Genomic DNA, 144179 nt, shown 5'->3' with positions numbered 1-144179 from the left:
GTTTCCCGCACGCTCGCCAGAATACAGGAAAAGTACTACTGGCCACGCCTTGCTGCCGACGTCGCCCACTACGTCAAGACTTGCCGAGATTGCCAGCGACGGAAGACACCGCCGACTAGGCCAGCGGGACTTCTGCAGCCAATCGAACCACCTCACCGGCCGTTCCAGCAAATCGGGATGGACCTACTGGGGCCGTTCCCGACGTCGACTTCCGGCAACAAGTGGATCGTCGTAGCAACTGACTACCTCACCCGCTACGCCGAGACAAAGGCATTGCCCAAAGGCAGTGCCGCGGAGGTAGCCAAGTTCTTCGTGGAGAACATCGTCTTGAGTCATGGCGCCCCAGAGGTCCTCATCACAGACAGAGGTACCGCCTTTACTGCGGACTTAACTCAGGCGATCTTCAAATACAGCGAGACGAGCCACCGCCGCACCACCGCCTACCACCCGCAGACCAACGTCCTCACCGAACGTCTAAATAAGACCATCGCCGACATGCTCGCCATGTACGTCGACGTTGAGCACAAGACGTGGGACGCCGTCCTTCCGTACGTGACCTTCGCTTACAACACGGCCGTCCAAGAAACGACGCAGATGACGCCGTACAAGTTGGTCTACGGAAGGAGCCCGGCGACGACGCTCGACGCCATGCTACCCAACGTCACCGACGAAGAAAATGTCGACGCCGCCGCTTACTTACAACGTGCCGAAGAAGCTCGACAGCTGGCCCGCCTGCGCATCAAGACCCAGCAGCACACCGACAGCCGTCGCTACAATCTTCGACGACGCTTCGTCGAGTACCAGCCCGGCGACCGTGTCTGGGTCTGGACGCCAATACGACGACGCGGACTAAGCGAGAAGTTTCTTCGACGATACTTCGGACCGTACAGGGTACTTCGACGTCTCGGCGCACTCGACTACGAGGTTGTCCCCGACGGCATCACGAACTCTCAGAGGAGCCGAGCTCGACCCGAGGTCGTGCATGTGGTGCGCCTTAAACCGTACTATACTCGTTAACGCACCTGAGGACTCTAATGTTTGCTTTCTTTATTAGTTTTCTTTAGTATTGCATGTATTCATGTTCTGTTTTTAAGCATCGGGACGATGCTTTTTCAGAGGGGGGCATTGCCGCAAGTCTTATATTTCATGAGTTGAAGCTTCACCCACAAAGACTGTGGGCAACGCGCTGCGCAGGCCTCGCCGTGATGTGTAGGAAGCTTCGCGATTGTTTTGGAACAATCCGTTAAGATTGCGCGCCGCACGAGAATGTCCCAGCTTTGTCGAGAGATAACGCCGCCAACAGCGATATCGCTGGAAAGTTCGATAGCACCTGTATAAAAGCCGACGCACTTCGCCGCTTGTCAGTTGATCGACGGACGACGCCCTGTTCGCCGCTATCATTGTACAGCGTGTATTGCTGTAGTTCTAGTTCTCATTTTCCCGGCCACAAGTTCGGCCAAATAAACAGTTTCATTCTGCAAACGCCGACTGCTTTCTTCGTCGACGTCACGACCACGTGACACTATAATAGAGGATGTGAAGAAAGGATTAGGAAGCCTCATCCATAAACTACTAACTCTGCTAGATTCCCCTTGCGATGTAGCAGACACGATCACGAGTGTTTCAAAAGGGGTACCATGCCTGTTCACTGCGGCCGTTTCGCTATTGTACCGCCGGCGCCCATGTTGCGCGATGATTCCGACCCTACGAGTCCGATGACTGAATAAACACCCGGCCGAGTTGACTCGACACCTCAGCTGAAACAGCCCCGCCACGGTGGTCTAGTGGTTATGGCGCTCCACTGCTTACCCGAAGGTCGCGGGATCGAATCCTGGCCGCGACGGCTGCATTTTCGATGGAGGCGAAAATGTTTGAGGCCCGTGTACCTAGATTTAGGTGCACGTTAAAGAACCCCAGGTGGTCAAAATTTCTGGAGCCCTCCTCTACGACGTCTCTCATAATCATGTCGTGGTTTTGGGACGTTAAACCCCAGATATTACTATATTACCTCAGCTGAAACAACGTGTTATTGACATGCTACACAAGACCACTACATTACCTCGCCTGCGTGTGCCGATCCCACATACGCCTCCCCTGTGTGGGATCCACATAACATCACACACATGCGAAACATTCAGACAGTACGCAATCTCTCAGCATGTTTCATTTGACCAAACTAATCGCAACACTAGTATCACAGAAATGAGAGCTGCTCCTAATCTTCCTTCTCTACCCAGCCTCAAGAGGCCATCACACATTCGTATTTATAAAAAACTGTAATACCACAACCTTGCTCTTCGATCCTTGTTGATACTTTAAGCACCATTTCCATGACAGCGGCTTGATAGCATGCATCCGGTTAACATTACATGTTTCTCCACTGCTGAAGGCTCCCTGTATTTCTTTCCAGAACCCAAAAGAAACGTAATCTGTTACCTGCTTCCGTAACGGACATAGCTATTCCCCGTGTTTTTAAAACCCTCTAAGCTGATGTGAGAATACTGTCCTATTATCACTTGTGTGTGAGCTACTTGGAATGTATTACTGCGTGTATTTTATCTGTATATATAACTTTTCCGCGTACAGTTTTATTTTATTCATTCTCATTTGCATTGTATGGCCCTCCCTTGTGTGATGTATGTCATGCCCTTAAGGTACTCTAAGTAAAGAAATAAACAAGTGTATGAATTTCTACGTTGTCACGAACAGTGCGTTTAAATTTTGTCTCCCTTCCAGATGTTTGTTTCATCGTGACATTTGTTTACATTCATTGTGAACTCAAGTATATAGGTCACTGCAAAATGATTCTGCAAAGATATGAGCCAGCGAATATTTTTGAGAAAAGGGATAGACGTTTAGTTCTTTCATTGTTCAGAAGTACGTGGATGAACCTTGGGGAAAATCTGATACTGGTGTCGCCTGACCACGTGGAATGTACGGAGTATCTATATTATGTAGAAGTGCCTTTTTGTAACAAAGTAAGTATTATACTTTTTGTGTAATGCTTTCACAATTGATGTACCTGAGATAAATCTCTCAGTTCGATTATGACAATTTTTATTAGCAGGCACACTGCTACCGTTGGCACTTCTGCTTCCATCTGTGTGTAACCGCGGGTCATTCAATAAACGAAAGATCGTTATACGGCATTCATAGCCTTCACAGCCTCGATATGGGTCGCGGACGTACTCTAATGTGCTCGTAAATTTGCGCCGGCAAGTGTTCTGAAATAAAGTTCGGAGTTTGTGCCAGTCCAGTGTACACCTTTTTTTGTCACAGTCTATGTGCGCTGCCGTACTGTTACAGAAGGCGCCAACTTGCACAAATGAGTGTTACTCGCTGTATCGAGCCTCTTGTAGAAAGCGTCTGCACACGGTGGTGGACACAAGAAGACTGGTTTATTGATAACAAAAAGAACACTTGAATACAGCGTTGCCGGGCGTTCCTCTATTGGTTGTGCACAGTGTTGCCTTGCTGACTGCCCTCTGCATCCTCCTTTCTGTGACGGCGAATCACATAAAAAAACACTGAAAACACAAATATTTAACGCCGGTCGGTAACAGTCCTCTCTCCTAGGTTGTTTCACTATCTTGGAATGCACGAGTGTAGGCAAGGCGAGATGGTGGTTTTGGGGGTCTGGTGGAGCGTCGGCAGGAGTCGTCAGGGTTCGGTGAGCCTCATGTACCGGATTGCAGTCGATCCTGCGTAGCCTGCGGAAGTTCTGGCTCCTGCGGTACGGCTCCACTTGTAGACGAATCGGAGGTGTCGCTGTCGTCGGCGTTGTAATGGGAGAATCGACAGAACTCTTCTGACGTTTTGCGGAGGTGTTGTCTATTTCGACGGAAAACCCGGCCATCTTCTGTCGGAATCGTGTACGACCTTGGCGCCACCAGATCTAGGACTTGTGCTTTTGTTTCCCATCCACCATCATTGAGAACGCGGAGGATGTCTCCTTTCTGTAATAGAGCAAGTGATCTTCTTGGGGTTTTGATTGAACATGTTTTCGCGTGGGCCTTGGGGGTGACACTGAGAAATCTGGAAGCAGCGATCTGAGACTTCGTCCCATCAGCAGCTCTGCTGGCGACCGGCAACCCTCATGAGGGCACACCCTGTAGTTAGGAAGGCCCAAATAGAAATCCTTTTTAATCCTCTCCGTCTTGTCCAGAATCCGCTTGACCACTTGAACGCCCTTCTCGGCGAGTCCATTGGATCTGGGAAAATGCGGACTTGAAATTGTATGCTTGAAGTCATATCGAGCAGCAAATTTTTACTCTTTTGGCGCGAACTGAGGGCCGCCATCACTACAAGCTTCTAATGGTAACCCGTGCCTTGCAAAGATCTGACGTAGTTTGTGAATGACAGCTGTTGCTGAGGTCTCCTTTATCTGTTAGACTTCAGGAAAATTAGAGTAGGCGTCACAGACAACCAAGAAATTCTTTCCAGCATGCTGAAAAAAGATCTGCACCACCGTCACTATATAAATGGTTTTATTAGAGAGAGAGAGAGAAAGAAATGAATATGGAACGACAGGGCTGTAAACCGGAAAATAAAAACCTGGTTGCCTACCCTGCACTAGGGAAGGGGTAAATAGAGACTGAAAAATAAGGAAGATAAGAATGAGGGAGGGAGGTAAGTGGGGACGCACACACACGATCGTGCACTCACATAATCGTTCAACGAGGCTGGTCGCTCGCAGACAATTCAACAGCGCCTTTGTCGCCTTCTGGCGTGGAGCTCGATCTTTCCAGCATTGACATTCCAGCAGTCCAAGATTGACTTCTCAGATAGCGGCCAGTCTTCGAAGCGCGGAGACACTGCTGTGAGGGACTGTCCCTAGTAGCTGTAGTGAGGGCAATTGTCGAAATTTCAATATCATTCCACTACAGCGTCCCCGACAATTAAATCGTGATTTTTGCGACGTACAACCCCAACAATTATTATTATTAGTTGTTCGGACTCCCAAATAGGCCTTGTATGTCGCCGTCATTTCGAGGCAGTTTACTGTCGTGCTCTAGCTGACGCCAGGTACCTGATAGGAAAACAATGAAGTTAGAAAATTTTCATGTTATTTTTGCAGGTTGAATAAAAAATTTTAAAAAAGACAGCGATAGCACGTTGTTACTTGCTTTTTTGAGTAGCTCTGAGGTAACGCCAGATCGCACAGATTACATGCGGATGTCGTCCTTCAATCACTAAACCACATAATAAAGGAAAGGCTTTCCCGCGGAAACGGCACGCTTCAATTGATGACGGTCCTGCAAAAGCGAGAATTTTTTGGACAAACGAGAACAAAAAAAATGCGATAGCAAGAAACGGGGCCCGTGATGGACGCGCTGCAACGCTGCATAAATATCTGCCCCGCAGCCGCAACTATACTCGCGGACAACTTTTCTTGCCATGAAGGGAAGGCTACAGAGCCACAATGCACGTATCTTACCGCTAATGAATGAAGTCCCACAACTGCGTCCGTGTTTTCTGCGTGAGATATATAAAATACTCCGTCATTTTCTACATGCAGCCTTTTGAGACGGAACGCAGCGCACACAAGCGAGATATTTCTATTTCTCTTACTTTGTACGTTGTCACTTAGCGTTTTTGCAAGCGTGAAAAAGTCGCGCCTTTTACCCCTACCTTAGACGCTAAGCAGCGTTTGCGTCGAAAAGCAATGCTAGCCATCACTTGCCACGGCGTTACAAGACGCGCGCCAAACCGGACTACTTCGCTTAGCATTACATGTGCAGACGCTCCGCCTCCGTAGCTTTCCCTTCAATGCCAAGAAAAGTTGTCCGCGAGTATACCGCGCGAACAGACAGCGGAAGCGCAAGGTTCTCTGTGAGCAAATATTAGAAAGAAGCGAGCGAGCTAGCCGACGACTTTTAAATGCGCCCGTTGCGCTCATCGCGCCATCTCGCTGGTAATGAATTAACGCTCATAAGCGCCTGCCGTCTCTGAGTCCTACCAGCGGTAAAGCGTGTGTATATCACACTCGCCGCTAGCTACCTGAAGGATATGCTCTTTGCGGCGTAATGGTTAGCGCCACGCGCTGCGGAGCGAGAGGTCGCTGGTTCGATTCCGCGCTTCGGAAGCGTTTTACTGAATTATTTTCCTTTGGGATTATATATATATATATATATATATATATATATATATATATATATATATATTTATATATGCTTATACGCGTACATGTACAGTACATGACAGCGGCGACGGCAAAAACCAGCCGGGACTGTCCATATAATTGCTATCACAATAAAAAAGAGAGGCATTTCACTCTACAAAGGTAGATGTGCAGAGAAGCTGTTTAGCATACCACATATAAGACGCCCTGCAACTTAATCTGAAACATCCATTTAGACTGTCTTGCTTAAAATTAGCGCACGCTCCTTTAAAATTTTCCATCTGAGCAGCATGCCTATTTTGGTCCCGACATGCTCCGTCTTGTTAACCTTGACGCATGCGCTTGGCGTTTCGTGCACAAACTTGAGCAACCATTCGAACAGCATGCGTCTTTTTACCGCATCCTCCGTTTGGCAAATGCCTCGTTTCCTTGGGCTTCCCACGCACATGCGTTTCGTGCACGACCGTAAGCAATGTTTTTCGCCAATGTGTTCGCTCCATTTTCAGTGTACCATTGGACAGTAATGGGGTTTGCCCAATATCTGTTGCACATAAGTCTTCAGTGAAAGTTATGCCTTGAAAGTGATGCGAAGTATCCGCCATCTTACCAGCGACAAGGTAAAGCTTCAGCGTGTGCCGGAGCCAAAAACGCGATTTCCTCAAACGCCCTACCAAGTAACTTTTTGGGGGACAGGCAGTGCCCAACGTGTGCTTTTGCGTTACAAGTTTCCTTAAGAAGCCTCAAATTGTCGGCAAGTTTCATTAGAGGTCAAGTCATCAATAATCACCTCGATGGATTACTTTCGTCGGGAACAACGATCTCGTATTTTATAATTATCCTAACGTTTTTATGGGTAGCACCACCCAGAAAGATTGTTTCCCAGATGAAGCAGGGTCAAACTGTGGCTTCACATTTGCCGACAATGTGTTGCTGCATCTTCTACTCCAAATTTCGTTTTTAAATAATCTTCGGTTTTTGCCCGCGGACGACGGATATGCCTTAGGCACATGCAGCTTCGCTGCAAAACTTTTTTAAATGTATCCTAATCGTCCTTTCGCAGCCAGACTGGAGACAGTGCTGAGGCATTGACCCAGCGGTAAGTAACCCGGCCGATGATAAACCCTGGATGTGCTCCTTCTACATGGAAGAATTCACCTGTGCTGCCGACCTCAAGAACCACAACGACATCAACGTAAGTGACCAAATTCATCGGTGGCCTGCATGCAGCAAGTTTTTCAAGCACCCTTGCCTTTCCAAAAGGCATTACATGTCTCACACAGGCGAGAAGCGTTATGCGTGTGGTGTTGCGGACGCATTCCGTCAGCACAATCTCAACAGTGACAAGTTAACGCATATGGACACAAGGCAGTTTTGATGCCAGCAATGGGGGGCTAAATACAAGTATAGACGAAACCCGCAGAAGCACGATAGGAAAAAACACTGAGGACGTGGCAATCGGATTGAGAATCTGAAAATATCTCGCCGTACTTCTGAGCTTGCCTGAATGCTTCGACCTAACTACTAACATCCTGAAAAATACATGTCGGCTAGTCTTACTGCTTAAGACTAAAGCCGAAGTACGGATGGAAAAATGTATTTCTCTCGGTTTTCCCAAGAAATAAACTGAGGCTGTGGGTTCGGTCTCCTTGCAATACAAACTACGCCTTCCATTTTTAGCATCGCTTATTGTGAGCATTATATGCATTTCGAAGGAACCATGTTCTACTGACGAGACGTTTTTTATCGTTAACAAAGAAGGTGGATTCTAGGACAGCCCTTTACATTTTGGTGATTGCTGCCCAGATATGCGAACAGGAATTGTAGATTAGTGGTTATGCTATGGCACTGCGGAGATCGAGGTCGCCAGTTCGATCCCAGGCGCGCTGTCTATTTCAATTGGCACATAGTACCATACGCAAGTATACATACATTTACGTCCGTAGTAAACTGACAGCATTAGTGTGAAATCCGCCTACATATCATGTCTAATAAAAATATCGTTCCTGCTCATCAAATTGCAATTTAACGAACTCTTGGAAGGTACTTGCCGTCGCTTGCGTTTTTGTCTCGTATTTTACGACTAAAGTCAGTAAATTTTAAGTTTAGCAGTATTGCGATGAAAATGCGTTGTCCTCGTATAGGCGCAACGATAGCATAACCTCAGTCGAATATCGAGCGAAAATTGATTAAACGGGCGCCAGCGCCCCGAGACCATGTCAGGTATATTATGCTGTGCATGAAATGCATGTCATGATTTTAGCACTTAGGACCTGTCATTAACGTTTATAATACCGTCATATTATGTCAAAGCAATTTAGGCATACACTCTATTGTCAAAACGTCCAGGAGAGCACAGACGTAGGCGGCTAGATAGATAGATAGATAGATAGATAGATAGATAGATAGATAGATAGATAGATAGATAGATAGATAGATAGATAGATAGATAGATAGATAGATAGATAGATAGATAGATAGATAGATAGATAGATAGATAGATAGATAGATAGATAGATAGATAGATAGATAGATAGATAGATAGATAGATAGATAGATAGATAGATAGATAGATAGATAGATAGATAGATAGATAGATAGATAGATAGATAGATAGATAGATAGATAGATAGATAGATAGATACGCTCAGAATCGCAGAAGTTCGATAGGAACCGCTTCGCATTTAAACAAACATGCTTTTGAGAAGCGTGTCTTACACATCGTGAAAAACGTCTTACTGAAATGGACGTGGTAAGCAACGTTGTAAGGTTTTCTTTGATTTCATAGTCAGAACTATTTGCAACGGCCCAGCGCAGAAGAATACTGGTGATTATTTTCAGTGTCCTCTTCGTACAACTAGTAATGTCGCATGTGGACGTAGCTGTGCAGAAAATGTTTCTTGTTAAATACAAACTGGCAGTAACACTGTTTTTGTGTAATCGGAGAATTGAAATATCAGCACTGGAAACGATGGGCACGCAAGTTACTGAATTCTGATGTGGATTTTTGATGGCCGGTTTTTCTTCTATAACGATCAACAGAGTGCATGTGTGGTTAATGTGCTCTTTTTTACTATTTTCTCGCATGCTTTTTTTTATCTTTCGAGAACAAGGCTAGTGGCGCTTGAGACTCAAATATGAGGCGTTTCATTGTATGATACACTCCGGGTCCCTAAACATTTTCATGGCGGGAAATAAGGTAAGTTTTAAGCGAGTTTTTAATCGGCATACCAGCCCCTTCATTTAACAGTGCTGAGTCGCTCTAGACTTAACTATTTTTTTACCGTTGGCTGACAATGCATTGTCGGTGCACTGACAAAACATTGGTCGATAATGAAGGAGAACCTCTCATTCAGATATGCGAGTGCGTTGACTCTCAATATCTATCTCGGAGTGGTAAAACTCAACATTATCTCAGTAACTTTAATAAAGGATGTGAAGAAAGGATTAGGAAGCCGTGTTCAATAAACTGCTAACTCTGCCAGATACCCCTTGCGATGTAGCAGGCACGATGACGTGTGTTTCAACAGGGGTACCATGCATGTTCACACATTTCATCCGAAATATGCGGTGAAAGTTCATGGGATGTACTGCGGCAGTTTCGCTACTGTACCGTCAACGCGCATGCTGCCCGATGATTCCGACCCTACAAATCCGATGACTGAAAAACACCCGGCCGTGTTGACTCGACACCTCAGATGAAACAACGTGTGTTATTGACATGTTGCACAAGGCCACTATATTACGTCGCCTGTGTGTGTGTCGATCCCAAGTACGCCTCGCCTGTGTGGGATCCACATAACGTCACACAAATGCGAAACATTCAGGCAGTACACAATCTCTCCGCATGTTTCATTTATCAAAACTAATCGACAACACTAGTATCACAGAAATGAGAGCTGCTCTTAATCTTCCTTCTCTACCCAGCCTCAAGAGGCCATCACACATTCGTATTTATCAAAAACTGTAATACCACAACCTTGCTCTTCGATCCTTGTTGATACTTTAGCACCATTTCCATGTCATCGTCTTGACAGCATGCATCAGGTTAACATTACATGATTCGCCACTGCTGAAGGCTCCCTGTAGTTTCTTCCCCGAACCCTAAAGAAATGTAATCTGTTACCTGCCTCCGTAACGGACATAGCTATCCCCCGTGCTTTTAAAATGCTCTAAGCTGATGCAAGATTACGGCCCTATTATTACTTGTCTGTGATCTACTTGAAATGTATAACACCTGTGTGTATATTACCTATATGTATAACTTTTTCGCTTGTGTTTTATTTTATTCGTTCTCATCTTCAAATGTATGACCCTCCCTGCTGTGATGTATTTCATACCCTGAAGATATTCCAAGTAAACAAACAAATGTATAAATTTCTACGCTGTCACGAACAGTGCGTTTAGATTTTGTCTCCCTTCCAGAGGTTTATGTCATCGTGACATTTGTTCAGATTCATTGTGAACGCAACTATATAGGTCACTGCAAAACGATTCTGCATAGATATGAGCCAGCGAAGCTTTTTGAGAAAAGGGATAGCCGTTTAGTTCTTTCTTTATTCCGAAGTTGGTGGGTGAACCTTGGGGAAAATTTGATACTGGAGTCGCCTGACCACGTGCAATGTACATAGTATATACATTATCTGGAAATGCTTTTTGTAGCTAAGTAAGAATCATAGCTTTTGTGTAATGCTTTCACGACTGATGGTACCTGAGATAAATATCTCTCACATAGCATATGTTAATTTTTATTATCAGGCACATTGCTACCGTTTGCGCTTCTGCTGCCGTCTGTGTGTACCCGTTTGTCCTTTAATAAACGAAAGATCTCTGCAGCATTCATATTCTTCACAGCCTGGATATGGGTCGCGCACTTATTCTAATGTGCTCTTAAATGTGCGCCGGCAAGTGTACTGAAATAAAGTTCGAAGTTTGTGCCCGTCCAGTGTACACCTTTTTTTGTCACTGTCTATGTGCGCTGCCGTACTAAGTGTTCTAGAAGGCAGCGGCTAGCACAAATGAAAGTGTTACTCGCGTCAGTAACCTGTGTTGCGACCGTGGTGAATCCAGGCAGTACATAGCTGCCCTGCCTGATAGAATTTTGTCCACATTTGCGCGATTGATTCCTGCTGCAAAATACAAATACGCATCAGCTACTAAGCTGTGCGGATTGCTCTGTAGCTGGGGCTGATGATGGTGATGTTGCTCCAGGGATGATTACCACTAACCAACCTAGGTACTACGTGGGTGGGTTGAGGCAGCTGTGACTTGTAAAGTGCTCCTATGCTGGCGTGCTTGCTTGCTCGTTACTAGTGGGTCACCCGCTATGGCGAATTGGTCAAGAAGTCGGCGCCTAATTGAAATGTAAACAGTCAGACGTAAACGCAGGTGAAGAGAAAAAATCTCATTTTTAGAAGTAGGCTATTTTAAGTTTAGTCATCAGAGAAAAATGAATAACTCAATAAACAATTTTTGTTATCAGTATATGATCACCACATGGTAGGGGTTAGTTTTCAGAACTCGTGATGTGTGAGCCTTTGTTAAAAGATATCAACGCAAGGGTGCACTGCCCCTTCAGTGTGACGATTTCGCCACGTCATAAAGGCATAAAAGAGCCCATATTACCTCGAGATCGCGTCACTATATAAATGATTATAATATAGAGAGAGAAATGTAATGCGGAATGAAAGGGCTGTAAACCGGAAAAGAAATACCTGGTCTGCTACCCTGCACTCAGGAAGGCATAAGTGGAGACAGAAAAATAAGGAAGAATATTACAATGGAGGGAGGTAAGTGGAGACGCACACACGATCGTGCACTCACATAATCGTTCGACGAGGCTGGTCGCTCGCAGACATTGCAACAGCGCCTTTGTCGTGTTCTGGCGTGAAGCTCGATCTTTGCAGCATTGACTTTCCGGCATTCAAAGATTGACTGCTCAGATAGTGGCCAGTCGAAGAGGCGCGCAGGCACTGCTGAGGGGGATTGTCCGTAGTAGCTGTGCTTAGGGCAATGACACACGATATGTTCGATGGTTTCGTCACCGCAGCAATGGTCACTGCCTGCCATTCCGATGCGGCATGCAAATACGTTCGTAAAGGACACCCCAAGCCACATGCGGCAGAGAGCGGTCATCTCGGATCGGGGTACCCAGATGGAATATCGAGTCTCAGGCATGGGTCCAGGCGTTCAAGGCAGGTATGGCGTAAAATTGCGTGTACATGCGCGCGTGTAGAGCCCCATTGGTGAAGGTATTCGCGTATCTTTTGTGTTACCGGATAAGTGCGCCGCGGTGGAACAAATATAATGCTCGGCTGGTGGCCCGAAGGTCGCGGGTACGATCCCGGCTGCGGCGCTCGCACTTCGATTGAGACGAAATGCTAGAGACCGTGTACTGTGCGATGTCAGTGCACGTTAAAAAACAGCAGACGGTCGAAATCTCCGGAGCTCTCCGCTACGGCGTCTCTCATATTCATATCATGGTTTTGCGACAAGAAATCCCAAAGATTATTATTATTATTATTATTATTATTATTATTATTATTATTATTATTATTATTATTATTATTATCATTACTATTATTATTATTATTATTATTATTATTATTATTATTATTATTATTATTATTATTATTATTATTATTATTGTGTGTTACCGGATGTACACATAATTGCTGGGAGGCGTTTGAGAGTGGCAGGTTGTTGCCGCAGCGTAACTTTAAGCGATGTGCTCATTGCTCGAACATTTCAGACACACGTGCATATTATTAGCCTGTGAGAGAGAGAATGGCGTTTTATTTACGAAGTGATCTTTGGTGCAAGACGCCCTGAACTGAGACCTCTGCTTAATTTAAATCACCTGGCCATCTTTAACGTCTGCTTCATCAGAATAAACGAACATTCGTGCATTCCGACCGCTGCTGGTGATGGTGGTGAAATATTGATTATTAAATGGTTACAGAGAGGTGATGAGGTTAGGTTAGATGACGTTAGGTAAGTGCTCCATTGGCAAGCAACGCCGCCCACGTCCACTGAACCGGGACCTATTGGGCTTTGCGGTATTGGCCGCCGAGCAGGACCTCCTCTCACTCCGCTCTGGTGGGGTTGGGGGGCATAGATGTATTTCATTGGCATGCCTATACTTGAGCTCCGCCGAGCGCACGTATATACAGTTAAAATTCGATCAAACGGTACCCTATTTTGCGACTTTCACGATCTAACGAAAAAATTTGTATTGCCCCGCAGGTACCCTCAGGTTTCAATGTTGCCACGAACTCGAATTAATGAACCTTTTATGCCACTGAACCAGGGCTGGGCAGTATCGCGATACAAGAGTATCGCGATAGTATTTCAGATATACTTTTGAGTATTATCGCTGCGTATCTTTTGAGATGCATTGAGATACTTTGAGATACACTCGAGCTGATTCTAGAGCTTGCGCGACAACCAGCCATAACGCTGGAACATTCGACGTCACATGTATAAATACCGACGCGCTTCACCGCTTGTCAGTTTTTTCGACGGCCGACGCCCAGTTCGCCGCTATCAATGTACAGCGTGTATTGCTGCAGTTTGAGTTTTCACTTCCCGGCCACAAGTTCGGCCAAATAAAGAGTTTCATCTTGACCACGCCAGGTGTTGTGTTCGTCGACTTCACGACCCCGTGACATCTAGTGGAGGTTCTGTTGGTACATGTTCCGGACGCCCCCGTCAAGCATTAACCGAGCCCACAGCGTGGACAAGATATCGACGCCAACCACGACCAGCCAGCTAGCCGTAGGCAACAAGGTCTATCACCGGAGTACGGGCCTCTACCCGACAAGAGTCGGAAGACCAAGGACAGGACCACGACTGCGGCAACGATGACAGCCACTGCGCCACCGCCCGCGATCGTGATGCAGCAGCCAAGGGAGCCGCCGATCTTTCGGGGATCATCATGTGAGGACCCAGAGACGTGGCTCGAGTCGTATGAGAAAACTGCGGCCTTCAACAACTGGGACATCAGCGACAAGTTACGCTATGTGTACTTAGCTTTAGAAGACAGCGCCAGGACGTGGTTCGAAAACAGGGAGTCTACCAGATGTCCCTGGCAACGTGGGACATCTCCCGGACCAGCTTCCTCGCAGCGTTCACAAGCGTCGTGCAAAAGGAAAGGGCCACCGCATTACTGGAGACACGGGTCCAGCTCCCGAACGAAAAATTGACAATATTCGCGGAAGAAATGACCAGACACTTCCGCCACACCGACCATAGCATGCCCGAGGAGAAGAAGGTCCGTTTCCTCGTGCGAGGAGTAAGGCGAGAGCTCTTCCCTGGGCTCATGCGGAACCCACCCAAGACAGTCCAGGAACTTGTCTCCGAGGCCACAGCAATCCAGAGCACATTGGAAATGCGCATCCGGCAATACAACCGCCGCTTGATCCAAGACAGCGCAGCGGTTCAAGCTACTGACTCCGACGACCTACGCGAGACCAGAAGGGCCGTAGTGCGCGAAGAACTTCGTCGAATGTTCCCGTCGTGCCAGCCTCCAGATGTCTCGATCGCAGACATCGTCCCACCGGAAATCCAGCTGTCGCTCGGCGTCCCTGAGTCAGCGCAGCCGCAGCCGCAAGCAATGAGCTATGCTGCTGCCGCCCGACGCAACACCCCTCCCCTCCTCGCCCACATCAAGGCGCCGTACCGACCCAGCAGTTCCGCCGCGAGGCTACACCGCCGCCACCAGCGACGTCATATCGCCCGCCAGCCGGCCAGCGATACATGCCAAGGAAGACAGACCTTTGGCTCGCCCCTGACAACCACCCGCTCTGCTACCACTGCGGGGAGGCAGGCCACACGTACCGCCGCTGACAGTACCGACAGATGGGGCTACGCGGATTCGCCGTCAACGCGCCGCGCCCGCAGCCAGGCGAACGGATTCGCGACATCGACGACTATCTCACCGGAACACAGTGGCGAGAACGACGACCTTCCCGCTCGCCGTCGCCCGGCCGCTACATGTCACCGCAACGCCGGCAGTACACTGGCCCAAACCGGGACCGGCCGCCCAGCCAGTATCCGGGAAACTAAGGGCAGCAACCGATGGAGGCGCGTTTGCTGTACGACGAAATGCCGAAGATCCTCCGCCGCCGACGACGACAAGGCGACGAGACCTCCAGAACACGACGCGAAGCAGACGAAGCCCAGCCGACGAAATCTCGCGGACCGAAAAAGACCTCACGACGTAGCATGGAAGCACCGCAACAAATCGACGCAGTCGTGCTTCTACGCCGTGACCTAACCGCAACGCAAGGCCCTGGACTAGCGGCGTTGACGTTCTTATCGACGGCCACAACGTCACCACTACTATCGACATTGGGGCCGACTATTCCGTCGTCAGCGGGCCATTCGCCACCAAGCTGAAGAAAGTAAAGACCGCTTGAAGTGGATCTGAAATACGGACAGCTGGAAGCCTCCTGATAACGCCGATTGTCTGCACGCCGAGAGTCACCATCAATAGCCGGAGTTATCCTGCAAGCTTTGTAATCCTGCAAAACTGCTCCAGGGATGTGATACTTGGAATGGACTTCCTAAGTGACCACGGCACCGTCATCGACCTGAGGTCTGAGTCGAAAACACTAACCTCACACAAATCGCTCCCGCCCCACGCGACACCAGGGAACCATGCATTGAATGGGATAGAAGAGCAGGTGACCATTCCGCCGCGCTCCAGCGTCATTATTTCCGTCGGCACCGAAAGACCTGCGAACCTTGAAGGCGTCATCGAAGGCTATTAGCACCTACTCCTGAACCGTCAAATTTGCGTCGCAAGCGGTATAGCCGAGCTGCGTGGCGGTAAAGCAAATGTAGTGCTGACAAACTTCAGCCTCGAATATAGGCACCTCAACATTGGTACGACGCTCGCTTACATCGAAGAATGTGTGGCCGCCAACAATGCTTTCGCCCTCTTCGATGCTGCCGAACCTGTTTCGATGAATCAAGGTCCCCAATCAGATTTCAACGTCAACAGGAGCCTTCCGAAGGTCAAGCAAGACCAGCTCAAAACCCTGCTCCTGCAGTACAAATACTGCTTCTCGTCATCGTCAAGAATTTGAAGTTTGAAGTTTAAAGTTTGAAGTTTATTTTGCTTCCATTACAGAAACAAGGAGCAGGAGAAAAAGGCTACAAAGGCCTGACAAAGGGCTCCCGCTCCTGTTGGCACTCTGCATCAGCGGTACAAGTCACAATACAAAATACATCGCACATGTTCATATCAATTTAAATGTCACATAAGCAATATACAGATCACATGATGTATAACAGATGAAGAAAAGAAAAGAAGAACATGTAGCTTACATCAAATTAATCCGGATAAGTAGCCCGGCATACAAAAGAATTATGCGCATTAAACAATAGTTAAATACAGATCATTAAGAATCTGTAGAATGAATTTCCTGTGACCAGTAAAAAAATAACATAGGAAACGAGAGTGAATTGCTATATTCAATTGTAAAAAAAGAAAAAAGCATGACAGTATGACACGAAAAATGATACACATCATGCATATTCCATTTGATGCTGTATAATATACAGTTTCAGGGATTTTTTTGACAAAGTACAAATATCAAGGAGACTTAGGCGATTTAATAATTGCGGAACATGGTAGCCTATATGCTGGCTCCCATAAACTGTTCTGAATTTCGGTATTACCCTAGTTTCATTGCGTAGGGGATACCGACATTTTGATTCGGATGATTTAGCTGTGTAGAGTTTGTTCGTTTTTATATGTTGAAATAAAAAAGCCTATAGTAGTATATATGGTTAGCTTTCAGCAAAGTGTGTTTAATAAACAAATCATGCGTTTGCAAACCTTGAAGCCTACCTGTGTAGTTTTCAAAGCATGTATATTATCAATTGGTGATAGTTTTTTTAGTATGTCGTACCCCAAACAAGCAAGCAATATGTAAGTCGAGAGTAGAACATGGAGTAATATAATACTTTTTTAAGCCAAAGCGGAATCAATTCCCGGATTCTCTATTAAAGCATCCCGTGATTTTACTAAGTTCTGCAGATAATTTTTCTACATGTGTCGTCCAGGACATATCGCCTCTAAACCAGATGCCCGAGAACTTATGAGCTTCTACTTGTTCTATTTGCACATCTTGAAACAATATTGTTAACCTAAAATTCATTGGTTTGATAATAGGTGCAAAAATGATGTATTTAGTTTTGTTGATATTAAGTTGCGGTTTGTTGCTGTGCAACTACGACATAAGTAGTTTTAGGTAATTATTTATTGAAATCTGTAACGTTTGCAATGACTTTCCGGAAAAAACACATTAGTATCATCAGCATACATAATTACACTTTGGGAATATGGTATGTAAGAAAGATCGTTTATGTACAGGTTAAACAACAAGGGTCCAAGTATAGATCCTTGTGGGACGCCCTGTAGTATCTTTCATTTCGGAGATTTGGAATTGTTAATAGATACATACTGACACCTGTCTTGTAGGTAACTTCGAATCAAGTCATGTGATGAGTCATGGATACAGTATTAGCTGGCTTGAAGTGGCAAACATGCGTTGTTTACTTGGACGACGTCGACAGACCCCAGTCGCGAAACATCGCATCATAACAGAAGAAAGCGCCCGACCAATCCATCAGAGCCCGTGCCGAGTTTCGACGCGAGAACGTGAGGCCGTCAAGAAACAGGTCGACGAAATGCTACGGGACGACATCATCCAGCCGTGGAAGAGTCCATGGGCGTCTCCTGTCGTGTTAGTGAGGAAGAAGGATGGAACCTTAAGTTTCTGCGTCGATAATCGTCGCCTGAACAAAATCACGAAAAAGGACGTGTACTCTCTCCCACGTATAGACGACGCCCTTGATCGACTCCACAACGCGAGGTACTTTTCTACGATGGACCTCAAGACCGGCTACTGGCAAATCGAATTCGACGAGAGAGACCGCGAAAAGACTGCCGTCATAACACCGGACGGCCTGTTCGGGTTCAAGGTCATGCCCTTCGGTCTTTGCTCGGCACCTGCGACTTTCCAACGAGTCATGGATACAGTATTAGCTGGCTTGAAGTGGCAAACTTGCCTTGTTTACTTGGACAACGTCGTTGTGTTTTCCTCAAACTTGCACGAACACCTCCAGCGCCTTGAATCCGTACTTCAAGTAATCAAGAACTCCGGGCTCGCCTTAAGCCAGAAAAGTACCGCTTCGCGTACGAGGAGCTCTTGTTTTTGGGTCACGTGATCAGCAAGACTGGAGTGCGCCCAGACCCGCAGAAAACAGCTGCCATCGTCGCTTTCACGCCGCCCACCGTCAAGAAGGCCGTGCGCCGATTTCTCGGCTTGTGCGCCCATTACAGACGCTTTGTGAAAGACGTCTCACGGATCGCCGAGCCACTAACTCTACTCACGAACAGCTACGTGGAGTTCAAGTGGGGAACGGCGCAACTGAAACGAAGCCTGCAGAACTGAAACGAAGCCTGCAGACCCCTCCGATATTTGCGCATTTCGACGAATACACGGACACGGAAATCCACACCGACGCAAGCAGCGTAGGAGTTGGCGCCGTCCTTGTGCAGAAGACTGGCGTACTGGAAAGGGTTATTAGTTATGCTAGCCAGTCGCTATCCAAGGCAGAAGCTAACTATTCCGCCACGGTAAAGCAGTGTCTTGCCATCATCTGGGCTACGTCAACGTTTCGCCCTACCTCTAAGGCAGACCTTCCAAAGTTGTGAGTGACCACCACGCCTTGTGCTGGCTAGCTAACTTGAAGGACCCTTGAGGTCGCCTCGCACGGAGGAGTCTGAGGCTTCAGGAATTTGACATTACCGTCATTTACAAGCCCGGAAGAAAGCACTCTGACGCCGACTGCTTGTCTCGTGCCCCCATCGACGCACCGCCGCAGGTCGACCACGATGATGACAGCTTCTTGGGAACCATAAGTGCCGACGACTTCGCTGAACGACAGCAAGCCGACCCACAACTCAAGGGCCTTGTGGAATATCTCAAGGGCAGGACCGCCGTTGTTCCGAAAGTATTCAGGCGGGGATTAACGTCATTTTTACAGCGAAAGCTGTTATGAGATCATTTCACCGGCTGTTTTTGGCGCCGTAGTTGTCCGCCGCCGCCACCGCCGCCGGTGTCCGTAACCAGTATCGCTCGAAATAAGAAAAAAAAACGAAATAAGAAAAAAATTCCAGGATGGAACGAGCTTCCAACCTGGGCCCTATGCGTGGAAGCCCAGCATTCAACCTCTGAGCTATGCCGGTGCTTGAAACTGCTTTTCAAAGAGGTCCTATACAGGCTTCATGTCGGGAAGCAACCACATTAGCATATGCAATATAGCGTGGTAGAAGAGTAAAATAAGCACCAAGCGTCGCACAAAGCGAATTGCGCAACGAGTAGGTTGTTGAATGCTTCCAACCCATTACAAAGGACTCTGCCATATTTCTTCATCGTCATCAGGCACAGCATCAACAAAGTGCGCAAAATGCCTCACATGGGTTTAGCAGGTACCAACGCTCTGCGTAGAATGACGAAAAATGGCACAGTGCCTGCTGCCCTACTTCTCAAAAACTACAATGATTTATAGCGTAGTGGGTTCCTCGCAAGTGCACTTGTATTGGTTGCCAAGGAAGCCCATAAGCGCATGATCCATTTCCTCGGGGTCTCAGTAAACTTCTTCGCCCCCGCCCCCCGTCTCTCTCCCACGTCAAGGTATGTTGTACAGCATGACGGGAGAGGGAAATAGCGATCGGGCGTCACCTAATGCAATCAACATAACTGGTGGGCCGTTTAAAGATTCCAACCCATTACAAAGTGCTGAGCCTTAATTCTTCATCGTCATCAGCTGTCGCGTAAACAAAGTGCACATAATGCCTTACAGACGTGTAGCTGGTGCCTCGCCTCTCCGCAGAATGACGAATAATGGCTTAGTAGGTGCTTCCCAACTTCAGAAAAATTGTAATTTATGGCGTAGTGGGTACCTTTCTAGTGTACTTGTATTGTAGCCCCAAGAGAGCTTAACGGGCTCTAGAAACGCCCTTCTTCCAGCTTTCGCTGTGACTGTGCTGCGGTTTCAGCGCAGGCCTGGCGTTTTTCTTGAAAAGCGACGTCCTCGTAAAGAAAAACTTCTCTCCAGTCCCGGCTCAACCACCTTATCGTTGTACCTTCGGCACTGCGACCAGAAATTCTGCAGGCCCTGCACGACGATCCGACGGCTGGCCACCTCGGCTTTTCCCGCACACTCGCGAGGATACAGGAAAGATACTACTGGCCACGCCTCACTGCCGACGTCGCTTGCTACGTGAGGACATGCCGGGACTGTCAGCGACGCAAGACACCGCCGACAAGGCCAGCAGGATTCGTGCAGCCCATCAAACCACCTCGCCGACCGTTCCAGCAAATAGGTATGGACTTACTGGGCCCGTTCCCAACGTCGACTTGCGGAAATAAATGGATCGTCGTGGCAACCGACTACCTCACCCGCTACGCCGAAACAAAAGCCCTGTCCAAGGGCAGTGCCACTGAGGTAGCCAAGTTATTCGTTGAGAGCATCGTCCTTCGACACGGCGCCCCAGAGGTTCTCATCTCCGACAGAGGTACGGCGTTTACGGCTGACCTAACTCAGGTGGTCTTGGAATACAGCCACACAAGCCACCGCCGGACCACCGCGTACCACCCACAGAATAACGGCCTGACCGAGCGTCTAAATAAGACAGTCGCCAACACGCTGGCCATGTACGTCGACATCGAACACATGAGGTTGGACGCGATCCTTCCCTACGTGACCTTCGCGTACAACACAGCCGTACAACAAATGACGCAGATGGCGCCATACAAGTTCGTCTACGGACGGAGCCCGGCAACGACGCTCGACGCCATGTTACCAAACGTGACCGACGAAGAAAACATCGATGTGACCACCTACCTACAGCGCGCCGAAGAAGCACGACAGCTCGCCCGCCTACGGATCAAGAACCAGCAGACGACAGACAGCCGCCGCTACAACCTTCGACGTCGCCACATGGAATACCAATACGGTGACCGTGTATGGGTATGGACGCCAATACGCCGACGGGGACTAGGAGCTTCTTCGACGATACTTCGGACCGTACAGGGTACGTCGACGCCTCGGCGCACTCAACTACGAGGTTGTCCCTGACGGCATTACGAACTCTCAGCGGCGCCGTGCACGACCTGAAGTCGTCCATGTCCTGCGCTCCAAGCCATATTACGCGCGTTAGACAATCTGTGGACTGTACTTTTGCCTTATTATTGTACTTCATTGCTTGTGCTTTTTGTTTCTTGTACTATCTTGCTTTATTGTTATTTATTGTTGCATCAATTGCCCCCTCCCCCCGTGTTCTGTTTTAAGCATCGAGACGATGCTTTTTCAGAGGGGGGCATTGCCACGTGCGTTTCTTATTATCACTTTTGCTGTATTCTGTTTTCGCCCACAAAGACTGTCAGCAACGCTCAGCGCAAACCACGCCTCATTGTTCGAGAAGCTTCCCGATTATTGTAGATCATTTTGTTAAGATTGCGCGCAAAACGCAAACAGTCGAGCTTATTCTAGAGTTTGCGCGGCAACCAGTGATAATGCTGGAACATTTGACATCACATGTATAAATACCGACGCGCTTCACCGCTTGTCAGTTTTTTCGAAGGCCGACGCCCAGTCCGCCGCTATCACTGTACAGCGTGTATTGCTGTAGTTTGAGTTTTCATTTCGCGGGCACAAGTTCTGCCAAATGAAGAGTTTCATCTTGACTACGCCAGCTGTTGTCTTCCTCGACGTCACGACCCCGTGACAATATAAAGGGTATAACTTAAAAGAACAGACTGTTGGGCAAGTCATGTGGGAAACTGCGCGAAAAACGTAGACAAAGGAAGAAACGGACGACGCAATCGCAGTAGAACAAAGCGGAGTGCTAGTGTTTCCGCGAGCACTCCGGTTTGTTTTATTCGGCATAAAACAAAGTACACTACCTGCGCCAAACGTGCTGCGTGTGTGATCCCGCTAACATATGAAAAAGTATACATCGGCCAAACTGGCCGATATTTCAGTGAACGACTGCGCGAGCATCACAATTCTTTGAACACGTAAGACGGGGCTATTCTTCCCCGCCATTGCCTGATATGTGGTTGTGTGCCACCGTTTTCCAATGTTAAGTTTCTGGGATGAGGTGGGGGCAAGGAGGAGCGCGAAATCCTTGAAGCATATCATATGAACCTTCACCATGACGATTGTGTCAGCAGTACTTCCATTTCATTATTACAGAAGGAATGCGAGTTCCTGCCACGCTGGCGGTACACTCCTGGCCGTCATGTAGGCCGGTTTTTTCTTTTAGATGCGAAGCATCTTTTAGCGGAACTCAATCCGGTGGTGGTGTGCGGCGTGACCACCCTTACTACGCATGCGCAAACCCTCTCCACATACCTCCTCACCACACACCTCCCCCTCTCCCTCTCTTCTAACCCTCCCTCCCTTCCCTTTGTCCACTTCCCCTCTCCCTCTCCACTTCCCCTCTACCCCTCTACCCCTTCGTCACCCCTCTACCCCTCTCCACTCCCCCTCTGAAAGGCGGGCTCGACATGCCGAAATGCTGCTTCGCATCGCCCCTCTCCTCCGCACGCCGCGATGAGCGCCAGCGCATGCGCGTCCCCTCCCCCTCTGTCTCCTCTCCTACGCTCCCCCGCTCACACGCCTGTCGACCGCGTTTTCCGCTCGCCCTGTGAGAATTAACGGCAAGGCTAGAGGGAAGACACGACGCGCGTAGCGTTCCTCTTTGCGTTCCACGACGCGAGGTCGGTAGCATGCCCAACGAAAGCCAACGGAACGCGATCGTGCAAGTGCTCCGGCTTCGCGTCGCCTCACGGTCCCATTTAGCGGGAGATGGTGTAATTATTTAGCTTATTGTGTGTTTTTTTTTGGCTTCATGGTTTTTGTCGTGAACAGCGCATGCCTGGTGGTTCTTCTGGGAGTTGATTACAGCCAGCCGTTGCGTGTGTCACTTCTATCCCTCCTCTTCTTGACTCTTCGTAAGCAGCGAGGGGACGCGCATAGCTGTCGCCACTAACTGCGTTAATGGGCGGAGCATCTGTAGTGTGACTAAGTGTGGCCACTGAGGGAAAATCGACATCGATAATTTTGTCGGCCAACTGAAGCAGTGATTCCAGCATCGATGATGAAGACGTGGTCAGAATCATGCGCAGCTGCGTTCGAAAGCGCTGTAGACAAATTTCTCGAATAAGTGCGTTTTTTGTGTGAAGTAGTGAGATCGGGAGCCAATGTTTGCATGCGAAGCAATAGGTCGGGAGCACGGTGTTAGAATAGTTTAGGTGGAGCGATGGCGCGTTGGAATGAGGAGAAATCAGGGACCTCTTTCCCTTTCTTGCCGAAAGGCGGCGCGCGCGGGACCGTGGCCGCCTGGCTGTACCCAGCGCAAACCTGACGCTTCTAACATTCGGTGTTTTAGCGTGTTTGGCAATGTCGCAAGGCCCTGTGAGGATTGTGTGGTATTGTAATATAATACACGTAAGTTAGATATAAAGGCTTAGTAGTGTTTTATACATGACGGTTCGGCATGCGGCGTGAAGCTCATAAACACCACCTTCGGCCTCGGCAATGTTGCGGATATTTCCATGAAATCCGAGGTGCTCTTTTGCTATTCGCGTGCCCAAAAAAGCGATGTTGATATTCAGTGCCTCATCGAAGCTCACAACATTTCTTGGATATATATGATTAACAGGAGCGGCATGGTAGTTGTATCCGCAGCCATTCCCACAGCACAAGACATTGTATATTCGCGGCCAGGAATGCAGCATTAGACACGGGCATCTCTGAAAACACTACCGTTTTCTGGCCATCGATATTTATTTTATGATGTGCCCAAACTGCAGTTGGCAGAGTGACGGGTTCATAGTTTTTAAAGATATCGACAGTGCCTGGTTCTCCATCTGGCTGGGACACGGTGGTCTCGGTGGCGCAGTTGGCAGTGGTGGCACAGGAAACTGAGATCGCTTCGGCAATTCCGGAGAGGGTGGTATCGGAGCATCGACTATCCAGCGATGGCAGAAGTGGAGCTTGATGAATCGCCACCACTAACACGGCGTTTCTTGGCGGGAAGGCAAACACGGGTCGCAGGTGCTTTCTTTTTCTTCACAGTCTTGGTTAGGTGGCATCCAGGAAATATTGTTGCGATGGCGTCTCTTGCCAAAGCCGCCTTCCTCGGCGCACTCACAAGAACGTTTCCTTTATATAGCGCTTCCCATGATTTGGTGACAAATCGCGCATCAAAATGTTTTTCACAAACAAAATATGTTGCTTGCAACTCGCGATCCTTCCGTGGAATAGTATGTCGCCACACTTTTAAGCGGTCACTATCCTCCGGAGCAGCGAAATGGGAAACTTCTCCGTGTACGATTTGTAGCCCGAGTTGCATCGCGGCACAAAGCACTTCTTACCCATCTGGACAATATAAGTTGTGTAAATGAGGACACGACGAACAAGGATAAGCTATTTCAAATAGGCTAGCATTTGAATGGCAGGCGTTTCGACTGGCGAACGTACATGCACGAATGGGGCCTGGTCTGGTTTGTCTTGTTAGTTTTAACGGGTCATACAGTGACGTCACCGAATATGGTGTCACTCTCAATTCCTGTCATTCCCGAGAGAAGAAACTAGAAAGCAAATGGTTAGGGCGCTGAAAAGGAAACGAGCACGGCCATTTCACGTTTGTTTACCCAGAGCAGGGCACAAAGCTCTACTTTTACTACTGCAAGAAACAGCATGCTTGTGACGAATAACGAGAGGAACAATCAGAGTGGCACATGGTGAATCATGATGCATTTGTCGTTAAATGGACGTTTACCTTCATTACCACGCACCAGCCAGCGCGTGTAAACATTGCAAAGGCGGCTGCTTGAATCCATCCGATATGGTGCATGCACAACGACAACCCAGAGAGGAATTTCTAACCTACCACTGTCAAATGTGTTGCTTCCTTTTGAAAACCATCACTTAGTGAAACGTCCACCCCCTCCCCCCCCTGGCCCCCGCTTTCTTTTTCAGAGAATACCTTTTTTCTTTTTGACTAACCGAGTTCGGGTCCCCCACAGTGGATCAGTGGCTAAGGTGCTCGCTGATGACCCAGTGATTATTAACCCAGTTCGTCACGGCGGCCTCACCCAATTTGCTACGGTGGCCTTACTTGTGCACGAGCTAAAATATTTTTTAAATTCGTGTTCATCTGTAAACTCATTATCGCTGTTCGCAGAAGCCATATTTTCTATGCGTTTCCATCTGTTGGCTACCGCCACTGAATTTGCTTGACGTTGCGCATTTACTTTCAAATCAGAGTGGTATGTGCGGTTACCCTGATAAAAACGAACGGCCAGCAGTTGAAGAGTTGTCGCAAATGCAGCTTTGTGAGCGACGCGGCCCCCGTTGAAGCGGCTGACCTGAAGCCTCGATACACCCAGCGCAGCCTGTCGGAAAAAGTGCGAAGCGCGTCTCCGCGTTCGGCGGGGAGGCTGCGCGGCGGAGGCGGAGCGTCGGTACACCTAACCTATTCTAACACCGTGGTCGGGAGGTTTGCGTTCACCGAGTTCCTAAAGTGCAAGGAGTTTCTGCAGTCGATGTTTATCTGTATCTGTACAGTGCTGGATGAGCGTCTTCTTAACATGGTCATAGGGGCGGTGGGCTGGAGGAGAGCAGAAAACATCGGAAACGATCGTAGCAGCATGAGGCGGAAGTGCTCCAACAACACGGTCATACATGGTAACTGTGAAGTGAGTCGGTCACCATGGAACAGTGATTCTACGGCGATGAAACAGAGTTCCGAATCCGACGAACAGAATTCAGGACCTTGAGAGCTGATACCTCGGGCTCATGATGTTGTGGCGATGATGACGGTACTTGATGGGAGGTCATTACTTTCTGGTCTCGGGAAGAACTGCGAAGACTGTAGTACTCGAGTTTCGGGAAGCTGTGGGCCAAGCGAAGCGGCTGAGGCAGGGATAATTCAGGAAGCGAAAGCCATCAGGTGAGGTCCAGGCCATCGATTTGTGAAAGCTGACAGATAGACTTCGACGCTGGTAGTCCACAAATTATATATTTTGAGAAGCCACTTTTTTCATCCACGAACAGGAACAGGCGAATCCATTTTAAAGACGATAGTCTTTCTTAGGATACTTAAAGGAAGAAATTTTCGTCTGTCTGTCTTTCTGTTTGTCGGCACGTCACTCGATTCCGCCACCCGGCCAAAGTTGAACCACTTGCCCAAGGGCCAGCCATCTTGAACTGGTACGGCTGTTCATACTTGTGAACGTTGTCAATCAAAAAGTAAATATCACGCATATCTGAGGCACAACATTATTAGGTAAGTATTAGGTGGTGTGTTCCTTTAACAGAAAATGCATACATACGTAATTCCAAAGACCCTACTTTCTTAAGCTGCGCTGAAACTTACCTTCCTCCGTGCCCTCTGCACGTGCTCGTTGTTGTGTTTCGGTTTCGGTTCTGTATTGCACTGTACGAATGCCATGGGGCGCCGCTCTGGCACCTATTTTACGCAGGCGACGCGTAAATAAAAGAGTGTGTGGAGAGTACTCGTTGAGTGCGGACATTTCTTCTGCTTCAGGGCATTGCGCCAAACCGCGTGTTCGGGCTGGTGGGCGTCCCCACCGGTCGCGCTGGTCACCGCCGGTCTTCGCCTGCTGCTGCGCCGGGACTACCAGCCCGCAACACACCACTCATGTTTCCCGACGTATTGCCAGATGGCGTCCATATCTCACGCAGCGCCTCTTCTGTCGTCTTTAGACGACATTTGCAGCGAAGCACGCAAATACGCGGCCAATTTTTGTGTTTGGCGGTCGTCGTCGTCTTCTCCTATTCTGATTCTTGTGGCACGCACTAGCGCGCTACAGGGACCCGAAAAGAATGTGAGACAATGTGTGAGCCTTGCAACACAGTCATTACGCGATTACACCACCTGCAAAATGACGGAAGTGACCGTAGTGTCGAAAAAAATATTGTTACGGAGATGAAGTGAAGGAAGCCGAAGTGCTGGACAGCCCGACTGGCGCGCGAGTGTGGTGGTCAGCCAGCTTCACTCGTCTACCAATTCTTCTTTGTAAATATACATTGTATATACCAAAACAACCCCGTATCATATTGGTAGAGGTGCGGTTGGAGTCGGCCCGTATCAATATTTCGTCGAATATTCCCTATTCATTGCAGTCCGCAATAAGCGGTGCGAAACCAGTGTGAACTTTGATAACAGAGGCGCAGATATGATTATGCGTGATATAGGAGCATGTGGGCAGCCTAGAATATTACGCTTTGTGATAAAGAAAAGAGAACCTCATGGCGGCGATTTTCGAATTCATGGAGCGTGCAAGTACGCGCACGCGCCGTGTCATGTATCGACACCGTGATTTGTTTTTGGCACAGGGGACACCACTACACTGATGCTCAGTTGATGTCTGTCCGCGCCCTTCCCGCCGTGGTCAGTGTTTGCAAGGTGCCCACGTAGAACAAGAGACATGGCCGACGAAGAACGACTTCCAGAATATTCTACCATTGGTAGCGGCAGCTACTCGTAAACATACCAGGCAGGCGCGTCTCAAGACAATGCCAGGTGAGCTTCTTGTCGAAAACTTCAATGATTCATACACCCGGAAGTTTCTCCTGTGTGCTAACTTATAACAACGGACATGACCGATGAAGAACAACTTCGATTATATTTAAAGTTTGGTGGTGGCAGCTGCAAAGGAGTTCCGGAAACAAACAAGGCAAGCTCGACTCAAGACAATGCCAGGTGAGCTTCTTGTCGAACACTTCCATTTATTAATATAGCCTGAATGCATAGGCTTTTTTATTTTTCTGAAAATGTTACAGCTAACATTTTCGACCTACGAGGTCTACGCTGTGCAACGCCGGCTGCTTCAGGTGATCTGATGGATGTGATATCATCGCGTTTGCAAAAAAGGAATGACAGAGTCCTCCTCGGTGGTCCCGACGCTCGGGGTCTGACCCGAAGGTCGCGGGTTTGATTCCAGCCGTGGCGGTCGCAATTCGATGGGATGGAGGCGAAATGCTAGAGGCCAGTTGGCAGAGGCTAGATGGCGCAGTCTAGATAACCCATGCTAGAAGTCACAGGCTAGGTGGAACAAGGGCGTGCGATGATACTGCACGCGAACAGCAGGTCATCAATATTTCCGCAGCCCTCCACTAAGGAAGGCGTGGCTCATAGTCATATCACGGTTTCGGCACGTCAAACCCCCGATATTCTGATTATTAAGGAATGGCCGTAAGCTGATGCTGGACCTTACATGTAGTCATCTTACGAAAGCCTCGCCCACAGAGACATGCTGTAGTTTTCTGATAAGCTGAGGCAGAGTTAGGCGGGCGCACGAGAACGCTTTCGCCAGCACTGTGAGCATGAATGCCTCGGTACTTGCGTGTGGGAAAACGCGCACGCGCAGCTTAAGTACAATGTGCTTGCATCGCCCCATAGGAGTAGACTGTGTTTTATTTTATGCAGTCTGAGCCCAGAGTGCCGGCTTGTTCTTTACGCATGCGTGAAAAATCGTGGTTGATACCTGTTTTGCATGCTTTACATAAAAATACGTTATCATAAGCGACGAAAATTTCGACCAAATATTTACTCAAGGGAACTGAGCGCAGTATGTATATAGTCACGTAGACAGTCGCCTGCGCTGCGACAAACAATTCCTTATGCGGCGAATTTACAATGTAGTGTACGCTGTGTGTAATTTTCTTAATGCATGTTATTGTGTTCTGCAGTGAGCACAATCAACTGCGGCCGAGAATAACGCCAGAAGCAGATAGACAATGGCTTACGACGTCAGCTGGCAGCAGTGACACAGCACAACCGAGCACAAGCAGTGCAGTAGTTCAGCAGCAGAGTATTGGGTGAGCTATTACGTACTTCGTTGAACGAAATCGCCCGTGTGATGATTATCACATGCAGATCACTCATTCTTTAGGCTAATCCTCATTGTAGCCCAACATGCAGTGTTAAAACAACAGGAGTCGTTTTGAGAATAAAAGTCCTGTTCATATTACACTGTGCTTCACATGTGTCGTTGACCTGTTGCCAGGCAGTATGACATAACGGTTGAGATGAGAACACAATAAAGGCAGCACGTTCAACAAGAAAGCAGATTTCTCCTTCCAAGTTTTAGTTTGAAGAAACATTCCATCAAATGTTATAATACACCTTGGAGCAAACTTTATCAGATCGTATACTTATGTTAAATTTTTGCAGTTCCGACGAGGTCTGGACTGACGTGCTGAAAGATTTGTACGAGAAAACCATCGGCAAACCTCCAAGTCCGCAGTATGTACCAGATGTCTTTCGGACACCGTCACCACGTCTGAAGTTTGTTTAGCAAAAACTAATGCCTTTCAAGTCTAGTACCATGTAACATGTGCACTGGCTACGGATGCGCTCCGATGCAAGGACGTTTAACGTGCAAATACATTATTGTATCGTAATCGCCATAGATTCAGTGTCTGAGATGAGTGCGATTGCGTATGTTTAGAACATCTGATCACTCCTGGCGAGGGCAACGCTGCAGCGCCCTTCCAAGGTATGTTTTAGAAGGTTTCTGACCACAACGGCTAAACACACATATCGCGCCACCTTATACATTCGCCAGAATGAAGGTCTCTAATGAATGCTACAGTTTAAGATAAAATGAGTCAGCATCATATTTGCTCACAAGCCGTATACATAGAGTGCGTCAGAAGTGACATCTTCTTTTAAATGAATGGCGAGCCACCAGTCGCAAGCAGGCCAGGTGAAAAATTCCTGCTGTGGAACAAAACGACTCTCAAAAGGGATTGAACTGTTTCTCGAGGGATGGGCATCCAGCCATTCTGCAAAAGTACCACTTGCAAGATGGCGGAAGTGCCCATGGTTGCGAAAAGATTACTCCGCTGAATACCTTCTAACCATAGGTGTTCGCAACAAATAAAATTTGAAAACAGGGGTGGCAATATGACTATTCGTGGTATAGCAACATATGAGCAGTCTATAATATTACGCTTTGCGAAAAAAATAGGGAGCCTCAGGTGGTGATTTACCAATGTACGAAGTGCGCAAGAGCGCGCATGCGCCGTGTCACGTCCCGAAACAGCGCTTTAGTTTTGGCGCAGGGTACACCGGTATACTGATGCTCTGTTTATGTTTTTCCGCGCCTTTGCTACCGTGCTAAGTGTATGCAAATTGCCGACGCAGAACAACAGACATGGCTGATGAAGAACAACCACCACAATATTGCAATATTGGTAGCGGGAGCTGCCAAGTAGTTCAGGAAAGAAACCAGGCAGGCACGTCTCAAGACATTGCGAGGTAAGCTTCTGTCGAATATTTCCATTTAATGATATAGCCAAAAGAGGCTCTAACATTGGCGAATCTCTGAACGTTTAGGAGTTCGGTATCACCGCATATAGAGACAGTGATAGCACAAGCCTTCAGTGTTTGCGGGATTAAGTTGCGTTAAGTGCCAGCTGCCTCATTGTTTTTTAGGAGCCAAGCTCCTTAGGCCCGCACCCCGCCGTCGCTGTCGAAGCTCCCTTCTCTTAAGCATCACTTTAGATTGCAGTGGTCGATGATTTTAAAGAAAATCTTTAGGCCTTGAGTGGTTTCGTTCTAGCGCACCAGAAATTCGAGGTTAAAAGGAATAAGCTGTGTGACGACTGGTTATAATGGTCGTCTTCACTGTCACCACCTTCAACGTTGATTGTGAAATGACAACCATCATTCTAGCGCACTAAGGGCGCTTTGTCCAAGGTAGTAGCAGACAGTCTCCCCACGCGGCACGGGTGCACGAAGACAATGAAATGCTGCGCGCGGCGTTCTGTCGCCGCTGTCGAAGCTCCCCGCCGCATCACCACTCGCACCAGTATCCCTCTCCTTGCGCTGCGCGCGCCGCACACTCATGCGCTCAGTCGTTCCCGCCACCAAGCGCAGCATGCGCTCTCTTCCACATTTCTCTGGCGTCGTTCCGTAACGTTTCGCTTAATGTGAAAAATTACGCTACATTAACCTCCCGCGCATGATCCGCATAACATCTATTCCCACGGTACGTGGGATCTGCCGAATTTTTTTTTTCATGGTCATCGTGTGGTACCTCATGCCCACTTTCGGTCATGGTACACAACTCGTGCTAAAGAACAAGACGAATGGCTGCTTCAGTGTATACTTCCTGAATTACGGTGACTTTCGCGTCCTACCTTATTCGCGGACATTGCTGTATGCGATCATTGCACATGCCAAAGTCATCACCTCACACCTGGTGTAGCAAGCCAGGCGACATACCAGGCTAACACCGCCGTGGATACCATTAAAAATTGCTATCTATCTATCTATCTATCTATCTATCTATCTATCTATCTATCTATCTATCTATCTATCTATCTATCTATCTATCTATCTATCTATCTATCTATGGCCTTGCAAATGCTGATTAGTTTCTGTGGAGCGAAAAAGGCCACATACCCGTTATCCAAGAAACGTGCAGGATGGGTAAAGGAACATCACTTTTCATTTGCCTCATGTGTTGACAATATGGTATACCGCTTCCCGTTTTCTTGCGGGTAAGTTTACATCGGACAGCCGGGGTGGTGCCTAAACGACAAACTCGGAGAACACAAGCAGAAGGTGGGCCGTTATCGGGATGGTGACGTGTCTGTACATTGCAATGCTTGTGGTTTCGAAGCTTTGATAAAAGAGTGCATCGCTGTGCATAGGAATGCCAATAAAAAATACGCGAGAGATTGTTGAAGCCGCCCTGATAGCGAGGGCCGTTAATATCTGTGTCAGCTGCCCTTCGGTGGCGCTGCCTGCAAATTAATTCGTCTTTCTGGACGCGGCAGTTTTCCATGTGCGGTCATTGGGCCTCCTTCTTATGTGCACGGATCTACATATACCGTTATTTCTGAAAATAAACACTCAGTTAAAAGTTACCGCTTGTCCCATTTTGTCTTCCTCGTCCCTGTCTGCTAGCGCTATTGCAACTTTTGATGCATTTCCCCACCTAGCCCAAAAAGCTACATTGACTAACTAATGTAATCGCATCGCTGGCGGTACACCTTCTCATTCCAATAACATTTCTTCCAGCGAGTCAATTGATGGTGCCTTCGATGAAGCATTCATCGAGCTGCCCTGCCTCTTCATACTTGCCTCTTACGGTATGAGTAGCGTTATTATCGTCTGCTATAGTAAAACACCGTAACACAGCTCACTATGCTAAGCGTTTGATTACGCTAATGTTTTCAGTCGTGTCTCGCACATTCAAACCCCGGTGTTGCTCGTTCGCCGATAAAAGGCCTCAAGAATGATTTGAAGCAGTGACGCCTCGCATCTCTCATTGTAGGAAACCATTTTTGATGTTGGTGTCTGGATTGCGTTAATTATGAGAGAAATTAACACGGCGCCGGGGTATGGCACACGGGTGAAAGGAGGGGGTGAGCAGTTGTAGGCTATGAGAGTGGTCAACGCGCTGCCAGTGATGGTGTAGGCCTTCAACATGTGGTTGTTAGGAAAAACACTACACTAATCCGAGTCCCCATACTCTATACCTTATATTCATATCCTGGTATTGGAGCAGAGCCCTAGAGTTAAGTATGTATATATTCTAAACATAATGCACCGAGTTAAAGATTAATGCTATACAAGAATGCACTCTTTATACATGAAGCACCAGTTGTGTTTCAACATCTCCCGTTTGCAAACTAATGCGGCGTAAATCCTTGAGTTGTAAGTTAATGTGCTCGTACACAGTGCCTTGCCCTATAATTGTTCGGCTCGTGCATGTGTTTCCCAGAGTTGGCCTGGCAATCTCTACCGCTGCTTGCTCGAATTCTGCCTTTCCAACTTTCCATGCATCCCACGCCAAAAAGCAATGCTTGCCGAATCTCGTGCAAGTTATATTAATGGTAAAAGATCAGAAGGCGTTGTCCAAAGCCACTAAATAGAAAACAGCAAGCTGTCTCAGTAACAACCACCTATGTACAGCGACAGAATTGTCAATTTTACAAGAAGACATTTTGCAGGCCACAAAAGACGCAAGGAAAGGTCGGTGTCCACAATCAAGGCCTTCGGCTGTAGCGATTCGCCGCCACAAGCGAATATGTTCGAGTACCTGCAGCCAGCGCAAGATTTACAAATTAGACTATAACTTCTGATGGTCCTACTTTAACGCATTTTGAATTGGCTTCAATGTACACATCAGCAGTCGGACAGTGCATATTTTACACCTGAATTTATGGCATGCAAGACCCAACACCGAATTGTAATAATAATGCCTGGAGATTTACGTGCCACAACCACGATGTGACTATGCGGCAAGCCTTAACGTGGAGAGCTTCGGAAATATCAAATATCTGGTGTTCTTTGACGTCCGCTAATACTGCACAATGCAGGGGCTTCTAGCATTTTGCCTCCATCGAAATGCGAACACCGCGGTGTCGATCGAACCCGCGACTTACACCGAATATTCAGTCGCGCAGTAAGGTCAGCATAAAGTCATGGCGGAATATAACAAAAACAAGTATTATGCTTAGCAACGTCTATAAAACGTTTTGGGTATGTAGAAAAAAATGATTAAAACTACAACGTCATCAACAAAGGGTGCTTGTTATTCGTTTATTTCAAATGCTATTCGTCCTTACGAACTATTATAACTAACTGCCAAATACCCTTTCTTTCCAACAGATTTAGAAAATGCTGGAAATGGGAGCATCGGCGTTCAGCATCCGTTGTCCAGCAACGTCGGCGAAGCATTACCGAGTACAAGTGGCGGGGACGTGGTGGTCTTATTGGTAACCGACATGGCGTGAGGTTCATTTTAAAATTGATCTATTCAATCAAGGTAGTCGCCAAAGCTCCACAGAACGCTTGATGTCGCTAATTATGCCCGAGTTCGCTAATTTCCCCAAACGGCATGACATCACCTGCTTATCCCAGCATATCTTCACTGTCATTATGTGTAACCTATTTCGAAATATGCAGGAACGACAAAACATTGTAGGATACTTGAGCTTCGCCTTCAATAGCAGAACGGGATAGCTTAATCGAGTCCTGTTCGTACTGCCCTCAATCGCTTGGCTCGCTTCGGTTCTCAATGGACAACTGTGAGCGTGTAAATTGCCCGTGTGAAATTATCCTAGGATGCCTACTGCAAGTAAAGTCCCGAAGTGTCCAGTACGGTACAGTTCTAACTCATGCGAATATGCGGAGTACCGACTAGCATACCTGAGGTAACACACGCACCTGCACCCGTTGCTGGTGGTGTTGTTGACAATGATGAATAATTATGCCTGTGCGCTTTGTAATTGGTGGACCTTTAAACTAACCCTTCGTTGCACAATTGTCATGTTTTGACGCCTGGTGCGATTCTACGCTGCTGCCACGCAATATTACGTGCTTTATAAGAACGCTCCTCGCACTACATGACTTATCATACAGCGTTTTGTTTTTCGAAAAAAAAAAATCTGAGTTCAGGTTTGGCTTTGTGTTAGAGCACCTGCTTGCCACGCAGACGTAGGGTGGTATTCCGACTAACACCAACGATATTGATTATCTTTTATTTGTATCTGTCTCAAAATTTCTCTCAGGGACAACGCTAATTTTTTTGCTCAAAACCATCTACGCCGCCACCGACACCGGAATTTCAGTGAAACGAGCTCTTTAGCGCTATCGAAAAAAACTCGCCGCAAGGGCAAAGCGATGAATGCAATAGCTACAAATTCGAAAGTCATACGAAGAAATTCTAGCAGCTGACTCCTTTAGGCTCCGGTCTCGGGTAACTCTACAATACTCTGGAGTAAGGGTATACAGAGAGATAAACATCTTAATGAAGCTGGAGATCTTTGCCTGGCTGTTCGCCTGACATGCTACTCCAGGTGCTGGGTGACGATTATGATATATACAGGGTATACAGTCGCTCCAATGAGGGAAATGGCTTTCGTGCTGTCTGTCCCCCTCGATGCGAAGTAAGAGGTAAGAGTACAGTACGTACAATGGTATATAAGCCGTCTCCTGATGTCTGTCGAAACAGCGAGCGCGGCCTCACCTTTTCGACCAAAGTTCGCATTTTATGCCCGGGAAACGCAGCTCCCCACCGGAAACACTTCACACTCCTTCATTTTACGGAGGAGGGTGGCTGTGTCGCTCGAGCGGCAACTGATAAGTTTACCAACAACGGCGCGTTCACTATCTCGACAGTTATCAAGAAGCGGGTCCTTAACTTGCTGCGCTCGCAACGCTCGCGTTTAGATGTCTGACAGAAAAAAAACCGCTTCGGTCTCTAGAGCGGCCGTATTCCCTTAAACTAGGCTATTGGGAAGTTACGTGATATCGGATCCAGAAGAGTTAGCTGCCAGCCTTACATCGTAAACACTCCAATTTGATATTATCGCGTTCATTCCTTCGCCCTTGCGGCGAAACTGTGATTTAGTTTTGGTCGTGTCGATACGTATCGTGTTCAATGTGCAATGCGTATCGTTAATACTCCTACGAAGCTTGATTCGTTTACACGGTAAATAACTTGAGTGTTTTACGGTAAAGCAGTTGAGGCAGTGAGGCAATAATTTGGCATAAATAAGGACCAGTTGTCACTGCACATTGGACTAGAAAGGTAGGCTTAACCATAGTGAATCTGTCCGTTGTGCTACCGCTTTATCGTTTTTCTACCATAGTTTCATGGCTGTGTTATCGTTGGCTCTGTATCACCCAAGGCGAAAATATTCTTCGTAGGATTCCTGATGGAAACTGCGCTGCAGAACAGAACACTACGAACAACCAGGACGACGGCACAGGCCTCTGCTATGGTAACTTACGGAACCATTTCCGTTAATGTTATAACATCGAAACGTGCCATACCTCATGCATTACGGAAGGAGCCAAATCGTCAGTGTTATTATTTTATTGGTATAAACAGACATGCATACACAGGATGTGCATCCATGCGCTCGCGCTTTCTATGGTTGTGGGACAATACAATGAGACTATAGAAACTCTTTCTGTCCAAATTTACTGAACCACACAGTATGTAAGTGCAATAACTGCATACATTTTCAGTGTAATTATTATAGAAAAACTGATGGCTGATCCCTCCGTCATAGGAATTGGTATAACACGAAAGTGCAACGTGTGGTCACAGAACTAGTTTATTGTTTATAGTGCATTGGTATATGAGAGCATGTACAATGTCTACTGTTGTTTGGCCGATATAGCACCGCTTGATGTGGACGCACTCACGTTGACGCCTAGTGGCACATCTCCGTATCGACGACTAACGCCCATGATCATGATTTAACCCTTGCGGTAGCTGAAGTTTTTAATATATACGTGGACACCGCGGGGTGAATCCCGCGCGAAGATGGTATCAGCAAGCACATAGTAAACACTGTACTGGATACGCACTCCTTCAAAGCATCGTGAAATAAGAGAAACGCTACGCTCGTCGTGTCTTCCCTCTAGCCTGGCCGTTACTTCGCACAGGACAAGCGTGGGACGCAGTGCGACGGCCAGGCGAGCGTCAGAGAGCTATTATTCGATATGGATGGATGCTGTGAGCGAGGCTTGGGCTTGCCACCTCACGGCGTGGGAAAGCGTTGACGAAATTAAACTTGTATTGGAAAGGCGCCGAATGAGACGGTCGTAGCAACGGCGTGTTTTAGGTGCGTAGCAGCTCTTTGACTAGCCTGTGTAACGCTGTCCGTCCGTCCGCACAAACGCGAAGCAACACGCTTTCCTCGGCGCAGGTGTTGGAGCGGTGCCAAGTAGGTCACGCCGCAGCTGGGCGTTGACGTCACGCACCCCTCGCACGCTTCCCTCGCAGGTGCGCGCGTACGTCAATCTCCCCTCACCCGCCGGAGCGCCGCAGCTGCCGGCTCCAACGCCCGCTCGCCTCCCGTGTCTGCGTTTCAAACAAACGTTTACACCAGTAAACGCTACACCGAGTTTCGCTTCAAACGAATCTTCCAGCGCTCACCACAGCACCCGCGTTAGCGCCGTTCAACCCGTGAAGCCAGCCGTGCGCAACGCTGCTGCTTCGCATCCCATCAGCGTTCCCTTCGGGGAGATGGTCCAATTTTTTATTGGAGCCTGGTGGCACAGATGTCACCGGGGCGGTGACATCTGTGCCATCTGTTCATATGTCATATCTGTGACATCTGTTCTAAAGGGGACGCTCATAGCATCCATCAATCCATCAATCCAAGAGCACTGCAAGATGAAACTGTGAAAGATAAAAGCCGGGTTCATGCACCCTCCGTAATGGGTTTCGCGTTAGCTCAGTGGGCTAAACGCACGCCAGCCATCATCGCTGACCGAGAGGTCATAGGTTCGACTTCCTTCAATGGAACCTTTTCTTAATTTTTTTAAATGCGAAGCATTTCTTAGCGAACTTCTGCGACTTTGACCGTATCTATCTATCTATCTATCTAGCCGCCTACGACTTTGTGCTCTCCTGGTCGCTTGGTTAATCGAATGTGCACCAAAATTGGTATGGCGTCACATGACTGTATGACGAACATAAATGACAAGTCATAACATGAAAATCATGACAGGAATGTCATGTACAGCATGATTTACATGCTACGCTCATGGTGCGCTGGCGGCCGTTTCGCTAGCTTGATATACACCAAAATTGGTATCTTGTGACGTGACTGTGTGACGAACATAAATAACACGAGTTAACATGAAAATCATGACACGCATATCATGTACAGCATGACTTACGTGCCACGCTCATGGTGCGCTGGCGGCCGTTTCGCTAGCTTTATATACACCAAAATTGGTATCTTGCGACGTGACCATGTGACGAACATAAATAACACGAGTTATCATGAAAATCATGACACGCATGTCATGTACAGCATGACTTACGTGCCATGCTCATGGGGCGCTGGCGGCCGTTTCGCTAGATTGATATGCACCGAAATTGGTATCTTGCGACGTGACCGTGTGACGAACATAAATAACACGAGTTATCATGAAAATCATGACACGCATGTCATGTACAGCGTGACTTACGTGCCACGCTCATGGGGCGCTGGCGGCCGTTTCGCTAGATTGATATACACGAATATTGGTCTCTTCCGACGTGATCGTGTGACGAACATAAATAACACGAGTTATCATGAAAATCATGACACGCATGTCATGTACAGCATGACTTACGTGCCACGCTCATGGGGCGCTGGCGGCCGTTTCGCTAGCTTGATATACACCAATATTGGTCTCTTGCGACGTGACCGTGTGACGAACATAAATAACACGAGTTATCATGAAAATCATGGCACGCATGTCATGTACAGCATGACTTACGTGCCACGCTCATGGCGCGCTGGTGGCCGTTTCGCTAGCTAGATCTACCCCGGAATTGGTCTTGCGCGACGTGACTGTGTGACGAACATAAATAACACGAGTTAACATGAAAGTCATGACACACATGTCATGTACAGCATGACTTACGTGCCACGCTCATGGTGCGCTAGCGGCCGTTTCGCTAGCTTTATATACACCAAAATTGGTATCTTGCGACGTGACCGTGTGACGAACATAAATAACACGAGTTATCATGAAAATCATGACACGCATGTCATGTACAGCATGACTTACGTGCCCTGCTCATGGGGCGCTGGCGGCCGTTTCGCTAGATTGATATGCACCGAAATTGGTATCTTGCGACGTGACCGTGTGACGAACATAAATAACACGAGTTATCATGAAAATCATGACACGCATGTCATGTACAGCATGACTTACGTGCCACGCTCATGGCGCGCTGGTGGCCGTTTCGCTAGCTAGATCTACCCCGGAATTGGTCTTCCGCGACGTGACTGTGTGACGAACATAAATAACACGAGTTAACATGAAAGTCATGACACACATGTCATGTACAGCATGACTTACGTGCCACGCTCATGGTGCGCTGGCGGCCGTTTCTCTAGGTTGATCGACCCCCAAGTTGGTATTGCGCGACGTTACTGTGTGACGAACATAAATAATAGGAGTTAACATGAAAACCATGACACGCATTTTCCTCAATGACATACAAGACGATGTATGCAGCTCTTTGCTGGCTGCTTCGCATTACATCGATTCCCACAATGCATGGGATCTGCCGGCTTTTTTTCTTTGCCATCTGATGACGTTCATTTTGCTGACGTACTTCTGTGACGGAAATGCGTCATAAAAGTATTGGTGGACCCCGGCATAAAACACTTTCGTGTTAAAATACATTCCGCATAGGTCTCTATTTCTGTCTTAGATTTTCACAGTAATCTGACAGATACTTGAAGAGTCCTTAGAAAGGCCTACGGAACGCTTAAGTGCGCAATATTTTCAATATGAAAACGTGAGAAAAAATAGTAATAAGAGATCACTGCACCTTGAAGAAAATCACGTGAACGCTAAGAATACAATATTCTATAAGCTAATTTAACTCCCACTCCTCAGTTTGGGATATCTGGCCTAGTTGATTACACTTCTGAATAACAGGGGCTTTTAGCTTGTAAGTATACTTTTATTGCGATAACAATTATATGGACGGTCTCGGCTGATTTTTGCCGTCGCCGCCGTCATGCACCGTATATGTATGTATGTATGTATATATATGGAAAAGCCACGAAGACAAATAATTCTGAAATACTTTCCGACGCGCGGAATCGAACGGGCGACCTCTCGCTTTCCAGCGCGCGGTGTTACACGGTTACGCCACCAACAGTACCGTCTTTCAGCTTGCTAACGGCGAGCTATTTATATACACCATTTTCTTCTGCATGCTTTCTTAGTCACCACATAGATGACGCGATGTGCGCGCGTTGCGCGCTTTAAAGATCGTCGCCCCGCTCCTGCGAACGCCGGTGCTCTTCGCCCTAGAGGGCGTCGTCGCCTTCGTGCGCTTATCTCGAGGAAAGAAGGGGCGGTCGGGGGAGGGTTGAGCGGGGGGTTGTATTTCTTGTGCTTTCCCCGTGATGTCCGCGCTGAAGTCACAGAGCGTACGAAGGTCACTTCGCTCGCTACAGCGGCCGCGTCGAAGAAAGCAGCGCGCTGTTCAAACAGAAATAAGTAACAACTGTGACAGTTAGTTCGCGCTCGTCCTGTGTGTACCTGTTCGTTCGTTTCATGCGTCCTGCTTTATGTTTGAGCAGTGCGCTTCAAGTGTCGAGCTGTGACGCGTGATAGTTCGCGCTCGTCCTGTGTGCGTTCTTTTCGTGCGTCTTTGGGCTCGAGCGACGCGCTGGCAATTTCGAGCAGCTTTCCGTTCTTCACGTTACGTTCGAATTCATTGCTTCGCCGTTGCGGCGAAACTCTGAATTTTTAACGTTAGCGCGTTACCGGAATGCCCGATTTCGTATACTGTGTTGCCAGAACGAAACTTCTAGCAAAGTTTCAGCTTCTCATATGTAAACGTATACCTTAACGTTTGCGCAACCACTAAATTATGATGGTAACTGCTATAAATTATGATGGTAACTGACTAAATTATGATGGTAACGCCCTACGAGTATAATATGGGTAATCTTTTGTGAGGGATAACGCTCGACGTGTGGTTTTGCGTTACAAGATTCCTGAAGAAGCCTAAAAGTCTAGACAAATTTTGCTGGAGATCATTTCAACAATACTATTCTCGATGAATTACTTTCTTAAGAAAGTAATTTATCGAGAAGAAAGAGGTCAATTTGTCGTGCGCGTCTCAAGGGCAGTTTTGCAAATTGAAAGAAAGTCTAGGAGCGTTGCGTGCTAAAAAACACGGTCACGATCTTCCGAGATATTCGTACCAGAAGCGGTAAATGGTCTATATAAATATTTCGCCGTTGTTAGTCAGGCGCATTGATGGCGCGTGGTTCAGTTGTCTAACGCAACGCGCTATGGAGCGAGGGGTCGCAGGTTCGAACCCCCGGTCATGTGCTTCGGAATTTTTTTCTTCTCCTTTATTTTTAGTTCTGCATTTTTTATATTTATACATACATATACATATCCTGGACAGGACGGCAACGCGAAAAAATCACGCGATATCCACGAAGTGAATGATGATTGAGGAGCTGGCCCGGAGATAATCGGGTAAACCGTGAGCTCCGTACAATTCCTCTACTGTCATATAAGGACGTGACACGTTGTTATAGTAGCGATTGTGGTCAGGTTGTTGTCGAACCACAAGCGGTCGCCGACTTTGCAGCTGTGGCCGAACATGTGGTCGAGGAATTCGCGCTTGAAGTGCGCGTCGGCGCCACCAACTTCAGGTAGCGACCGCTTTAGGCGCTTGGCCGCTGCATCCCACTGCCGTACCTCTTCGAGGTTCTCTTGCCGCCGGTTCGGCGCTGCTTCGGCTTCGCAGGCTTGTATCTCGGGGCCCGCAGGACGCTCATGTCTATCTGCGGCCTCGCGAGCTCTCACCGCAGGGTCTTGGCGGAGGGTCTTGGCCGCAGGGTCTTGGCAGGGTCTTGCTGCTGCCTTGCGAGCCCTCCGCTCCACCGCCTTGCCTTCTTGGTTAATTTTTAATATCGAAGCGCAGCGACTGACTGCTGTCGAAAGAGAGAGGAAGCGCGCAGTTGTGGCCCTCTAGTGGTCTCCTATCAAACTAGAGCACGCGGCAGAGTGGAGCGAGCGCCGCATGTTACAGTTGGCTATGCTATATGTGGTTTTGCCTGTGTTATTATCATCATCAAGGCGCTCGAAGAACAAGAGGAAGAAGACTTCTCTTTCGCTTGAGGTGCGCCTGTAGCGGTCGCCTCTGGAACTAAGGTTACGGCGCGAGACTTCACCCCAGCTTCAAAACCTGACGAGCCAGCTCCTAAAGCCCTCCAAGATTGTCGATATAATTGCTATCGCAATAAAACGCGTGGGCAAATCATGATTGCTTAAGATCGCAGCTCAACTACGACTGGAAAATATATTTACACTGGATATCCCAAGAAATAAACTAACGTTGTGTAGCCGGTCTCCTTGCGATTCTGCCTTCGTCTTCTATATGTAGCGATGCTTATAGTGGGTGTTATATGCATTTTATAGGAACCATGCATAACTGACGAGACTTTATATCGTTAACAAAGAATGTGAATTCTAGCACATCTCTTCACTTGTTGTGATCGCTGCCGAGACATGCAAGCAGAAGTAGTAGATGAGTGGTGATAGCATTGTACTGATGCGATTGAAGTCACGGGTTCGATCCCAGCCGTACTGTCTGTATTTCAATGGGGCAAAAGTCTAATGCGCAAGTGCATGTATATTTACGTCCGTAATAAATGGACAGCATTACTGTGAAGTCTTCATTTACATCATGCCCAATAAAATGGTTTTTTCTCCGCTTCAATTTTGACAACTTGATAAAAGTGTTGAAACCCTGCTCGTCGTCACTTGCAGGGGCGTAGCCAGGAGGCGGGGGGGCACACCGGGCCCGTGCTCCCCCCCCCCTCCCGAAATTTCTTTGGGCCATGGGGTACAGAGCACAATATGACATTCGATCACACGTACCTACCCGGACCCCACGTCAGATCATAGGTATGCCCCCCCCCCCCCCGAAGTTTCTGCCTACGCCACTGGTCCCCTGCGTTTATTTGTGCTGTTTTACGATTGATGGCTTCGAAAAGTGATGGAAATTAAGTTAGTTAACAGAATATTGCGACAAAAATAAATTGTCTTACAAAAGCCGTGGCAATACCATGACATCACAACAGTACTGCGATCCAATTGAAAAAGTAGACTTCCTCGGGGCATTAAGACTCGCACGCGTTACACTTAATTTGAGTCAGTGCGTGAGCGCTTTTCGTGCGGCTTTTAAAATCAGCGTAGACTAAGCGCGATAAATGCACGGTCCAACAAGTATTTGTAAAAGAATAAGCGGGTTTCTTAGGAAAGTGTGTGTAATGAAAATAGAAAAGCTAACTGAGAAATCTTCTGTTCAAATCGAGGTTGTCTGCATTTATTTGGCATTAGCATTAGCAAAATTATCGGAAGAAAATGGTAGTCAATCACGTAGAGTACGCGCGCCTATTTTTGTGTGGTGCCACGATGTCGTTGATTTCGTCTGCATTATGATACGTTGAACTTTTGAAGCAATGAACGTCGAATGCGCGTTGTTTACGGACAGTCCTAGTATCGCCACGCCCATTGCAGTCCCTTCTTGTCTTGATTTTACATCTACATAATGATGTTAGTGTCATTGTCAACGAGATAATTATTGGCCACAGGTATGTACTCATTTAATACTATATTATCCGATACTAACTTTTACACTTCTTCACATCTTTCCAGACAATTTCTCACATGTCTTCAGAGAGGACCAATTCTGATGGAATACAAAAAAATTCGAGTTCACACACACTGAATGTTATTCGTGTGGCGTGTGTGAAATGTTAGTTTCGCTTTTCTGAGAGCTAATCAGACTAAGTACGTCGTGTGAATTACAGCTTAAAGTCAGCCACATTGGCATTGTGTGTTACACAAAAATGGCACTAATAAAGGGGCAGATAGGATAGGACATACGCTGTCTCGTGTATTTCATAACTCATATATTAGGTGTCAAGTGTCAAATGATAGGCGTAATATGAAGGGACAAGAAGAGAGCAGAATGGGTTGGGGAACAAACGCGTTTTAATCACATCTTAGCTGAAATCAAGAATAAACGGGCATGAATAGGGCCTGCAGCGAGAAGCCAAGATACCGGCAGGACATTAACAGTAACATACTGAATTCCAAAAGAAGCAGGAAGTGAGGTGGGCAGATGATATTAACAAGTTTCGGGGATGACGTTGCCGCAGCAAGCACAGGACCGGGTTAATATGAGAAAAATGGGAGGTGCCTTTGCCGTGCAATAGGCGTAACGAGGACGATGATAATGAGAGTCATTCGGAGTGTATGAGAGTAAACCACAGTGATAGATGTTGGAAAGAAGATTATGTTTAAGGGCTCATTTCTTAGTTAGACACAATGTTAATGAGAACTAACAGACAATAATGGGATAAAGTGTGAGGAAAGTAAAGTCGACGAAAAGATAACTTGCCGCCGGCAGGGACCGATCCTGCGACCTTCGAATAACGCGTCCGATGCTCTACCACTGAGCTACGGCGGCGGTCACCCCTCCGTCCACTTTATGGGGTATATATGTTCATTAAACCTGGCAGTGTTAATCATCGCCAGTCGCAGCCATGGCGGCGAGTGTGGAACACTCTTTTTTTCTGTCTGTTTTTGAACCAACACGTAGCAACCGAAACTAGTTTTAAGGAACAAAGGAAAACCAATACCGCTATAAAAGGTGACACTAAGAATAAGAACCCACCATATACAGCTGCGATTCGAACCCGGGCCTTTTGAGTGGGAAGCGGGCATTCTAGCCCTGTACCACTTCGGCGGAGCCGCGCGCAACTCTTAAACGACGACACATTGCAGACTACCGATCGCAGCGCTGCAAGTGGATTGACCCTGTTTGGGTTTCACTTTTCGAAGCTCGTTCCGGGCACTCCCCTGTTCTAGCACACTCTACTGGAAACGTACTGCCCCTCTTGAATCCGGAGTATTCGAATGCAAAAAAGAATAAAAAATAATAAACTACAACAACTGGTGCGAATGCAACGCCTGTTAGGATGACGGTGGCGCCAATACACAAGTATACAAAGAAAGTATTAGCGCTCGTTTTTGTGCCCAAGAGTGGCGCAGCCTACGGTGTTTCAATCTGTTTCTTTTTTTGGGGGGTGGGGGGCGGCAGAGAGTGCGCATGCGCTGTGAGTCGACACCGCGCTGTTGCGAGTACACGTCAGTGCTCTTCAAATGCAGTGTCAGAAATGGCTGAGGCTAGAAACGATGGAAACACGCCTCCTGCGCTTAGCAACATCGACACATTGCCGAGCGCAAGCAGTGAAAGTTCGGATAATCATTCGCCTTCTCTGTTGGACATTGATTGGTGAGCATTTCCCCAAGTCATGAACTTGGATAAATTGCCCTACTCGTAGCCACGACCTTAGGTCTTTACACGCTGTGGTAGTTTAGCACGCAGGGCGTCGCACTGCTAAGCTCGAGGGCGCGGGTTCAATTCCAAGCCCCGGCGGCCGCATTTCGATGGTGGTGAAATGCAAGGAACACCCGTGTCCGTAGATTTATGTGCGCGTTAAAGAACTCCAGGTGGTCTAAATTATTCCGGAGAACCCCCCCCCCCCCAATACGGCGTGCCTCATAATCATGTCATCATTTTATCGTGTAAAACCTAAACAATTATTAGTAATTATTTTGCTTACTGAGTACGGCATATTCAAATTAGCCGGCACGGTAAAGCGACCGTGTCGTAAACCACTTCGTGGCCATTGAGCCCTTCTACTACTTTTTACGCAACCAGGATATTGTAGCGTGAAGAATGTCATGTGATGCTGTAGAAATGAATTCCGTGCAACTGGCGCACCAGATCAGGAAACCAAAGCGGTTAGCTCAAAGGTTTAAATTTAATGACGTTGTCCTGACAATCGGTGGCCCTTCGTTCGCCTTGAACACGCTTTCCTTAGGGCGAGTTAAAAGACAGGACAAAGAAGACAAACAAGGGCATTCGCGACACCGACCTTGTACCACGTCTTTTACCAGCGCCACGGACTACATATTCAAGAAGAGATATCAGAGAGCCCCAGTGCAATTGTCGTGAACTTTCTTTGGTTTATCAGGGAATTTTTTTTTTTATAGCAAAACGTTCTGCAGGAGTACAGCGGCGCCGCCGTGGTATCTTACCCGATAAGGCGTGGTGCTGTTGCAAGCTGGATGATGCGGCTTCAATTCCTGGTCGCGGCACTTGCATTTTTACAGGATACTAATTGCTTAACAGCCGTGTAATCACGTTCAACTGCGCTGTAAAGAGCACGAGGTGGTGAAAGTTTAGCCCGGGTCCTCCGCAGCGGCGTTTCTCGTAATATGGTTTTGCACGTGAGAGGCGGGCAAATATATTTCAAAGAGAGAAGGCGTGGGAAAGAACTAATCATGACCCCGCAGCAGCGTAATAGGCAGATCAAAATAATATAACGACGAAGACAAGCGCGTACTCATTCAACGTTTGTAAATGATGAAGCACATCCTTCAAAGCGCGCACTGATGCTAGATGGGAGAGGTTGTGCTAAGTGCGCTCTCACGCGTTATATCACGGACGTTACCGACCTGCGATATCAGTTCTTCAGTGTACCACGTGCCAGCGCCCTGACCGCCGCCCAGTTCAACCCGAATTCGCGCTTGCTTCCTTAGCTGTGTCTTGGTAGAAACACGGTAGCAATACATGTGCTCAATTTGGGCGTTGTTTACTTACGTCGCCACTTGAGGAAATGCTGATTTGCCATTTTTATCGTGACCTCTTTTCTTTCAACATCCTTCGGTCTGGGAAATGTCGACGCGCTGCATTTATTAAGCCCTCGTTTTGAAGCTGCAGTACCAGCTATCCTACACTCGCATCATTTAACACACATTTTTAAGTATAGCTTCAACTACCTAATGTTTGCACAAAAAATAACCATATATTATATAGTGATTGTGCCCAATGTTACGCGTGAATAGGGCCCGCTGTAGGGAAACCTGTTGCCTTCGCTTGAGCGCTTAAACTTTATCGCAATCGCGACATAACTCTCGTAATATTCTGCGCGTGAGCCGCGCAAAACTTATCAATTTCTCGAAAAACATATTTACTCAATAGTATCCGGTACCCATCTTCATATCTTTAACCACCGTCCATACGCGTTGAACTGCTTAAAGGAGTACTGACACGGTTTTGAGACATCGCAAAAGGGACATTTTCTGTTTCCTTGGTATGCAGTATCAACGCTGTCCACACACCGGTGTCGGAGAACACGTATAAAATATTTTAATTTGACTTTGAAGTTTTCGTCGCTGGGCATCTGCAAGCCAGCCCCACTGCAATGGACATTATCCCGACGAGTCAAGACAGTTCCCCCGAGTTTGCGAGTTCTGCGTCCTGCATGCAGCCTAAATCGTAGAAATCACTGTCAGGGTCACTGGACGACAGTTCACTCATCGTTGTTTATGTGCACCACGAGCAGATGACGGATTCGCCTCTAGTACGTCGCGAGTTTCTGTATCCCCGTGACGTCATACTGACATGAAACGTCACTGAGAAGCCGCCCCCTCGATATCGAAACCGAAAGTGTCTTTTTAATGTAGCGGCAACTAAAATATATAGACGATGCATTCCCAGGCACCACAATACTCGTTTTAGGTTTCTCGACACCAGTATTTTTATTTAGAGCAACAATCGAAAAATTTTTAAACTTCGTGTCAGTACTCCTTTAAAAGGGTTTCGTGCAACGTTTTTTCAAAGGTGACAACAGGGCCTTCCATTATATGTGTTGCAGCCCAAACATGAGAAAAAAGAAAGGTACTGGAAAGTACCGATTGTCCAGAACACAACTCACGCGCAAATAGCCCTCTTGAAATTCGGGTATTTGGCATAAGACTGTGCAGTATTCGCTACGATGTCCACCGCTAGCCTTAGCAAGTGTTCATACTCGACTCTGGCGCCTGTGTGTGGGTGCCGCCTGTGGTCAGTGGAGCGTTGCTGGAGTTATCCTTGCAATATGGTCGGTAATGGCTATTTATAGACTAGTTTACGTAAGACATATGGACGCCGCCACCTTGGGCTGTTAAACGAATGCTTTCTTACTTTTATTTCGCGACGTGACATGATAAGGTCAGGAAACGTCGAATGCGCTTACCCAACAATTATCCTGAGTTTACGCCAAACGCAGCACTGTTGGTTGATTTGCTAAAGATACGAAATGGTAAACTTAACAGCCCAATATGGCGGCACAGAAACCCATACGTAAAATAGTCTACAGCTTTTATGCTGCATCGAAATTGTTCTCGTATACCGACCATCTCAGCGAAATCGACAGATGTTATCAGACGAACCACAGCTCGTCAGCTATCACATAGAAAGAAAAAAATGCAATGTCATTCAGTGTTTTAATTCTATTTCTTTATCGTACCTGTTCGGACACCTGTCAAAGAGCGCGGTGGTAATTTTCCAAATGGTGCTTCACGCGTTTTGTATGGCTTGGCGCTGCACCAACAACAAAGCAGCGCCTGTGTCCCTGCTTGTTGAGCAATGGTGCACCGAATTCCTTCGTAAAGGGCTTAACTTAAGAACAGCTGCGACTAAGCTGTGGCTTGCCAGAACAACCACAAACCATTTTCTTAATCTTTTCTTTCTTGGCATATTTAAGCAATCTTGTACTGCGTCTTTCTGCGCAGCGTAACTATTCAAACCCACAAGGTCGCTATTGCCTAGAAGTTGGAATAGGGTATAATGTCACGTCTGTTGTCACGTCTCAAGCCAGCCTTCCATTATCACAAGTTGTGCAAGTTTACTTCTTTAAAAAAACGCCCAAGTTTTACCATACGGGCAATAAACATAAATGCGAAGGCAACAATTTGCAATGTTATATGAAGTAAGGCTAGTAGAGAGAGAGAGAGATAAATGCGAAGGAAAGGCAGGGAGGTTAACCAGGTTGTACCCTGTTTGCTACCCTACACGGGGGGAGGGGGAAGGGGAGAAGAAAGAAGAGAGAGAGCAAGGAGGAAAGAGGGAACAAGTAATACGCGTGCGCACATCAGTGTTCACCGCATACACACAGACAGTCACAACGGGAAAATATTTGACATCAGTTCCTCTGCGAGATGCTAAAAAAGGCTTGCAAGGATTGGCTCCAAGGAATCCAGTACTTGCAGAGCGCATTGAGCCGACGGGGTTGTCATTCCGTTGAGGAGAGTGCGCATCGTGGTCATGAGAGACCTCAACACAGCGAGGACTTGTAGGTTCTTGTCGTGACAATCATATGTGGTCGATGAACCTGGCGCAACTATACAAAACGCTGGCGTAAGGGAATTCGCCTGCTCCAGTGAGCGTAGCGGTTTTCAATCTGCATGTCTATTCAGCGCGAGAAAACAGGTGAGAGCACAACACGCACAGAGGTATAGGCCGACCATTAACTCCTTAGAGAGCTGCAGGCGACGGCGCCCTTTTGATCGAAGTTCGCAGTTGCTGCACGAGCGACGCTTCCACCCCCTCCTCCGCCCATCGGCCCCCTTTCCGGCTCCTTCGCCCGACGGAACCAGCCGGCGTGGTTCATGTTTGATTGAGCCGCCTACATCTGTCGCCTCTTTCAGCCTTTCCTCGCACAGAGCACATACGACGCGTGGGGCGATTTCATCGATTCGGACTTTATACAATATATGACGGCGTTGGCAAAGGCGGACTTCGACTGTCCATATAATTGCTATTGCAATAAAAATATAGCAATTGCCAGGCTAAATAGTATCAGACGCTTCTTGATGAACGTTCCTTTATTGCAAAGTTCTATTTAGTATTCTTTCGATGATCACGCGTTGACGCGATCACTGGCGTTTGAGTTCTCGGGGCCTTCCCGAGCTCGTCAATTGAGTACATGAGGGAAAGTCTGCCACCTTGACAAGTACACGCTGTATTATCACTAACCTTTTTTTGTGGGTGGCACGATTCGTCTTTTTGAAGCATATCGCAATCAAAGGGTTGATAGCGGCCTTTGGGAAAGCTCGCTTTGTGGAAGCGCACTCCTGCGAGTGGACCTGTGACTGGTCTATCCCGCCAGCTTGTTTACATGTGTATTGTCACCGCTCATCGAGTGGTGTGTTATCTGTGGCCTTGGTCAGGTTTCGAAAGCCATGTTAAGATACAAAGCCAATGGCTGCTCCGACAAATACCTACCCTAATACGAATAGCGTTCGTTCATACATGATCTTATCAAATTTTTATTGGTATAAAAGTCACGTTTCTCCCAAACATTCGACATCCCGAACGAAAAATGCTTCGCTGACTATGACACCGCTGGAGATACACCATGAGATAGCAGGTTTTAATTTGGCCTAACTTCGCACGTTTTATATATCTATGGGAAAAATATAAATAAATGTTCCGCAGGACTTCCGATGGAACTTGGAATGTGGATTGGAGCCTGCCACAGGGCCCTGCCTGCAACACACCCTGGTACTATGGTACGTCAGATTCTTTGGATTGCTTTAGTTAAACAGGCAAATACAGCTGCCATTGCAAACCCTTGACTGTGCGAATATATTTTACAGCGAAAGCTGTTATGAGATCATTTCACCGGCCGTTTTTGGCGCCGTAGTTGTCCGCCGCCGCCGCCGGTGTCCGTAACCAGTATCGCTCGAAATAAGAAAAAAAACGAAATAAGAGAAAAATTCCACGATGGAACGAGGTTCGAACCTGGGCCCTCTGCGTGGGAGCCCAGTATTCAACCTCTGAGCCATGCCGGTGCTTGAAACTGCTTTGCAAAAAGGTCCTATACAGGCTTCATGTCGGGAAGGAACCACATTAGCATATGCAATATAGCGTGGTAGAAGAGTAAAATAAGCACCAAGCGTCGCACAGCGCGAATTCTGTAACCAGGCGTCACACAATGCGAATTGCGCAACGAGTAGGTTGTTGAATGCTTCCAACCCATTACAAAGGGCTCTGCCATAATTCTTCATCGTCATCAGGCACAGCATCAACAAAGTGCGCATAATGCCTTACATGCGTTTAGCAGGTACCAACGCTCTCCGTAGAATGACGAAAAATGGCACAATGCCTGCTGCCCTACTTCTCAAAAATTACAATGATTTATAGCGTAGTGGGTTCCTCGCAAGTGCACTTGTATTGGTTGCCAAGGAAGCCCATAAGCGCATGATCCATTTCCTCGGGGTCTCAGTAAAGTTCTTCGCCCCCTCCCCCCCGTCTCTCTCCCACGTCACCGTATGTTATACAGCATGACGGGAGAGGGAAATAGCGACCGGGCGTCACCCAATGCAAATTACATAACTGGTGAGCCGTTTAAAGATTGCAATCCATTACAAAGGGCTGAGCCATAATTCTTCATCGTCATCAGTCGTCGCGTCAACAAAGTGCACATAATGCCTTACAGACGTGTAGCTGGTGCCTCGCTTCTCCGCAGAATGACGAATAATGGCTTAGTAGGTGCTTGCCAACTTCACAAAAACTGTGATTTATGGCGTAGTGGGTACCTTTCTAGTGTACGTGTATTGTAGCCCCAAGAGAGCTTAACGGGCTCTAGAAAGGCCGCTCTTCCAGCTTTCGCTGTGACTGTGCTGCGGTTTCAGCGCAGGCCTGGCGTTTCTTTTTTGTAGGCCATGTTCGAACATGCTAGAGCGCTGTTTACATGATATCAAATTGTATATTATGAGTATGAGTGCATAACAATGTAGAAGAAAAGTCGCACGGTTCTTTATGCATTCACCTAAGATCACTGTAAGCCTAAATCCAGCTCATTTTTCTTCTCAATGGCCTGTATCGTTCCACCCCCCCCCCCCCACCCCACCCCTTACACTCCCCGAGAGCTTCCTGCAAGAAACGTGGTTCAGCTCGGCCTCAGTTGTTTCACGCTGTATCTGGGATCGGCCCATCTTTGACCAAGCAACGATGCCCTGCGATGACGTTATGTCATTACGCCATCATGAAATGATCGCCAGGTCATGGTGACATCGCAATGTTTCGGCGATCTGTAACGAATGTGGACGTTACAGGGTGATGTCACCATGCCTTTACAGGTCGCCAAAAGGTTCTGACGCAATTTTGACGCCAACTTGTGACGCTAAAATTTGTCACGCAAAGATGATTTTTGTACAGCACTCTTGCTGACACCGCGGGTGGCTTTTCGCGTTCGATGGGGCATATCTAGGGCTTTCGCCTTAGTAGTAAGTACTTCGGGAGGCGGCGGTCATATTGGATTCGCCTGGAACAGTGACTCGGCCAATAGTTTTTTGCCACCCTTTTCATAGCAGCGGATATCCGTCCATCGTGAATCTGTGTCGCTGAGTGGCGAATCAGCACCTTCGCTTTCAGCGCACACAGAGAGGACAGACAACGCAAGCACCGCCTTACAGCCTTCAATGTCGAGCGGCAGCGTCGATGGCGCGATGCCGAGTACTGGGGGGCGATCGGAGATCTGTTCGTTCTGCTTGTTCGTTCTCCTGGGGAAGAACAAGCGCGCTGATTGGCTGAAGCGAGAGATGCCACTCAAGGCCGGAGGGTGTCGCTATTTCTTTTTTTTGCTTGATCTTTTCTTTTTTGGTGACGTCATATCGCGGCATAACGAGTGGGGTGATCGGAGATCTCTGTTCTGCGCCGTTCGTTCTGTACCCATTCTGGCGGCGTACGCGATTGGCCGAAGCCGAAAAAAACCACGTCTCTCAGGGGCGTAGCCATTTTTCTTTTTGCTTGATCTTTTATTTTTTGGTGACGTCATACCGCGTCATAACGAGCATGTCGTCTGCTACAAACGAACGGAGCGCGAGACCGTTCGCACGCGTTCTCTCGAGCGAACAAACGGCTTCGCACGGCATGATGCGGCGGTTGCGGCTGCCGCAACAGCTGATTTTGAGAAAATGGTGCTTGCGACGTGTGCTTCTCTTGCGGTTGGAGGTGCGAGATGCGTTTGAAGACATGAGCTAGTGCGGCGTCGCTTTCTGTTCTCGAAACGAACAGTGCGAACAAAATGAACGGGCCTGCCACTGGCTGTGGTCTTACGCGCAGGGACTTCTTAGTTCAAAAGCGCTACCAGCTACTGCCACGTGTCGTCCCGGTCCTCACTCGTGAACGACGGCCCCAGTGGGCACGACGGCGTAGGTATCTGTGGGTGCTCTTTTATAAAAGCCAGCAGAAGCTCCTTTTGACGATTCGACACCCTGGAGCCAAGCCAGACATTCGGTGGGACGACATCTTGAAAAACTGCGCCAACCGCTACTTTTCTCTTTTTTTTTTCGCGTGCGCGACTTCACATAGCGAGCACGTTAGAAAAACTAACACCAATAAATATCAGCGCTCAAACGTATTGCTGTTTCAGAAACTGCTTGAGCTTGAAAAGAAAAACAATATCTTTTCGTATAACAACTGTATTTATTAGAAGGCGAGAAACACTTCGTTTTGAAATATACGGCCCCCTTGCCGAGGACAAACGACGTGCGTCTACTTCCGGAAAGCTCGCCGCTCACCGCTTGACGATTGGATGTCCTCTTCCTCTCGGCGGAAGAGAGCTGCGGACCGCCCACTTTTGTGACGTAACACCGCCAGAACGAACGCGGAACGAACAGAGATCTCCGATTGCCCCCCTGGCCACGGTTTCATGCCGGAAGCGCCAGACTTGCCGGGCAACGACGTGAGGTGAGCGTCAACTTATGAAAAAAAGAGTTCCAAGCAATTTAGCTGCTCGCAGAGGCTGAACGGAACACGTGCCGTGGCTGAGTTTTACTTGCACTCACTCTTGTTTCTATAATGACGTTGTGATTGCCCAAAACAGCAAAAAATCAGCTGTGTGTCTCGGCCTAGGGCGCTGTCAGTATGCGTAGCTTTCATAGCATTACAAATGAAACAAGATATTGTTTTGCGCAACTACTAAAATTTACTGGTTTCTTATTTAGAAAGAAATGGTTAGATCGTTGCAAGTGTCGGATTCGCATTTGCGACATGCCGAGTGTTTCAACAAATGTCCGAAAATCTTCAAAAATAAGCAGGGAAATAGAATGGCTGCTCGCTGCCTTGATAATTACATCTTCTGTAGCAGCAGACATCATACTATGACAAGAGACATCAATTAGGATAGTAATATCAATAAATCAATTAACTGTTTTATCAGTGGACACCGGCGGCCGGGTCAAATGGGTGAACTGAAGTCCTTCCTGCGAAGCACCTATTGCCGTTTCGAGAGTGCGAAAAAGTGGTTATCGGGCTTATTCTCTGCTATAGCCCCAAAGTGCCATGCCCATTATGTCATTTACCTGTTCCTAGGTTCAGTCATTTCATATTTATTACGCTGTACGCTTGCGTATTTCTTATTTTTGCGTCCGGTTTGCCCTCCCCCCATTCGTTATCCTTTTTTTACTCGATGATATTTTGGCCCCATGAAATGGCTTTAATAAAAAAAGTGATAGTGTTGTCGACCGTCCTCTCGGTTGCGCTCTAAGATCTGTCATGTCGCACAGTTCAATTGAAATCTACGCTAAGTGTTGTCGGCTATCCCTATTCGAAACGAATATGACGCCTGCGGCACCGAGGAGACCTTGCAGCATATCTTCTGCGACTGTCCTCGCTACGCTGCGCAGAGACGATCCCTGATATTCGCTCTCGCTCGTCTTCATAACAGAACGTTGACACTAGAAACAGTTCTTCAATGTCATCCTGATAAGTCATCGAGAATTCAAGCAACCAAAGCAACCAAGACACTTTTAATGATGCCGCATACCGCACAAGACTGCCGCTCTGCGCTGTGAAATTGTGTGCGTGTGTGTTCCCCTCTTCTCTTTCTTTACTCTTCTTTCGATCTCCCCCATCCCTTCCCCCTGTACAGGGTAGCATACCGGTTATGCCAAACTAGTTAACATCCCTGTCTTTCCTCTCTCCCGTTTTCCTTCCTACGCTAAGTGTTTGATTTCTGTATTACGCGATTATTTTACTGTCCAGATTGTACGTGCCACTACAACCAACAGAGATGCCAGAGGACGCGGGAACATCGCTGCTCAATACGATGGGTGGCAGTAGTAACATATCGGTGCCGAGTACGAGCAGCGCACCACTTCAACAGCAGAATGCTATGTGGGTGGCAATTCAATTGTTTCCGTCAACATAGATCCCTCGGTTAGATTCTTCCACATGCAGGAGACCGATACTATACCACTTTGTTTCTACGCCAACGGAGAAGTTGCAATTTTTCGTAGGTGGTCATTTCGTGAGTGTACGCACCCGCACGCATACTCACGCATAAGAGCGGCATCAAGAAGCGTTTAACTCCGGCACAGTTATGCGTATACTCACTTGCTGGTGCTGCATTACGCAAGCGCTGTGACAGCGACGGTTCGCGCTCAGTGGGTTGAGCACCAATCGTGTATTGCGACTCCTGACAAGGCACTTGGATCACCTAATGCATGACAGCTCGGGAGCATGTTTAATATTCAAACTGAATTACTTCTTTATCTTAATACCTTGCAGTTAGCGAAGTTCGGAACACACAACATTACATGGGCATGTGAGAAGCGAAAGGAGCAAATTCAGCCTTGACCTTGGTTGAACGTTGTTCAACCAAGGTCAAGCATATAACGATAGCAAATCGTGCAACGTTTACAATAAGGAAATCAGGAGCCTTTCCCCTGCCTGGAAAATGGGGAAAATTGAAGCTTGGCCCTTGCGCACCTGCCTATAGGTTCCTTCTTTCTTTTCAACCTCGGTGAAAGTGACCGGCTCTGACTGCTGCGGGCGTGGCGTGAGGGCGCGCCTACGCAGTTAGCACCGTGCCCAGTCACTCAAGTTCCGGCGCTGGAACGTGAAATCACACGTCCATACCCAGGCAACAATGAAACGTGCCAACATGAAACCAAAAGTGACATCGATAAAATACCAGATTTCCATATCAGAAGTGGCCGTTCGCCGACAAGCCCACGATCTAGAGAGCACCAGTTATTGGGAAACGCCGCATACACGCATGTGAAATAGGCGCCTTCGAAGGCACGCTCGCCGGCGCCGATATAGAAATCTAACTCGTAAGAAGGTTTGCTTGAATATGAAACTCCGGATGGGAGTGCTCTTATGGTATGATCCTTCATTAATATCATTGACCACCTGTAGACGTAGAAACTGCATGCGGCTTTTTTATCTCGTAACTGCCCTGAGAATTCATCCGATTGTTGAGCCGGCTGCGGTGCCGTTGTATCCTATTTATGCTTGTCCAACATGTTAATGTACACAAATTATTAGCCAGCTAAATGTTGTCCGTGTAGCAAGATATATTGTAGTTGCAAAAAACAAAAGGCTTTGATGTGATACAGTTGTTCTTTCGATCAAAGGCATCGCTGGTAGAAGACCGCACGAAAGGAATGCATTTGCTTGCCTGCAGCTTTCTTGGCCGCACCAATGATGTCCCATTGAACACGGCTCACGACATGATTGCCACAGCATCAGGTACTTGCGCAGATATATCAGGACGCTTGCGTAATACGCACCAGCGCTATTTGCCACATTTGAGTAGACATCGCGTCACCCGCTACGCAATTTCACGGATGAAGTCTGTCAACGGTGACTTGATTACTCTAAGAAAGTAGCCTGGAAAGGTAACGCTGATAGTTACGTTGTGGCTTCGTGTGAGTGCCGCAGAGACGACGCGTGCGGCTGGAGGTCTCCATGCCAACTGGACAGCGGCGCATTCCGACTTCACCACAACATTCATGTGCGTAATAAAGAACCTCGGTCGTTCAAGGGTAATTCGCTCATGGTAATGTCGTGTTGGCATGTGCAACTCACAATATTTTCTCACATGTATAGGCTTACAGTAAAATCTTGCCTTAAGCTATTTGCCTTTGCCACTTCCCCTCCCCCCTTTTTCGCGCCCTACCTTTACCTGCAAAGGACTTGACGAGGCAAGCGAAACAGCTAGGCAAAACTTTGCGCAATACATGTGGACAGTAAAATGATGAAATGTTGATTTTAATAAGACCGATAACAAAAGAAACGCCAGGCCTGCGCTGAAACCGCAGCACAGTCACAGCGAAAGCTGGAAGAGCGGCCTTTCTAGAGCCCGTTAAGCTCTCTTGGGGCTGCAATACACGTACACTAGAAAGGTACCCACTACGCCATAAATCACAATTTTTGTGAAGTTGGGAAGCACCTACTAAGCCATTATTCTTCATTCTGCGGAGAAGCGAGGCACCAGCTACACGTCTGTAAGGCATTATGTGCACTTTGTTGACGCGACGACTGATGACGATGAAGAATTATGGCTCAGCCATTTGTAATGGGTTGGAAGCTTTAAACGGCCCACCAGTTATGTAATTCGCATTGGGTGACACCCGCTCGCTATTTCCTCTCCTGTCATGCTGTATAACATACGTTGACGTGGGAGAGAGACGGGGGGGGGGGCGAATAACTTTACTGAGACCCCGAGGAAATGGATCATGCGCTCATGGGCTTCCTTGGCAACCAATACAAGTGCACTTGCGAGGAACCCACTAAGCTTTAAATAATTGTAATTTTGAGAAGTAGGGCAGCAGGCATTGTGCCATTTTTCGTCATTCTACGGAGAGCGTTGGTACCTGCTAAACGCATGTAAGGCATAATGCGCACTTTGTTGATGCTGTGCCTGATGACGATGAAGAATTATGGCAGAGCCCTTCGTAATGGGTTGGAAGCATTCAACAACCTACTCGTTGCGCAATTCGCATTGTGTGACGCCTGGTTACAGAATTCGCTTTGTGCGACGCTTGGTGCTTACTTTACTCTTCTACCACGCTATATTGCATATGCTAATGTGGTTCCGTCCCGACATGAAGCCTGTAAAGGACCTTTATGCAAAGCAGTTTAAAGCACCGGCATGGCTCAGAGGTTGAATACTGGGCTCCCACGCAGAGGGCCCAGGTTCGAACCTCGTTCCATCCTGGAATTTTTTCTTATTTCGTTTTTTTTTCTTACTTCGAGCGATACTGGTTACGGACACCGGCGGCGGCAGCGGCGGCGGCGGCGGCGCCAAAAATGGCTGGTGAAATGATCTCATAACAGCTTTCGCTGTAAAAAGGCCACAGTCAACGTTCTTTCGAAAAGCTTCGGAGTCGTTTCATATAATAACCGAGAATGACGAACCATAATGAAGAGCATCGTTGTTCCTCTCTCATGGAATTTTAATACGAAGTAAGAATTCTGCGGCATGAAAGAAAATGCAACAGCAACGAAAAAAACCGGTAACCGATGACGGACGCAATAAATTTGTGACACGATGTGCCCTTGTTACCGAGCGTGCCACCAACACGCGCCATTGACAATCAACGCTTAAAGCGAAGTTGACCAGCAGACTGTATCCAGAATGTTATGAAAGGCAAGTCGCGTTTTTGTTCATCGGTCACATGTGCTAGCCATTTTGAGGTGGACTTGGACGTGTTCGTGTGTGAATACCACTGGACTAGTCACAAATCCAAGCTTTCTCGAAAGAGAGAGAGAAAAGTGTGAAAAAATAAGCATTTCGAAATTAAGAAATCTTTACTCTGCGCTCAAAAGATAACGAAGTATTGAAAGAGCTTCACAACCCTAGCCATTCTTTCAGACATCGTTTATTATTCGTTTATTGGTACCTCAAGAGTCCCGAGGGGCATCACATGAGGGGTGGGCAAGAAAGCATGATAGATAAAAAGAAAGCAAGAAAGCAAACACAGCACCAACAATAACAACAACAACAAAAAAAACAGCAGTAGATCACATTTACAAGGATAAAATATGCATGCTTTTTACTGCAGTTTTAAATTGGGCAAACTGAGATGACATGGCGATGTGGGCGGGAAGGTCGTTCCAGTCTTGCGCAGTCTGCAGGAAAAATGACTTCTGGAAGTCTTTGTTTTAGAACGTACGGGATAGACGGCGTTGGGGTGAGAATGGCGCGATGTCCGATGTGCAGGTCTGATGAATGCATTGCCTGGTGGCAAGGAATGGAAGAACTTATGATACAGGCACAAACGTGAAACTTTACGGCGAGTGGCAAGATGAAGAAGGTTAAGTTGAGGTTTGACTGCTGACACACTTATGTTAGTCGAGTAATTCGCGATAATGAATCTGGATGCACGGTTCCGGATGGATTCGAACATAGTAGAAAGGTTAGCTTGATGAGGATCAAAAATTGCATTAGCATACGCAAGTTTAGGCCTTACGAGTGTTTTATAAGCTATTAGTTTAGTAGAAGAAGGTGGTGAGGCAAGGTTGCGACGAAGGTATCCGAGAACTCGATTAGCAGAGTTAGTAATGCTAATAATGTGTAGTGACCATGTTAAATGAGAAGAGATATGAACACCTAAGTATGTGGTAGTGTTAGCAGCGGCTACGGGGTAATTGTGTAGAGTGTAAGTGTTAGCGATGTAGTCTTTACGTCGATGAAAAGTCATTACGGATGTTTTGTTAATACTTAGTGACATTAAGCAGTCTTTACACCATTCCTGTATCGATAAGTCATTAATAAAAGCGAATAAACAAAGCAAGTTCTTCGCACAGCGTTACTGGCGTTGGCTTTCTTTTTGTATGAAGCAATGCAATTATCAAACTTCCACATTGAAGGTGTCGGCAATATTCACGAATTCTAACCAACAACCCCGTATACGTGTTTTTGTCGAAGTTCCTGCTCTGCACTGTTTATTAGCAAAGAAAGTTTTGGCTCGGAAAAGTACTGTCACTGTGTGCGTGAAGAACTTCTCTGCTTTCAGGGCACGTAGTACATCAGTTACTATACGGAAGAATCTATTTCTTGATTCCGATGGACAGCACCGGTGCCTCTCACACACTTCCGAGTGCAAGACAGGAGATATTGGTGCAAGTACCAGGAAGCTACGGAAGCAACGTGAGGTGACTCCTTACGCACAAAGGCGGGACTCATCTATGCACAAAGACGGGAGTCAGGGGAAGATGGAAGCTGGCGATGAAAATTTCGTACACAAGGGGTGTGCTCTAGAGCCGACGTTTCGACAAGCGGACTTGTCGAAACGGCGGCTCAAGCACGCCCCGTGTTTACTCATTTTCATATGCACAGATAGTGAGAAGGTGACGATAAGCCATTGTGAACCATCAATTAATGTGCGGATGCTGCGTGTATGCGCAAATATTACACATCGGTAGTGTCTTTGGAGCACCGTCGGCTCCTGAGAATTTCCTGAAAAGCACGGAAAAATTCTATTGTCACGAAACCTCTTGTTTCCACAGTAGTTCGCTGCAGCGCTTAACGATGTGTGTTTCGGAAGTGCGTCGTAACGTACAGTGTCTACGGAAAAAAGATTAGCACAAGTGAACGGGGGCCGGAGCCGCAAATTGCGACACGCGGCGCCGTTGTTCACGAGCACGGCGATAGCGAGATTGTCAAGCACATTCCACTTTCCAAAACAGGGGTGGCCGGCGGACCGACGGAAAGCAGCCCATCTTGCTGTTGGCCCAGGCGAAAGCCCATACCTTAAGGCCCAACCGCATGCACGCGATTTTCGAGCGACGGCGACGAGCGACATGATTTGCTGTAGCGGAGGGCCATCCATCGCCGTCGCTTGTCGCGTCGCAGCTTTCTGGAAAACTAAACAAAAAATTCGCTTGTCGTCCGGAAGTGAGCGCGACTATATCCGGCAACATGGCAGCATCACCGATCCTCGCTTCGGTTGCTATTTGCTCTTGATGCTTCTGAACGGCGCGTACTTCAAGGAATGCAAGTCATAGCCTACCTTCTTTATAGCCCCATCACACGCGAAGAGCGAAGCAGCGGCCGTATTTTGTCGTTAATTTTGATCGACGGTTCGTTTTGATGTTTCATGGTAGCTTGCTGCACTGCTGGTAGCTTGCTGCAATGTCAGCATCGTCGTCGCGTGAGGTAGCCCTTCCTGTGAGGCAGCGATGTGGGGGCTCTGCGGTTTTTGTTAAACGTTCTATGACAGCAACAGGAAACGTTGTAGAATTGCGCCTCGTGGACTAACCCTATCATAAAGCAGTTTGCAAAGTGCGACCTAGTAGCGTAGGCAGCGTACGCTTCCGGGCGCCCCCTCGTGATCACCGCAGATACTACTGTCGCGGTTAAACGTAAGATTGCGAAAAAAAAAGTCATGAAACGCTTTTATGTCTTCCTTATCTCACGCAAGACATAAATAATTTTGGCAGGTTGTCATTCATCTACTTTGTAATTTTTTTTCGCAATTCACCTGCGTGCACGCAATAGTTTTCAATCGAGAAACCGTGACACTTGGTCGCGAACATGTGGGTGCTCCCGTCGCGACGCGACACCGCCACGGAGCCCGTTTGTCGCTGCCGCTCATCGCCGTCGCTCGAAAATCGCGTGCATGCGGTTGGGCCTTTAAAGAAATGCTTGTTGATTTCTTATCAAGCTAGATGTGGCTATGGACGCATATCCTTTTTTGTTTTTGTTTTTCTTTGTTCGCTGAAGTTGCGAGCAACCGTATCCTTATCACAGTTGCCCAGAAAAAGCGGCTTGTTGGAGTGCTTTCCGCCGGCCACCCCTGCTTTGGAAAATGGAATGTGCCTGGCACTCTCGGTATAGGCGCGCTCGGGTAAAACTCCGCGCCGCGTGTCGCAATTTTGCCTCTCAGGCAGCCGGTCACTTGTGCCAATCTTTTTCCGTTGATGCTGTACATTACCAACTCAGTTTCAACCTTTGAGCCCTTACGTTTACAGCGAAACCGTTTATGACTGTGGTCTGATATTTCATGGCGTCCGCGCTGAAGGACTCTTCCCTGAAAATTGAGGGTGAAAGAGCCATCAACAAAAGCGAACGCATACTAGAGCTAGAGCTAAGTGCATACTAAACGCATACTATAACTAGAGCTAGAGCTAAGAGGGAAAGGGTGATTTACGAGGCAGTCCTCCTCCTCCTCCCGACCGGAGCTAGCGTCGGAAAGGCGCCTTGTTCGTCCCTCTTCCTGTAGTCTTTGTCTCGTTTGTTTGCGCGGTTATTCAACGCAAAGACAAGCTGCCGCTCTGCGTATTGAATTTCACTTCTTCCGTAATGGAGAGGCCGCTTCAAGTGCGTACTCCCGACGAACATTTCACCGCTCAAGACAAGTAATGACCACGGATAATAACAGATAGGTGAGCAACTTGGTTTGGGTTCGTAATGATGTAAAAGACAGCGATAGAACGAATACAAAAGGACGGCCGTATTCGTTCTAGCGCTCTTTTACGTCATCATGATTACTAATAAATTTGTGCCGCTACCTTTCGTCGCGATGACCGCCATTAGGTGTTTGTTGGATTCACCGAAACTATGTGTGACATATGTATCGTGTGTTGAACAGCTTCGCTTGTTATCGGCCTTCACAGAAGTGACTCATAAGATACGCGATTCATGGGGTCTTATAATATTATACATGTTCTCTTTTTTTCCCCACAACGAGAACCTTACTTGCTGGTGTTTTTTGAAAACTTGCAGGGGCTGGCTGGTTTCCGCTTCGTGAATTTTAAGTAGCGCGTGTGCCATGCATGAAGTCAACACGGAAATACAAGCAAAAATGATTATTTTTATGCATCGTGTTCTGAAATGTACGCTTTGAGATCAACACAATTCCCCCCTCAGTGCCTCGTCAGAATGTTACCCTCGAGTGATTGTCGCCTTCAAGTGATGCCACTCAAGTTTATCTTTGGCGAAGTGACGCATGGTGTGTGTGTTATGCGCGAATGGTTGTAGCAGGATGGGTTCTCAAAAATATGGTGGCGCCACTTATATCGTTTAGCGTTTCGCAAGCTACCTTATGGAGGTAGGCGGCGCCGCGCTACTGATAAAATAACATTTGGGCGTAAAGCTTTCCCTTACTTGTGCCGTCGCTGGCTGTACATGTCACGAGATCTGTACGTCTTGTGCATGTAGGACATCCGCGGCCCCTTCGAATTACCATCGGCATATGGAGCATCATCAAGCCGACCACCCGTTCTCCCTCTACGGTACGTGTCCTTCTGTTTAACATCTTAACGCAGCGACTCCTAACCAAAAGCAGTGTAGCCAACAGTAACTGCCCCAAATGAAGTCTCTGCAAACAGTGGGCTTCTCATTCTCTCAAAACCTTCATTCGCTTTCTCCTTCCCCAGTGCGATGCAGTAACCGCGCTCACTCTTGGTTTACCTCGCTATGCGATTACCTATGCGCCGTCACAGGTCATACCCCTTGTCACATGTTCACTAGCGCTGAGGTAGTGGTAGCAGAGGTAGTGATCATTAGTGATAGCAGAGTACACATATTTTTTTACAGCAGCGTTGTTATGGTGGAGGTTCGCCGTGTGTCGTTGATAGAAAATTATCATCATGAACCGGCACGCGCGCAATCACCGCCCAAGCAATCCGCGCAGATTGTTAACAAGAGAAGCTGAAACGAACGGCCACAATTCGGCGTTACCCGCCCGTGTGTTCTCTTAATTTTGTGTGGGCCAGTGTGTTGAGCAGCGAGATTTGACACATTTTTGTGGAACATACGCGCTACAAGGCAGAGCAAGCATACCCATGTATAGTAAAGCAAAGGGAGGGAGAGAGACAGTTGAGAGGGTAAAAGCCTCGCCAAGCCAGCATCTGATATTGCCCAGCCGTGCGCGAATAATGCAAGCTGCGTAAATATTTTAAAGTAATGAATGAACACCAATTGATGAAGTTTTCACCGAGAACCCGGTGAAACTTGTCACCCCGAAATAGAGGTACCTGCGCACGCCTATGGTGATTCTTGATCCGCAATAACCGGGTCGATAGGTTGCCGAAGCACGCGGCCACACCACACCGCGCGCATCCAAACAATGTGGGTCCTGCAGTGTACATTTCTGAAATAACATCAGACTTCTTATTTGCTATTGGTGTACGCATTCTTCTCGATAACGCGCTTGTTCCTTACTGCGTTTCACTGATCGCTTTCCCCGACTAACCAACCAAGACATTTCGTAAAGCCCAAGAAAGCAGACGATGCAGCAGCAGTTGAACTCCTATCTAGAAACGAACGACGAAGTATAGAATACTGCAGGAACTCCTATAAATATGCATCGTCTTCTTAGTCGACATAACTTGTGCATTCTAGCATTCAGTGCACTGTTTATAAACGTTCTCTTAGAGCAATGACTCAGAAAAGACTGCCTTGTTTGCATGAATTCTTAGGCTGCAATGTTCGAGAGTGTTTCGATGTAATGCCACTCAATTGCGAATCAACGCTGGTGTGTTACTGCACAGATCCGAACAACAGCAGCACTGGTGTTCAGCGTCCGACCTCCATCAAAAGTGGCTGGGACGCAGTGCCCAGTTCAAGCCGCGAAGGCATCGTGCAGCCGTCAGCCACAGTGAAAAAGTACTCTAGGCAAGTAGTTAAGTTGAATGGAGCAACTAAGAGGCGAGTCGGTATGAATGCCTGCGGTTCAGTTATGCTAGACCAGTGGTTCTCAGCCGTCGATGTGTCAGGGATCCCTTGTGGACTGGTCGAACTGGTGTCGGGCCCCTTGATGTGACGAACTGGCGCGGGTGGCTGATATAACAGGCTTAGTTTTCAATGGAGGCGTTGGGGCAGCCCAGGCGATCTTCTTCAGAATGTTGATGCAGTTCCTGGAGCAGGACCTTGAACTAGGAATAGGTCAAAACGCTGCTCCAAAGATAATCGTTTGCATGCGATGGCATCGCGGAACCCCTAAGACGGCTCAGCGGAGCTCCATATGAGAACCACTGTGCTAGACGTTTTTATGCGCTACGGGGAACCGAGAGTCGCGCTGCCGTGATAGCCGCTCTCTCCATGCTCGTGCAATGCAGGCCGTATCGGCGCAGCGATATGCTTTTCGGGAAATGTCTTAGTGGTATTGCAACGACAGAGACTTCTGGTTATTTTCTCATTGGATTAGGCCCGAACACTACAATTACTGTTCCTGTTTTACATAACGGCCGAATTGTGACGCCCACCTTAGTGCTGATTCACTGATGTCATGTTGTCTATCTTCGCGCATGTGAATTAAATTGCGTTATTAACTAAGCGAATGGTTCCTGCGGTTCATACTTGGCAGTGTGGTTTTCTGGGTCATTGGAAGTGTGTGCTTCTGGGCACGTTATGTTTCCTTCTCTTGGTTCCCATCTTGACCTTAAAATCAGTGTTCAAACACGGTCCGTGTTCTGAGAGAATTGCGTTCGGCGACAACGACAATTTGCCGGCCGCAAAATTCTGCGTGTGCAATGATTGAAGTGACAACTTACCAGCTACCCTCCAACGTGCCAATCAGCGCGCTTTAAAAGTGATAGATATCTCAAAGGTGATCGTCTTAGTATACGGCCCCAGAAATAAACTGAACGAAACGCCAGCAAAGCTGAAATGAACTACAAAGACAGCCGCATGGTTCGAGGAGAAGAAAAGTGTACAGGTGCCAGCCTGCTTGTCCGCTAAGCTGCCGCGTTCCGCCACCAGAATCCCGCTGTAAACAACAGGTTGGGGTCATCCATCCGCGAGCCGCGCGGACGAGGGGAACCGCTGATGTGAGGTCACGTGACGCGCCGTCCGCGCCTCTAAATCCGGATTCAGTCCATCGTCTGAATGCATCATACAGAAGCCCAGCTAGTCGAAATTTACAGAGCCCTCCACTATGGCGACCCTGAAAATCATGTCAGGATTTCGGAACGTTCAACACCGACAATTATTTTATTATTCGCGACCTCCAGAACGACATGTGCATCTGCTTTTATTTTTACTGCTGCAATGTTATTAGTCTTTCATTTTGTCTTGTAATACAACGCTGACGTCACTAAACATTCGACGAAAGACAACAGAACTGCAGCAGAAGATTGCTTCTACATAAATTGTTGTTGTCCGCATTCACAAAGCCGTTTTGGTCATCATACGCATGGTCGTCGTTTCCAGCGTGCAGCTATATACCAGTGTGTTTCTTTTTTACCTGCAGGGCGCCTGCTGGAACACTGAATCCACAAAGTAATGCCGCCTACGGTAAAGATTTTTCCTTCTGTACAGATTCATACTGTATGTGCGGACACTGAAACTGGAGAGTAAATTCCCTCTTCCTTAGGACCGAGGAAGCTATCATAAATGCATTTATATAGGACATATTGAGTCAAGGTCGTCGCTGAAATTTTGGCTTAGGACCAGGGCAGAAATTTTAAAAAGGTCATACGTCGGCAAATTCACTCAAAAATAGACTCAGTCAGACTCACCCAGACTCAAGTGGGTAGTGAGTCTGAGTGATAATGGGCAAGAACAGCGCGCAGGCGGACGGGGTGAAGAAAAGGATACACAGAACAAGCGCTGTGTATCTTCTTCTTCGTCCCGTCCGCCTGCGGCTGTTTCTGTCCATTCTGTAACACCAACTAGGCCAACTTTCAGACTTGCTGCAGCCTGAGTGAGTCCGGCTGTGTGACAGTTTGGTGAGCTTGAGTCCGAGTGAGTCCGGTTGAGGAAAATTTTGGTGAGTCTGAATCCTAGCAAGCACTAAGCGCAAAATATGTTCCTTGAGTCGGTCTGACTCACCAACTTTTTTTTGCCGACATGTGATAAAGGTGACACGTTCTCTACAAAAGATAACCTTATCGTAGCAAACTTTAACGGCAACTACATTCTATGTAGTTTCTTAATCGGGATATTGAATTATATCAGTGGAAGTCTCGTTATATATGCCTATCGAACTTATCGGTACATTAATTACTTGTAAGACACCGGCCTCATACTCCTCGGTGCTGCCTGGCTCACAGGCCCAAAACCTTTACATAGCATCGCCATAAGCAGTGGTGGCGAGCTGCGCCACTCAAATCAACACTTTTTCTACATGGAGCTGTTTAAATCCGAGCTAAATTCTTGGAGATCCATCGTCTGCACATTCTAGCCCAGCTGCGAGAGTCAAGCCTGACGAGAGGCAGAGCATGGGTAAAGCTAAGTGGGCGAGAGGGTACGCCAGCGTAGCAAGTTCAGCCTGGTAGAGAAAGAGTAGTGACGTGGAGAGGTCGAAGCTGAGTACAGAGCAGCAGAGCGAAGACGAAGCTATGGCGGGAACGGAGCAGTTGGTGGGATGAGCACAGAGAGCTGGAGCGCGATTCGCTGTGCCAGTGAAAGGAGTCGACCAATGGCAGCGCTTAGTCAAGCACAGGTGGTGCTCTTGAGAAAGCAGGAAGGAACCGCCGTGCACTGTGCGAAAACGCAGGAAAGGAAAACTGATGCCACAAGCTTAGTTGTTTATGCAGCCATCGCGACGTCATGTATGTTGAAGCTGCGCGTAATCTTTATTTTCAGGGCTCACACGCATGTCCCAATATGGAGTCACCGGTTTCAAGCCACCGGCATCCGGCGGCAGTGACTTAGCCGCCTCTCTCGAACCTATGGTGGGAAGAACCGATCACCTTGACAAACAGCGCAATGTGATTCCACATTTTGATGGTAGAGCTGAACACTTGTTCCTAGCAGGTTGAGGCTTCTAACGCTTAAAGTGGAGCACATATTTAGGTGCCACACATGTTCGCGCAACCACTTTCGCCTGTGTCTCGATGTTGACCGTAAATTGAAACACACGCGCGCACCTAAATTTAAGTGCGTAAAGGAGGTCCAGGTAAGCAAGTATATTGCATTGTTTATAAGTATGAAACGGTTGTTAAGGATCCGATTGTGATTCTTTTTTTTCATTCTCAAAGCAAGATGATGCTGTTTGTGGAGGCGAAATACCAGAGGCCCGGACATGGGACACTCCATCCATGCATCCATATTTATTTATTTATTCATTTATATATTTATTTCAATACTGCTGCTCCAAGCTGAGAGCATAGCTGGAGGGCAATACAAAGTCGGTAGAATAGCGAGAGGTTTACAGAACAACCAAATATTCAAACGAATGCAGGAGAAGAAAGGGTATAGTAATATATTATAAAAACCGTGCTTAAATAAATGCATCAAATGAACTTGCACATATTTGTTACATTACTCAAGTGTAACTGTGTAAGAGTGAACGCCATTTCTACCATGAAGCATCGATATCACATCCCGTGCGCGGTATTTGAAACAAAGAAAACAAGAAATTAACCTGTATTTGTTGTTTGTTGTGCCATGTTAAGGCAACCATTTGTGTAATGGGGGTTGGGAGCACGTGGTATGCCATTTGATTGGGACTATTCTAGTTCTTCGTGTCTTCAATTATATTAGCGAATGCCGAGAACGATTTGTTGTTTGATATAGATGGGTGCAGTGCATCCTATTCTCTACTAGGGAAGTGGAAACGATGAATGTTTGAAAGTTTCATTATTTAGGAGTATTTGCATGGTTTTGACGATATATATTTGCATATATACCGGGTTTCCCAGCTATCTTTAGCCAAGGGTTAAAAAATACACTATTAGAGGCAGGTGAGTGAAATCAGTTGCGAATTGCTCACAGTCTCCTTGCGCACTACAGAGATTTTTTGTTTTTGAATAATTATTGGTTAACTAGGATTATTTAACTAAATTACTAAATATTGACTTGAGGCAAGAAATGCGACTTTCAAAGTTCGAGAGCGTATTCAGAAACCCCCATTGCATTCTTTGCGATGAAGAAACTCTTACGTATAACATTGTTTTCAGAGCTGCAAAGAAAGCCCGCGAAATACAAAAGGAACCACGTGACTAGCGCATTCGGGCGGCAGCGAACGTGCCGCTCTCAGTCGTGGTTTGAGCGAACGAAATCAGCTGCGGCTGTGACTCGTCGACTCCGTTGCAGCGGTAGGCCGATAAATTGGAGGTGGTTTCTTGGCTCGCGTCAGCCATTTGGCGCACGTGACGGTGCAAGTTGCAGCGAGCAAACAAGAAAGCCTCTAACTTATAAAGAAAAAAAACATGCGTGAAATATCACCGTAAATGTTTTGTTTATAATTTTACCATTGTTGGATGTACATAGCAGGACACCCATGCTTTTGTTTGCCTGCAGGAATATAGCCGGCACCTGCAATGCCCTACCACTACTGGACGACGGTGCAGCTTCCTTTCACGGTTTGTGTGCGGAGGCTTTGATCAACTTTACAGCTTAGTTAGCGGCGGACACAACTGTAGGATAAGGATATCTTTCCTCGTGATACACACATACCTAAGTATAACGATACTCCGTTGCGTCCTGTATGCGAAACAGAGTATGCGCACCAGCCTATCCCACGAAAACTAAAGCAAAACCAATTTCTTTTTTCAAACTTAGAATAGCGTAAGCTGATATTCAGAAAAATCTTTTAATGGACAGGGCCAAATACGTCCAGCACAAGCGAGTGTGAGTGAACGACCTTTCAATGCCTAGGTATTGAGTCATGTTATCTTTCAGAGTCTATAAAGCCACGTTCATTCTTCCTCATTGCTCTCTAAACAGCTTAGCAACAGTCTCAAGCGTTTGGGTGAAATTATCCCAGTCGAAAAACTCTGGGTATTCGTTCAGATGTTACACGTTATTGCTGAGAAAGACGCACACACATTCATGCAATTCAGATCCTATCGATGGTACCAAAGAAATCGCGAATAAGTGCAGCTGTCACCCATGGCCTGGACGATATACACGGACCTATTTGCTCTAAGCAAATATACGTTCAATGTATGTAACATCTCATCACTTCCAAAAACCTTCAACTGAAACTCTATGGGGAGCTATTGAATGAAGCTCATCGTTAGTGCCGCTCATATATTTCCCAACACTCTGAGAACAATTTTCTTTCAGTGCCTTCGTACTCGACCATGACCGGAAGTAGCGGTCTTCCACTTCCGGTGTGCAATATCGGCACCCGTTATTCACTCCCCAGTGGAAGCCGTGCAGGCAATGACCAAACTACGCGGGGATACAACGCGAGGTGAGCCCAAATGTCGAGTAGTGATCTGCACCGGGGCGACTCAGGGCGCCATGGACGGCGTCTACTGTATGCCCACAGACTTTCCTTGTGATTGATGTCCGGATTATTGCAACGGCAACCTATAATGCTAGTGAATAAAATAATGATAAATGCTTGATTAGGAGGTGTCGCTGGAGCCAACGTTTCGAAAAGTGGACTTCATCGAATCAACCTGCTTTCATTGTACTGGTTCCGATTGGAGCTAATTCAATTGTGCTGGTCAAAAATAGCAAAACCGACCATGTTTGAAATATTCCCAATGTAACATTATTGGCGACGCAAAAGGATTCGAGAGTTCCACAGTGCAAGTGTCAGTTCACATGCCAGGTAAAAAGAGAGCGATAGAGAGATAGAAGGCTATTTATTGAATAAGAGAGATTGGCAGGCATGCAGAGGCGAAAAAACTTGTCTCCAAAGTGCCAAATGCTCAACTTCCGAAGCACCGCTAAATACCAAGGAAAATACTTGGAAATGCGTCTCCTCATTTTCAGCAACGTCAAATTTTAACACTTCTGTTCAGGCTTCTCGGGATGCCTAAATTAATTGGTAAACTGTAAAGTGATTTACATCACAATCATTGCACTCCCACTTCCCCATAGCAGTCAATGAGTACTCCCATAAAACTGTATTCTTTTCGGCAAGCTCTTTCTCAAGAGCAACGGGACGCTGTCCTTAGAAAAAAAAAACGATCAATGAATCTATTACATACCATTCATTCTCCGCTTACACGCAGCGGGGCTAATGTTTCCACGCAAACGGAACAGCGCAAGGATGGTGTCCGTGGCGCCGCCAACCACGTCAACAAACCACCAGAAGAACGACGCCAGAAATGCGAGTTTTGCGCTAAATCATTTACACGGGACAGTCATCTTCTGCGACATCGTCGCATTCATACGGGCGAAAAGCCCTTTCTTTGTGACATATGTGCCAAATTATTTACGCAGCAGTCCACCCTCATGACACATCGCCGCACTCATTCAGGCGAGAAACCCTACGCATGCGACATGTGCGAGAAATCATTTACACAGGACAATCATCTCGAGCAACTTCGCCGTATTCACACGGGCGACAACCCCTATCGTTGCGACATATCTGCTGAATTATTTATGCAGCAGTCCAATCTTGCGAGGCATCGCCGTACTCATTGAGGCGAGAATTCCTACCAATGCGCGACATGCACTCAAACCTTTGGCAACTCGGGAAACATTCGCAGACATGAACGCACGCATACAGGCGAGAGGTCGTGTAAATGCGGAATATGTGGCCATTCATTCCCACATGGCACTCTCTTAAAAAGAAAAAAAAATATCAACGCGTACTCTGAGACTGGAAATTCCGCAAGCGTCCCCCCCGCCGCCGCCCCCCCCCCCCCCCCACAAAAAAAAGAATCGCAGTCACTTGGAGCACTGATGTACCAATGAGTAACTTCCCTTTCATGGAGGCGTGTACTTTTAATTAGCGGATTGAGTGTGAAACCAATCGCGTACACATACAAAAAGTGTTTTTAAGTGTCTCCCTTATCGACGTGATGAACAGCCACTGCAGTCGCACATTGGAAGTCTTCATTTTCTAAACGAATGGTGCTGTACATGAACATGTGCGGTGGCCTTTTATGCGCGGTTTGTGCAGCCATGTTTTTAAGTGTTTCCTTAAATTACCTCTTACCTAATGTGTCATGCATACGCGGGCTCTAGCGGCAGTGAATCATGCGTGTATAAATCAGTTTTATAGCTCAACGTTTCCTTCAAGACGTGAGAAAGAAGCGGTGCAGAACAAACAATACGGTCTTTCTTTCTTAAAAACAAAACAAAATCGATTAAAACCACCCGTGTGACAAGCCGGCTTCTCGTCTCGTGAAAAACGGTGGTAACAGGTGCACGTTGTAAACCAATATTGTCTGGCTTATGGAAATCACGGCAATAAACGCCATCACCCCAAGTATTTAGTGTGGTTCTAATGCAAAAAGAATTCTGGAGATGCATCCCAGTGTTTGCTGTTCGGACACCTGGCTATGTTCATTGACGGGGCCATACCAAAAATGTCTCTAGGCAAACCCTAATTGACTGCACTTGTGCGTTTTGAGAAACCACAGAGTTGAAACATCCGCACAGAAACCTCTGCTAGCTGTAATTACCAATTGCTGTTGGGAAGTTTGGGTAAATTCGATTGTCAGTCATAATTACCAACGAGATACATGTGACATCCATGACCTTCTAATTCATGCTAAAACACTGGGCGTCCAAACACGCACGCGCTCTCGCTTTTTTTCTCGATATCGGGAAATTTACTGGTGAGAGTTGTGATCGAAATCGTAGGTTTGAACATGCATTCAAATGGCAGACTGCAAATGTATTTTATCTTCGTTTGATCTTGGGAAAGGCATTCTGTAAGGTTTAAGGGAGTGTTTTTTACAGCCATGTCACTCGTCTCTTCTGACACTGTTTTATCGCTAGAACTTTACATTTATTTTTTTTCGTTGCGTGAGAAATGTATCGGCGCAAGCGAAGAGTAATACAATTTACAGTCTTAAGGCATAATTACGGCAAACCTTTAGTCTCACGGAATGTTCATCTATGACAAGGAAACCTATTGCGATGTCTGTTTGCGTTTACTCATATTTTACTAGAAGCGACAAAATCCTAATGACTGCAATAGCGGATGCGGGAAATGACGGACGGGGACGTTAAATTGTTATTTACCTTGTACTCATTTAATTACCACCTAAAGAATTTACTGTCTGGTCACCTTTATATAATGTATCTGCGCTAATTTGTAGCTGTGTAATTTAGCCATGATTGTGTATTTACCTTATTCCTTTGCCTTTGATGTGCGTCCACACTCTGTTTAATGAATGTTTCCGGATGTGAATTTATTTTTTGCTTTGTCTTCTACTGTATTTTTGCAGAACAATTTATCAAACGCCCTGGTGCAGTCACTCACTTTGGGAGGCTTGTCTGTATGTGAGTTCTGGTAACTAATTGATACGAATGAAAATAAACTGAAACTGAAAAACGTGCATTATACTTTGCTATTTTTGCCAACTGCACCTGGTGGTGTAGCAGATACAGTTAAAACACGCTGTAACGAAGCCGATCATCATGAATTTCTCGATCAAACGAAGGAATTTCTACTAACGGCAGGTACCCATAGGATACAAGGTTGTCATCAACTCGAGTTAACGAAGCTTTCGTGCCACTGAACTCGATCTAACGAAGTTTTCCGGAAATAAACGAAGTTTTCCGGAAATTCCGGAAATAAATAACGAAGTTTTCCGGATCTAACGAAGTTTTCCGAACCACAGCTGCGGTGGTCCCAGTTCAATGGAGGCAAAAGGCTAGATGCCCGTGTTCATTTATGGGCCTCCATGGGTCGTTTCAGTTCCTGCAAAAGCCAATATGATCTGGCCCGGGGAATAATGAAAGACTTATTGTGATGAAGAAGTGCACCCTGAAGAGCTAGACAGTCGGATCGTCAACGCTAAGCAGAAAGTGCTCGTGCTGAACGTTGTTGCTGTTCGCGCTGGCTAGGCCTACTGTCTGATATTACAGTTTCTCTTGTCGAGGCCGTGTCTCACCTCTTTATTATAATTGGTGGAGGTTGCTAGGTCTCCTAGACATCCTGGAGTTGCGCAGCCGGACTCTACCTGCCGCCATGACCACCGAATCCAAAACAAGCCCGCCGCTTCCTGCTCCCCAGGCCACCGCATGCTCCGGCGCGGTCCGTCAGCGGGACCCTCCAATATTCAGCGGCACTGATGACCACGACGTTGACGACTGGCTATCTACATATGAACTCGTGAGTGTCCTTAACAAATGGGACGACACCATGAAACTGGCCACCGTCAGCATTTACCTAACCGGCATTGCTCACTTGTGGCTTCGGAACCACCAAACCGACGTTCCGACCTGGGCAGCGTTCAAGACTAAGTTCAGCGAAGTCTTCGGCCGTCCTGCTGTTCGAAAGCTTCGCGCGGAACAGCGCCTACAGTCGCGATCTCAACAACCTGGCGAGAACTTCACCAGTTATATTGAGGATGTAATCGACCTATGCAAGCGCGTCGATACCACCATGGCCGAAGCGGACAGAATCAAGCATATCTTGAAGGGAATCGACGAGGACGCATTCCAGATGCTGATTTCCAAAAGCCCGGGTACTGTCGCCCAAGTTACTGAGCTGTGTCAAAGCTATGACGAGCTCCGCCGTCAACGCCTCGTCACCCGCCGCCCTGTCCCGCACCAGGAATCGTTGTCCGGCTTAACTCCCTCGCCAGATCCCGTCCTTCTCTCGCAGATCAAAGCTTTTGTGCGCGAAGAAGTTGCTCGCCAGCTCTCACTCATCCCCAGCCTGCCGGAACGAAGTACGTCGCTCAGTCCCTCTCTACAACACATCATACAAGATCAAGTGTCTGAGGTCCTTCCACCAGAGCTGGCACCACCAGTCACCGCTCCATTGACGTACGCCGAAGCAGCAGCACGACCACGACCACGACCACCGACGTTGCGCGCGCCGCCTCCGTTGTCTACTCCTCCTTACGTCACTACGCCGCCCCGACCTCCAGTCCATCGAGTGGCCAACCCCTGGCGCACAGCTGACAACCGGCCAATCTGCTTTTCGTGTGGCCTACCCGGACACGTCGCACGCCTGTGCCGCCGCCGACCACCACATTTACGTGACGACCTAAGCGCATCTGAGTACGGCCCCACGTTCCCCTACGCTTCAGACCGCGAGTTGCAACTTCCGCGACCAAGCCTTCGACCAGCTCCTGACCGCCGTTCTCCTTCTCCCCGTCGTCGCTCGCTCTATCCGATGCGTCGACGTCCATCTGCACCCGACACGGAAAACTAAATGGCGCAGTTCCCGAAGCAAGAACTGCGTCATCGTCGCAAAGTACAAGCCCTCTTCTTTCGCCGCCAAATGTTATTAATGCCGTTCTTGAAGGTGTATCTGTTCTTGCTCTCATCGATACGGGTGCCGCAATCTCTGTCATCGCCGAAAAACTGTGCCGCTCAATCCGAAAAGTGACGACCCCCTTCTTTGGTCCGTTTCTTCACACTGGCACAGCACAGCCCGTCCAGCCTGTCGCGGCGTGCACTGCCAGACTCCTAATTCAAGGAGTGCCCTACACAGTCGAGTTCGTCGTACTTCCGCACTGCTCTCACGAGATTATTTTAGGTTGGGATTTTCTGTCTCGTCACCAAGCCGTCATTGATTGCGCCCGTGCAGAAGTCGCCTTCTCATCACTTGACGATGCTCTACCTGCCGACGGTCCTCTTTCCTGCAGGAAGGTGATTATCACTAGCGACACCGAGATCCCTCCGCACGCTACTGTCTTGGCCCATGTATCATGTTCTGCTGCCTCCGACGCTACCGCCCTCTTCACGCCTTCCGCTACATTTGTTCATCGCCACCTCTCAACACTCCCAACCGCTCTTCTTACCCTTCAAGGTGGTGCGACCGACGTACCTGTGGGCAATCCATTCCCATTCCCGATTACTTTGCTTCGCGGTGAATGTATCGGCACAATGGAACCTTGCGAAACCATCACTCCGTTGGCCGTTCCTGATGGTTCATCAGAGGTCAACGCCCTCTTCTGTAGTCCCCTGAATGGCACATCCGCTGGCGACATTTTCAACCGTGTAATCGACGACGGTCTCAACTCACAGCAACGCCGTGACCTTGTAAGCCTCCTTGACAAATTTCGCCCAGCTTTCGACAGCCAGAGCACTTGTCTAGGCCGAACATCGACTGTATGCCACCAGATCGACACAGGTACTCACCCACCACTACGGCAGCGACCACACCGTGTATCGTCGACTGAACGCCGCGTCATTGATGAACAAGTAGGTGACATGCTCAAGCGCGGCGTCGTTCAACCCTCAAATAGCCCGTGGGCATCACCAGTTGTTTTAGTTAAAAAGAAGGATGGCACTATACGCTTTTGCGTAGATTATCGTCGTCTCAACAAGATAACGCGAAAGGATGTTTATCCTTTGCCCCGGATCGACGACGCTCTAGACTGCTTACAAGGTGCAGAGTTATTTTCCTCCCTCGATTGACGCTCTGGCTATTGGCAAGTGCCTATGGATACCGATGATAGACCAAAAACTGCATTTATCACACCGGATGGCTTATACGAATTTAATGTGATGCCATTCGGCCTTTGTAATGCGCCCGCGACATTTGAGCGCATGATGGACACTATTCTACGAGGTCTCAAATGGAACACATGCTTGTGCTATTTGGATGATGTAGTGGTATTTGCGCCAGACTTCCCCACGCACCTTCGTCGCTTGGAGCAGGTTTTACGATGCCTCGCTGAAGCTGGCCTCCAACTAAACTTAAAGAAATGTCACTTTGGGGCACGCAAGCTGACCATTCTCGGACATGTCGTGTCGAAAGATGGCGTGCTCCCTGATCCCGTTAAGCTACGTGCTGTTAAAGAGTTCCCGAGGCCCACGTGTTTGAAAGAGTTGCGTAGTTCCATTGGGCTTTGCTCATACTTCCGCCGCTTCATTCGCAATTTCGCCTCGATCATGGCACCTTTGACAGACCTGCTTCAGGGAGACTCCAATCTATCTGAGTGGTCCCCGGCTTGCGATCATGCGTTTGCGACGCTGCGTCAGCTCCTCACAACACCACCCATACGGCGCCATTTCGATCCAAATGCTCCTACAGAAATCCACACGGATGCTAGCGGTGTCGGTCTTGTAGCAGTCCTCGCCCAACGAAAGCCCGGCTACCAAGACTATGTTGTTGCGTACACGAGTCGCACACTCACAAGAGCGGAAGCAAACTATTCCGTAACTGAGAAAGAATGCCTAGCGATCATCTGGGCCATTACAAAATTTCGGCCTTACCTCTACGGTCGACCCTTCGATGTCGTTACCGATCACCACGCACTTTGCTGGTTGTCTTCCCTCAAAGATCCCTCCGGCCGCTTGGCACGATGGGCTCTCCGGCTCCAAGAGTACGACATCCGGGTTCTATACCGCTCAGGCCAGAAGCATGCCGATGCAGATGCTCTTTCGCGTTCACCTGTTCCCACTGACATTGCGAGTGTCTCCATTCTAGACAACTTATTTTCACCATTAGGATCCGTCAACATGGCTTTGGAGCAACGCAAAGATTCGTGGATCGCGTCTTTGATGGATTACCTCTCTGGTGCACTCCCCCGCCCGCCATCTCGAGCGCTACGCCGACAAGCCTCTCACTTCGCCGTCCGTGATGGCATCCTTTATCGCCGCAACTACCACTCTGACGGCCGCAGATGGCTACTTGTCATACCTAGGCAACTCCGCGCTAGCATATGTGCTGCTTTCCATGCCGATCCACAGTGTGCACACGCTGGTCTGTTTAAAACCTACGTCAGACTACGTCTTCGGTTTTATTGGCGTGGCATGTACACATTTGTGCAAAAGTACATTCGATCTTGCACAGAATTCCAACGCCGCAAGCCCGATCATTGCCACTCTTCTGGACCAATGCAGCCGTTGCCGTGCCCAATGCGACCATTTGACCGGGTTGGAATCGACCTTTACGGTCATCTGCCATATACATCTGCCGGAAATCGCTGGGTTATTGTGGCGATAGACCACCTCACGAGATATGCAGAAACGGCCGCTCTGCCAGCCGCGACGGCACGTGACGTTGCGTCTTTCCTGCTTCAACGCTTTGTTCTACGTCATGGTGCTCCTCGTGAACTCCTGAGCGATCGAGGCCGCGTCTTTCTCGCGGATGTAATTCAAGAACTTCTCGCTGAATGCCATGCGATTCACCGCTGTACTACCGCATATCACCCGCAAACAAACTGCTTGACCGAACGCTTCAACCGAACTCTTGGCGACATGCTTTCTATGTATGTCGCCTCTAACCACACAAACTGGGACCTTATTCTTCCCTACGTAACATACGCCTACAATACGGCACCCCAGGCGACGACAGGCTTTTCTCCCTTCTTTTTACTCTATGGCCGAGAACCATCGTCTCCGATCGACACCATTCTTCCCTACCGGCCCGACTCATCTGAGGGCACACCACTTTCCGAAGCTGCTCGCTATGCAGAAGAATGTCGGCAACTAGCTCGCTCCCTTACAACTGAAGAACAGGGGCTACAGAAATCTCGACATGACGACGAACGGGCCCCAACCAGTTTTCGCCCAACTCTCTTGTTTGGCTGTGGGTGCCTCCCACCTCTGCGCCAGGTATCTCCTCGAAGTTTGTCAGCAGGTACCATGGACCCTACCGCGTCCTACAGCAAACTTCTCCCGTCAACTACCTCATCGAACCCCTCACGCCCACTGCGGACCTGCGTCGCCGAGGCCGCGAAACTGTTCACGTGGATCGCCTCAAACCCTACCACGAACCCGTTGTTCTTACGACACCTTAGTACACCCAACTGGCTCCGTCTTCAGCGAGGGGGAAAGATGTGATGAAGAAGAAGTGCACCCTGAAGAGCTAGACAGTCGGATCGTCAGCGCTAAGCAGAAAGTGCTCGTGCTGAACGTTGTTGCTGTTCGCGCTGGCTAGGCCTACTGTCTGATATTACAGTTTCTCTTGTCAAGGCCGTGTCTCACCTCTTTATTATATTATGAATAAATAAGAAAGGCGAGTTGTGTGTAAGTGACCAGTCTATAGTTTTGCGCACGTCTGAATTGGAATTTTTTTCCTGCTTTGCTGGTTAAGAAGTGGCTTTCCAATGGCCTCGTGCTCGCTGCCTAAGGATTACGTGAGGCAGTCCTGTTTCCGAATGTGTGGTGCGGCTTATATATTGTGTGCTGTTTTCTCTGAATAAAATCAGTTGCGAGTGACGCTCTTTTTTTGTGCCTCTTCTCTCTGGTTTTTGTGCATAGGTGTCTAGGTTTCTTGTCAAAGTTATGTACCAACTAGCCCAGCAACAAAATCTTTTAGGTTGGAGCTTCATGCGGCGATGCAAAGATGCATGTAGCGTGCAAGGACGCGCATGCGCCGTGTAACGGGTCGACACCGAGCTTTAGTTTTGGCACTGGGTGAACCACTACAGCGATGCTAGTTTGATGCCTGTCCACGTCTTTGATACCGTGCTGTCTACCAACTGCACACGTAGACTGACAGACATGACCGATGAAGAACTGCTACAATGTTCCACGCTTGGTAGCGGCAGCTACCAAGTACTTAGAGCAAGCAAACCAGGCGTAGCTACTTCGATACAAGAAGCATCGCTTAATTTGTGGCACGAATGATTTGACGATGCTGCAGGCTTAACGCTCGCAAAATGTAAACATTTCAGGTTCTTCTTAAAGAACACTGGATGGTCGAAATTTCCGGAGCACTCCAGTACGGCGTCCCTCGTAATCATATCATGGGTTTGGAATGTTAAACCCCGACAGGTATTGTTGTACCATCGAAATGGCGAGCGGCAGCTATGCTTATCCGCTGACAAGAGAGAAGGAATAAACTGCATTATTCTGGACTACCAAGATGAGGGGTGCTGGATATAGACGTGTACCTAGGGTAATCGCTGCCACGTTATTTTTTTTTTCTGGCTGAAGTTGAGACAAAGCAAAAGAAAAGGGTCCCTCGTCGAGTGTTTGTGCTAAGAACCGTCATGAATGATGTGTTCCAACTATAGACTATTTTACGGAAGGGTTTCCGTACCGCCATGCTGGGATGTTAAGCTTTACCGCGTTTTATCTTGAACTACTAAGCAAACAGTTTTACGGTGGGCGTATGCACATGACATTGCATTGATGAGTAACGCGGGAGACGAATTACAGCTCATGATTACTGAACTGGATACGGAAAGTAGAAGAGTAGGTCTGAAAATTAATATGCATAAAACTAAAGTAATGAGGAACAATCTTGGCAGAGAACAGCGCTTTGCGATAGGTGGAGAGACACTGGAGGTTGTAAAGGAGTACGTCCACTTAGGACAGGTAGTAACCGCGGAGCCGAACCGTGAGATTGAAATAACTAGAAGAACAAGGATGGGATGGGGCTCATTCGGCAGGCATTCTCAAATCATGAATGGTAATCTACCACTATCCCTCAAGAGAAAGGTATATAACAGCTGCATCTTACCGGTACTTACCTACGGAGCAGAAACCTGGAGACTTACAAAGAGGGTTCAACTTATATTGAGGACGACGCAGCGAGCGATGGAAAGGAAAATGATAGGTGTAACCTTAAGAGACAGGGAGAGAGCAGAGTGGGTCAGGGAACAAACGGGGGTTAAGGACATCATAGTCGAAATCAAGAAGAAGAAATGGATATGGGCCGGGCACGTAGCACGTCGGCAGGATAACCGGTGGTCATTAAGGGTAACTGACTGGATTCCAAGAGATGGTAAACGCGTGAGGGGGAGACAGAAAATTAGGTGGGTAGATGAGATTAAGAAGTTTGTAGGTATAACGTGGCAGCAGAAAGCACAGGACCGGGTTGATTGGCGGAACATGGGAGAGGCCTTTGCCCTGCAGTGGGCGTAGACAGGCTGATGATGATGATGATGATGATGATGATACACATGAAAACTGTTGGGTTGGTGCATTCGGCGTTTCCTGACTTTATCGGTTCGCGTCAGATATATAAAAATAAGAAAACATTCGTCTAACAGCCCATGACGGCGCCCATATTCCTTACGTAACATAGTCTATAGCCCAAATCGCAAAACGTTTTAGAGCTAATATCTGCAAACATTGAATGTAATGTGCACAGCGTTTTTCGAGTATATAAAATTGCGCCTCAAACAAGGTGTTTAAACGTCGTCGCACACAATGGCGACAAGATTGTCGTGCTTCGTGTGCTGATTATGTACGTAGCTCGCAAAAACAATCACTGCATGAGAAGGCGCTAGTCTTGACGATTAGAGCAAAAGAATAGCGGTGAAACACTTGCGCTCCCTACCGTTTCCTTTTCTTCTAGATAAACCACGGTTCGGCTAGGATTCCGTGTGCTTAGTTATTTCCCTTCCTGCTTTAGCAAAGAGCACGCGCATGCGTTGGGGCTCGCCATCACGCTGTTGGTGTCAGGGACGGCAGTACTGCTCAGTCGCAGCGGCAGACATGGTTGAAGAAAGAAACTACGGAAGTATGCCTCCTACATGTTCCAGTATTGACGAAGCACCGAGCACAAGCGGTGCATTTTGCCAGGATGCTCCTTCCGCTCCGTTGGACCTCATTGGCGAGTTTTCTGCGTTAAAACAGCCACGTATCAAAATTACCTGCCATTATTACTATGATGCGACTTATGCTTGTTCGGAGGCAAAGCTTATATATTGCTGTTCGCATTACTTCTGTACATTCATGTATGAATTAACTCACACCCCTGTAATAATCTCTTTGAGGGATTGGCAGTATTTGAAAATAAATAAAATAAAATAAATAAAATATATGAGAAGCCAATTGCTGAATCTCCATTGAACATTTTTCTTCACTGGCCGTTGTAGTCTAGCGGCTAAGCTGTATTCTGCTAACCTCGAGGACGTGGGCTCGATTCCCACCAAATGCATTTTGTTTGAGGGTGAGTGCAGAAAGCCGCGTACACTTAGATGCACTTATCACTAAGGAAACCCAGGTGATGAAATTTAACCCACAGTGATTCATTACGGCGTTCCTCGAAATTATATCGTGCTTTCGGCGCTTAACACCACAAAATTATTTAACACTCTTCGGCTTCCTTGCATGACTGGGTAAAAGCGGCGCGAACAACCTTTGTGAAGAGCTGCAGCTGAATTTCATGAACTTTACATGCTTAGTAATGCAATCAGCGAAAAGGTTAGCTTGAAAGTTGTAAAAAAACGCCAGGCCTGCGCGGAAAGCGCAGCACAGTCACAGCGAAAGCTGGAAGAGCGGCATTTCTAGATCCCATTGTAAACACTCTCTGGGCTACTAATACAAGTACACTAGCAACTTACCCACTACGCCATAAGTCACAATATTTGTGAAATTGGGAAGCACCTACAACGCCATTATTCGTTATTCTGCGGAGAAGCGAGGTACCATCTGTGAGGCATTGTGTGCACTTTGTTATTGCCGTGGTTGATGACGATGAAGAATTATGGCTGAGCCCTTTGTAATGGGTTTGAAGCTTTAAACGACCCACTAGTTACGTAATTCATATTGTGGGACGCCCGGTCGTTATTTAACTGTCCCACCGCGCTTTATAACATACGTTAACCGGAGAAACGGAGAGCGAGAGAGAGAAGGAATTAACTTTATTGAGAGCCTGAGGAAATGGATCATGGGAGTCTTATGGGCTTCCTTGGCAACCAATAGAAGTGCACTTGCCAGGAACCCGCTACGCTATAAATCATGATTTTTGTGAAGTAGGGAAGCTGCCCATATGCAATTTTTTGTCATTCTGTGGAGAACCGTGTGACGGACAACTCCTGTAAGGCATTATGTGCACTTTGTTGATGCTGTGGGTGATGACGATGAAGAATTATTGTAGAGGCATTTGTAATGGGTTGGAAGCACTCAACAACCCACTCGTTGCGCAATTTGCATTATGTGACGCCCGGTTACAGAATTCGCGTTTGCGTGACGCCTGGTTGTTATTTTACTCTTCTACCACACTACAATACATATGTTAATGTGGTTCCTTCCCGACAAGAGGCCTGTAGAGGGTCTTTTTGCAACGCAGTTTCAAGCACCGGTATGGCGCCGAGGTAGAAAACTGGGCTCCCACGCAGAGGGCCCAGGTGCGAACCTCGTTCCAACTTAAAATTTTTTTATTTCCTTTTTTTTCTTATTTCGAGCGATAGTGGTTACGGCCACCGGCGGCGGCGGCGGCGGCGGACAACTACGGCGCGAAAAACGGCCGTTGAAATGATCTCATAACAGCTTTCGCTGTAAAATTAAGTGAACGTTGTCATGGCACTGAACGAACTTTTGCTGGGTGGTGGCACTCGCTGAAGTAGCTTAGTGCGTAAGGTGTCGCGCTGCTAAGCTCGAGGGCATGGGTTCGAATGCCGGCCGCGGCGGCCGCATTTTCACGGGTGCGAAATCAAAAAAAAAAGAGAAAGAAACACCAGTGCGCTTAGGCTTAGGTGCACGATGGAGAATCACCTCTGGTAGAAATCAATCCCGAGTCCCCAACTAAGGCGCGGCTCATAATCATATCGTATTTCGGTGCACGATTCCCGAGCAATCATTATCATTCTGAGTAGAGAAGTTTCTCTAATGTCTTTTCAACTACAGGAATGCTGTCGGTATTGCAGCAAATGAACAAACAAGCACTAGGTTGGTTTCTCAAAGTAAATATACATACACCAATATATCGAAAAGGTTGTTTTAGCGAAGCTTAAGTCGTACTAACCTGAGCCATTTGTGCAGCTACATGATCCTAAGCAAAAGACCGAGACGTGTTAAGGACAACGCAATTATCGTACCAGCATGACGTTCCTCGAACTGGCCGCGGCGGCCGCCTTTGCATCTCGGCACCATGCTAGAGGCATGTGGCTTAGATTTCCGTGAACGTTAAGAACCCCATGTTCTTGTTGTTGTGTATACATTATTCAGGTCCCGAGAAGACAGAGGGGAAACCTAAGTGGTCGAAATTTCCGGATTCTTCCACTACAGCGTCCACGATAATCATATCGCGTTTTTTTTTTTTACGAACAACCCCAACAATTAATATTATTAGTTTTTCGGACTGGCAGATAGGCCTCGCATGTCACCGTCTTTTCGAGGCAGTTGATTCTTGGGCTCTCCCGACCCCAGGTACCTGATAAGAAAAAAAAACGAAGTCACAAAATTCTGATGCTATGTTTCCAGGTTAGAATGAAAAATAAAATAAAAACAAAACAAAAACAATGATTAAGAGTCGTTAGTTGCTTTTTCGAGTAGCTATGAGGTTATGTCACTCGCAGAGTTTCCATCCAGACGTCCTACTTTAATCGGTAAACTAGACAATAAGGGAAAGGCTTTGCTGCCGAAATTACACGTGTCAAGTGAGGACGGTCCAGCAAAAGCGCGAGTTATTGGAAAAAAAAACTAAGTAAACAAGAGGCATTTCACTCTACAAGGGCAGATTAGCAGAGAAGCTGCTGAGCATACACAAAGGTGACGCATATAACACACCCTGCAACTTAATTCGAAACATCGCTTTAGACAGTCCTACTTGAAATTAGCGTACGCTCCTTTAAAATTTTCCATCTGAGCAGCATGCCTATTTTGGCCCCGACATGCCGGTCTTGTTAGGCACCACGCATGCGCTAGGCGTTTCGTGCACCACCTTGAGCGACCATTCGAACAGCATGCGTCTTTTTACCGCATCCTCCGTTTCGAAAATGCGTCGTTTTCTTGGGCTTCCCACATGCGTTTCGTGCACAGTCGTGACCAATATTTTCCGCCCATGTGTTCCTTTTATTTTTAGTGGACCAGTGGTCAGTAATGGGGTTTGCCCAATATCTGTGGCACATAAGTTTTCAATAGAAGTTATGCCTCGGAAGGGATGCCAAGAATCCGCCATCTTACCAGCGGCAAGGTAAAACGGCGTGTACCGGAGCAAAAAACGCGGTTTCCTCACACGCCTATTCAGGTACTTTTTTGGGAACAGACAGTGCTCGACGTGTGCTTTTGCGTTGTAAGTGTGCTTAAGAAGCCTCAAATTGTCGGCAAGTTTCCTTAGAGGTCATGTCATCAATACTCATCCCGATGGAATACATTCGTCGGAAACAACGATCCCGTATTTTATAATTAGACTGGCGTTTATATAACATGGCAAAACATTTAATAAGGAGCACCACCCGAAGTGATCACGTTTATAAGACGAAGTAGAGGAAAACAGTGGCTTCACCTTTGCGGTCAATGTGTTGCTAAAGCTTCTACTCCAGATTCTTTTTTTTAATCATCTTGGGTTTTTGCCCGCGGACAAAACGGATGTGCCTTAGCCATATATAGCTTTGCTGTAAAACGTCTAAATGTTTTTAATTGTCCTCTCGCAGTCAGCCTGGACAAAGCGCCGAGGCAAGGAAATCCGGCAAGGAAACCCGGCCAATGATAAACCCCGGGTGTACTCCTTCTACATGGAAGAATTCACCTGTGCGACCGACCTCAATGACCATAACGATATCAACGAGATTGATCAAAGACATTGGTGCCCTGAATGCAGCAAGTTGTTGAAGCACCCTTGCCTTTTCAAAAGGCATTACATGTGTCACACGGGCGAGAAGCGCTATGCGTGTGGTGTTGGCGGACGCATCCCGTGAGCACGATCTCAACAGTCACAAGTTAACGCATACGGACACAAAGCAGATTCGTTGCCAGCAATGCGGGGCTAAATAGATGTATAGACGAAGCCTGTAGAAGCACGTTAGGAAAAAAACTCAGTACGTGGCACCACTGCAGGAAAATAGTCTCCCGACAAAGGAAACTGACAATATCTCGCCGCACTTCTGAGCTTGCCTGAATGCTTCGACCTAACTACTGAGATCCTGAGAAACACATATCGGCTAATCCTACTGCTTAAGACTACAGCTGAAGTACGGCTGGAAAAAAGATATTTACCTCGGTTTTCCCAAGAAATAAACTGACGCTGTGTGTTTTGTCTCCTTGCAATTTAAACTTCGTCTTCCATCGTAAGCACCGTTTATTGTGAGCATTATATGCATTTCAAAGGAACCATGTTATCCTGACGAGACTATTTTTATAGTTAACACGGAAGGTGAATTCTAGGACAGCTCTTTACATTTTGGTGACTGCTGCCAAGATATCAGAACAGGAATTGTAGCTTACTGGCTATGACATTGTACTGCTGAGATCGAGGTGGCGGGTTCGATCCCAACAGCGCTGTCTCTATTTCAATTGGTTGAAAAGTCCCGTATGCAAGTATACATATATATACACCAGTAATAAATTGAGAGCATTAGTGAGAAGTCCGCTATACATCGTGTCTAATAGAAAGGTTGTTCCTGCTCATCAAATTTGAACTTAATGAAATCTTCGAACCTCCTTGCCGTTTCTTTCGTTTGTCTCCTGTTTTGAGATTAAAGTCATTCAGTTTAGTTAGCCGAATATTGCGACGAAAATTAATTATGCTTCCATAGGCACGACAATAATATAATTTCAGTTGAGTATCGAGCTCAAATTGATAAAGGTGCTACCTCGTTCAATTTGGGTATCACGTGTTGCGCCTTATTTTATTCAGCACGTGAGCGCCATCTATGCGTCATTCTATAACGAGACAAAATGGAATAAAGGCGTGACCACGCATGTATTGATTTCGCTAGTGATGGGTTCCAGGAAAAAAGTACCTTTGATAAAAATCGGAACTCTATCTCGGAAATTTTGCATCCAAATTCAAGATATCGCTATTTATTTGGTATTAACAACAGCAAAATTATTGAAAAAAATAGGAAGCACGCTCACTCTGTGTCACTTGAAGGCGAAATCCTGCTGCAAAGTTGGTAGTGCATCCATTCGGACAATCAGGGACCATTCTTTTCGCAATTTATAATGAGCCGCATAGTGAGAGACGCGCATTAAGTAATCTTGACGTTCTGATAAGCATCCTGAAAACAGCGCAAATAATACACGAACAAGAGAAGATCGGACGAACCACAGCGCTTATTTGCACCTAAATGTTATTTGCGAAAACTCAACCAGCTCCGCTTTGTGGACACCGATGAAACAGCGAAGCTAGAGGCCTTCCCTTTGTCAGGCTATCGCGTTTCTATGTTTTGGAAGTCTTTCAGATATGTTGTGTCACTGCTCTTTATTAAACAGTCTTTGTGAAGCTTTAGGATGGTAGTATAGTTTTATTGCATCTTGACCATACCACTCTTATACGCAGGTTTGCAAAGAAGCCTTCGATCAAGATCCACGTCAATAGCAACGTCATCAGGAATGTTTCTGGGATGGCAATCTACAGTTATCTGAATGTCAGTGCGCACATTCGCCACATATCCTCTAATGCCACACTCGCCATTGCCGTGTGTTAGCCCATTCTCGTGTCAGTTTTCGCTGACCCTCACGTCCGGCGGCTTCTTTCATCGGAAGAATGAGGAAGCTTGACCATTCTCAAAGCGCGAATGTCGCAGAAACGAGACAACTGCGTTCTATGCGAACGGAAGAGAGGCTCTTCTTTTTTGTCATTCTGGTCATTACTACCTCGTGCGCCGAAGTGTCCGCGTTCATCTTCTTCCTCTTGTTGTCTCCTATGAGTTTCAACAGTTTCCGGCTCGCAACAAGTTTTCTTCATTTTTAGTGGACCAGCGGTGAGCAGTCGGATTTACCCAATTTCTCTGGCATATAACCGAAAATGAGGCATCTGTGTTACGCCAACATCCGACGCGAATTATTCGGCCCAGAACATATTCGCTGTTAATGCAAGCCCACTTACATGCTGACAACATGCGACCCATGTGGCCCTTTCAGACCTATCGTCTCTTGTACCTGCCGCGATTTGCGCATATTTCAAGATGTTTAAGAACTTGCATCAACTAGTCCAGCTGTGAATACTTGTACTTTCTGTTCTCAGTCGGTATGAAGTGAAATGTTCAATTTTAGAGTTCGGAGAAGAATATGTAGACAGCGTTCGAGACTTGGAACATAGTCATCTTGCAACTACTCCACCAGCTAGATGGCGAAAGTAGCGACTGTTCCCAGAAGAATATTCAGTCGAATTATCTCTATTCATTGGTGCTCGTGATAAGCAGCGTGGCCCCACTGTGGAATTGGAAAGAACAGACGGAAAGATGATTAGGCGTGATACAGGAGCACGTGGACAGCCTAGGCTGTTAATCATTGTGATAAAAACAGAGAGCATTAAGACGCGATTTTCCAATACACGGAAAGCGTGAGAATGCGCATGCGCTGTGTGAAGTCTCGACAACATGCGTTAGCTTTGGCAAAGGATGCACCGCTGCACTTAGCGCTGGGCACTCGTAGGTGTCTGCCCGCGCCTTTCCCACCGGGCTCAGTGTCTGCAAAGTGCCCACGTAACCAACAGACATGGCCGATGAAGGACAAACGCCACGATATTCCACTGCGTCTAGCGGCAGCAACCAAGCAGCTCAGGAAACAAACGAGGCGAGCTCGACTCCGGACAATGACAGGTGAGCTTCTTGTCGAACATTTCTATTGATTAACGTAGGCCGAATGCGCGCTACGACGTGCAAAAGGCTGAACTTTTGGCCTTTTGTTTCATCGCTTTCGGAGACATTGACAGCGCACACTTTTGGCCTTACGAGGCCTAAAACAAGTAACGCTGGCTGGCTGCAGGTGTACCTACCGGATATAGTGTCATCGTGTTGGGAAAAGAAGGCATGGCGGTAAGCGGATGTCGGACTGTACACGTAGGCACCCTACAGAAAGCCTGCACACTCAGTCCATTGAAAGACATGTGGTCTTTCAATGGGCTGACTGGGCAGGCTTTCTGTAGGGTGCCTACAATTACAGTCCGACATCCGCTTACCGCCATTCCTTCTTTTCCCAACACGATAACACTATAACCGGTAGGTACACCTGCAGCCAGCCGGCGTTACGTATTTTAGGCCTCGTAAGGCCGAACGTGTGCGCTGTCAATGTCTCAGAAAGCGATGAAACAAAAGGCCAAACGTTCAGACATTCGCACGTCGTAGCGCGCATTCGGTGAGCGCGAGAGGACGCCTGTGCTGGCACTTGGATTCTGAACAGTAGGTACCCGCCTGAGTAACAGTGCAGACGTGCAGTATACACAAATACAAACACAAGGACGCTTGACCTTGGACTTCAACAGTAAAACGCGCTAGCGTAATCTGCTCACATGCGCATCGGATTCATCCGTGCCGCAAGGAAAGGAATGTTTGTCCGCGTAACATTGGCCGTTTCAAACCATCCTAGAATGTCCACTGCAAGCGCACTTGCGAAGGCCCACTGCGTCCCAATTCTTCCTTTTGGAAATTCTCAGAGTAACCACAACCCGTACGTAAGGTGCAACGCGCGCCTGCGCAGCTGCGCACTTTGTAATGTGTGGACAGCTTTAAACCGCTCCCTCGTCGCGCAATTCGCATGTTTTGACGCATAGTGCGATCCAATGGGTTTGCCACTCAACAGGCCCGTTGCCAGAATGGTGCTAGCATCCCCCCCCTTTGCAATTCCGATGGCAAATAACTTACGAAAATCGGTGTTTTTATCAAACAGTCAAGGCGTTGAGCATGTGCAGTAAGTATACAGCGCATCGATAATGCGGATTTAGCAAAGAACCGTCGAAAACGAAAACAAGCGGTAGGCACGTCTGCAGTCACTTGCGCTGCACTAAATATTATTCTCTTATGTAGCGCTGTTAGAAAGTAATGTAAGCTTTTTGTTTATTTTCCTACAACGTGTTATTGTATTCTACAGTGAGGACCCTCAAATACGGCCTGGAGTAACACCAGAAGCCCAAAGACCATTGTTCACAACGTCAGATTACAGCAGTGACACAGCACAACCGAGTACAAGCTGCGCAGTGGTTCTGGAGGAGAGTGCGGGGTGAGCGCATATTAAGTGCATCATTGAACGAAGTTGCACGTGAAATCTTTATCACATGCAGATCAATCATCCTTTAGGCTGATCATCTATGTCACTTATGCCGTAGTGATAAAACATCGAGGTGGGATTTTCAGTATCATAAGTCATTTTCATACTATATCATACCGCATTTGTACCACTGACCTGTTGCCAGGCAGAATGACGTAACTTTTGAGTTGAGGACACAGTAAAGGTACCACGTTACATAACAAGAAAGCCATTTCTCCTCACAAATTTTCTTTTGGAGAAACATTCCTTCGAATGTTATCATACAGCTCGGAGTACACTGTATCGGGTTGTATACTGTGAGAGCAAGAGCGAAGCCGAAGCTGCGCGATCGCCGTAGAAGATTACGAGGAGGAGCGCACGGGGTCGGGAAGCACGTGACAGCGTTCGAGGCAGCGCAGCGTGCAACCTGTCACCGTTTCAAAAATCAAAGGAAAAAGTGCTTTGAAGTTTTATTTTTAAAAACCGGAATTCGACAAAGAACTCTAAATATCCTCTCCTTTGGGGCTGCTTTATTGGAATATAGTAGCATGCACGTCTGCGGAGCCTTTGCGAATTCTTGAGGGACACCAAGAGATTACCTTCAGAGTTCGCTGTTTCTCAGTTTATTGCTTCTCATTCCCTAAAAAATTTATTTATTTCTTTATTTCTTTTTGTTCTGTCACGAAAATCACCTTATTCTCTTTGAAAAAAGCTACTTTCCCTTTCCATAACTTTTACTTAATGTCGCAATTTACATTAACCGCCGGCTTCATGGCCAATCCCTCGTTGCGAGTGTGAGCCAAATGCAAGGAACCCACACACAAACAAACAAGCGGCGTGCAAGGACAGACGGCTCTGGGCTGAACGTCCGATCAAGGAAACTAGGCGACGTCCTGAAGGCGCTCTTCCGCTCCTGGTCTCCGGCTGGGTGACTGGCCCAGGGATCAGGCGGGGTTTCGCTGTCCTGGCTGCCATCCCGAGGGGCTGCGAGTTCCGATTTGCTGTGGGCCGATTTCCCTGCTGCCGTTCGGGGTGGCTGCCGCGAGCCCGGTGTGCTGAAAGCTACTGCGGAGCTACAAAGCTATCGCTACCCTACTGCTGCTGCTGCTGCTGCTGCTGCTGCTGCTGCAGAAGGCCGTGACATGGCGTTGTATGACTCACGCTGAAGACGTCAACAAGCCAGGCGGCGCGCCGTCCACAAGCGATCGGCGTCCAACAAGCCGCAAGCTAAACACGTCTAGAGACCTCATTCAGAGACACATTTAGTACAGGACTGCATGGGAGAGACAATTTTCAGTGATACTTGATTATCAGTTGCATTTTTCTCTGTAAATATATTTGTGTGTGTGTGTGCACTCCTGCCTCGATCGCTCCTTGGCTAGCGGTCCTGGGCCCAAACCTAACACTACATCACATATACTTACGTTCACTTTTTGCAGTTCCGACAAGGAATGGAATGACATGCTGAACGATTGGTACGAGCAGACCATTGGCAGCCCTCGAATTGCGCCGTATGTATCAGATGACCTCCTGGCAACTTCAACACATTTGAAGATTCCTTACCAATTGGTATCACGTTTAAAGTATTAAACCGCGTTACATGTGTATTACCTTCGGCTACTTTCCGATACTGGCACATTTGTTGCGCAAATACTTTACATTATCGCCTAATCGCCAGAAATGCAGTGTCTGGGACGAATGCGATGGCGTATCTGATCACACCTCGCGAGAACGTTACAGCATCCCTCCGAGGTTTGTGTGGTAAACAGTCCGACCGCAGTAGCCACACACGTATATCACATTGCCTTACGTTCATATGAGTGAAAATCTGCAACGATTGCTGCTGCTTAGGACACAGTGAGTCAGCATAACGTTTGCTCAGAGTTCAGGCCCCCACAGGTGTTTGAAGATATCAGAAAATTTGAGGCGGTTAACTAATATTCATGGTTGCGTTCGTAAAATACTGTGCAAAAAAAAAACCGCAGCTTGCACTAGGGGCGCAACGCTGGAACCAACAGCGGAGCTAGTGTTCGGCCTAGTCTTTTTTTTTTAGTTTTTGCTAGTGAAGCTAAGCTTTTCCTAGAGATGCTAACTTTTTGCTAGTAGTAGTAACTATGGTTGGCCTTAGCTATCGTTCTCCAGTTTCGGTCAGTACCGCACACTACGAACGTGTCGCGGGGTTTTCGAGGAAACATGGCACCTGACTAGCTGCTACGTGATGTCATTTTAGATGCGAAGCAGCTTTTGCGCTGGGCTTTGTCCGTAGTTCCATTGGAGACCGTCCACTTTCTAAAACCTACCATAGCCATCTGTAACATAATGAACGCGCGCTCGCGCCAAGGAGAAGACTTCTTCGTCTTGTTCTTCGACCGCCTAGATGATGTTACGTGCAGAGCACTTTATAGGTACCCGGGCTGCCGTATGCTGTAAAAGCTTGGCGTAACGCTGACAAAACCACGTTCTGGCACGCGCTCGCACGTTCGGAGCTGGGTAACCACGTTTTCCGAAAAGCCGGAACGTGTCTCATTCTGAACGCCATTCAGGAAGGCTGCCCCCCGCTCGCACAGGCAGAGGCTAATTATTGCAGTAGGTGAGATGAATTCAAATCAGTATAAAACTTCGGTAGATCCAACATACCGTGGGAATCGATGTTATGTGAAGCATGCGCAGGAAGGTGACAGTGTCGCAATTTTTCACATTGAGCGAAACGTTACGGAATGACGCTAGAGAAATGTGCAAATGGTACACGCACACATATTTTGAAGAGTCGCACATGTATTTTATAACCAGTTGTTTACCGTTGCTTAAAGATGCCGACAGCAACATAAGTGTTACCAACACCAAACGCAGTGAGCTGATATGTAGTGCCTATATTCTTCAATAGTGGATAGCGCGAAATCGAATAGGACGATGAAGGAACACATATGCACAGGACAGGCGCTACTCGTGACTAAGCTTTATTCAGAAAAGGTTCCCTAGATATATACACAGCCGAGTGGCACGCGCACTGCACATACGTTAGTCAAAGTTGCAGTTGTCAGAGTTGCGTCACAGTTGTAATGCCTATAGTTACCCATTTTGACGGAGAACTCACGCACGTTTCACGCACCCGTGTGTTTATGTGGAAGGGATTCTCGGCAGTTCTTGAATAAGGTCATCATCCCCGTGATCAGTGAGCATCAGCAGCTAGACAGGACGTGTTATCGGATCAGTTCGGGATCGCGGCTACGAACGATCTAAGTATAGTGAAGTGCGAGGTATAGTGAAGTGCGAGAGCTGGTAAAACCGCGGATAGCTTTACGAAGAAATGATCTATGATGCCTTCTGTGCTGGACGTGGCACCGAGGTCTTGTGATGCCCTGTTCACATCCAAGCCGTCTTTGATGCCGTCTAAGAACCAGACGTTGCTGGGTTTTGGTAAATGAAAGCTGAAGTCACCGGTAATCATGAGGGACATGGTCCTCTCGGCAGAGTTATTGTGGGAAGCATTGACCCCGGTTTTTGTGTAATCCACGTCGTCGACATTTTGGATCACGTGTACGAGTGGATTTTCTTGCGTCGGCCGCTGTGGTGTAGTGGTTACCGTGCTCGGCTGCTGACTCGGAGGTCGCGGGTTCGATCCCAGCCGCGGAGGTCGCAATTCGATGGAGGCATAATGCTAGAGGCCCGTGTACGGTGCGATGCCAGTGCAGGTTAAGGATTACCAGATGGTTCAAATTTCCGGAGCCCTTGACTATGGCGTCTCTCATAATCATATCGTGATTTTGGGACGTAAAACCCCGACGATTATCACTATTTTTCGTTTCCTTCCGTGTCAATGTGTGTGTTCGCGGTTTGACACTGTTATCACCTGTGGCACATACCCGCATAACATGAACTCTGGTATGCGGGTATGTGCCATACGTGACTGAGGGAAAGGGTTTCATGACGTACGCTACAGGTATTTTGCGTTATTCATGTCATCACGAGTGAATCGTGTTCGTCATACACTGATCCTCTGCTGTGCCAATTTTGGTATATTACAAGTTACGGAGGCCACCAGGAGAGTGCCCAGACGTAGGCGGATAGATAGATAGATAGATAGATAGATAGATAGATAGATAGATAGATAGATAGATAGATAGATAGATAGATAGATAGATAGATAGAAACGCCGAAAGTACCTGAGGTTCGCTGAGAAATGCTTCGCATTTAATAAATATTTGCCGTTGGAGTATAAAAATGTTGGAGTGTTTGTTCGCGTGTACAATTCTGTGAACTCAGGTTTGCTGAGAGGGTTGGAGAAAGAGAAACAGCGCTGGTAGTGCGTGCTTCTTTGCCATTCGAGTTGTATATTGAGCTGTACAAGACAATTCAAGATGAATCAAGTTCAACTAGCCCGGCTGTCAATTCAGTATCCTTAGTCCAGAGAACCGTGGACCTCGACGATCTTCCTGGTCCGGTAGAACAAGCTGCGGGGCAAACTTGAAAGCTGGGCTTCCCAATGTCCTCGAGCCCATGCACGGCCTCATTCGTCGTCGATTTGTGGCAAGCCGCCGCGATCGCTTTAAGCTGCCATATATGATAGCCAAGGCGAATCAGGTTGATCGGAGGCTAAAGCGGAAACCTTTTTTAACTCTCCCAGTTCGGCCCAGTCACATAACACCGCGAAACACCGCAAAGAGCCTACGGTGCGGAGTCGTGAGACGTTGCAGAGAATTTTCACAGCAGAAGCGTAGGAATAATTTCTTTATATAATGAAGTGATTACTGTGTTAACCGGAAACTTCGCCACAGTGGTTCGTTTGCCAGTGTGTATTCGACAGTGACCACTGTGGAATGTACGGAGGCTCAACACACCTAGCTTTTCTTAGTTGGGGGGGGGGCAAAGGGGCCTGGTGCCCCCCTTGCCCCCCGGCACATACGCCTGTGAGCACATTTATCGTGCGCATATTTTATATTGTCGCGTAATCCCCACAGATGCAGCGTCTCAGACGAATACAATTGTCAATCTGATCACAGCTTCTAAGAGCAACGTTACAGCCACACTCCGAGTTATATGTGGGAAAGTTAATGACCTTAGTAGTCATACACGCATGTCACATGGCCACACATCTGCAAGATTGAAGATATGTACTGATTGCTACTGTTTAAGACACATTGAGTGAGCATAACGCGTGATCGCATGCAGGGTTGGATTATAGATGCTGGGTTCTCGGTTCAAAAAGGCAATAGAGGGTTGATAAACAATGTTGATAACGCTGGGGCATTTACTTTTGTTTGGTACTTACTACGGCATGGCGATAAGTCATATGCTGAATCTACTTCGCATTCATGGCGTATGCATTTGATTGGTGTATTAGCAACCGCCGGAAGCGGGGGTTACAAGGCAACATGGCAGCACCCATGCAGATGCGACCACCCACTTGAAACCGAACTGGCGCTTGCTACTCGCAGACTCTCCTCACAGCAATAAATAAATCGTGAAATCGGCCATCGCTTTGCGTCCGCTCACGCTTACGACATAGCGTCAGGTATAGTCTGTGTTTAGTTCTGAGATCATCTGTGTTTTTAGCCATCCCTGCTAAGCCTCGTCTCCGAGAATATGAGAATGAATCTTGGAAGCACTGCGAAATACCAACCAATACATTGCTCTCGAAGCTTCACAACGCAAATATAAAGCAAATCAATGCGTAGGTTTCGAACTTAAGGGCCACACAGCGCAGAGCGATGACGTGATAAATTTGAGGCGGAAGAAAACTGCATCCACAGGTGCCCCCATGTTGACATTCCGGCGCTGCCATCTGCACGCTTTTACTCGCGTGCGCGCAGACACTATGGGGACGCCGAGCAGAGGACGCGACGTCGATGGAGACATTTAGCAGCGCTGCCAAAAGGTCACGGCAGGGGGACGGCCACAGTGCTGTGGCGCCATCTATCTTTTATTAAACCAGCCAGCTGTGGAAAAGCGCCTATTGAAAATCAGATCCATACAGAACCCTCACAAAATTGTTTTGAATCACACTCTCGAATAAACAGTTATACATATTGCCACGCCCGCTTCTTCGTTTATTTTGATGTGTTCGAGTTTGACCAGCAAGGACGGTTATCAACGCTCGACGCTGGCCCCGAAGCAGTGTTCGAGAAGCTTCACGATTTTGGTAGATCGTTTTGTTAAGATTGCGCGCCGCACGCGAATGTTCCAGCTTTGTCGAGAGATAACGACGCCACCAGCGATATTGCTGGAAAGTTCCATAGCGCCTGTATAAAAGCCGACGCGCTTGACCGCTTGTCAGCTGATCGACGGACGACGCCCTGTTCGCCGCTATCATTGTACAGCGTGTATTGCTGTAGCTCCAGTTCTCATTTTCCGACCACAAGTTCGGCCAAATAAACAGTTTCATCCTGCAAACGCCGACTGCTGTATTCGTCGACGTCACGACCACGTGACATCTGGTGGAGGTGCTGCTTCTTCCATGATCCGGACGCCCCCGCGAAGCGCTGACCCAAGTCCAAGCCGCGAGGAGGACGACAGCAAAGAATACCCGGATCGTCGAACAAGCCGCAGGCAGAAAGGACTTCAGCCAGAGCACGGGCTCCTTCCCGAACAAACCAGGCAGCCCAAGGTCCCAACACCCACCGCAGCGACGATGACCGACCCCGTGCAGCCTGCGCTGATCCTACTCCGGCAGCCCAAGGAGCCGCCAACCTTCCGCAGGTCGTCATTCGAAGACCCGGACACCTGGCTCGAGACATTCGAAAGGGTCTCATCATTCAACAACTGGGACTCCGAGGACAAGCTGCGTCACGTTTACTTTTACCTCGAAGACGCAGCGAGGACCTGGTTCGAGAATCGGGAGTCCACTCTTCGAACTTGGGACGCCTTTCGCAGCGCTTTTCTGCAGACGTTTGCAAGCGTCGTCAGAAAAGAAAGGGCCGCAGCCTTGCTAGAGACGCGGGTCCAACTTCCAAATGAAAGTGTTGCCATCTTTGGAGAGGAAATGACCAGACTGTTCCACCACGCTGACCCAGCCATGCCCGAGGACAAGAAAGTCAGGTTGCTCATGCGAGGGGTAAAGCAAGAGCTCTTCGCTGGGCTGATGCGGAACCCACCCTCGACAGTCCAAGAATTCATCTCAGAGGCGACGACGATTGAGAAGACCCTGGAAATCCGCAACCGCCAGTACAATCACCGATCGATTCAAGACAGCCCAGCTGTTCATGCCGTCGGCTCCGACGACCTGCGTGAAACGATCCGAGCGATCGTGCGGGAAGAACTGCGCAAGCTTTTACCCTTACCACAGCCTGAAGTTGCCTCGATCGCTGATATCGTCCGAGAGGAAATACAGCAGTCTCTGGGCACCCCCAATTCAGCGCAGCCACAGCTGCAAGAGGTGAGCTATGCCGCTGCAGCCCGACGCAACGCCCCCCTCCTCGCCCACGTCAAGACGCCGCGCCACCCCAGCAGTTCCGCCGCCAGGCGCCACCGCCGCCGCCACCGACGTCATACCGCCCGCCAGCCGGCCAGCTATACACGCCGAGAAAGACCGACGTTTGGCGCACCCCCAACCACCGCCCACTCTGCTACCATTGCGGGGCAGCTGGCCACACTTACCGCCGCTGCCAGTACCGACAGATGGGACTGCGTGGGTTCGCCATCGACGCGCCGCGTCCACAGCGAGGGGAAAGACCACGCGACATCGCCGACTACCTCGCGGGAACGCAATGGACGCCCCGACAACCTTCCCGTTCGCCGTCGCCAGGCCGCTACGTCTCCCCCCAACGCCGACCATACACTGGCCCAACGCGAGGCCGGTCACCCAGCCCGTATCCGGAAAACTAAGGGCAGCAACCGATGGAGGTGCGGTTGCTGTACGACGAAATACCGAAGATCCTCCGCCGCCGACGACAACGCCGCAACGACATCTAAAGAACACGCCGCAAGCCGAACGAAGCCCTGACGTCGAAACTTCACGGCCCGAAGAAGACCTGACGACACAACGTCGAAGCAGCGGGACAAACCGACGTAGCCGGGATCCGACGCCGCGACCAAATCGAAACGGTAGGCGACGAACGAGTGACCTCGACGTTCTCATCGACGGCCACAACGTCACCGCTCTCATCGATACTGGAGCCGACTATTCTGTCATCAGTGGACCGTTCGCGACGAAGCTGAAGAAAGTCAAGACCGCCTGGGAAGGCCCCGAAATCCGCACAGCGGGAGGTCACCTAGTAACGCCGGCAGGAATCTGCACAGCGAGGGTCTCCATCAACAACCGGATTTATCCCGCAAGCTTCGTAGTCCTTCAGCATTGCTCCCGAGATGTCATCCTTGGTATGGACTTCTTAGGCCTTCATGGTGCAGTCATCGACCTCAGATCGTAGTCGATAACACTATCTACAGAAAAAGCATTACCGCGGTACACGCCACCAGGGAAGCATGCCTTGAATGTGCTGGAAGACCAAGTCACCATTCCCCCTCGCTCCAGCGTCATCATTTCCGTCGGCTCTCAGAAAGTAGCAGACCTGGAAGGCGTCATTGAAGGCGACCAGCACCAGTTGATTAACCGCGAGATTTGCGTCGCAAGAGGAATAGCAGAGTTACGGGGAGGCAAAGCAACAGTGATGCTCACAAATTTTAGCAACGAGTATAAGCATGCAAACAAAGGCACGACAGTCGCCTACATCGAATAAATCACGGCTACGTCGATGGCTTTCGCCATCGCCGATTCTTCCGAGCCAACACCGACGAAGAAAGCTTCTCAACCACTTTTCGACGTTAATCCTAGCCTTCCGAAGCATAAACAAGAACAGCTCAAACCCTGCTCTTGAAATACAGGGACTGCTTTTCGTCATCGTCAAGAATCCGCCAGACCCCAGTTGCAAAACATCGCAGCATAACAGAGGAAAATGCCAGGCCACTCCGGCAGAGCCCGTACAGAGTTTCAACGCGAGAACGCGAATCCATAAAGAAACAAGTCGACGAAATGCTACGCGACGACATCATCCAGCCGTCGAAGAGTCCATGGGCGTCACCCGTGGTGTTAGTGAAGAAGAAAGACAGAACCCTACGCTTCTGCGTCGATTATCGCCGCCTGAACAAAATCACGAAGAAGGACGTCTACCCTCTCCCACGGATAGACGACACCCTGGATCGACTCTACAACGCGAGGTACTTTTCGTCGATGGACCCCAAGACCGGCTATTGGCAAATCGAAGTCGACGAGAGAGACCGAGAGAAGACTGCCTTTATAACACCAGACGGCCTCTTCGAGCTCAAGGTTATGCCCTTTGCTCTTTGCTCGGCACCTGCGACGTTCCAGCGCATTATGGACACCGTGCTGGCTGGATTGAAGTGGCAGACTTGCCTTGTGTACTTGGACGACGTCATTGTGTTTGCCTCAAGCTTCGGCGAACACCTCCGGCGAACACCTCCGGCGCCTTGACACTGTACTACAAGCAATCAAGACTTCTGGCCTCACCTTGAAGCCTGAAAAGTGCCGCTTTGCATACGAGGAGCTGCTGTTTTTGGGTCACGTGATCAGCAAGGGTGGTGTTCGCCCAGACCCGCGGAAAACAGCTGCCATCGCTGCCTTCCCGCCCCCCACCGACACGAAAGCCGTGCGCCGTTTTCTCGGCTTGTGCGCCTACTACAGGCGCTTTGTCAAGGAATTTTCACGAATCGCCGAACCGCTAACTCACCTCACGAAGACCGACGTGCCATTTAAGTGGGAAACGGCGCAAATTGAAGCATTTGAAGAACTGAAACGACGCCTTCAGGTGCCTCCGATACTAGCCCATTTCGGCGAATACGTCGATACGGAAACCCACACCGACGCAAGCAGCGTAGGACTCGGCGCCGTCCTTGTGCAGAAGACTGACGGGCAGGAAAGGGTCATCAGTTATGCTAGCCGGTCGCTATCAAAGGCAGAAACGAACTATTCCACAACAGAAAAGGAGTGCCTAGCAATCATCTGGGCTGCATCCAATATTCGCCCCTACCTCTACGGCAGGCCCTTCAAAGTTGTGAGCGACCACCACGCATTGTGTTGGCTAGCTAACTTGAAGGACCCTTCTGGTCGCCTCGCACGGTGGAGCCTACGACTTCAAGAATTCGACATTACCGTCGTTTACAAGTCCGGAAGGAAACACTCCGACGCTGACTGCCTGTCTCGCGCCCCCGTCGACCCACCGCCGCAGGACAAGGAGGACGACTCCTTCTTGGGAATCATAAGTGCCGACGACTTCGCCGAACGACAGCGAACGGATTCAGAACTCAGGGGCCTTGTGGAATACCTCGAGGGCAGGGCCACCGTTGTTCCGAAGGTATTCACGCGGGGACTGGCGTCATTTTTCTTGCGCTACGGTGTTCTCCTAAAGAAGAACTTCTCACCGCTTCGAGCCGATTGCCTTCTCGTGGTACCCTCGACATTGCGGCCAGAGGTCCTCCAGGCTCTGCACGACGACCCGACGGCTGGACACCTGGGTGCTTCTCGCACGCTAGCAAGAATACAGAAGTACTACTGGCCGCGCCTTTCCGCCGACGTCACTCGTTACGTGAAGACCTGCCGGAACTGTCAGCGACGCAAGACACCGCCCACTAGGCCAGCCGGACTTCTGCAGCCTATCGAGCCAGCTCGACGGCCGTTCCAGCAAATTGGGATGGACTACTGGGGCCGTTCCCGACGTCCAATACCGGAAACAAATGGATCGTCGTAGCTACAGACTACCTCACCCGCTACGCCGAGACGAGGGCCCTGCCTAGAGGCAGTGCCGCCGAGGTAGCGAAGTTCTTCGTTGAGAGCATCGTCCTGCGTCATGGCGCCCCAGAAGTTCTCATCACCGACAGAGGTACGGCGTTTACTGCTGACCTAACTCAGGCAATACTGAGATACAGCCAAACAAGCCACCGCCGGACCACAGCGTACCACCCACAGACAAATGGCCTGACCGAGCGGCTAAACAAGACCATCGCCGACATGTTGGCCATGTATGTCGACGTCGAACACAAGACGTGGGATGCGATCCTTCCGTATGTGACCTTCGCATACAACACGGCCGTCCAAGAAACGACGCAGATGACGCCGTACAAGTTGGTCTACGGAAGGAGCCCGGCGACGACGCTCGACGCCATGCTACCCAACGTCACCGATGAAGAAAACCTCGATGCCGCCGCTTACTTACAACGTGCCGAAGAAGCTCGACAGCTCGCCCGCCTGCGCATCAAGACCCAGCAGCACACCGACAGCCGTCACTACAATCTTCGACGATACACTACACCTTCACTACACTTCGATACACTACAATCTTCGACGGGTCTGGACGCCGATACGCCGACGCGGGCTTAGCGAAAAACTCCTTCGGCGATACTTCGGGCCATACAAGGTTCTTCGACGCCTCGGCGCTCTTGACTACGAGGTGATTCCGGACGGCATTACGAACTCCCAGTGACGCCGCGCACGACCTGAAGTCGTCCATGTCGTGCGCCTTAAGCCGTTTTTTGCGCGTTAGCGAACCTGGGGACTCTACTTTTTCCTTTGTTATTGTAATTTATTTGTGTATGCACTTGTTTCTTCCTTTCCATGTTCTGTTGCACGCATCGGGACGATGCTTTTTCAGAGGGGGGCAATGCCACGCCCGCTTCTTCTTTTATTTTGATGTGTTCGAGTTTGACCAGCAAGGACGGTTATCAACGCCCGACGCTGGCCCCGAAGCAGTGTTCGAGAAGCTTCACGATTTTGGTAGATCGTTTTGTTAAGATTGCGCGCCGCACGCGAATGTTCCAGCTTTGTCGAGAGATAACGACGCCACCAGCGATATTGCTGGAAAGTTCCATAGCGCCTGTATAAAAGCCGACGCGCTTGACCGCTTGTCAGTTGATCGACGGACGACGCCCTGTTCGCCGCTATCATTGTACAGCGTGTATTGCTGTAGCTCCAGTTCTCATTTTCCGGCCACAAGTTCGGCCGAATAAACAGTTTCATCCTGCAAACGCCGACTGCTGTCTTCGTCGACGTCACGACCACGTGACAATATTTTAATTTATCTACAAATCGCTCAATTTTAAGAGTAATAAATTTACATTTTTACAGGCAATATCCAATTTTATAACAGGAAAAAGCACATTATTATTGTACACGCCTCCTCTGCAATTAAACTGCAGAATAAAGTTTCCTCTTTACAAAAATTTTCTAGATCAAAACACTGTATAACATACGTTATGCGTTTCGCACAATTAATCCTTGAAATTGAGCGTGTATACTTATTCAGATGTTTTGTTTCTATCCACGTTTTACGAAAAGAACGAACGGCCTGCACGTCTCTACAAGCATTTGTGTACCTCCTGCTGGGACAGTTTGTTGATGAGACCTTCAACCCTGAGCTTCCTAAGAATCCGTCTCTACGCCCAGCAGCGACAAATCGCTGGGGCAGCTGTCAGTCATCGTTGACCGAATCCCGTTCTTGATCAATTTCAGCTTGCTGAATTATCGTTATCAAGTATAGTTTGTGACAATCAAGCAAAAAAAATCTAGCAGCAACATTAACGTAAAAGCATGTCCGCCGCAGAAGAACAGCCGTCGTTGCTCGCAAATGAAAAGAAGCTGTTCAAGCGTAACATGGAATCTGTCAGCCATGTCAAAAAGATGCTTTCTCACGAGCTACATTGCCTGCAGGCGCCTCTGCTCTCGAGAAAAGCAGTTCCAATCTGTAAAGAGCGAGGAAAATTCGGCGTGAACGCTCAGCTGAGCTGTGAGAGTCGGCAGGTGATTGCAAATCATGACGAAGAAGATTTCACAGTGGAGCTTAGCTGAAGGGCTCAATTACACTTGCACTGAGAGTCTTATCATTAGAATGACATATCTGATTCCCCAAAAGAGCAAAATATAAACTGATTGTCTCGGCATAGGCACTCTTAGTATCTGTAGCTTGTTATGGAACAATACATACATATGGAACAATACATTCTCTTTCGCAACAAGTAAAATTTACTCGTTACTTGACTTAAAAGCAACTGTTCGGATGTTGCGTCGTATTCGTATTTGCTACATACTGTGAGTTTCACGAAATGTGTCAGAAAATCCTTACAAATACGCTGTTAAGTAGGATGGGTGGCAGCAGTGACATATCGGGCCGGGGTACAAGGGTACAATTTTGTTTCTGCCTGAACAGAGGCAGAAACAAAAGCAGAAATGAACACCTACAAACTTCTAAGCAGAAATCACCACCTACTTGTCGTAGGTGGTCATTTTTTCAGGGCGCGCACCTGCATACACGCACGCGTATTGGAGCGGCGTCAAGAAGCGTTTAGCTCCGGCAGAGCTATGCACATATTCGGTTGCCCGTACTGTATTACGCAAATGTTGCGACAGCGACGGTTAGCGCCCAGTGGCTCAAGCATCATTTGTGTCTTGCAACCCCTGACACGGCACTTGAATCGTTAAATACATGTATTGTCCGGACGATGTTTAATGTCCATAACACTACGAAGCTTGACTCCTTGCAATGAGCGAAGTAACGGGATGGGGCCGCACAAACTTGCACGGACACGTGAGAAGCGAAAGGAACAAACTCAGTTCAAGCAAGGTAAAACAGATAACAAACGGTGAAACGGTAAAAGCACGAAGGAGCCATTTCCCTGTTGCTAAAATGGGCAAAAGCGAAGCTTGGCGTGTGCAACCTGACTTCTTTCTTTTCACCCACGGTAGAAGCGAAACGGCTCTGACTCGTTGCGGGCGTGGCAGAGGGCGTGGCTACGCAGTTGGTATCGCGCCTAATGACTCCGGTTCATACGCTGGTGAGGTCATGCGTTCATATCGAGGCAGTAATGAAATGTGGCAATGAGAAATTGCAAGTCACTTCGATAGAATATCATATTACCACGTCCGAAACATCTGATCGCTGATAAGCCCGCGATTAAGAGAGCATCAACGATTGGAAAACAGCGCATACAAATACACATGTGACCGGAACACATCCGAGGGCCACGTTTCTCGACGCCGGCGCTGCGTATTTCGCGTAGGACAACGCCGCCATCAAGATGTGCGAGTAGTAACAAGGTTCGCTTGCAAATGAAACTGCGGATGGGAGTGCTATTATAGTAAGATTTATTATTAACGACGCTGACGACCTGTACACATAGAAACTAACGGTGTTTTGTGTCGTCATGGCCTCCAGAATTCCGCTCTTCTTTGTGATATTTCTATCGCGCTGTCTACCGTACCATCGTATTCTACTTATGCTTGCCGCCACATCTTAATATACGCAAATTATCAACCAGAAAAAATTCTGTCCGTGTAACCACATATATTGTAGTTGCAAAAAAAAGTGACTTTACTGTGATACAAAAAGTTGTTCTTTCTAAGGTACGGCTTGTAGAAGACCACAAGAGGAATGCGTTTGCTTGCCTCCAGGTTTCTTCACTGTACCAACGGCGTCCCATTGAGCACGACTCCCCACACTCTCGCATCAACATTCTCCACATCAGGTATGTGGGCAGACATCTTAGGGCGGCATAATATTCCGCACGCAGCTTAGTTTGCCACAGTTGAGAATCCAGCGCATTGGGCGCAAGACCACGGGTGAAGGTTGTCAACGATGACTCAATTACTCTAAGAAAGTATATTGGAAAAGAAACGCGGATAGTTACATTGTTGGTATTTGTGAGTAACGCAGAAGCGAAGCGTGCGGCTGGAAGTCTCGATACCAACTGGGCAGCGGTGTACTCAAAGTTCACCTGAACATTTGTGTACGCAATAAAGAATCAGGGCTCGTCGAAGGTCATACGGCGTGCCCACAATAACATCTTCGTGTTGGCATGTCCAACTCCCGATAACTTTTACATGCGTAAATTTAGAGTGACAGCGTGCCTTAAGCGACTTCTCTTTGCCCTTCACCTTCCTTCTTTCTCCCGCCCCCGCTTCACCTACAAAGAACATGTCGAGGCATGTGAAGCAGCAAAGTAACAGTTTGCGTGACTCATACGCAGAGGAAATGATGGAATGTTTATTTTAACATGACCGCTACAAAATACCACACTAAACGTTATTTCCAAAGGCTGCGGATTTTCTTCATATAATAGCAAAGAATAAAGAGCCGTAATCAAGGGCGCCGTTGTTCCTCTCGCCGAATTTCAATACGAAGTGAGCATTCTGCAGCGTTAAAAAAATGCAGCTGCAACGCATAAATATTAGTAGCTGCTGAGGGGGGTGGTGAAACTGACACGACGCGCTCTTGTTAGCGAGCGTGCCACGAACCCGTGCCAAGTATAATCGAGGTTTCAAAGCGAAAGTGGCCAGCCGACTGTATCCCATGCATCCTACTCATCATGTTTTGAAAGCAAGTGGCAATATTGTTGCTCCGATCATCGGTCGCATGGGCTAATCTTTTTTGCGGTGGACTTGGACGTGTACATGTATGAATGTCATTTGATATTCACAAAGCCAAGCTTTCACGAGACAATAGCGTGTACAAAAAGGCAAAGCCTGAGCAGAAGACCGCACCAGAGCCTATGGGCATTGAAGCATGGCCGGAATTGCCAAAGCTGCAGCCAGAGCCATAGCTATAACCACAGCCACAGCCAAATCCACAGCAATGTCCACAGCGGCTGCAATGGTCGCGGCAGACATTAGTCGAGTCAACCACAGTGCTGGCTCCCCGCGTCTTCCGCGAAAAAGACCGGCAAATTGTTTCGATGCTTAGATGTCTTAAGGACATCATACTGAAGCAATTGAGTAAACTAGATACTCCGACATCTCGAACTTCCCCACAACTGCTGGATGTTCCTAACGCAGTGTTTTTGGTGCTTGGTAAACACCATGGCTCGCTCGCAGCCCTCTTAAAGGCCACAATTCCCTAATCGCAAAGCGCTGAAGCCGTGTAGGTTAGAGAAACTCCGGCCTCAGTGACCACTGTATAAGTGTGCGTGCAGTGCCAGTCTTCTCTTTCTCTGTTTATCTTTCTATTCCCAATTCCCTTATCCCCAGCGCAGGGTAGCAAACCGGACGCTCGTCTGGTTAACCTTTCTGCCTTTTCTCTTCTTGCCTCCTCTCTCTCTCTCTGCCATCGATAAGTCATTTATGAGAGTGAATGCACAACTTCATAGCGAAGTTCTTCGCACAGCCGTGCTTGTATTGGCTACTCGTTGCCGAATGATTCACCTCAAAACTTACAGCTAGAAGCTCTATGCACAACTTCTTTGAGTCCTAAGCAAATAATCCGCGTATGTGTTCTAGTCGAACTTCCTGCTTGGCACTTTCTCAGCATATAGAGTTTTCCCTCGTAAAAGTACTGTCGCCGCGTGCGCAAACAACTTCTCCGCTTTCAGAGCACGAAAATGAATTACAATCCGAAAGCACCGCTTTCTGGATTCCGATGGACAACAACGGTGCGTCTCTCTCACAGCCGAGTGCAAGCCAGGAGAGCGTGGTGCAAGAACCAGGCATTTCAGAAAACAACTCAAGGTAAGCCCTTCCCTTTCAAGGAAGAACCTCACCTCCGAGGCGGCAAGAAACGTTCCACACGAAGAGCGTGACAGTGACTATAAGCGATAGTCAACCGCCAATTAATCTGGGGATAATACGTGTGTGCGCAAATATTCCCTATCGGTAGTGTCATTAGAGTCACGTCGACTCGTGAGTGTGTAATGGTATTGCGCAGCAGAATTCTGGCGCAACGGGAACTGTTGTTTCCAGAGTATTTCGCGGTTGCACCAAGCGATATCCGTATGCCGGGGGAACGTCGTAGTGTACATTACGAACTTTTGCAGCCTTTGAAGACTGTGGCTGGGATCGGAGATATTATGGCGTCAGAGCCGAAATACTCTCCCCTAAACAGTGACGTTGAAAGAGCCAGCAACGTAAGCAAACGCATATCGCCGCTCGCTGACAGCTAGAGTGAAGTGGGAAAGGAAGGTTTCCGAGGCAACCCTGCTCCTCCCGACCGGAGAGAGTGTCGGAAAGGCGCCTTCACTGTCATTCTTCCTTACGTCTCTGTCTCGCTTGTTTGCGGGGTTGTTCAAAAGCAACGCCATTTGCAGATCTCCGTATTGAATTTCACTTCTTTCCGTAATGTGGAGGCCACGTGTATACTGCGCGCTCCAGAGAAGCGCTCCGCCGACTAAGACAAGTAATGAACACCGATCACGGCTAAATTTGTGTCTGTGACTGGTTTTCGCCGTGATGTCAGCCGCCACCGCTCAAGACATTAAAGAGCTTTAGTGCTGGGTCCCCAAAAAAGCCTGCGCGCGTATGCCCTTGCATTCCTTTTTACCCCCAGCCTTAGCCATGGAGAAAACAAAGGAACGCAAGTGCTTGCCTACGCAAGCTACTGTGGGGAAGCCGCACCTAAACTCTTCAGTAAAATGTGTTTGTAGCGTTCATAAAAATTCTCTGTGCCGCACACTGCATCACTCGTAATCCACCTCCACAGAGTGAAATGGCTCATAAAATTTGTGATCCATGTCCTTTTATTTCGCACCAAAAGAAGCTGGTTCGCTGATGTTTCCTGACAACTTGCTCCTGCCTGGTTTCTGATTCAAGCATTCTAAAAAGCGCTGAAAGCGCGTATACCATGCTAGCACTCCAGAAGGAACGAGAAGCAATAAATATTCTTTTTACGCCTGATCTTCAGAAATAGCCCGCTTTGAGATAAACACGATGATAATTTCCCGACAGTGTTTCATCAGGCTGTTAAGCGAGTGCTGCGGTCTTCGAGCGAAGTCGAAATTTGTATTTGGCGAAGTGACGCATGGTGGTGTGTATGTTAAGCGCGAACGGTTGCAGTAGAATATGCTTTCAATAATATGGTGGTGCCTCTTCCTTTATTGATATACATAGTTGCTTATGGCGATAGGGGGCGCCGCCCTACTGATACAACGACGTTACGGTGAACAAGTCAGCGTGTAGGTATTGCATGATTCGAGGTAAAAGGCGTGAAGTCGACGAAGGATAAGAGAGTGAGAGACACACACACCAAGAGCGTTTTACCTCGGATGATGACATTTTTACGTAAAGCCTTCCTGTACCTGTGTGATCAGTGTCTGTACGCATCATGAAAGCTATACGTCTTCTACCTGTAGGACATCTGGGGCCACTTCGAATTTCGAACCAAATATGGAGTATTACGAAGCCGACGACCCGTTCTTCTCCTTCGGTACGTGTCCTTCTGTTTAACATCTTAACACCGCAACTCCTAGCCAGAAGCGGTGCAGCCAACAGGAACTGCTGCCATATGACGTGTCTGCAAACAGTGGGCTTCTCCTTGTCACAAAACTGTCATTCGCTTTCTCCTTCCCCTGTGCAATGAAGTAACCACGTTCCGTCTTTGTTCACCTCTCTGCCTTTTCATATGTCATATCCCCTGTCTCATGCTCACTGCTCATACTAGGGCTGAGAAAATGCTTCTTTAATGATGACAGAGTACACAGTTTAGAATTAGAAAAAAAAGCAATGAATTGACACCAGTTAAGATAGTTTTCACTGAACAAACATGGTTTGGGTTAAGCGTGGTTAGAAATTGATTTCACAATGATGTGCTGCTGACGGTGCGGTGCATGCCTTCTTTTCAATGGTGCGTTCCTTGTTTCGTGCGTGCTGCTTAAGCTTGCCTCGACTAACAAAGTAACACATTTCGTAAAGCCCAATATAGAGCACAATGCCACAGCAGTTGAACACGTGTCGAGAAAGGAAGGACAAAGTATAGAATAGTGCAGGAACTCCTGTAACTAATGATCCCCTTCTTAGTCGACGTAGTTTGTGCCTTCTGGCATTGAGTGTGTTACCTTAAAAAAGTGATACCGGAAGCGCTGCTCACTCGTTATCTGAGAGCAATGTCTCAGATCGTGTTTCCGTGATTTCTTTGGACGCGATGTTCTAGTTTTTCGAGGTAATGCCGCACAATGGTGATTCAACCCCTGTGTTTTACTATACAGATGTGTACGACAACGGAAGCGCTGGTGTTCCGTATCCAACCTTCAGCAGAAGTGACTGGGACAAAGTGGCTAGTAGAAGCCGCACAGGCATCGAGCAGCCGTCAGCCACACCAGAAAACTACACGAGGTGAGTATGTAGGTTGAATGGGGCCACTAAGAGGCAAGTCAGAATGCACGTCTGCCGTCATGTTATGGGAGGTACTTTTTCTGTACAACGGGGAGTCGAGGCGCACGCTGCCGTAATAACAAGCCGTAGTTGGAGGCCGTAGGTGCAAGTGGTAGCCTCAGCGATGTGCGTTTCGGGAAACGTCGCCGTGGAATCGCAATAGCAGAGGTGCCCGGGAATGTTCCCTTTGGAACAATGTCGAACACATTACTTACTCTGGCTGTTCTATATTGTGGTCGAATTGTGACGGTGACTGTTAGTGTGATTCGTTGATGTCATATTACGTGTCATCGCGCACGTGACGCAACTCGCGTTTAATTGCTATGCGAACAGTTCATTCCTGCGGTTTGCACTTAGCAGTGCAGTTTTCTCGGCCAATAGGTGCATGATGACAAAGTGAAGGCTTTCACAAACACCATTGTCTTCTGCGTTTCTCCTGTTATGCTCGCGCCGTAGCTTGCTGGAACCGATCACTTTGTCATCGGTTTCTACTGCACTCAGATTTACTTTCCTTACTCATTATTAATTACGTAATCTGTCGATCAGTCCTCCTTATGACAAACACGTCTGGCATGAAATAATTTGCATGGTGACGACGGCAAAGAACGAGAACACTTCTGATACGGAACTAAGAAGTGTATATCGTTCAACAGAAAGATAATCCTATTCCATGAAGCATACCGCAAAAGACGCACGCTTCCGTAGGGGCTGCCACGTGCATGTTTCCGCGACCTCTACAACGGCATGTCTGTCGTTCTTAGTGTTTCTGCAGCAGTGTTGTTGATCATTTATTTTGCCTCGCCGTTGTACAACGCTGGAGTCAACAAGCATGCGACAAAAGACAAGCGATATCGCACCAGCAAATTACTTAGACATAAGCGACTGTTCTCCACAACCGCAAAGCCGTTTTGATCATCATAAGTGTGGTGTTCGCTCGCAGCGCACAGCCTGACACCAACGTGTTTCTTTTTTAACCTGCAGGATCCCTGCTGGCACACTGACACTCCAAAGCAATGACGCCTACGGTACATATTATTCGTTGAAGAAGCACGGCTATTTGGGCGAGTTGGTTAAAATGCATATTGAAAGGTTTTGCAGCGCAAGCACGGTAGTGCTGAAGGAAAGGCTCGAAAGCGAGGAACGGAAAGCCCCTGTCGACCCTCTTTGCTTTCCGTTCCTCGCTTTTAAGCCTTTCCTTCAGCACTACCGTGCTTGCGCTGCGAACCCTTTCAATATACATATTATTCCTAGTGCAAAATCCCTACTGTATGTGTGGAAAGCTCCTCGACAGCAAGTGCAACTCGACAGTGCACTACCTCTTGCTGTTTATTGAGGAAAGTATTATCAATGTATTTAACGGGACATGTTCAGTCATCGTCGCCTGACTTATTAGTTTAGGGGTTGGGCAGGAAACTATATAAAGGTCAGAAGTAGGCAAACTCACTCATGAGTGGACACATTCAGACTTATTCTAATCAGGTGGGGCCATGTGTCTGGGTCTGAGGTAGTCAGGCCGAGTAAGATTTTGGTGATCTTGAGTCCGAGTGACTCCGGTTGGGGAAAATTTTGGTGAGTCTGAGTCCGAGTGAGCACTTAGTGCAGAATATGTTTCTTGAGTCAGTCAGAGTGGGATCTACCTTTTTTGCCGAAATGTGATAGAGGTTGATTTCTCAATTAAAGATAACCTTATCCATAGCAAACTTCAACGATGAAGTACGTTTGATATGGTTCCTTAATCGGGAATTTGAATTATCAGTGGGAGCTTCGCTATATATTTATATCTATCGAACTTGTCGGTCCACTGATCACTCGTAAGTCACCTGTCTTGCACTTTTTGGCACCGTACCTACGTCACTGACCATTAAACCTTGCACAGCATAGCCTTGCACAGCAGTAACCTTGCACAGCAGTATTGGCGGCGAGCTGAGCTACTGAAATCAAAAAACATAGTTTTTTTTCATTCTCAGGGCACGTACGGATGACTCAATATCGAGTCGCCGGTTCACAGCCCTCGGCCTCCAGCGGCGACGACTCGATCACTGTTCTCGAATCTATGGTGAGACGTCTGGAAATAAACGAAGAATCGGTCACATTGATAAACGGCGCGAGGTGAGTCCAAATTTTGATGGTAGAGTTCAACGCTTGGTAGCTACAAGTTGAGGCATCTAACGCTTATTGTGGAGCCCATAGTTCTTGTCACTTTCGCCACTTTCGGCTGTGTCTTGCTGTTGATCGAAACTTGAAACACCCACGGGCACAGTGATTTAGGCGTGTAAACAACGACTTTCAGGTGGGTAAATATATTGCATTGTCCGCCACTACTTCATTACGAGACGCTTGTAAAAGATCCGATGGTGATATATACCATTCTCACAGCAAGAGCAAATATTATATGTGGAGGCGAAATACTCGGGGCCCGGACATCGGACGCTGCACACCCCTATATATATATATATATATATATATATATATATATATATATATATATATATATATATATATATATATGAGGAAGGAAGTGTCCTTGGATCCAGTCGAATCAATGCTTTGCGAAGTAGAGGACGGGCAACACGAAAACTTTTTATTAATCCGACGTTTCAGCCGACGTTTCAGCCTGACGAAGGCCGGTCCCCGGCTGAAACGTCGGATTAATAAAAAGTTTTCGTGTTGCCCGTCCTCTACTTCGCAAAGCATATATATATATATATATATATATATATATATATATATATAGCAGAGAAGGAGCGAATGGACAATATTTTTTCTCATTATTGGCAAAGAGATGCAAACCATTGACCGGACACCCTGAAGATTACTGGCCCACCGGGCGAAACTACAAATACATATAACCACAAAGTTTCTTGCCCGTGCTTTGCCGTGACTGTCGCGATCGCGCACCGTCGCTGAGTGCCGGCACATAAACACCTTAAGAAATTGGTGGAGAGTGCTGTGCTCCCATTCGATGCCCCTGGAGCTTCGATCACGTACCCTGCCTTCTACCTGCCTCAAGAACGACATACCTCAAGACGCCGCTTAGCAAACGCCTCCTCCCACATCGACCACATGTCCCGGTGTCCCTCGTATACGCGATTCACCTATCTTCACTGGCGCCGATGGCACCGACGTGGAGGACTCGCTCGCAATTTACGAGCGCGTTAGCATACCCAACAAATGGGACGAAGCAGGCAAGTTTAGCGACTTGGTATTCTACCTCGAAGGAGTAGCAAGCTTGTGGTACAACAACCACGCGTCCAATTTTGCGACTTGGTCCGACTTTAAGACCACCATCATCAGCGTTTTTGGTCGCCCTGCAGTTCATAAGCTGCAAGCAGAACAGCGCTTACGCGAACGAGCTCAATAGGCCGACGAATCTTTCTTAAGTTATATCGAAGACGTCTCGACTTGTGTAAGAAAGCCAAAGGAACCACGTGTTAGTCTGTGAAGATCCGGAGCGTAATGAAAGGCATTAACGACGATGCCTTCGCCATGCTGGCCGCCAAAAACCCTGGCGCAGTGCCTGAGGTCATAACGCTGTGCCAGACTACGAGGAGCTCCGCCGGAAGCGTTCGATGACCCGTCGCTCTCCATCACGCGACGCTGAGCTTGCTGGCTTGGCGGCAATATCGGACCAGGCCACGTTGCTGGCAGAAGTCGTCAATCGTGCGTGAGGAAATTCCACGCCAGTTCTCTCTCCTGGCCTTTGCCCACCCTCTGCACATTCAAAAGTCGTCGACCGGCCTCCTTCCTCCCTTCAGCCGAGCGATTGAGCAGGAAATTGCGGAGGTGATGCCTGAGTACCACCAGCAGCCTCCGGCTCCTGCGCCACAGAGTTACGCTCATGGTGTCGTCAGGACGCCCCAAATAATTCCTGCGGCTGCCCCACCGAGTTACGCCGAAGCCCCACTAGACCTACGTCCTTCGAAGCGGGTGTGGCGGCTACGCATGCTGACGTCATTCCTAGGCCCCGACTGCAGCCCGCCATGCAGTCATTTCAGCAACCACCCCGTCAATCGCGTCCAGCAACATGGGCGGGACCTGCCCCGGCAAACCGATGGCGCACACACGACAATCGGCCCATCTGCTTTGCATGCGGTTACACCGGTCATGTGCCATGGTATTGCCATTGCGTGCAGCCGCCTCGAATCGTGTCACCTGTCAACAGCCAGTCCAGCCGTCCATTATGTCACCAACGTCACGCTCATCTCCATCTACTCGCCGCTCTCAGTCTCCACGACGTCGCTCACTGTCACCCTTGCGGAGACGTTCGGTCGCACGAGAGCAGGAAAACTAGTCGTCGCAGTCCACCAGGCGAGGGCTGCGTCACTATCGAACAATGAAAGCCCTCAGCGAAGTCCATAGAATGTAAAAGACATGTTTGTGGACGGTGTTCGCGCATGTGCCCTAATCGACACTGAAGCCGCCGATTACACAAATTAGGATGCCATTCTGCCCTTCGTCACCTACGCCTATAACACCGCGCCTCAGAGCACTACTGGTTTTTCGCCCTTCTTCTTACAGTACGGAAGGCACCCGTCGCACACCATCGACACGATGCTTCTATACAAGCCGGATTCTTCTGAGTGTGCGCCTATTTCTGACACTGCCAGGCTTGCTGAAGAGTGTCGCGAGCGTGTCAAGACCTTTACGACGCATGAGCCAGAGCGGTAGAAGAGCATTCGTGATGGCACCACCACTTCTGAGCCCACGTTCCTCCCTGGAGCAATCGTATTGCTCTCGGTCCCTGTGATTGCAACTGGCTTTTCTTCAAAACTACTGCCGAAATACGAAGCCCCCTACTGTGTCGTCGAGCGCACATCCCCGATCGACTACCTGATCGAACCCATCGAACCATGCTCGGACATGCGCCGTCGACGGCGCGACATTGTCAACGTGGAGCGCCTCAAGGCCTACTACGACCCGCTCAAAGTGAAAAGTTGTTAGGTCGCGGAACGCCTGCCTTTTTGTACCCGGGAAAATTTTAGCGATGCCTTGGAACTTAGTAATGGGTTGCGCTCTCCACCGTCTTATAGTGGGTCGTCCTCTTTGGTGTCTTCTAAAGGACGCCGCTCGCGCTAAAAGCCCGTGCTTTGCCTTGACTGTCGCCATTGCACATCGTCGCTGAGTGCCGGCAAGTAAACACATTAACAATATATATACATATATACATAATGTAGAGATGTATGTAATTATATCTTTCTCACTCTTTTGCATACCTTCGTGTTTCCGCCGTGTGATATAACGTGTATGCAAAAACAGAACTGCAAACGAAAAAGCCGCCACCTCATGACGAACAACCTCCTTACGGTATTAAAGCGCCCCCTTTAATAATTCTTCCCATTCATTAACACACAACACTATATACATGCTTGCTTTTGTTTGCCTGCAGCAATCGAGGTGGCACCTATAATGTCAAACCAGTACCGGAGCACGGCGAGGCTTCTCACGGTATGTGTGCGGAGGCTTCGATCAACCGTATTGCTTCCTTAGCAGCGAGTCCAACCGCAGGATAAGCATATCTTACCTCATGAAACAGGCATAGCTTAGTATAAGGGCACTCTGTTGCGCCATCTATGCACAGAAGCTGATAACAGCATAGCTCACAAAATCGAAAGCAACACCTATTTTTTGAAACTTACAATAGCGCAAGCTTACAAATAGCAGAGTTTTACGGAAAGAACTAAATATGTCCAGCCAACGCCTGCTCAGAGAGATGCCTGCCGTCTTCGACAAAAACATCCTTGCCTTCCATTCCCTTTTGCATCGTTAATATAGGAGGCGAAGCTAGGGATTCTTGCAGTGGCCGCTTGCAACACACATGCACGCCTGCGAACACCACCCCAACACCATTGAATGCAAGGAGGGAGAAGGTGGCGCCATCTCTCAACAAGCGACCACAACTCAAGGCAGGGCGGCTAAATGTGTTATCGATAGACGCCGCAGCCATCTTTCTATCAGGCATTGATCCACCGCGAGTGAGTGCGAGTGAAATATATTTCAATGTCTAGACATTGAATCATGTTATCTTTCGGAGTTCGTAAAAGTACGTTGCTTCCCACTCCTTGCTGTCTAAACAGCTTCGCAAAAGCCCCAACCGTTTGGGTGAAATCATCGCTGTCGACAAACTCTAGGTGTTCGTCGACATGTTACATATATTTGCTTAGAAATTCGCACACGTGCTCTTACGACTGAGACCCTGTCGACGCTACCAAAGAAACCTCTATTAGGTACAGCTCTCACCCATAGCCAGATGCGAACCTCGAACGATGTAGAAGGACCTTCTCCCCTCACCAAATGTACGCTCACAGTGTGTGGCATCTCAGTACTTCCACAGGACCTTCAGCTGAAATTTTACAGATAGCTATCAAAAGAAGTTAATCGTTAGAGACGCCATTACATTTGCCAACATTAGATCAACGCTTTTCTTTTTAGTGTCTACATATACGACCGCGACCGGAATGAACGGCCTTCCAGTTCCGGCGTCCAGTGATGGCGCCTACAATTCCGACCCCAGTACAAGCCACGAAGGCATCGAGGAAACCATGCAGGGATGTGACGCGAGGTGAGCCCAAATGTCGATTTGTCCTCTTCACTGGGGCAACTCGGGCAGCACAAAATGGTGTGTACTCTTTTCCTACAGACTTTTCCTGTGATTGATGACCACTGATATTCCAATGGCACTGTATTAACTGGACCTCTCAGCGTACATCATTGAAGTTTTGAATTCTCGTCTAAATACACGAAGACTCAGATATCTCTTTGCACCAAAGGTTTATCGCATTGATGAACGCTGCCGCGTTTAACGAAGAAATCAAATATTATGAATTCTAGTGAACAAAATAATGAAAAACCCTTCAGCAGGGGGTGTAGCTGGAGTTAATGTTTTAGATAAGTGCTCTTCTTCGAGGCCTCTTTTGAATGTATTGATTCCTATTTGAGGGAATTCAATGGTGCTTGTCAGAAATAACAGAAAAAGTGCATCTGTGAACGGTTTCTAAATTAACCTTATTGGCGAAGCAGGAGGAGTCCGCAAAGGGCTAAAACCTATTACTGCGTCGGCAAAGCAGCGTTTTTCAGTGTCATCCCGTCCAACAGCGGACCTCAAGGCCTTATCCCCAATACTTTTAAATGTTACGTATAGGATGCCCCAGAATTCTTCATGTTTTGACCGAGAAACTGTATTTGCCGCGCTACCAGTTAAGTTGTAGCCTACAGTCTTTAAAAAAAGGTCCGCGCATTCACTAACTACACACCAACCGTTTACTCGTCACAAAAAGCATTAATCTCTCAGTAAGTAAACGTAGTAAAATGCAAGTTAGTAGAATTCGTTACCTCGTTAGTACGTCGATAGTACGAATTCAAATGGTTAGTCCGTCACTAAGTTCTTAATAAGTGCACTAGCAACTTAGTTGCCGTGCGAAAACTTGTGCACTACAATAACCAAAATTATGAAGGAAGCGAATATTGGGGGCTCGTTTTGAAGGCTCCAAGGTTGCAAGTTCGGTCCCTGCCGGCGGCAAGTTTTCTTTTCGTTCATTTTACTTCCTTCACGTTCGTATCGCAATTACTAAAATACACTTACAAAATCAGAACATGGCCCAACTTGCCATCTTGCTGCAAAATCAGAACAGTTGACATCCCCTATACCTTCCTTCGCTTCATTATCTGCTGGTTTTCCTCAATAAACCAACTAGGGGTTTTGGATATATTGTTCCTATGTGCATGAGCATTTCCAAGTCAAATTGAGTCAATTGCAAAAGCAGATTTAAGTACACACAATGCCCGATTGCAGTAAGTATTAGCCATTAATTGTTTCAACTAATTACCATGGTAAGTACACATCTCAGCAACGTACCTAAAGGCGTTAACGCACCACAAAAAAGAACACACTTACACACTCACCGAATAGCAAGACTTCTAGGCGCCCGGTGTCTCCGCAACAGCACCTTGAAGGCTATTCATTGAAGGCCCCTACTTTGGAATGGCACACAGTGTACCGCTTAGCACCCATAGAATTTACCAGTATAATCTGTTTTCTACGCATTATAATGTTCCCCACTGTTTGACTATAGGTATGCGATCACGCAGCACCAAACTGTTATTCCAACGTAATCAAGGAAAATGAGGTTTTTCTCTATTTTGCACAAGACCAACAGTTGCGGCATATTGTACTACGACACCAACGAAGCCTCTGGCAATGTAGATGTCGCAGTAGCCATCCTAGTTAAAAACACCAAGATAACCTACCTCGTTAGTAGCGACATATCTTACTGGCTTTACTATCCGCTGGCTTGTAAAGGGGTGTCGTGGAGGTACTAAAATATGCTCGAAAGTAGTGACTACATGTATTCACTCTTTATTACTTGTTTTTAATTGTGTACATTCAGGCATTTACAAATAAATCAAGACAAGAAGTTTGTTACGCGAATCAACAAAGATATTTTTTTTATTTATCCTGAGCGTTTAGCATCTCAACAAGCCAAATGCGTCAATCCTCACTGTAAAAATGGCAACTCATCGATAAATACAAATTCCCGAAGTTAGCACTAAGGTTAAGCGAGCAGAAACGAAGGAAGAGGTGGAAAGATAGGGAGGTTAGCCAGTTCTTAGACCGGCTGGCTACCCTACTCAGGGGGAAGTGGGACGAATGAGAATAGAAAGACACGATGCAAAAAGAAAACAATGAAGGAAAAAGAAACACAAAATAAAAAGACCAGTAAATGGCCTCACTGTTTAAAGTCTGCTTCTAAGCCCAGCTGGCCCTAAAGAGCTCGACAGAGCTATCAACGCCTTCAATGCTGAGGACGGATTCGGCCAGTATCCCAGGACCCTCTGCTACCACAAAGGGCGCTTATCAAGTCTGTCCAGCGTATTCGAACATTCATTTCTGGGCCCAGTGCGACGGGTATTCACAGAGGGGATGGGCAATCGTTTCTTCGCAGGTGCAGTTATTGCATGTATTATCGTTTGTCATATCGATCCGAATAGAGTAGGCATTCGTGAAGGCCACGGCAGGCCACAGGCGGCACAGAAGCGTTTCCTCTCCTCGAAGATATTCCAGACGGAATAGGGAGTTGGAGATTGGGATCCAAGCTGTGTGGATGGGAGTTGAATTCCGCCGAGTTCCACAGTGTGAGTATGAGTCGACGTGCCAGCGGAAAAGAAAGAAAGAGAGAAGGCTCTTTATTGAACAACAGAGACCGGCAGGCATGCAGAGACGAAAAAAACTTCTATCCGAGGTAAAATATGCTCACCTTCCCAAGCACCGCTAAATCTCAAGGAAAATATTTCAACGTGCGCCTTCTCATTTTCAGCAACGTCAAATTTTAAGATATCTGTTCAGGCTTCTCGGGGTCATAAGCTAAATTTGTAAGCTGTAAAGTGACTTACATCACCGCCATTACACTCTCACTTCCACAACCAGTTTTCGGTGGAGGCGAAAACGTTTGAGTCCCGTGTACTTAGATTTAGGTGCACGTTAAAGAACCTAGGTGGTCGAAATTTCCGGAGCCCTTCACTACGGCGTCTCTCATAATGATATGGTGGTTTTGGGACGTTAAACGCCAGATATTATTATTATTATTATTATTATTATTATTATTATTATTATTATTATTATTATTATTATTATTATTATTATTATTATATTCCACAACCAGCGAAATTGTACTGCCATAAAAACTATATTCTGTTCGGCAAGGTCTTTACCCAGAGCAACGTGACGCCGTAATTAAAAAAAATCAATGCACCTATTATATTCAGTTGTTCGATTACTCGCAGCGGTGCCACTGGCTCAACGAAATGGAAGCAGCGCAAGGACGGTGTCCGTGGCGAAGTCAACCGCGGCAAGAAACCACCACGCGAACGACGCCACACATGCGAGATATGCAACAAATCATTTCAATGTGACAGTCATCTCGTGAGACATCGCCGTATTCATACGGGTGAAAAGCCCTATCGTTGCGACATATGTGCTAAATTATTTACGCAGCAGAGTGCTCTCGCGGGACATCTCCGCACTCATTCAAGCGAGAAAAGATACACATGCGAGATATGCGACAAATCATTTACACAGAACAGTTCTCTAGTGCAACATCGCCATATTCATACGGGCGAAAAGCCCTACCGTTGTCACATATGTGCTCAATCATTTACGCGGCATCACACTCTCGTGAGGCATCGCCGTACTCATTCAGGCGAGAAACCCTACCAATGCGAAACATGCACTCAATGCTTTGCCGAGTCGGGATCTCTTCGTAAACATCAACGCACGCATACAGGCGAGAGGCCGTTTAAATGCGAAATATGTGCTCATTCATTTCCGACACGCTACCATCTTCAAAGACATCGACGAACGCATACAGGCGAGAGGCCGTTTAAATGCGAGATATGTGCTCATTCATTCACGACACGCGACCATCTTCAAAGACATCGACGAACGCACGCAGACCGTAAACTCTGTAAGCCTCCCGCACAAAGCAAGGATAACTTCGAGAAGTGACGTATCAATTATTAACTCCACTGTCGTACAGGCGTGTGCCCTTCACTTGCGAAATGAGCATGAAATCCATCTCGTACACACAAAAAATTGTTTCTACTTGTCCACCTTAATCACGTGAATGAACCTCTATTGCAGGGTGCGCACCGCAGTCTTCATTTTCTAAAGGAACGGCACTCTGAACGAACATGGTCGCTAATTTTTATGCGCGACTTGTGCGGCCAACTTTTTGTTTCTAAAGTCTTTTTTTAACTTACCTCTTCCCATATGCGGCATGCATACGCGGGCTCTCGTAGTAGTTTTATCGTACTTCCATAAGTCAATTTTATAGCTGAACTTTTATTTCAAGACGTGAGAAAGAAGTGGCGCAGTACCAGCAATACTGCCTTTTTTTCTTAAGAATAAAACAAAATTATTAAAACCCCGTGTGTGAGATGTCGGTTTCTCGTCTCGTGACAAAGAGCTGCAGTAGATGCACGTAGTTAAACAACATTGTCAGCCTTTTGTAAATCACGGAAATAAACGTCATCACCCCAATTATTCAGAGTGGTCCAATGCAGAAGAGTTCTGGAGATCCTTCCCAGTGTTTGCTCTTCGGATACATAGATACGTTTATTGACGTGGCCAAAATAAGATGTGTCTAGACAAATCCAAGTGTACTGTACTTGTATGTAGCGCGAAATCATTTAGTTGAAATAACAGCGCAGAAACATCTGCGAGATGTAATTAGCTATTCCGGCTGTGAAGTTTGGTTCAATTGCTTGTGTACAATAATTACTATCGAGATACATGTGTGGCATATATGGCATTGTTACTCATGCTAAAAGAGTGGGCGTGCAATCGCAGACACAGCAAAGAAGTCAAGACACCACAAACGCCCGGTTGCAATCTTACTGATGCATTTTTTTGCTTTATATCGGGAACATGGTTGGTGAGAATTATGATCGAAATTAGATGTTTGAACGTGCATTCTAATCGTGGACTGGAAACATCTTCGTCTGACCTTGGAATGATATTGTAAGTTTTAAAGGAGTGTGGTTTATGCCATGCACATGGTATCTTCTGGCACGGTTTTACAGCTACAACTATACATTTATGATTGCCTTACGTGAGAAATGCATCCGCGCAAGCGTTGAGTAACACTGTATATACTCTTAAGGTATAATTACGGTTACGGAATATTGATCGATGATCAAATAAAGTCTCTTGCAATGTCTGTTTGCGTTTACTCGTATTTCACTTGGAGCGACGAAACCCTATTGACTCCAAGAGGACGTCGGAAACGAAGGACGAGGACAATAAATTGTCATCTACTTTGTACTCATTTATATACTATAATGCATAATGCTTCTTTTTTAATTTATAGCTGTGAAATTTAGCCATGATTGTGTATTTAGATTGTTGCTTCGCTTTTTATGTGGGTCTACACTCAATTTCTTAATTTTTTGCTTATGTGACTTTACTTTCTGCTCTGTATTTACTTTATTTTTTGTAGACCAATTTATCAAGGGACCCGATGCATTACCTGAGTTTTGGAGCATTGTGTGTATATAAGTTGTTGTAATATACTCTTAGGAATGAAAATAAAGTGACACTGTAGCAAGTTTATTGAACTCTGGTATTTTTGCTGCCTACACCTTGTTATGTCAGGGCTCCCAACTCAAACTTCCTTGCTTCCGCAAGGCAATCAACGTGGTACAACGTCTGACGCAAGTGGTGTCAACATTGATAGGCTGTCTGATGCAACCAACGTCTACACCAGCGAGGTGCCATGCAACCCCTGGCAACTCCTGCGATGTGTCTGACGCAACCGACGGCAATTTCTCACGCAACGTGCGGCACACCCTCTCATCCAAAGATCCGATTCCAGCCAGCGACCAACGGCGGTTCCTGATTGGAGGCTTCCTGGCTGATGCAAGGAATCGGCCAGGGCTATAAAAGAATCAAGCTGCGCGGAGAGGGAGACAGTGAACGAAGAAATCCCGGGTCCTCGTCGCGCCTCAGTGCGAGCCCCATAAGCTGTCGGCCCCAGTGCCGAATATGTAACGCCTCTGTTTATATTATATAAATTTGTCTTAATTCACCGTCGCCTTGTCCGCTCCGTCTATCAGCTCTGCGCAGACGCAGCCGCAAGCTGAGACACCCGATACCCAACAACCTGGTGTTGTCTCAGATGCCGTTAAAACACTGCCTAACGAAACCCGACATTACAAATTCCGCGATCGAACGAAGGAATTTCCTTTCCCCGGCAGGTACCCACAAAATTGAAGGTTTCATGAACTCCAATTACCAAAGCCTTTGTGGCCCTCAAATCGATCTAGCGAAGTTTTTCGGGAAATAATTGAGCAAAAACGCAACGATTTATCTCCGCCTTTTTCCTAAACACGGCTTTTCTGCGAGCATGCGCTGTAAAGCAACCGCGTTATAACATCCAGCCAAACTAGTCGCGACAGCAGTTTTATTTTGAGAAGGCTGCGTGCCGCAGTCCGTAGCGCTTTCACATATCAAACGGCTCTGAGCAGTAGAGTTTTATTGTACTTGCAAATACTCCCACAAGAACACGGTGGCTGCTTTCGTTATTGATTGGTTTATGCGACAGTTGGCACTGATTGTCTGCTTGGAACTTTCTTACTCTGCCTGCTCGCGCATTACCTGCATTTGTCCTCCCTGTCCTTAAATATCGGCTACTTGTCCTAGCTTCACACGACCGTCTACCTTGCCTTCATCTCCCGGGCATGGGAGGAATTCATGCTGCGGCTACCCTCACGGACGTTTCACCAACGAAGGTGTCTATTAGGGGCAACCAAAATCCCGCGGTAGCTTTCGAGCGACGCAACGTTCCAAGAACCGAAAAATTCCTTACTCGATTATACGAACTTCCCGATTTAACGAAATATTTCGAGCGCTCTCATGAATTCGCGACATATATATATATAATAATATATATATATATATATATATATATATATGATATTGTCACGTGCTACAGAAGGACTTGAACTGGGAAATACTGCACCGGCAGAGAGACGCACACAAGACTGGGAAGATGGCTGCCAACACAACAACAACAACCACTCAGAGCGAGAGCGCGCTCTGTCCCAAAACGTCTTCTTCCATTCTTGTGGGTTGTTGGCTCGCGCTCGCCATACCTGTCATGCTGGGCAGGTGGCATTACTCCCCCTCTTAAAAAAAAAGAAACAGGCATCCTTTCGATGCTCTGCAAGTGAATATGCAAAGACGAAAAAACGCGAACCAGCAGAAAGTACGCACAGACAAAAACAAAGCAACAAGGTCAAGTCGCACTACCGCGTGAAGTACGGCTTCAGTCGTACAACGTGCACAATCTCTGTGGGGTGCTTTCGACGCCGGTGGAGGTGCGGGGTAGCCCCCAGCCGATGTTCCAAACGCCTCCGGGTAGCCCTGTACCTGTAGTGACAACACCTGTTCACCGGGCCAGCCGAAGAATCCGAGGACTACCTCCTGAGCGTGGACCTCTTCCCGAAATGGCCTCAGCGACACCCCAGAACGCTGCGGAAGGCACTGCAACCGCGCCTTATACGCTGCAGAAGCCACGAGTACCGAAGGTGTTCCACGGTTCCGTCTGCGAGGACGTCGAGGACTGGCTGGCTCAATTCGAACGGGTCGCCGATTTCAACGGTTGGACCGACGCCGACAAGATGAGGAATGTCTATTTCAGCCTGGAGGACGGCACTCGTACTTGGTACGAAAACCGTGAGCCCTTCCCATCTTGGAGCGTCTTTTGCCGTCAGCTGCTGGCAAGTTGGGCCAATCCCGATCGCCGTGAACGAGCCGAGAGAGCAATTCAGTCGCGCATCCAAATGCCGAATGAAAGCGTCATGATGTACGTTGAAGACATGACGAGCCTCTTTCGTCCAGCTGACCCGGACATGGCAGAGGAAAAGAAGCTTCGCCATTTAATGCGAGGAGTTAAGGAGCAGCTATTTGCTGGCCTCGTTCGATGTCCCCCAAAGACTGTGGCAGAGTTTTTGACCGAAGCCACAACAATGGAAAAAGTGCTGCAGCAGCGTTCGGCTGTGTACGACCGGCAAGTGAGTGTTTCTTCGTCCGTAGGCCAGATTGGAGGTGCAGGAAGTAGTATCAACATCGAATCTCTGTGCGACCTCATTCGATCGGTGGTGCGCGACGAGCTGTAAAAGATTCACTGCCCGTCTCAACCTACTGCGGGATCCCTCTGCAGCCTCATCAGAAACGAGGTACAGCAGGCTCTGCAAGTGCCGCTTCCCGACAATGTCCCGCCTGTGCCGACTGAGCCTCATCGTGCATCATACGCGGATGCTGCTCGTCGTTATATTCCAGCTTCACCGCGCTTCGTCAACCCTACCCCTCACGATGCACTTCCATCACTGCAGCCGATTCAGCACTTGGAGAATCGGCAGCCGGTCCCAAGGAAATCCGACGTCTGGCGCACACCGGACAGGCGGCCACTGTGTTATCACTGTGGTGAAGCTGGACATGTGTACCGAGAATGCCCCTATCGCCGTCTTGGACTCCAGGGTTTCGCCGTCGACTCGCCAAGGCCGAGACTTGGCGAAAGACCAAGAGCTATAGAAGAATACCTCTCCCAGCAGCGAATGCCACTGCCCGTGCGGCGGCAGTCGCGGTCACCGTCTCCAAGACGATCTTCGCCAAATTTTCGGAGCTTTCCAGGGGCGGCGCAGGCGCGTTCGCCAAGCCCTCGGCGAGAAAACTAACGACAGCGACCTTCGGGAGCGAGGCCGCTGACAATCGACGCAAGCAAGGCCTCCCATCGACGCGAGAATGGACCCGGAACGATTTACCGCCGACAGCAACGAAAACCAGAAGCAGACTTTCTTTGGACATTCCTGTGGTGCTCGACGGCCGCCACGACGTTAGTGCGTTATTAGACACGGGTGCAGACTATTCGATCATGAGCGGAACGCTAGCAGAGCACCTGAAGAAAGTTGTTACGCCCTGGTATGAAACACAAATTCGTACTGCCGGCGGACATGTAGTCACACCAATCGGCATGTGCAGAGTCAGAGTAAGCATTCGTGGACGTACGTTTCTCGCATGCTGCCTCGTACTTCGTGAATGTTCTCGCGATCTAATCCTGGGAGTCGACTTTTTGCGGGAGTACGACGCTATTATCGACCTTCGAGAGCGTACCGTGAGTTTTTCGACAGAGAGAGCAACTCTCGATTCCGACGACAGCCATGACAGCACGTTTCGCGTTTCTGCCGACAGCATAACGTTGCCTCCGCGTTCGAGTGTCCTGGTTGATGTGGTGTGCGACAAGTTACGTGATGGTGAGGCTATCGCCGAAGGCAACTTCACGCTTTTATTCAAGCTAGGTGTCTGCGCGGCCCGCAGCCTCGTCACGCTTTCTGACGGACGTTCTGTGCTGCTTGTGACCAACTTCAGTAATGAGTACCGGCACCTTTTTCGTCACACCGCCATCGCTTTTGCCTACCCTGTCGCAGACGTTGCCGAATGTTTCACGTCTACATCGGTGGACGATGGGCATCAACCGACATCAAGAGACGTGACTTCGTCACTCTCCAAGGTTGATATTGATTCGACCCTCACGGAGCAACCACAGACAGCTCTACGTGAACTGTTACTTGAATTCAAAGAGTGCTTCGCGTCCACCTCGAAGGTTCTTCAGACGCCCATCACCAAACACCGAATAATTACGTACACCGACGCCTCGCCCATAAAACAACAGCCTTACCGCGTTTCGGCAAAGGAACGTGATGCTATCAATGCACAAGTCGAAGAGATGCTGCAAGATGACGTTATCCAACCTTCCAAGAGTCCCTGGTCCTCGCCGGTCGTTCTCGTAAAGAAAAAGGACGGAACGCTGCGTTTCTGCGTGGACTACAGAAAGCTTAACAGCGTGACTAAAAAAGACGTCTATCCACTGCCCCACATCGATGATTCACTCGACAGACTGCGGCGGGCCAAGTATTTTTCATCTATAGACTTGAAAAGCGGGTACTGGCAGATTGAAGTTGATGAACGAGATCGCGAAAAAACTGCCTTTGTTACACCGGATGGCCTGTATGAATTCGAAGTACTTCCCTTCGGCCTATGTTCTGCACCTGCCACATTCCAGAGAATGATGGACACTGTTCTTACCGGTCTAAAGTGGCACACTTGCCTAGTTTATCTGGATGATGTCGTCGTGTTTTCTGTGACCTTTGAGGAGCACCTGAAGCGTCTGCAGACTGTACTGGAAGCGCTCCGCACTGCTAACCTCACGCTAAAGCCAGAAAAGTGCCACTTTGGCTACAAAGAACTTAAGTTTCTCGGCCATGAGTGAGGATGGTGTTCGACCTGATCCTGACAAGAGCACCGCCGTAGCCTCGTTTCCTGTTCCCCGTGACAAGAAAGCAGTACGTCGCTTTCTGGGACTTTGCGCGTACTATCGCCGTTTCATCGCCAACTTTTCCAGGATTGCGGAACCGCTAACTCGACTGACTCGTGAAGACGTACCGTTCGTCTGGAATGAAGAGCAGGATGCGGCTTTCACTGAACTACGGGATCGTTTACAGACACCACCAGTTCTCGCTCATTTTGATCAGGATGCCGATACTGAGATTCATACTGACGCCAGCAACGTGGGTCTTGGTGCTGTCCTCGTCCAACAACAAGAGGGCGTGGAGCGAGTGATAGCTTACGCCAGCCGCTCTCTCTCCCGCGCCGAGGTAAACTACTCCACATCAGAGAAAGAGTGCCTCGCGGTTGTGTGGGTCACGATGAAATTTCGGCCTTACCTTTACGGACGCCACTTCAAGGTAGTGACCGACCATCACTCGTTCTGCTGGTTAGCCAACCTACGTGACCCGTGCGGATGACTGGCACGATGGAGTCTTCGTCTGCAGGAATTCGATTTCACTATCGTTTACAAATCAGGCCGCAAGCGCGAAGATGCCGATTCATTGTCCCGTGCACCTGTCGAAGCTTGTGACCACGACGTCGAAGATGACAGCGGCTTCCTTGGGGCCCTTACTACAACGGATCTGATTACACGACAGCGCGAGGACGCCGAAATCCGCGCAATCATCGAAATCCTCGAAGGGCGCAACTCTCCCATACCTCGACGTCTTTCTCGAAGTCTGTCGTCGTTCTGCCTGCGAGGTGGTGTTCTGTATAAGAAAAACACGAACGGCAACGAGAAGACCTACCTTCTAGTCGTACCCACTGACATGCCTGACGACATACTTCTCGCCTGCCACGACGAGCCCACATCTGGTCACTTGGGTTCCTCTCGAACTCTCGCCAGAGTTCGACAAGCGTACTACTGGCCCAAGCTTGCCGCATCTCTTAAGCGGTACGTAAAAAGCTGCCGCGAATGTCAACGCGGCAAATCCCCGCCACTGAAGCCCGCGGGGCTACTGCAGCCGATCACACCACCTAGGGCGCCGTTCGACCAAATAGGAATGGATTTGCTGGGCCCCTTTCCGTTGTCGTCTGCTGGGAACAAGTGGATCGTAGTTGCCACAGATTATTTAACGAAATACACCGAGACAAGGGCACTACAGCGCGCTACGGCTTCCGATGTTGCCCAGTTTTTTTATAGACCAGATCGTTCTTCGACATGGCGCCCCGTCATGCGTAATTACAGACAGAGGACCAGCTTTCACGGCCCAGCTCATTGACGACGTATTCAAGCTTAGTTACACGAGCCATCGCAAGACCACAGCATATCATCCGCAAACCAACGGCTTGACAGAGCGACTGAACAAAACCATCGCCGATATGTTATCCATGTACGTTGATGTCCGGCATAAGACGTGGGACCAGGTCCTGCCGTACGTCACATTCGCGTACAACACTGCCATCCAGGAAACTACACAATTCACGCCTTTCCGCCTTGTCTATGGACGTGAGGTCCAGACTATGTTGGATGCCATGCTTCCACACGATTGCGACGCTTTGCTGACAGCTGACGCTGTCCAACTTACCCAGTACGCTGAAGAAGCTCGCCAGTTAGCGCGCCTGCACATTAAACAACAGCAGATTGCAGATGCACGCCGCTACAATTCTCGCCATCGAGAAGTTCAATACCATCCGGGCGATCAAGTTTGGGTGTGGACTCCAGTTCGCCGCCAAGGGTTGTCTGAAAAACTGCTCAGTCGCTACTTTGTACCCTACAAGGTGTTGCGACGCGTTAGTAACGTGAACTACGAGGTTGTCCCAGATGGAGCCTCGTTGCCCCGGCGTCGAAAGCACCCCACAATATATGAAGTTAGTAGATTCGGTGGGATATGCAGTTGAGAAAGGAAGACAAATGTGGGAAACAAGCTTTACTAACGTTTGGGCAGGACGGCCTGCCTTCGTCAGAGTGGAAGTCATTCACTCTGTATATATATATATATATATATATATATATATATATATATATATATATATATATATATATATATGTATATATATATATATATATATATATATGTATATATATATATATATAGAGAGAGAGAGATAGAGAGAGAGAGAGAGAAGTAAGTTTCACCGTAAAGCCGAAGACGCGAATGCGATAGCAACAAATGACAAAGTCGCAAGAAGGACACCATGGAGCTCGATACTTGGAGCACGCCCATCAACCGCAAACGACTCACGAAAAGAACATGCACAGGATGACCACGAAATAACGACGCTAACAGCTCGACACTAGCAGCCCGCTGCGCTGCTTAAACTCTACGAAGGACGCTAGGAAAGAACGCACAAGAACACAGGACGAGCGCGAACTAAAACTGTCCCAGTTACTTATTCGTGTTTGAGCGGCGCGATACAACCCAACGCACTTAGGTATTTTTTTTACAGCGAAAGCTGTTATGAGATCATTTCACCGGCCGTTTTTGGCGCCGTAGTTGTCCGCCGCTGCCGCCTCCGCCGGTGTCCGTAACCAGTATCGCTCGAAATAAGAAAAAAAAACGAAATGAGAAAAAAAATCCAGGATGGAACGAGGTTCGAAACTGGGCCCTCTGCATGGGAGCTCAATATTCAACCTCTGAGCCATGCCGGTGCTTGGAAATGCTTTGCAAAAAGGTCCTATACAGGCTTCATGTCGGGAAGGAACCATATTAACATATGCAATATAGCGTGTTAGAAGAGTAAAATAAGCACCAAGCGTCGCACAACGCGAATTCTGTAACCAGGCGTCACACAATAGGAATTGTGCAACGAGTAGGTTGTTGAATGCTTCCAACCCATTACAAAGGGCTCTGCCATAATTCTTCATCGTCATCAGGCACAGCAACAACAAAGTGCGCATAATGCCTTACATGCGTTTAGCAGGTACCACGGCTCTCCATAGAATGACGAAAAATGGCACAGTGCCTGCTGCCCTACTTCTCAAAAATTACAGTGATTTATAGCGTAGTGGGTTCCTCGCGAGTGCATTTGTATTGGTTGCCAAGGAAGCCCATAAGCGCATGAACCATTTCCTCGGGGTCTCAGTAAAATTACAATGATTTAGAGCGTAGTGGGTTCCTCGCAAGTGCACTTGTATTGGTTGCCAAGAAAGCCCATAAGCGCATGATCCATTTCTTCGGGGTCTCAGTAAAATTACAATGATTTAGAGTGTAGTGAGTTCCTCGCAAGTGCACTTGTATTGGTTGCCAAGGACGCCCATTAGCGCGTGATCCATTTCCTCGGGGTCTCAGTAGCATTACAATGATTTATAGCGTAGTGGGTTCCTCGCAAGTGCACTTGTATTGGTTGCCAAGGAAGCCCATAAGCGCACGATCCATTTCCTCGGGGTCTCAGTAAAGTTCTTCGCCCCCCCCCCCGTCTCTCTCCCACGTCAACGTATGTTATACAGCATGACGGGAGAGAGAAATAGCGACCGGGCCTCACCCAATGCAAATTACATAACTGGTGGGCCGTTTAAAGCTTCCAACCCATTACAAAGGGCTGAGCCATAATTCTTCATCGTCATCAGTCGTCGCCTCAACAAAGTGCACATAATGCCTTACAGACGTGTAGCTGGTGCCTCGCTTCTCCGCAGAATGACGAATAATGGCTTAGTAGGTGCTTCCCAACTTCACAAAAACTGTGATTTATGGCGTAGTGGGTACCTATCTAGTGTACTTCTATTGTAGCCCCAAGAGAGCTTACAACGGGCTCTAGAAACGCCGCTCTTCCAGCTTTCGCTGTGACTGTGCTGCGGTTTCAGCCCAGGGCTGGCATTTTTTTTTTCTTTTCTTCTGCGACGCGTGGAGTGGCCCCTCCGCATCTCCGTTAGATGCATTGTTTAGCCAGCTTTCCACTTCGCGTGTGGGTACAGAAATAGGCCAGTTTTTAGTGCGCGTCTCAAGGGTAGTTTTCAAACAGAAGCAAAATCTAGGATCATTGCTTTAAAGCGCACCCTGCTGGCAATCTCTCGGGTTATACTGCACACGCGGAAGCACCTCCGAGACCTGCATACCGCCACCGTTACATGTTGTACATAAATTGTTCACCGTTATTATTCCGAACAACTGGTGTCGCGTGGCTGAGTGATACAACTGAGGCTGCGTAGAGTCTTACCGGGATTCATAGTTTCGTCGCAAAGTGTGCAAGGACCCAAAACGGGCTATCTTAAAGAAGTTGTTTCATCATTCCATTTCCTGTCAGTGCGTTTTCCGTTTGAATACTTGACTGAGGTGTCACGTAGAAAATTGTATAAAGACCTTGTTGATATTTTATTGCCTGTGCCGTTGTACCGTGAGCTATATTCTACAGGTCCAGGCCAAGATGTACTTAAACGCGTGAAAAGAATGCTCATCGCGCAAGTGGTAAAACATGTTTCTTTAAATTGCACACCGGCACCTTACCAGTTAAAACATGGTTGGAAGATAAAAGGATTATTTGTACCGTGGTGCCCAGGTTGTTTCCTGTGGAAAAAGAAAGGAGACCATTGAACACGTTTTCATAGACTGCTGGAGTGGGTTGTTTTTCAGGGATATATTACAGAGAACTCTACAAAAAGAAGTTACTGTTAAATCCTCCGGGAATCCGGTATCTCTCCGTTGAAAATGAAGATTGCGTACCTTACGACCTTATTACGCTCCTGGGCCTGAATATTATATGGCAAACCCAAACGGCCTTTCACAATGCCGATGTGGAAGTCAGACCTGTTCGCGAGTACTTCGGCGATTGTGTGTCTCGTTTTGTCGAAATGCAGAAAGTACAGATGGATATACCGGAGTGGGTTCCCAGAGTGGAGTCCTCGTTACACATGTAAAACGTTTTAACATACAGTCAGCTAACAACTGATGGTGTATCATTGTACTGTTCCCTGGTTTACGATTAGTGTGTGGAAATACTTGTGTGAGGCAGTAAAGAAAAAAAGTGGCGCGTGGCCGAGTTGTTTAAAGCGGCGCGCTGAGGAGCGAGGGGTTGCAGGTTCAAATCCTATTTGTTGTGATTTACTTTTATTTGTTGGTTTTAATTATATATACATGCGTATATATATCTGGGGCGCGATGGCAACGGCAAAAGCCAGCCGAGAGTGTCCATATAATTGCTATCGAAATAAAAGAGTGCCACGTTCGTTGGTTTGGCACCGTGTGTTCACTAACGTGTCGAGCATGCATAAGAAACGATTCGACACGTCCTTCTTGCGACAGAGCCTTAACCCAACTAACGTTTTCTTTATTTTCTGCGCCCCTCGTGCCAGCCTTGCTGCCGCGCTGCACGAGGTCAGGCCCGACCTCCTCTTCCTTGACAGTGCAATCCCGTAGATGTCGGTGGCGCTACATAGCTCCTGCTCCTAAAGCCCCTGAAACTTCGTAAAGTAGCGATACTCTCCTCCTCCGCTCTCGTTCCTCCTCGGTCTCCTCTCCTTCGCACCCTCTTTTCAAACGTGGCGCCACTTACCTTGCTCCTGATGTAAGCATTTGCACCAGCCGTCTAGCTCTCAACAATTTTAGATGCGAAGCATTCAAGGCGGGGCTCTGTCCATCTCTCCCGCGGCGTCCACACCCCCAATGCGCACGCGCGTCCCCTCCCCCTTTCTCTGCTCTCCTACGTTCCCCCCTTCTCGCGCGCCCTTGACGCTACACTTCACCGACCACAAGGCCGTCGTCTTGAAAGCGCCACGTGCACCGAGGCTAGTAATCGCCTACGGTCTCTAAATAAAGACGCAATCACCATATACAAAACGTCTGTCTCTCTTCTCTTATACATTCTCAATACATTCTCAATCATCCTCTCAATAAATTACATCATCTCCCGCTCAAGCGAACCATCTCTCCGCTGCTTCGCATCTCTTCCCATGGTTCCCATTAGCGGGAGATGGTGTAATTTTTTATGAGTTTTTCGTCGGGAGATGTGAGCGCTTTTAAGTAGTACCGGGTATTCCTTTTCGCAAATAGAATTCGGGAAAATCACGGCACCGAAAAAAAATGCATAAAAGCACCGAGTGAGAGTTCGCGTATCTTCTTCTAGAGCATAGGATTTCTGTCCGGTGGTTTATGCACATTTATTAACTGCACATTTTGCTGTTTGAAAACTAATTCTAAAATTCCCTAAACGGGCGTAACGCTGGCCCATGACAGCTCTGTGTAGTCCTGCATCGGGTATACAATATGCGCCGAGAGCGTGTGCTTGCCTTTCATTGCTAAATTTAGTATTTTCATTAGTAAGGTAGTTTTTTTCATTGGTAAATTTCAACTCACGAGACGAACTGCAGTCCCTGAAGTCACCGCGCGCGCAGGGCCAACTAGTCCTGAACATCAGGCGCTTAGGCAAAACTCACAGGGTCCCTCTTGCATTCGCCTAAAACGACTGAAGGCGAAAACCAGCTTCTTAATCTTCATTCGAAGTACTGATCCTACCCCGCACACCTCCGAAAACTTTCTGCACTTGACCTGGTTTTGCATTGCCTCCGTGATCGGCCCAACGATCACAGAAGCAATGCAAAGCGACGATGTCATCTGATGTAATCGTGTGACCTCAGGTTATGTGACGCCATGATCACGTCATAGTGACGTTGACATGACGTCACCAGTGTTGCCGATCTGTGACTTCATGATGACAATATTTGGTGACGTCTTCGCGGGGTGATATCTTGGATCGCTCGTGTTGACGCCACCGACACGAGACACCGACGTCGCCTACGGTGAGTTTTAGCGTTTGATGAGGCATCTATAGCTACCCAAAAATAATGCGTGAGAAGGCGTACATCAATTATTGTTGATTATATTTGGACGGCGTTGGTTCCTTCGTTAAGTGATTAAACGCACCAACCGTATTGCGCAAGTGCGCCTTATAGATAGATATATGTGACATTCGAATTATACCGCTGAATTAACGAGCAAGCGAATGTAAAAAACTAGCGTGTCACCCTATGCGTTTCTTTCGCGAAACCTCCACTCGCGGAAATAAATGTTCACACGAAATAGCACGTAAACCTACGCGCGAAATGGCACACACACATAGGTTCCTAAACAACGAACGTGCTTTATGACTCGGTTGGGCAAGCACGCTTTGCATAGCTACCTTCGCATCGCAAGCGCACCGGCTGATCGGTCAACGTAAAATAGCCAGTGAAAGCTATTTGCTACGAATAAACCCAGCGCGCACCAGAAACAAACGGCGAGTACAAATTCTAATGTGACTTTTCGCACTCCGGCTTTGTTTATTCTAAAGAGGTGCGCCGAATCTCTGAAGTTTCGTAATCACATTTTTGGTCGTCAGTCCGCTTGCATGATGCCCGCTGAGCACCAACCAATACCGCGAACTCGAACCAGTCGGCGCATCGCGTGAAGCAGAAAACGTAACCACGTATTGTTGACAAAGAAACAAAAACTAAGTGAAGACAGCGCACAAGCAGTAAAAAAAAACTGCGTGAGAGATGGAGACGTTCTGTAGTGCGATGCCTGCTCTACTACGGCGTTAGAGAAGGCAGCGAACTTCGCGACCTTCCACGCATACTTAACAGTATGAGAGACCCGCAACTTAACTCGCATAGTCGAGTCGAAAATGTCGGCCTGAAGCTCTATCTTCCAATTATGTGCAACGAAGTCTTTCGTTGCAACTCGTTGCGCCTACGGGACGGTATCCTGTGGAGCTCCTTGCCTTCGCTAGACTTGTTCTGACATCAGAAGGCGCAGCAGCCGCCCATGGCAACCAACAGCGACGTCCATCTTGTGTGAGAAATATTTCACAGCACAACGCGCACGGTATGAAAAGTGCGTATCCATAAAACACATGCGCTGCGCATCAGCGAGTCCACGCTTCAGGAGAAAAGATGGCAGTCGAGAGCGACTGTAAACAAACGAACCCTGCGCGCGGTCCCACATGACGGCAGTTGACCAATGCCGATGCGGCGATAGCTTCGGAGAGGGCGGAGGAGGGAGAAAAGAGAGGCGCGCTTTTAGATGCGAAGTATCTAAAAGAGCCCCTCACCAGGCCACATAGCAAATTTTAGTTAGACGCTGGAGGTTGCTGTGTGCCGAATGAAGAGCAGTATGCCGCAAGAATTTTTCAAATCGGTTCATTACGAGCTTAGCAAAACAATAATTTGTAGCGGCGCGAAACCGTGAAGCGAGGAGGCGAGTTTCAAACCCTTGCCACTCGCCCCGTGTAGCCTTCGCAAGCCAATTCCCTTCGCTGCCCTCTTCACCAGACACATACGCATGAACACGTCATGCGCATGCATGGTCACGTGCGCATGACGTGACCGAGCCAGCCCGAGCACGTGAGCGGCGTTGCACGGCCGCTACCTTTTTTTTTTCTTATGTAGCGGCCGCGGGCGTTGTGTCGGCGTCCTTTGTGATGTACTGCCTGTTTCTGCGGGACGGGCATGAAAGTTGCGACATTTGTACGGGCACGACAGTGGCGGTATCATGTGCCAGTGCCGCATTAACGTTTACTTGGACGCGGTAGAATAAATGAGCATAATGAGTGCTCGAACGCGCCAGAACATTACTTTCGTTTCCAGGGCTGGCGTCTGCTCGATGCGCTAACCGCGGGGACACGAACACTTGGGAAATGGAGGCACATGAGCCCCACATCTCGCTGCAATTCACCAAAAAAAATGAGAAAGACGCACACATTCCCTTTGTGTGTCTCATTATTTCTCTCAAGTTTTATTAATCTATTCAAGCGACAAATGACACAAACTACACATGTCGTGTCAAATAATTATCGCAGTGTCACGTGCTACTGTTGGCGACGTCAGAGCACAGTCGTCTACGTAGAGGAGCGACGTCGCAGCACTACCATCTACGTAGGGCCATTTTCTCATGTACGTCATCCCCTCATTCTCTAAAGCGCACGCCTGCGAGAGGAAGGGCAAGCAGGGTTCACCTTGAAATTTGACCCATTTCCGCGGCGCGTAGCGTTGCAAATTTTGGCAGACGTGATCGTGAACGCCCAGTGTATGCATTGCGCGCCTTAGCTCAAAATTGTCAAACCTGGTGAGGGGCCCGTTAAAGGCGAAGCAGTGAATGCGATAGCAGCAAATTGTAACGTATACGAGGTAAGGCTAGCAGCTAGCTATATTGGATCCGACCTGGCCTAACTCAAGAAAATTCAGGTTTAAGGGAATGCGGCGGCGCTATATAACCGAAGGGGTTTTCGTGCTGCCAGTTCTGTAAACGCGAACTAAGCATTGAGGGCAGAGCAAGGTTAGGAGCTGTCTCCGAATGGCTCTAGATGTCTGTAACGTCTGTAGACAACGCAGCTCCTATCCCCGACCCCCTCTCTCCTGGTGTCCCTTCATGTACCTTACGAAAGACGGGCGGGGTGTTTCCTCTCTGCTTGAGAAGCAATGGACGGCAGGTCTCGCAAACGGGGTGAAGGTGTCACATGCGCCCCCCGTGCGACGTACATTGCCAGCTAGGTTCATCTTTGCTTCCGCCGTGTTCATTGTCAGCGCTCGACTGTGGGTGGAACATTCGATACGCGGGGTGATGTTATCATTTTAGACTTTATACGGAAAATGACGGCAACGGCGATGGCAGAAACACGTCGAGAGTGTTCATATAATTTCTATCGCGATATAAAGAAGCAATTATAGCACCTATTATACATTTCATTATCCTGTCACTTGCAGTGCTGCTAGGGGCTCCACGCAAAGGGAACAGCGCAAACACGGTGTCCGCGGTGAAGTAAACCACTTCAAGAGACCACGATGGGAACAACCCCGCATGTGCGAGATATGCAAGAAGAAGAAGAAGAATAACTTTTATTGGGGAAAAGGGAAGGGGTCTAGGAGCTAGATGGGTGGGGCCCCATGTCCAAGGCTCCACTGGCTTGTGCCGCCAGCCGGACATGGTCCAGGAGCGCTAGTTGCACCTCCGGGTCCGAGCTAGCGAGGAGCAAGAAATCATTTAGATGGAACTGTGATCTCGTGCGACATCGTCTTATTCATAAGGGCGAAAAGCCCAATCGTTGTGACATATGTGCTAAATTGTTTACTGCCCGGTCCACTCTCGCGGCACATCAAAGCATTAATTCAGGCGAGAAACCCTACCGATGCGACATATGCGGAAAATCATTTGCACGGAGCGCTTATTTCGTGGAACATCGCCGTATTCATACGGGCGAAAAACCCTATCGTTGCGACTTATGTGCTAGACCATTTTCGAATCGTTCCAATCTCGCGAGGCATCGCCGTGTTCATTGAGGCGAGATACCCTACTTGTGCGCGACGTTCACTCAATCCTTTGCGCACTCGGGGAATCTTCGCAGGCACGAACGCACGCATACAGGCGAGAAGTCGTTTAAATACCAAATATGTGGTCATTCATTCCCGACGTGGTACTCACTTAAAATGCATCAACGCCTGCCCTGAGACCGAAAACTCTGAAAGCGTCGTCCCCCCCCCCCCCTCCCCCCCCCCCAAAAGATTCATAATCACTTCGGGCAGTCATCTACGAATGAGTAACTTCACTTTCATATAGGCGTGTACCTTTCACTAGCGACATAAGTGTGGAATCAACCAAGAACACACACAATAAATGTCTATACGTGTTCCCCTTAACGAGGTGAATGAAACGCCATTGCGGTCTGCACACTGCGCACTCCAGTTTTCCTTTTTTTAAACAAACAGTACTGTCAACTAACATGTTCGCTGACTTTTTAAGCGCGAGTTGGGGAGCATTGTTTTTAAGTGTTTTCTTAACTTACCTCTTACCTTATGTGTCATGCATACGCGTGCTGTAGCAGCAGGGAATCATGCGTGTATAAGTAAGTTTTATAGCTCAACTTTTACCTCAAGACGTGAGAAAGAAGCCGTGAAGAACAAAAAATACCGCCTTTCTTTCTTAAAAACAAAACAAAAACCGAATAACACCACGCGTGTGACAAGCCGGCTTCTCGTCTCGTCTCGTGGCAAACGGCTGTATTAGACGCACGTAGTAAAGCAATTTTGACTGGTTTTTGGACATCACGGGAATAAACGTCATCACCACAAGTACTTAGAGTGGTCTAATGCAAAAAAATCACAGCATATCCACGGAGTGAATGATGATGAGTGGCCGAGGCTGCGGAGGTTCATCGGTAAACCGTGAATCTTCCGTGAATTCTGCCCAGTACATCATCACCGACGTGAGATCGGGCGCGTTTATACTAAAGGTTCGATGGGTTATGACGACTTGCAGCTCACTTTAATTTTACATGTATGCTGTGAATTTTCATTGTTTAGAAAACCATTGCTTTAGAAAACATCTGGCGTCTTTCGTTAAGCAGCTGGCGTCTTTTCGTTTTGCTTTAGAAACATCTGGCGTACTTTCGTTTTGCTTTTAGAAAACATCTGGCGTCTTTCGTTGGTTTATTTCCTCAATCAACGGCGTTTTGAACAAAATTTTTATTGTTTAATCACGCACAGGAGAAATCTCACCAGGCACTACCTTGGAGGTAAACAATGGCTGCTAATGGGAATGAGAGACAGAAGAAGTCGGCTTTTAGCTAACACTTACACTTCTACTTCTACTAACGTTTCCTACTGGAACATGCCAATGGCTGCTAATGCGGAATGAGGGACAGAAGAATTCGGCTTTTAGTTAACGCGCACGCTGTGAATTTTTTATTGTTCAACAACGCACAGGAAAAATCTCCCACCGGCACCACCTTGGAGGTCGAGATCTGGTACTAGCGTTACGACTGGTTACGCACTACGACTACGACAACTACGAGGGACGGACGGGTGCCGCCTTAAGGAGCTTCGCCCCTAAAAAAAGTTTTGAGAGTCATCGCAGTATTTCCTGTTCAGACACCTAGCTGTGTTCATAGACGTAGCCATACCAAAAATGCCTCTAGGCAAACCCTAATTGACTGCACTTGTGTGTTGTGAGAAACAGAGTTGAAGTATCCGCACAGAAACCTCTGTTAGCTGTAACTACCAACTGCTGCTGTGAAGTTTGTGTGAATTCGATTGTCTGTCAAAACTATCGACATACATGTGTGACATGCATGACCTTCTTATTCACACTAAAAAACTGGGCGTGCAAGCACAGACAAGAGAAAAGTCAATACACCAGAAACGCCGAGGTGCACTCTTGTGGACGCTTTTTTTTTTCTCGTTTTTTAGGAGCTTGCTCCTTATGCTCGCCCTTGTCCGTTGTCGACGTGTACACTACTTCCCATTGCTCCCACCAGAGGCGCAGCTGCGCTCACCGGTGATTCCAAGAATGCTCACTAGATGGCACGCCGCCGCTCAAGGCGGCGCAAACCACGCTCGCCGCATGCGCTAGTTAGATAGGTGGCCGCTAGAAGGCCGTGCTTCTCGTTTGGCGCTCGCGTTTGGCGCGCTTGCTTTGTCTTCGCCGGGAGCTCACTCCGTCAACAGAGGGCCGGGCCTGTCGTTTGGCGCGCTTCAGTTGTCTTCGCCGGGAGTTGACTCAGTGAACACTCTTCGTTGCCGCTCCGCAGCATGAACACCCCAGCCAAGGCAGTAATGCGGCGGGCTCGCAACGCAGTCGACGCTCGGGCTTGCCGCCAAGACCCTGCGGTGAGAGACCGGGGGGCCGAACCGAAGAGGGCTAATGTATACATAACAATGTTGTCAAGTCTATATATGATAGAAGAGGAATGTGTACGGAGGATTCGCGGGTTACCCGATTATCTCCGAGCAAGCTCCTCCAACATTTTTCATTTCGTGGATATGGCGGTGATTTTTTATTTTTTTATTCCTTCATATCGGGAAATTTAGTGATGAGAGTTATGATGGGAATCAAGGTTTGAACGTACATTCAAATGGGGTCTGGAAACGTTTTTTTTTATCTTCGTTTGATCTTGGGAAGGACATCTTGTAACGTTTAAGAAAGCGTCTTTTACAGCTATGCCAATCGTCTGTTGTGACACGATTTTATCGCTAGAACGTTAAATTTATTTTCTTCGTTGCGTGGGAAATGTATCCGCGCAAGCGAAGAGTACCACCATGCCTTAAGGTATAATTACGGCAAAGCTTTAGCTTTACGGAATGTTCATCGATCATGAAGAAACCTATAGCGATGTCTGTTTGCGTTTACTCTGGAAGACTTAAATCACGTACTCCGCGACTGTTCTCACTAAGACCCCGAACGACAGTCTGAAGGAAGCACTTCATTTGCAACGCGGCTCGAGCTTGGAGCTACGGTACCTTCTCGGCCCTTGGCAATGTCTGTGTTTGTGCGATGCGCAACACGAAAGCGCTGTTGGTGTTCTTGAGGAACACTCGAGTTATCGAAAGTTTCTGAATGACTATTTCGTGTATATATGTGTGTTTGTGACTGTACGTACTATTTTTGTGTATATGTGATAATTGTATACAACATAGTTGTCACCCGACACCTGGAGTAGCAAGCCAGGCGATAAACCAGGCTAAAAGCTCCGGGAACTTCATTAACAATTATTATCTCTCTATCTCACATTTTACTTGGAGCGACGATATCCGAATGACTAAAATAGAGGCTGTCGCCTACTTGTAAAATTGTCGCCTACTTTGTAATCACTTAAACACCAATGAAAGAATTTGCTGTCTCGTCAACTTTATATAATCTTCTTTCGCTAATTTGCAGCGGTGTAATTTAGCCATGATCGTAAATTTACCTTGCTCCTTTGCTTTTGACGTGTGTCCGCACTCAGTTTATTGAATTTTTGCTGATGTGAATGTATTTTTTTGTTTTGTATTAGACTGTATTTTGTAGAAACATTTATCTGGTGTCGAGGTGCTGTCACTGACTATGGGAGCCTTGTCTGTATATAGGTTGTTCTATTATCTTGCTATGGATGAAAATAAACTGAAAATGAGAAATGTTTAATGAGAAATGTTGCGGTGGCCGCTTGCTACACACATAGATGCCTGCGCACACCAACACAACACCATTGATGGCAAGAGGGGAGAAGGGGGCGCTGTCTCAAAATGTTACCAAATCTCAAGTCAGGGTGGCTAAATGGTTTAGCGAGCGACGGCGCAGGCATCTTTCTAGAGGAGGCGTTGATCCTGCGCAGGTGAGTGTTAGTAAACGATATTTCAGTGTCTAGAGTTTGAGTGATGTTATCTTTCGGAGTTCGTAAACGTACGTTTCTTCCTACTTCTTGCTCTCTAAACAGCTTCGCAACAGTCGCAACCCTTTGGGTGAATGAAATTATCGCAGTCGACAAATTATCGACAAAGCAGTTGGGGTGAAATTATCGCAGTCGCTAGGTGTCTGTGCAAATGTTACACAGTTACACAGGTACAGTTGTCACCCCTCGCCCAATGCGAACATCGAACGAAGTACAAGGACCTTAACCCATCAGCAAATGTACGTTCACTCTTTGTGACATCTCAGCACTTCCACGGGACCTTCTTCTGAACTTCTTGAGAGCTATCAAAAGAAGAGAGACGTTTATACAGTTGCTAACATTAGGTCAACTCTTTCCTTTCAGTATCTACATATGCGACCGTGACCGAAAATAGCGGCCTTCCAGTGCCGGCGTCCAGTAGTGGTGCCTGCCATTCAATCCCAAGCACAAGTCGCGGAAGCATCGAGGAAATCATACAGGGATGCGACGCAAGGTGAGCCCAAATGTCCAGTAGTCCTCTTCACTGGGGCAACTCAGGGCGCACAGTACGGAGTCTGTTTTCACACAGACTATCCCGGCGATTGATGACCACTGATGTTATATTGGCAATATATTAACTGGACCTCTCAGCGTACATCGGTGAGACCTTGAATTCTCGCCCAAATATGCGGACACTGAGCAACCCCTGTACAGCAAATTATATCGCATTGATCAGTATTGCCGCATTTAACGAAAAAACCAAATATCATGAAGTATAGTGAATATAGTATTAATAAACCTTTGAACAGTGGATGTCGCTAGAGCCAACGTGTCCACAAGTGGACTTCTTTGAGGCAAACATTGTCACTGTTGACTCCAGTTGTAGGGAATTAATTTGTGCTTGTCAAAAATACCAGAGACAACCTCTGTTTGGAATATTACTAATTTAGCATTATTGGCGATGCCGTTTCAGTCGCGGAAAGGGCTAAAACTTCTTTCTTCGGCAAACCAGGCTTTTTCAGTGTATGTATTTTCTCGTACAACAGCAGACTTCCAGGCCTTATCCCCAAGACTATTAAATATGAAGCTTAGGATGCGCGAAAATGCTCCGTCATGTTTTGACCGAGAAACCGATGCTGCTCCTTGCTGAAGGCTCTATCCGACCGCCAGCCCTGAGCCCACTAATAGAAATATTTACTCCTAAAATGCCACATCCGCGGCAATTTCCAGCATAGCAATTCCAGCACGGCAATTTGCAGCGCGGCAATTTGCATGAAAGGAAAGCGTGAGCTAGTGAGATTATGTGTCAATGTATGCAATAGAAACGTTTTAAAATGCTGCCATGACTGCTTAAGTTGCACCGTGGAATACATCTATAGTGCACAAATCTGATGTAGTGTGCCGCTAACGTGTTGGTAGGGCTTGTAAATATAGACATAATCACAACCTTAAAGGGACCCTGAAACGGTTTTGACGATTTTGTACGAACACATTGAGCCGGTAGAGCAAGTCCTAAGGATCATTTACAGACCGATGTAAGGTCGGTGCGTAAACTGTGTGATTTATTACAAGGCTTTGAAGCTGCGAACCGCCACCGATCACAGCGGCTCAGCCAAACGCGTTTTCAAACCGCCCACTTCCAGTGCGCGTCGTATTGGAAGCGCGACTTCAAGCAGGCGGCTGATCTGATTGGATATGTCCAGTACACGTCACTGAACCTCCTGCGGGCAGCGAACGTCGTCTGCCTGTGTTACAACGTACTCCGTGTTGACGTGAGCTGAGCGACAGTGTTTATCTCGAGGTTTCTTTTCTTGGACATAATTAATTTCCCTAGCCGTGTTGTGTACCACATATCTAGCAATTTCTAGCAATTGGTGACTTGTAAAGCTGCGACATCGTGCAATGTTCGTGAGGCATTTGGCGAGCGAATCCCTTCAGCTCGCCGCTGCAATGAGCGTCGCGCTCACGCTATCCGTTCAAGGCCACGATCCACGTTTTGTGGCTGTAACTTCACCCCTGAAGACACACACATTGCCCGAGTTTACGCTTATCGGTGATCGTTCTCGAATTATTTTTGTTTGTGTACATGCGTTTGCAGATTGTGCCGTACCAGAGAATAAAGTAAGATCTGCTGGTAGTGTGGTGGCACCTGTCGGAGCAGATATCAACCACTCCGCGAGCTTCGTCTTTGTTGGGCCTCCGAGATTGCGCGCAACCCGTCGGCGCACAATATCTGAGGCCATGACTGGGCGAAGCTCAAACCGTCGAGTGCGATCATGAGAGCGCAGCGATCGCCGGCGATGTCAGGGTGTCTGTGAGTTGAGGGTGCAAGGCAGTGGTGAGGAGGAAGGTATAGATATAAATCCCGTAACGGCCTTGGTAGACAGTGCGTCGCTTAATTTTTGGTGCGATTGATTTGGGGATGGCCCTGCCTAAACGCTGACAAAACTTCAAAAAACCGTTTCAGGGTCCCTTTAATTTGCGACCGTGCCCTGAAGTCAGTCCAGTGGAATTGCTCGTTTGCTATTTATTTCTTCTAATTAATATTTTTGGTACGCATTGTGGTCTGCTTTAGTAAATTTTGTGACGTGGCTAAGTTTACTACGTAAGTCGTGCGTTGATGCACATCACGAGATTTCCTGAGAAGTGTTTTGGAGGTAACGAGAAGCAGTAAAATTTCGCAAACGTACAGAAGATCAACGTGGCATGAAGAGTTCCACAGTACGTTTTGTTTGGCACTACAGAAGCCAGCCGTCGTCAACGACGGAAAAGCGCACACTTTGGTTGCCTGTCTTGCAGTACAGTAAAGTGCCATCATAATCTTTTAAATGTGTTTTCACTGCGAGATTAAAGATAGCCAGCTACACACGCTAAATTAGGTTCCGTTATGAAAACATTCAACGTATTATTGCAAGGAGCATGCCATAATACATTGTGGTGCCTTTGTCAGGATATGCTCAGGTAAGAGCTCATGCTCAGCTAAGATGAGCTATCAATATTAGTCATGCAAATGTCGGATATAAGTAAGTAGCAAAGAAAGCGCTTGTAAGCCCCTACATAACTGCTACGCAACACTGACTTATTCAGTGCCTGCAGCTACACGTCCGGCAGCACAACTCGAGACTTTAATCTCAATACCTCCGACAAGACACACGAGAATGCTGTTTGAACCGTCAAACTGCATGTACCGTCTTTCCCTTTGAGTTGCACTGTACAAGTGCGCATTGCTCAACCAATCAAGAACGAGATTTGTATACATGTGATCAGAAGGACAGCTGTGTTCTTTTTTTAACGTTCAACGTCCCCGGCCATCAAATGCACAAGTCTTATATTTTTCCTGAACAAAGGAAATGATGGATGAATAAAGTTCCCAATGCACAGCGGCAAGTTTGAGCGAAGCGGCTTGCCATTAAAGCTATAACCTGTTCGCAAACCTTTATATCGAGAAAAAGATGCTGACCCTCCCAAAAACAATCTTTGTGCCGTACTAAATACTGTTGTCTGGTCTCTTGCAGGATTGGTACTGCCTCCACACAAGAAGGAAAGCACAAAGATACCAGCGGTACCTACAGCCACGTAAACCACGGCATGATAACATCAGGGGAACGAAGCCACATGTGCGAATTATGCGGTAATTCATTTAAAACGAACCACCATCTCGCGACACATCGCCGCACTCACACAGGCGAGAAACCCCATCATTGCGACATGTGTGGTAAATCATTTTCAGTAAAGTATAGTCTCGATGTACATCGCCGCACGCATACAGGCGAGAAGCCCTTCAAGTGCACGACATGCACAATGTCTTTCACACAGAAAGGAAATCTTCGCGTACATGAACGCACTCATCCGCGCGAGAAGCCCTTCAAGTGCGCCACATGCACAAAGTCCTTCACACATCAACGAAATCTTCGCATCCATGAACGTACTCATACGGGCGAGAGGCCTTATAAATGCAAGATGTGTGAGTATTCATCAACCACATCGTCAAATCTTGAAAAGCATCAACGCACGCACAGAAACAAGAAACCGTGAGCCTCCCGAAAAAGGAACAATATCACTTCTACTGACGATGCATCAAAGAGCAACTCCACATTAACGCAGCTCTGCATTCCTTCTCTGGTGAAGTGTGCAGGCATTCATTCGCGTTGAAAAAAAGGCTTTAATACGAAACCATCGATGAACATGAGTGCTGAATTTTTACGCGTTGGTAAGGCCATATTTTTAGAAATTTAACTTACCTCATACCTAACGACAACCACACATGGGCACCTCGATGTTCGCATGGCTGTGTATCCCTTTCACCGCCGAAATGTGCAATCAGTCATTCGAGTACAATAGAATGTTGGGATACGGAACCTTCGATCAATATAAGTGCTCATTTCGACGTACTATTTGGTTAGGTGACGTTTTTACATATCTAACGAGCCTCGCACCTCAACAAGCACACCTGAACTTGTTGTGCCTGTAGGTCAGTCGTATAGGTCAACGTTTATTTCAAGACGTTAGAGAAAAGCAGTGCAATACAATACTGCAGTTCTTTCTTAAAATAAAAAAATGAAAAAAAAAATGCGGCCGATCTCACTCACTCTGGGAATCGATGTAATGCGAAGCAGCCAGCGAAGGGCTGCACACATCGCTTTGTCTGTGTTTGATGCAGATGAGATCATTCATGCCATGACATCTACCTCAATATATATTTCATGTTGCCATGAATGTATGCATGTACAATCCGGTATATACCATGCTAATGAAACATATATTCCGCTATATACAATGCATGACCTTTCATTTATGTTCGTCGCGTGCTCATGCATGCCATACCAATTCTGGCACATATCCATTAACAAAACAGCCAGAAGCGCACCAAGACAGCGTCATGTAAATCATGCCATACATGGTATGCATGTCATGATTTGCATGTTGGGACTTATCATTTATGTTCGTCACAGTCACGTCACGCAATACCAAATTTTGTACATGTCAAGCTGTCGAAGTGGCCGCTAGCGCACCATGCCTGTGGCATGTAAGTCATGCCGTACTTGACATGCATGTCATGATTTTTCTGTTACCATCTGTCATTTATTATTGAGAACTCATCAATTAGTTCTCATTATTATTGTCTCTAAAAACAAAAAAATGAGCCCTTAAAAGTCATCTTC

General features: G+C 47.7%; 1 protein-coding gene and 1 non-coding gene across 2 annotated transcripts; both read left to right on the top strand.

Moving 5' to 3' along the window:
* The first annotated feature begins 59428 nt into the window (after positions 1-59428).
* LOC119406085 (zinc finger protein 629-like) lies at positions 59429-118551 on the top strand. Its single transcript, XM_049419517.1, has 14 exons — positions 59429-59553; positions 62561-62634; positions 63895-64009; positions 65595-65638; positions 66932-67020; positions 73818-73981; positions 85971-85982; positions 90078-90131; positions 90421-90514; positions 105361-105419; positions 107036-107109; positions 107888-108014; positions 112187-112361; positions 118042-118551. Exons 1-14 carry the CDS (start codon positions 59465-59467, stop codon positions 118549-118551), a joined length of 1680 nt encoding a protein of 559 aa, XP_049275474.1. The 5' UTR covers positions 59429-59464.
* On the top strand, positions 113416-118100 carry LOC119405831 (uncharacterized). The gene is made up of 3 exons (XR_007417572.1): positions 113416-113498; positions 114483-114612; positions 117831-118100. It is a non-coding gene; the product is annotated as an uncharacterized LOC119405831 (transcript).
* Positions 118552-144179: the final 25628 nt, after the last annotated feature.

This window comes from Rhipicephalus sanguineus, chromosome 9, assembly GCF_013339695.2.
Source record: "Rhipicephalus sanguineus isolate Rsan-2018 chromosome 9, BIME_Rsan_1.4, whole genome shotgun sequence".
Taxonomy (NCBI): Eukaryota; Metazoa; Arthropoda; class Arachnida; order Ixodida; family Ixodidae; genus Rhipicephalus; species Rhipicephalus sanguineus.
This window is presented reverse-complemented; position numbering and strand designations above follow the sequence as displayed.

What these genes read in the sequence shown, in the direction of transcription:
- LOC119406085 (XM_049419517.1), top strand. Translation starts at nt 59,465, where the DNA reads ATGGACAGCACCGGTGCCTCTCACACACTTCCGAGTGCAAGACAGGAG. An exon ending in ATTTCAGAAAACAACTCAAG is followed by an intron (nt 105,420 to 107,035) that starts GTAAGCCCTTCC and finishes TTCTACCTGTAG; the next exon opens with GACATCTGGGGCCACTTCGA. An exon ending in ACACCAGAAAACTACACGAG is followed by an intron (nt 108,015 to 112,186) that starts GTGAGTATGTAG and finishes CATTGCGTGCAG; the next exon opens with CCGCCTCGAATCGTGTCACC.